At 37.4% G+C, this 144,133-nt stretch overlaps 1 protein-coding gene across 1 annotated transcript; it reads left to right on the top strand.

Annotated features, from left to right (window-relative positions):
- Nucleotides 1-57,219: 57,219 nt before the first annotated feature.
- HMGCLL1 (3-hydroxy-3-methylglutaryl-CoA lyase like 1) lies at nucleotides 57,220-136,217 on the top strand. Its single transcript, XM_086744015.1, has 9 exons — nucleotides 57,220-57,370; nucleotides 78,760-78,837; nucleotides 79,832-79,939; nucleotides 85,043-85,138; nucleotides 86,945-87,093; nucleotides 100,882-100,945; nucleotides 105,214-105,402; nucleotides 130,848-130,973; nucleotides 135,601-136,217. Exons 1-9 carry the CDS (start codon nucleotides 57,254-57,256, stop codon nucleotides 135,715-135,717), a joined length of 1,044 nt encoding a protein of 347 aa, XP_086600141.1. The 5' UTR covers nucleotides 57,220-57,253; the 3' UTR covers nucleotides 135,718-136,217.
- Nucleotides 136,218-144,133: the final 7,916 nt, after the last annotated feature.

Genomic DNA, 144,133 nt, shown 5'->3' with positions numbered 1-144,133 from the left:
CCAGAATACAATTAACTGCTTAATTCTGAAATTTCTGCTTCTTATAATCAAGCCCTTATGCTTTTACTCTTTCATCTCACCCATCTATGACAAAAAATGACTGAAGATCAAGTCTTAAAATTCTGGGGAAATAATTTCATGCTTCAGAATTGGCCTGAATGAGGCAATTCCCAAAATTCAATTAGAAGTTTTTAAAAGATCATGAAAACAACATTTAAATTTTTTTTTAAAAGATCATTGCTGATCTGCAGAGCCCACACCAGTGCTGTGGAAGTGGCCACTGGTGCAGGGGAGCTCGGTCGGTGTCCATACCTCACAGAAGCCCCATCAGCCTGGCAATGGCTGCGGGACGCCGACATACCCTGACGAGGAGCCAGCAGCCCCGGGGACTGCAAGTTCCCACATTCATGGAAAGGAGCCTGGAAGCTGCAGGGTTCCTTTTTCTGACACATTCCAGACACAGGGGCTGTCCAGGAGCCCCGCATCTTCATATCCAAGGCAGGGAAACAGGAAAGGTGTCTTGCAGAACGGTGCATGGTAGAGCCCTCTGAAAATGCCTGCATTTAATCAGAAAAGCGCTTAAAGGTATGGCTCTATTTCAACCACAGAAAAGTATTCATTCTGAAATTCCCACACTGCCTAAAATTTCTCCTGACATTTCTGAGTGAAGCTTCACTGACATTTTCACAGAGGTTTGCTCATTTTTGGCAGGAAAGAATTTGACCCCTCTCTTCAGTCATGTTACACCCCATTTCCACTGACTAAGTCTTTTACCATTCCCTTAGTTTTTCCCATGATGTAAATACACAGTGTGGTAGAAGCAGTAGTGTTCCTCCGGATTTACTCTGGAATAACTAAGCAGAATTGCAAAATGTTTTCTACAATGTTTTCCTCTATCCTCTGACTCTTTCCCCTTAGCTGACCTCTGCTGTTGAAAAAGTTGTAAGAAATGAGTGAAATAACAATTGGCAAGACAGGAATTGGTTGACACAAATTTATTCACATTTTTCAATTAGATAACTAAATGTAACACGTGTAATAAATGTAATAATATTATATCCTTCTCCTTACGGTCATTAGTTACAAGGCACTGCCCTGACTTCAAGCACTATGGTCCATCAGCCTTCCTGGAGAGTGGCCGGCTTGAGCATTCAAGGAATGTCAGGCTAATCAAGCTGCTTCAGCTCACAAACATGATTTTTGCAATTTTTTTAAAACTGATTACTCCACTAGAAATTTACTGAATGAGTAATGTCCTTCAGAAGGGTACTGAAGTGCAGCCAGGAATGGTAACCTATCAATTACTGCAATTAGCGTTCTTGTGGACTACTCTGATTTCATGCATTTCTAATCACTCATTTGCTATATGGGTAATTACCACCCTCATTTACATGCAACCAGATGTTTTGGTAATTATATTCTTGTTTGCTCATTTTCTCACCAACATCAGCTTCACAGTCATACTATAATCTTGTGGATTGCAGAAAATTTAGTATTCTGTTTATGAAAAGTTAAGCAACCTACATTTTTTCCTGTAGAAACAGAAAATGAAGTGTTTCTAAGGCTACTTCTGTGCAACACAGACCAGCAGCTCTATGTAGATACTTGAGCTCATCCTGCTCCAGAGGCAGTGCAACTGTATTACTGCCTATTTCCAGGTTGTTTGCAATACCAACAGCAATTCAGTCAGAACTTATATCTTGACATGGAAGTACACTATATGGTGTAGAAATACATACAAATGCTGTTGATCATTCAAGGACCTCTAAAGCGAGCTAGTAAGATTCAAATGATTTTGCAAAATTTTGTGAATGGCAATTTGAAGCATATGTTTTTCTGTGCATTTCCCCTTTGATGTAAACAGTGCAAGCAAGCCAAGGAGTAGAATCAGAGTCTTTCAGTGAGTACATTGCTGTAAGGTGTATTCAGTGAGATGCTGAGCATCAATTGGTGTTGAAATCAACTTTCAGTTTATACTTGGAGTTTATTTTCTCTTTAGTCTGACTTGTATGCTTTGTTTTCCTGTAGAGCCCCAGCTGCCTTTGAAGTTCTGTTATAACAGCACCATCTTCTGACTAACGTCCTGTCAGGAGTACTTCTGAGTACTTTTATCTTTGGTTCATTGTATCTCTGAGGGTCCTGCTTTTGCAAAAATGTGACTGCTTCCCTGCTTCATGCAATGCTCCAAAGACACAGTGAAGTGGTTAACCACACTAGATACTGAGCAGTACAATCATCTGTGTGGAGCTGAGAATTCCTTAACTTTGGCAGCCTGATACCAAAATGTATGCACATTTCCAATGAAAACGCCGAGAGAATTAAATGAAAATAGAAAATGTTCCGCTGACATTTTTGATGCTGGCTCAGTTCTGTATGAGTAAAAGCCACTGACAATACTCGTCTTCTCAACCTTTTCCAAGGTCAAGATTGTATGTCAGATATCTTGAAGAGTCTACCGCAGTATAAATACAGTCCAGCTAGTAAAGTTTTAACCTTACTTAACTTTTGCTTTGTTATGCTCAAGTTGTAGATCTTCAAATCCAGAAAAACGGTTGGAGCTATTTTCTTAGACGAGTTCAGTTGTATAATTTTCATATCATATCTACTTAAACTCTTAGCTATGTTCTAGCATATATGGGTCTTTTTTTCCCTATTTTTATCTGGACAGTAAAGAAAAAACAGTAGTGACAGGCAACTGACTATAAAAACTATTCAGTCAATTAATTTTGGGAAGGCTGTGGATTGATATTTTAAGTCACATATCCAGTTCATTTCATACAAGTTATTAAAACCTAAGGTACAGTTTCAAGGGCATAAAACCAGAGTCATGTGCTTTATTTGTACAAGAGAAAGAGAAGAGCTGAGAAGTTCTGGATTGTTTCCCTGCTTCTACCACTGATTCACTATGAAACTTTGTGAAACAAATATTCCATATCTATGTGTATTTGTCATGCATTTATAAAGGACAAGTGAAATGAGTTAGGTTTTGTGAGACATTCTGACATTCAAGTCTGTTGAGCAGAGCAGAAATAATGCTATTTTAGGCATTGGATGTTGTTGGTTTGTTTCTGGATTCTAGTCTACTTCATGCTTCTTTTTGCAATAGGCCAAAATTTTCAAAGATGTTTACCTTGTTCAGTTCTCACTCGTAATACAATAATAACAACATTTTTTAATATCACAGGAGAATTAAGAGGATAAATACCTTAATAATAATGAGGGACTCAGATAACATCTGTAGTCATGTAAGTGCCTATACATCATTTGCATACACACGCTGGCTGATATATCTCCTCTTCAGAAAATTGTACCTGTTGCTCATCTAGGCTCTTCTTTTCCAATTTTTTTTTTCTAATGTGCTCACTTGAATTCAAGGTAATAGTTTGTTCCATCCTGAAGAACTCCTTTAGTCATTACCAAAGGAGGATATTTGCTCAGGCTATCCATTTTTTTTGTATTAATTCCTTTCAAGTTACTTTCTTCAGTCTCTGAAACATGAATGTTCTTGTTCTCTGAATTTTCTACATATTGTGAAAAAATCCGAGAAACACAACGTGCAGAGGTGATGGCTCACTGGAAATTAGAAGAGTTTTCTCTAATTAGTGACATAGTGGGAAGATTCATTGCATTGTAGAACTCTTTACAGAGGTTTACATACAAATGCAAGGTGCAGGGCAGTAAAGAACTGAAATGGATGCCTAAATATACATTGCAGTTGTGTTGATCTTTATTTCCCTGATGACATTGATCTACGAGTGAATAAACCAGACAGAAGTACAGGTGGTTATTGTAATATTCTTTACTATATGACTCCATTGGGATATTTATTGAATGACACTAGAAACTGAAGGGTTTGGGGCTTATGCACACTCAGTGCCATTTACAATTTTTCACTTTGGAAACATATCTCCAAAACCATGGTGAACTTTCTGGATCAGAATACTCACTGCTACCATTTCTCCATTTATTTTCAGACAAAAAAAAAAAAAAGGTAGATGTAACTGTAGACCTCATCTAAAAGGTCATGAGAAAGAGGAGGACTGTCTTAAAATAGCTTGGAGCAACAAGTCTCTGCATTCAAATAAAACACTGGTGAGGTGATATCCCCAGATGGATTTAGTTCTTGTTTTGATTTCTAGCTATACATATTTGTTTCACCTCCTGTACAAGAAATGGCAGGCTTAGAACATTCCGAGGGACCAAAAGCCCTTAAGGAAGAACACAGATGCCCCGAGAAACATTTTTGTCTTAATTTTCTTCTTAACTTTCCAGACTCTAACCCTATATTAAACTGGTGAACCATAGTGTATATTCAATATATCTACATTAAGGATTCTGTCATGCATATCCTCTCAATATTTGTGCACTTGAAGCGCAACTCCCCCACCACCACCATCAATGTCTCCAATCTGCACCTCTGTTTGTTACACTAGCACACAACAGGTCATTTTCTTGTTGAAGTGGTGATCAAAAATCACCACCTTCCATACTAAAGGCATGTTTGAACAGTTATTTTTCTGACCAGTGTCTTCCGCTTCTTAGCACATCTCTTCTCATGCTAGCTGTTAAGATGTCAACCTTGCAGTCAACCTTGTTCAGCTGCCTGCTTTTCATATGAATGTCTCTGTACCTTTTCTAATCACAGTTCTCCACCACCTAATTAAAAAATCTGCCTCCCATTTCCTTCAAATTGCTCTTCAAGCTAAGCTTGAAGAGAGCTTTGTAGAGAGAAAAGGTAAGGCAAGACCAGTGGGTTTTGGACTGTACAAAGCTCAAGAGAGGATGAAGTTCAGGAAATGCAATATCATATTTTGTTATATAAAGAGTGGCAGTGGCAATGCAGATGTCTATTTCACTGCAGTACCATCTGCAGTGTGTCATAAAATACCACAGAATATTTATGAAAACCTATTTCTGTATTTATGTTACTTTAAGTCACGAGATTTGGTACAAGTTCTAAGTCATGATAATTCTCCCTTTACTGATTTTACTTTTCCCAGAATCACCCTGTACTCTGACGTGTTTCATTTTCCTATACACATGCTATTGTTACACAATAGTTTTAGATATTTGTCAGCATATGTTCTCAGTATTTGCATATCTCTATGTCTTTCCATGCGATGTTTATTGTTCTTGTACTTTATTTGCATGTAAAGAAAATGTCTCCTATTGGGATACAGATTGGCCTTCGAAAAGCACACTAGCCTTTATTTCACTCAATCTATTTCAAATAAGCAATGTGCTGTTGAGCACAACAAATTGGTTTACGGACTCAGCACACCACTGGAAAGGCCAACACAAAGTTATGGTCCCAAGCTCTACATTTTGCTTTCACCTTTACGAATTCCCTGGAAGACAGGTAAAAGTTAGGTGGAAAAAGCCATGTTTCTCTGGACAATGCATCTTTGCTTGGCTGATTTGTGGCTTCTCCCATACAGCATATGCCGCATAGCGTGTTCAAGAATACAACAAGACTTTTCCTTGAAGGACTGCACACGTAGTGCACAGTTTAGGGCTCCCTTGTCCTCCTTCAGACAAATTTTGCTCATTTTTGGGAGGTTGTTGAGCACAGGTTTTTGGTCCACATGTATTAGTTCCATCTGACATTGTCAAAAGGAAGCAGTGTCTTTCCATGAAAACAGTAGTGCTTGGGCTGTATTTTGTTACTACCATGTATTACTTTGGTTTGAGATGTCGTGCACAAGACTCAAAGCTTCAGTCCTAGGGCTAGAACTGCAGCTAGTGTATTTTGGAGCAACTTTGTTACATTTGACTGATAGCATCTGGATATTTGACACTCTCATCTCACTGCAGCAGTGAAAAATGAAGTTTTCCCATGTCATGGGACAATATGACAGTGTTGTGCATACAGAAAGGAAACCTGCATCTGGAATTAATCCAACAGCCAGCATATATCTCAATGAGAAATAATGTAAAGATGCTAAAAGCACAGATTTTAGTCCCATAGGTTGTACAGGCAGTTGAAAAGTCTTTAATTTCTATGATTTCTAAACTTAACTCTTGCTGTCTGATAAAAAGCTATATATGTTATAGGTTAACAGTTTACTAAGTTATGAAAATCTGATTAGAATCCCAGTATAAACTCTTTTCCCTCTTTGGCTCCTATGAATTTTTCTGTTTTTCTGATTTTGAGAAGGTAGAAACCCTCCTCTTATGTTTTTTTACCCGATATTTAGAATTTTTCTCACTTCTCTGGGCTCAGACACACATAGGAAGATATGATTAATAATAAATTGCAATATATGAAAATGCATAAAGGTATGATCCTCTATTGCCCTTTTGGCTACCACATTTGTGCTGTGACTGTCATACTTTCATTGTAAACTTCTTCATGAAGGTCTGAAGAATAGGTAAAAGTATGAGAATGGCAGGGCCTGCTGGCTTTGCTGGATGCTCCTTGGAGCCTTTGCCCAAGGAGGATCTCAGGAAGTGAGAAAAATCTACTCAAGATTTGTGTGAAAGTGCCTCATGGAGAATAAGACATTACAGATTGGATTTTTTATAACTTATTTCTTAAGAAGCAGAAAACAAGATTGTATGATAGTAAGTTAACAAAGTAATCACTATAACGCATATAATTAAAAAATGATTCGTAGAAAGATTTTTTTCAGACACTTCTTCTAGCACTATAGTAATCACAGTTATCAGAAAAGACTGCTCTGAGAGAACTGTGACAATCATAATGATAATCAGTCTTCCAAGAAAACTCTAGCTGAGTACTACGTAATATGGTACTTAGTACTATGCTGCAGTTGGAGTCAGGAGTCACTCGTAAAACAAAGAAGTTATTACAGCATTTACAATTATCCTTGAACAGTTTGGAAGAATAATGGCTAAAATTCTCAAAGATACCTAGGCAAATTAGGGACTTTCATCACATTTTGAAAAGCAGCTTTGATGCCTCAAGTTAAAAATCTGATTGATCTAGGAAACCAAATGGTATTTAACTGCTACAAAAAAACAAACCTATATTCATCCAAACATCAACTCAGAAAAATGTTAACTTAGGCATCACTGAATCCTCAAGTTGTCTAAAGTCTAACTTCTTCCGGTGAAGTTCCCTAAAAGTCCTTAAATACCTCCCCTTGAGAGCTCTAGGACTGGCTACACTTGCTTAGTAGTTAGATGCCTTATGCTTACAGCAAACCCCAAGCAATCCCTGCCTGCTTCCTTGGCAGGTTCAACGGGCTGATGTGCAAGCATAACCTGACTCAACTCTTGGGTGCCAAGGTCCCACCCTCACCAGAGTCCCGACCTCTCCCTTTCAGAGTTTGTTTTTCCTCCTCTGTGCTGAGTCATTTCAGCATGACAATCCAAGAGAAAATGAATGTGAAAAAAGGCAGTTGTTTCCTCAGCACACTGACTGAGCTCAACACATCACTTGTCAAATGCTCAAGTCAGTGTAGTAGAAAAAGTGGGAGCAAAGGGTAGGCAGGACCATCAGCTGGCTCAGACTGCTGAAGAAACCCAACATCTGGGAATGCTGGATTAGACCACATGAAAGACACAGGAATGAAGATGTTTTCTCCACCCCAGTGGTTGCGAAGGTTAGGTTTCCAGTCACTTAAACTGTGGAAGATTTGCACTTTTATTTTTTCACTTGTTCCTATTTGCTCATGAGCAGTTTAAGTTGGGCTTCCATTTGGAGGCCAAATCATCTGACTGTATCACATGAGCTACTGCACATCCAGAATTGTCTCTGCGGTAGCAAGTGACTCAAGAACTGAAGTGGACACTGACCTGGGACCTAGCTGAGCATCCAGCCCAGTCTGCTCCATCCTATGGCAGTCTGGGCAGCCACTGTCATCTTCCACCCATGGACTATTCTTGCAGCTCCTCCTTGTCCTCTCTGCTTTCCCAGGTACATGGCATACAACCTTTCTCAGCCTTTTGTCTTAACTATTTTTACAAGGTGGCTTTCGGTTCTGAAGGGTATTTCTGGATAAAGTGGTCTTAATATTGTCTGACAGAATTGTTCTTCTTTCAGTAGCATACTTAAATCTGTGTGTAGGAGAGAAAATAAATGCTTATGCTTATGATTATGAGGGTCATTACCTTAATGGACAAAGAACTCATGTGGGAGATGTGGGTTGTAATCCTCTCAAGCGGCTCTGAACCTCACATTACTGCATCTTGATCTCTAACACTCAGCTTTTTAGGTAAAAGGGAACACTGACAAGATTAACTTTTACCACCAATACCACATTTTGTGCCTAAGACTGCAAAAATATTAGTTCAGAAAAGAATTTGTGGCATGAATTCCAATTACATGGGGCCTTCTTCTCTGGCAAGTCTTCCAAAACTGCTTTAGCAGTATCTGCTTATTAGCTTAGTCAACTCTCCATTCAGCTTCTGAACCCCAGAGACAGCAACTTCGCTCTTGCTGAGCACTCTTGGGGATGGTGAGATATGTGAACCATTGAGGTCACGGTGCTCAGTTTTTTGATGACTGTACCCTATACAGATGAGGGTCCTGGCTGGAAAGGAGACTTAAACTTTTAAGTCCTTTAGAAGCTTTTGAAAGTATCATTGCTTGCTGTACCAGCTGAAAAATGTTTTATACAGAATGTGATACTCCCTGGATGCTTCAGGATATGTAATCTGGACTCTGAACCCTGTGGTCACTGTGAAGCCTCCCATTCACAGACGTTAGAGAGATGTAGACCAAGACAGCCTACTGCATTTCTCTGGTGAATGTAATGTGAGACCCTCACATAGTAGCTGATCTAATTTTCTTCAGACTCAGCTCACTATTTTGGGGGATCTCACTGCAGAAAAGAAAGGAATTACTTATACAATTGTATTTCAGCAAACAGCTTAAAAGTACAGTAGCTTTTTCTCCTTGTCTTGCTTTAGTTCTGTTCAATGATTGCAGTTAAAATTCTGTTTCCCATGTAACTGCAGGAATTTTTTTGGGACTGCAGTGCTTGAGAATTGTTTATAACTAAAAAATAGCAAGACCATGCACAACAGATATGCAAATGCTCATAAAAAAACTTTGTCCATTTGCTTCATCTATACATTTGAAATACATCTCATGAAGCAGGATGGCAATTTTAGGGACTCTAACTATGTCAACTCTAACTTAAACAAGGACAGGGCATGGGTTCATCTCGTATCTGTGTCCATCCTGTTATCCATCTCCAAACTGCTGGTTAATAATTGTTAATCTTCTCTCTGGACATAGTTTTGTCTCATACTAGTTAGCACTCTTTCATATCTAGGCTTAGTTCAGGCGTGGTGGTAGATGTCCCATCCCTGGAAACATTCAAGGCCAGGTTGGATGGGGCTCTGAGCAACCTGATCTGGCTGAGGATGTCCCTGTTCCTTGCAGAGGGGTTGGACTATATGGCCTTTAAAGGTCCCTTCTAACCCAAACTATTCTATGATTCTATGGTTCGGGCTAGTGGACTTTTCCCAACAGGCAGTATGGGTGAAGCCATCTTGCATACAGGGACTGGAGTGGACTTAGCTCTACGGACATGCACAATGCCAAACCATTTGTCCTTTGAGCCACAGAGTGAGCTGTGAGGGTTGTTTTAGTAATTAGTACAGATGTAGTTTCTCCTGACAGAACGAGATAGACTTACCTCCAGGACAGAAAAAAGCATTCAGCAAGGATGAGATCTTTGTTTCAGACAGAGAAGACTGGTCTGTGCAGACTTCTCAAATAGCAGAGCACAGAAAGAGTATCCAAGTGAACATGGCCACTTGAAAACAGGCCATTTCATTTTTTTCCCCTCCAGATTGTTTTCCCACTTGATTTCATTCTGATGTTTTAAATCAAGAGAGCTGGGAGACATGCCACTGTCAGGTGGAAAGGGTTGTCGTGGTGAACAAAGGAGCAACCCAGGATTGTCCATGCTTTCTGCAGAGACCAGGGAAGACTGATGACAAAGTAAGTAGTTGTAAAGAAGAGGAAAAAATTCAATCTAATTGGGCACCTCTTCTCTCATTTGGAGATGATTGACATTTTCTGGTTGAATTCAACTGACTTCTGAATTAAAAGAAAAAATATATATTAAAAAGGTTTATTATACAGACTGCTTAACATCACGTTCCTTTTTCATTTTGAGTTGCATGTCATATTGGAACAATTCCATATGATGTTTGATCTCAGAGGTTTTTTTACGATTTTCCTTAATATGAATTGACTCATTAAAATGACTTTGAAGGTTTTTATATTCCTCTTAGGATATATAGCTTTGTTTATTAAGCTTAATTGTAATCAACTGTTTATCAGTAGCCTTATAGTAGATTCTGATGAGACTGTGATATGTAATTTCACAAGTTAATGTTAAATATATTTCTTTAATCTGTCTTTTCTATTTTTGTTCTCCTTTAAATATATAATTTCTCTTAATCATATTGTTATTTAATATTTTTTCCTAATGTAATAGAAATGATAGAATGCTTCATATGATTAAGGACAAGAAAACCTGATTTCTAAAAGAGACATGAATCATAGAATCATAGAATCATAGAATCATAGAATAGTTTGGGTTGGAAGGGACCTTTAAAGGTCATCTAGTCCAAGCCCTCTGCAAGAAGCAGGGACATATGAAGGTAAAATTAAAGGTAAACGAGAATAAAATACTGAGACATATTCTTGACAAAAAAAAAAAAATTATTTAACTGGAAAAAAAAAAGGAAATATATCAGAAGCCCTTTGTGCTCTACAACACAGTAGAAAATACCATGTTTCTGAAAAAAAAAAAAAAAAATTTGCATGACTCCTCTGAACGGAATAGCATAGTCTGCATATCTTTGTACATGCTAAAGGAAGATTTTAAAGATTTTTCATTAGCTTAGCACTGGATTTGAAAATTGAGGATGCATTCCTTGAATCAACTTTTGCTGAAGATAGCAATAGCGTAACTTTTGGAGACCATTTTCTGCTAATACAGCTACTTAAGTTTGCACAGCTGGGAGACTTCTATTTTTTTTCCTGCAGACTTTTCTCCCCTCCTCCATTCTGATTTGTTATTGTTTGAAATTCTGAGAATGTTTTACACACATTTCCAATGTACAACATTTGGACACTGATAAACGAATGACAAGTATGATATAAAGCCTCGTAGAAGACCCTGTAGGGTCTACCCAGGGAGAAGAACACATCTGTCTCCAGCTGTGCGGCTATTTAGGAGTGAAATGACTTGTCCTGGTTTCGGCAGAGATGGTAATTATTTTTTTTTGTTGATGTGAAGATCAAAGGTTATTCTCAGGAAGTAAGGACAAGGACTGTGGTATTTAGCAGGAAAGATTTATACATGACATAATTTAGTACATGGTTTGCACATTAACTTGGTGCTAATGCACGTAGATGACAGAGAAAATGTAAATAGTCCTGATGTAAGATAAATTATAATTGGTGAAAAGCAAATTAATCTACTGGTCATGAATCTCCCACAAGTTAGCAGAATCTTGAGCAGCTGTTACATTCCACAATCACACTTTGAAAAGGGGCTGCTTGATCTAAGGATTTCTTGCTACAGTGCAAATAACTTGTTCCTCCTGTCCCAGCATGGCTTTTTTTTTTATTTTTTTAATAATTAGACCCTTGCTTATAACAACAGCATTCAGTCCTAGATTAACATAACTCACAGATTTGTTCCCACAAGAGTGAATCCTTTAGGTTTATGATTTTCAAGGTGCAAACTAAGAATACCCCCCTGGCAAACCACAGAGTTTATATATGACTTTTCCTAACTGAGTGTATTATGACCTCATAGTCAGTAGATGAGATGTAATATTTACTTCTCCACAGTTTCCTGATACCAGGCCAGAAATCCATGAAATAGGTTTCTCATGTTTCTCTTCCCTAAATTTGACTTATATATGCAAATAGTTTTTCTCTGTTAAAAGTTACTCGGTGTAAAACACAAATATACAAATTGTATGAGCAAAGAGGAAAAAAAGCTACAGAAATGATGTGGAAGAAAACATTGGGATCCCTTAGAGCAAACTAAGAATTATGCACTAAGTATTGTGACATGAAACATTTTTCAATAATATTGACAAAGGCATAAAAGCTTTTCTGTCAAAAAACTGTGAATTTCACTATCCATAGGACCTTAGTTCTCTTTATTAAGTCAGATTCCGCTCAGATTTGTACTGTTTTAAATATGGAAAAATGCCATGACCTGAAATGAGCTGTACTGATGTGAAACCAAAATAAATGACCTTAAATTTACACTTAAGCATACAATGCTCATTGCAGATTCCTCTGACAAACAATAGCCTGTCCGGAGGAGGTCTGGCCAAAAAGTCAGAGACAGGAAAACCATTTCATAATTGTAGCTCATTCACAAATACTCAAGGAAATATGTTTTGCCATGTATACTAAAATTTAGGCATTTATCTCTTGAATAATTGCTAGGTTATGGAGAAACAATGAAGATAATTAAGTTCTAGACTTTTTCCCTTCTTTGTCTGTTTCCATTTTCGTACGTGCAAGAAAGCACATCTAAGGGATCAAAATATATGTTATTCTCAGGTGGCTTTGCTATGATCCAGGCATCAGATGTCCAAGGAAGGCAGGTAGTGGTGGGTTGCACAGAGAATACCTAAGCAGGCTTTGACATGGTAGAACAGTTTTCACCATAAGCAGATTTGGTTTTCTAATTTTGTGCAGGCCCCAGTAAATCTCTCAGTATAGATTAATCTGCTATTACAGCAAGTGCAGCCAAAAACCAGAAATTCTCCAGCTAATTTGGCTGCAAGCCAAACCTCACTGTTTCCCCACTGTACCGCCCTCCCACAGAACAATGTCTTACTGGATTCGCTTAAAATAGTAAATGAACTTTGAATTCATTGAGGGAAAATCAGCTCCAGCCAATGAAAGACAGGCTACTAAGTCTTCTTAGGGGTTACATATAACAAATATTTGAACATCTTTCAAGAAAGTAGATAAATGTAGCATTTCTGTGTAGTTAAACCAGTGAGGTGGACCACAATATAAAGTAAGCAGCAGTTTCGCTTGGAAGAGGGGACTCCACCACTGCTCTTTTTCAGGTGGAGTAAGCAGAGACTGGCAAGGTACAGTAAGGCTCAAAGTGGCGAGATTACCAGTCATTACAGGATGGAGATAATTAAAAGCTGACCTGCCAGGAGCTTCAGCTACTGAAACTGTAGCTTCCTTATTTCCCTTGGTCATGAAGAGCTTCCATGTTGAAAGATTTGGGTGCCAGCAGCCCTCAGTGTCAAATGGCTAAGAAAGGAGTGTGGTGAAATCAATAGCAGTAGTTGGTGGTCGTGCAGAGATCGTTTCTGTCGAGCAAAGCTAGGTCATGTCAGGTGGAGTAACCACTGTGGTATCACTAGGAGAGAAACAGCTATACGTGCTTTCTGGCTTTGTTGACAGCAGTTGTGATACCATGCCAGAACTACTATAAAGGTAATAAAGTTTGGGAAAGGACTATCTGTACTCCCTCTGATTAGTAGATACAGAAAAGGGCTTGTCTACATAACTACCAACAATTTATTTTTTTAAATCTTCTACTATGTCTTGTATTGCCTGCAACTGTAACACTTGTGTAGAAAGTTTATAATGAAGCTCAGATCTTTCCTGTTCTCTTTTTTGATGTCTTTTTGTCATTTTCAGAATGTTTTAATGCATTTATTTTAATATATTTGCTCCATTTTACACTTATTACTCAGTTACCACTATTTTTAAAACTTCCCCTAAATGAAACTGAAGAAAAATTGTTTTGTATCAATGTCCATTCCACAGAGATTTATTTATAGGGGAAAAAAAAAACAAACTCCCCACTTCCCTCCTTCAAATGTTCCATAATGACAAAAAGGCAAAACCATCAAAAGATATTTGGAAAAAAATATCTAATCTTTAGCTTTCAAAAGATCACACAATGGACACTTTATATAGAAAAGCATGTTGAACAAATGTGCGCACAGTTAACCTTTCAAATACAAGGTGGATATTTGCCATGTATGTCATGTTTTCCAGGATGAATCTATTCTCTATGCTTTTACCTACGTTATATATCTTTTGGTAGAAGCTCATAAAAGTCCATAGCATTGTTAGTCACTTAATAAAGACTAATAGCATTAGTTGGCCAGAGCTGGGGAAAGCAACTGAAACAGTCCATGCTACTGACTAAGCCAGATTTCACAATAACATTCAGCAAATCTGTAGAATGTGAATAAACTCCTTAGAGGACAATTTGATCTTAAAACGAAAAAAAAAAAAAAAAAGAAAACAGAACAAAACAAAACAAAAGACAGTAGCAATATAAGCATCCAACAGATTTTAAAGAAAACCTTTTTTTTCCCCTGTTTTTTTCTTGCAAACCTAGTAACTTCCTAGTGTCACAGAAACATAGTTTTTTCATAATGTCATGCGGGAGAGCATATTAAACGCCCAGTGTTATTAAATAGAAAAAATTAGCAACCAGTACATGATCATATTCAGTTCACTTAAAAAAAAAAAAAAAAAAAAAGAAAGAAAAGAAAAGAAAAAAAGCCTGTATCTCCTCCAAGACATGCAGTTCTCATACAGTTTTTTTCTTTGCAAGGACAATCGCTGAAGATCTGTTAATGAAGACTCCTATTATGTAGGAATGTTTACAGTCATTAGCCTTCAGGCAAAGTTCATCAAAGGAATACAGACAATTACTTTAAAAATGCCTGTGGCACTTCAAAAATACCTCAATGGCATACTCTTTCAAATTGTGAACTAGTTATACAGGTTACTGCAGAATTTGAGTGCAAAGGAAGCCATCGTTTGTGTTGGAGATCAGCCCTCCAAAACCACACGGGTCTGCTTCTGCCTCGGTACAAAATTCCATGTGACACCACATTCTTCACCGTGTGCATCACAGCAAGTCGCAGCTACTGGATTTGGGTGGATCACCTTGTCCAGTAGAAAGATCAACTGGCTGGAAGGAAGGAGGAAAAAACAGAGTGATTTCCTGGCAGCAGATGTAAAAGTGACGTACGGAAATGTTTCTTCATATCAGTCACAGTTAGCTGGTGGAACTCATCGCTGCAAGAGGTCATTGAGACAGGATCTGAGAGAGACTGGACATCTACTAGTGTATTTCTAAGCCCCAAGAATTAGACTAATAAAGCCTAAATATACAGATGAGAATGCTAGGAGACATAAAATATCACAAATTTCAGTAAACAAGACAGCTTATTATTCTAATAGATAGCTTGCAGGAGAATCTTCTGACATACTATGTACTTACTTCACCACTATTTGTAACTGTCTGAGAAACAGTGATTGGACCAACTATGTTAGATGACCAACAGTGTGACAATTTGACAGCTGCTTACAATTTGGTGTACCTTTTGGACCTTACCAAAAACTTCTGCAACAGTTTATATTGAAAGTGAGTTGGTATTGTGATATACATATCCCACCATTTTTGAGTCCTAACATTAGTGTAAACGCTACAGTGTTTAGTTAACAAACCATCTCAGCTTCCAGCTTCTGTGAACAATCAGCATTTTATTCCTTATTGTCACAGAGCCTTTGATCCTGATGATAACCTGATTTTGTCTGTTCTGCATACCTGGAATAAGATCACTGAATGTTAGAAATAGTGGAATTCAGGTGGTGACCTTATATCCTGCCTCACATTGCATTAATTAGATCCAGATAGGTAAAAAAGATAAATTTTCTTTATTTAAAATGCAATGCAGTGAGAATAATTCATATAGAGGTATTGATATGTGTGAGAGCAGAGTCTGTCAAGAGGAATGTGCTATAGATGCTACTTTCTGAAATCTACTGTTCCTTATAATGTTTTATGGTGGGAGAGGTTTTGGTTTTTTTTTCCATGTTCCTTATAATTAGTTTATTGCATCGATAGTTGTTTGGTGTCAAAAATAGATTAAGTAAATTTCTATTGTATCTGGCCTGTAGATTGCTAACATTCATTAATGAACTATTACGATGAAGCAACAGTTAAATCTTTAGCAGAAGTGAAATTCGAAATATGAAAAAAGCTTAAGATTTAGCGTGAAGGTATTATTCAGTCCTTGTGGCTATAACTATTCACTACAGTAAAATACAACACTGGAAGTTGTTTCCTGTCCTGGTCTCATAATCTTGTCACTGGGAACTCTTCATAATGGGAAAATGCAAAAGAAGCAAGCTTTGCTCTAGAGCAGAGCCCTGCTTGCCGGCATCCTTCAGCAGCGCCTGGCTTACACAGAAGCATAGCTAGAGTTCCTATGTTTATTTTTTTTCTTTCTTTCTCTCTATATACAAAGGCCCTTTAATTTTTCATTTTTAAAGGATAATCAGTCTAGGTCATAGAGTTTTACATTGTTTTTCCAAAGATTTAAGAAAAAAAAAGTATTTTCAGCCCTCCCCCAGTACAGCACTTAAATCTTTCTTACAATACCTGAGCACATATAATGGGGGAAAAGTTATACATAATTGAAAACGCAGGATCTAGCACTAGCAAGATTTTTAGGCAGCCTTATATAAGTAAGCCTCTGCACAACTTTATTGGCTGTAACTTCAGTGCTGTTGCAGAGGGTTGTCTGGTGGCGCAGCTTTCCTCATCATAGAAGCGTGGTACCAGCAGAGAGTCATACAGTCTCATTTGCTGCTGCAGTGTCTTTACCCCACTTCCCAGTCTCTGTAAGGTTCTCAGCTGTGTTAATAGACATAATCTTTGGCAGATATCAATACTTATTTGCAATTTAGCATTTACTTTCTATGCTTCTTTATTTTTATGTACTTTCACTTGAGAAAAGAGAACACAAATAGTTGTTTTCACATTCTGGTTTTCACATGTTAGCTCAGTGGTTGCTTGACAAATATTTATTTGCTAGAAAGAGAATAGGAGAATAGCTAGACTGGGTTTACCACAAAAGTTTATGGAAACATTGCAAAATCTATTCATTTGGGCCAATCATCTATTGGTGCTGTGCAGCGTAGTGGCATTATCTGGCCCAGCAAGAAACTTGCTTTAGAATAACACTTCCATTGAGTGATGGAAATTCTGTATTTCCCACTACCAGGGAAACCGACTGCTGCGTCCCAGTCTGAGAGCACATTATAAACAATACCACACAGTCTGAATGGGGCAGCACAGTTTGGCTAAAAACATAGAAGAAGAGAAGAAAGACTGACTGATGTGTTAAATAGACAGAAAGGAAATTTGGTGCAAAAAATCGTTTGGAAATATTTCAAGAACAAAAGAAGCTCTATAAGACCCCTCAAATGTATCTATTCTGTAGCTAGGTGATTATTTGATTTAGTTTGTAGTGTATTTTACATATTGTGACTTTTGTACTGAAAAAAAATGCTAGTATATAATGTCAAAAAAGTATTACTATAGACTTAATGAATACCCTAAAAAGAGTTTATTTGGAGGATAAGAGTTAAATACACATTCACTTTGGTGTAGCAGAAGAAATCAAACTTTTCAAGACTAAAATATAGTTTCTCAAGTTGTAATTTTAGAATGATTTCCCATATATTATATGGATTCAGATTAATCTTAATTTTTGGCTGGTGAACCCTTCAGTATTAATCAACAGATTTTTCCAAGTAATACATATTTTTTCTACCTTCTTTTCTTTGAGTCCTTGAATTTAATAATGTTGGGATTTCCTCCTCCAAAGATGGATCTGCTAAATAAATTTGAATGAACTCAAACACTTAAAAAAGAATGAAACTGGTGAAAAATGTAGTCTGATAAGATCAGGAGTCTGAATCTATAATCCCCAAAACATGACAATTTGAAATTAAATCTGAATCGAAGTGTTCTTCAATTGTTATTCGGAAATGTTAGCTCCTTTCTTTAAAAACTGTTTCCCCAAGCCCATAACCTGAACATGAAGTTCATATAGGAAAATATTCTAGAATGAGGCTATTATTATACAAGCCCCACAACTCCCATGGAATTTCCCTTACGAAAGGGAACTCCAGACTGGCCAGCTGGCTTTCCCGTCATCTTTGCTGGTAGAGACATTCAGTGGGGTTATTATTGTGGGTAATGCCCCATATGCTTCCTGCATTAAGAAGGTGAAGGGAGATGAACACCTGCCATGACATAACTCATAATGAAATTCACTCTGCAAGGTAGAAAAGTCCTTAAAAATTAGTGGAAAATCTCTATTTCTGAATTTGAGAGTAGAGTTGTAGAGGGCATTTCCAGCCAAAAACCAATCAGGTTTTGAAACGAATGACGGTGACAGTCTGTATCTTGCATTTGCAAGATCACAGAAACAGTTAGAAAAGAAAAAGAAAGGAGTTGCCAGATTTTTAAAAACAGCCCGTTGAGTTCTGGTTTTGGATAGCAGCGGTGACAGGCCTCACCAGCTCCTTGGTGTTAAGAACCATGCAAACACAAACATTCAAGAGTAAAAGTACATTCCCGCGCCCCACCGCAGATGGTTTGTAGAAATGGCAAATGAACTGTCACTTAACAATAATAATAATATAACTGTACTTAGAAGCAGGTTTTATGATGTCAAGTATGGTATACATCTGCTAAAATGTAACTAAAAAAAAAAAAAACACAAATTACAGATCTCAACTCATTTATATGACGAACGTGTGGGACGATCCTATGGCAGCAGCCGGGAGGTATGGCAGGAGAGGGCAGGGGTACCACTTTTCCTTGAGCATCTCCTGTAACTCCTGCTGCAGGCAGGTGCTGAGCCAGACAGACCTCTGGTCTGACCTACCCCTGGTTTTCATATTTTCAAAAATGAGCAAACAAAAAGGTCATGTGAATTGAGTTCTCCTCTGCTTTAATTTTAGTTGGTAGGTCCCATATTTCAAACAGAGCTACAGGAATTACTGTTTTTGAAAAAAAACAAACTATACTTTTACCTCAACCTTTTCCAGATTTGATGGGGTGTATTTCACAGGGTGAAATTAAGCCAGTGTGAATGTACCCTAGGTGTGCAGAATGGAAACGCAGACAGTCTTTTAGCTATAGATGTGCTAGCAACCCAACTCAAATGTATTGTCATTAATTAAGCAGATGAAACAGAAAAGGGAGAGAAGAATTAGCTCAGGTTCACTGGTTACTTGTTGCAAATTTGTAAATGGGCTTTCCACCGGTAGAGATATGTAAAATAATGCTCCTGTTAAAAGTTATGTGGAAAATAAAGGTTCTCAGCAAGCTAATTTTACTCTGTTAACAAAGCATGGTTTCAAGCTATTCTTGTTAACCATCCACCCACTTTCTTTTCCTTCACCACCTCAGATTTGCAGATAGGAGGTACAATTACAGTCCTTTGTTTCATCCTGAGATCCCTTTACAAAATAAAGTCTGCTTTTATCCTGTTGAAACCAATGTGCTTTCCTTCATTGTGTCAAACTAAAGGACCTGAGGTCTAACTTTAAAGTAATCCTTTGTGTAGCTTTTTTCCCTCTCCTTGCCTCTTTGTTGTATGTATAGCCTAACTGTGTGCCTTCAATTGAACTTTTCCCCTGCCAAATCACACACTTAAAGCAGGAAAAAAGAGGCTGGGGTGAAATCCTGGCCCCACTGTGCTTAATGGACTTTAACAGGGTTGGGTTTCCACTCCAGTGGCCACTGCTCTTTGAGTTTTTCATTTTAGTCTTGCTTGAGATGGTTTTTCCCTCCTGGAATGGAACTGCTCTGGTGCAAATTTCTGGTGTAGATGGTCTGCTGCAGCGAAGAGAGTGCCACAAATTTGTGTGATGTAACTGGCTTTGGTACTTGCACTTGACAAGTGCAAGTCCACTCTCAACATACATACATACACCCCACTCTTAACATACATACAATGCCTAATATGACTCCAAAAGAGTGAAGCTACAGAAACTATGTGCTTGTATTTATACTTGTATTTGTATTCCTTCTCTACTGGTCTTTTTCCATCTGCCAGAGCATGACGGGCTGACTGATTTTTCCAGTGCACTTCACGGAGTGTTCTGGGCATTTGTAGTAGAAGGCAATGCTACAAAAGATAAGAAAGGGGTGCAGAAATAAGGAAAACCAACCAAAAAAAAAATTTTTTTAAAAAACCCAACAATAAACCAAGACAAGAATTATCAAGATAAGGTTGACAGCACTGGTGAGGATCTTGGCCACCGAGCTGGCCAGCGCAGAGGAAAGCCTTTGTCTGCAAAATCAGTGTAGTGGGGTTACAGGGACAGAAAATGCTGGAGTGCTTCTTGTGGTAGACTCTGCTTTTTCTTTCATGCCTGCGACACAGCTGTTCTCTGAAGAAGCCACAGGAGACGGGACTGATGGCAGGCTTGTCAAAAGAGTGTGTGCCTGAAGTCTAAACCCTTCCCACTTCCTCTGCCAGTAGCATCAGACTGTGCTGATTTCCCCACCATCCCCTTCATTTCCATTAAGTAATACCACTGAGCACACACTGAGCCCTGAAGGCAGCACATGCTTTGTGCTGAATCAAATCCACAGGGATGTAGAGATTGCCTGATCAAACAGGATGGGCAGTTTCACATTTCTGTATCTTTCCCTTCCTTCTTCAGTGAGAGTCAAGATGTGCACCATCATGATCCTGGGAGAAACTGCTTCTTCTTTACTCAGTATCAGCTCCTCTCTGCAACTGAGGCACTGAAATCAGTGCTGTAAAAATGGTTAAACTTCTACAAGCCTTCATATTTCTTCCAACGAGATGTGCAGGGCACTCTGAACTTGTTCACAGAAAAGCTGCTTCATTGTCTACCGACATAGGCGTAGTCTTCCAACTACCTATACTTGTCTTCAGCTTAAAAGGAAGAGTAGTTCCACTGTGATCATAGTATCTTTTCCTCCTTTGTATTTATCTTTAAATATTTTTCTTATTCTGTGCTCCTGACACACTAGGGATCTGATTTTTTTTTCCTTCCAAATCCATCCACGAGACACCGTAGACATCTCTGGTGTTTGCATTTTGCATAGGATGTTGAGAAATTGGAGAGGCTGCAACATGATTTGAGGGCTGGAGAAAACATCTCAAACGCCTCAATCTGCTTAGGTTATCAAAAAGAAGACAAAGTGGTGACTTGATTACTGTGTTTGAACATACCTGGTGAAATGTTTTGACATTGTAAACTCATCCAGAACAGGAGTCTCATGAGGACTGAAACAATGAGCAAATGTCAATGAATTCAGAGCATAGTTCCAGCCAAAAGTGGAAAAATCTTTTTTTGTTTAGGCACTTTTAAAGCTAAAGCTTATTCCTACATTTGAAAATATTTTAATTTAAAAAATTAACTAAGTGAACTGAGGTTAAATAAAAGGGCCTACCTCATCATTTTGTATTCACCCAACCCTTTTTTTTTTTTGTTAAGGCAAATACTGGACTGACTCATTATATTGAGAATAACTGTTCTAGCAGTCCAGCTATCATTGTGTTCATTATTCTAGTGCTAAAAAGACATCCTCTGTGGCAGGCTTTGTACTCTGAAGTTGATGTAATTAAAAAAAAAAAAAAAAAGATTCTGGAACTATCTGAGCATTCTTGGATATACAAATAATCACCATCTTCTATCAATGAGAAAGTCAGAGATTGGCCTGCCAACATTTTAATCTGATAGTTTGTCTCACATATGCTGAGAAGGAGAGGGAAAAATTACCAATTACTATTATCATCATTATTTTTCAGCCTTAGTAATGATTTAAAGCTTTCCTATTAGAACCTTCTGATGTTAGTAGTGATCTTTGGATGGAGTTTTCTCACACTCTCTAATTTTTATCTTTTTGAGTCGAAGATGCTCAGCTTTATAAAAAGTATTTGCTAAAGTAATTATTCTGAAGATCCCTGCAGAATAACCAAAATACTTTAGTTCATTTAAACTCTCATGTACAAAGCTGTAGGAAATGCAAGAAAAATAGACATGCAGTGTAAGATTGCTGAGGCAGTCAGGGAAATGGGCCCCTCAGGGAGATGACCCAAATATTTTTTCTGAATGTGGAATCTCAAGCTCGGGATCTAAGTGAGAGAAGGAAAAATTGTGAAATGAAAGGACATGTTCTCAAAATTCTTATGAAGCAAAGTCACTTTGTGCTTATGCAGCTTTTGTACCTGCAGTCTGCTTTTTGGAATAAGTCGTAGCATTTGTCTCTGACTCTACAGAATACCAAATTTAAAGACAATAAAGATGAACAATCTCCAGCAGCCGTACTTACGTCTGCTCCATAGGCCAGCCAGCAGCTCTGGACTGCTCCAAGCTACTCTGAAAAAGAAAGCATTTGGCTAATTGGACAAAGGTGCTTGGTGGAGCTCTAAAATAATCACTACCATCCCTCATCTTTCCCAGCCCTAAATACACATTTGAACTCTATCTTTTAATCCTGTTTTTCTGGCAGAACATCTTTAATCTCCTGCCCTCCATACTAAGAAAAAATTCATCTGTATATAAGTAAAAGTTACTATTTATAGTAGTTCTAAGTGGTTTATATTGTCTAAGTTTTTATTATACTGTCATGATAAATTTGCAGACTTTTTTCCAGTATTTTGCTCTGAATACAGACTCAGATGTGTTCTGCTTATACTGTCTAACTACTGAAGTTGCATGACTTTTTTTTTTCTTTCAGTGACAAATATGTTTACCTTTTCCTATCCATTTCTAAAATACAATTTGAGGTTGTTCAGAAACAGTTGCAAATTTGACTTGAATTTTCTTTAATTGTTCCCACCAAGTGAAAAATAAAGACAAGATTTGGAAATGAGAAATTTCCAAATGCTATAAATCTAACAGTTTTGTTTGCAGTAAGTCTAAGGTGCCCTTCATAACCCTGTTTTGCCACTGTCAGTGCACCCATAGCTAGGACATAATGTGGTGGTTTGGATATTTGCTTAAAAGATGTCCAACTCAAGGCCTCTACTTGCTTCTTTTTTGGACTGTTTTCTGTCTTTTCCAGTGGAGTATAGTGTGCTGGTTCTCCCTGCCACTCTTTTTGAATTTCTGTTTAAACTCCTAAAATATTTAAGAAATAACTAAGTAATGTTACTTCAATAAGTGAGAGAGGAAATAAGAATTGTATTGTATATTCTGGTTCTGTGGTCATATGGAAAAAGGAATTATTTGTACAGCCTGCTACCCGCACACGAAATTTTTGGGTAATGATTTCCTGGATACATTATATGGAGTTAATAAAGAAATTTTATGCTGTGTTTTGGGTAGGGGGAGGTCTAAAAAGCTGCCTGGGTTAGTCACTGGTCTAAGGACTGCTCACTTCTTAGTGACCATTCCATAGGATAATCTGGTTTCTTAATGACAGTTTTATTTTGTCTTAATTCTGTGGTTGTTGTGACAGCATGAATTATCAGATGTAGGAAAAAGCCAAAGAACCCCCTCATAGTTTGCAGGGAGCTGTGGTAGGAATCGGGAGAAGGCTGTAAGGCCTCTATAAGCTGGACTCAATTCACAGTAGGGCAAGAAGTTTTCAGGAGTTTCTGAATTAACAAGAAAGGACTTTTCTAATGTGAGATTGTCAGATTGCAGGGCACATTATATAATCCTTCCATCTGATCATGTCTTGTATTGTTCAGTTTTGGGCCTCACACTTCAGGAAAAAAAAAATGTAGATCAAATTAAAAAGGACAGCAGAGTGAGTAATCTGAGATCCTGAAGATGTAGTTTATCTGGAAAGAATGAATGATTTGTGTTAAGCTTAAAGAAGTGTACCTGGTGGGAGGACTTGAAATAAACAAAGAGGAAGAAAAAGATCTGATTTCTCCATCAGTGAAAGACTGGCCAAGAAATAACAGGCTGAAACCACAGTATGGAAGGTACAAGTTACCAACAGGAAAACTTTCCAGTGACTGAAAAGTGAAGAACATGTTCCCATATTCCTGTCAGTGACAGGAGAGACATATCTCAAAACAAGCTAGGGCTGACCCTCCAACACTGTCCTATCTTTCACCATATGTACTCCGAATCAGGGAAATTTAAGTTTTGGTCATCCTCCTCCAGATGCATGCTGTAAACCTTAGAGCAGTGGTTTCCAAATTGGAAGATAAGGTGTGATCACAATGAATATGAGCTACCAAGCCCAAACTAATAAGGTCTACTTCTGCAGGACAGTATCCATACTGGTCTTGTGACTGGTCTGGGGAAGAGAGGAGGGTAAAGAGCCAGACCCAGTAGTATCAGACAAGGCTGATTTATGTTCCTGCTTGTGTTTCAGTCCCTGATCTAGTGGGAAGGCATTTACATAAAATGGTACAGCTTCAACAAAAGCTGAGTCTGCCCACTTGCTCCCAGAAGACATTCTAAATTTCAAGCTCTTTAAAGATAAGGGTTAAGATCCCTTAACCCAGAGAATTCATTAGCTACTGTGACTAGTACTTTAACTCTTGAGCTACTGGATAGAAAGAGCAGAGGAAGGCTCCTCGCGCCAGAAGTTTTGTGAAAAATTTAACTTGAAGAAAACTAAATGAAAGTATTGTATCAATTCAGCAGAATTTATGTATCATTTTATGATGACTTAAATAGAACTTTTTTTGGGGGGAAAAAAAGAGACCTTCTTACAACTGTAAACTGTTGCTAAGAAGTTCTTCTAGCACTTTTGATTATATTATCGTGTTAACACATTTAGGCATACAAGGTTAAATTTAATGTTTGGATATGATCTCTGTGACTGTAATGTCTTCATTCTTTTCTGGAAAGATACAACATGAAAACAGCTGTTACTCTTACAAGAACAATGTCCTAAGTACTGTTTAGATGTTTGCTACTGTTTTAAATGGTTTCAGGAGACCAGTGGACAATGCTTCTCTATAGTTTATTTTACAAAGGGACCAAAAAGTTATCTGTGTCACAATCCTGAAACATAAACAATGAAATAAATTAAAAAAAAAAAGACAACCTGTTTTATAATTGTGGCACAATATGTACAAATATCTCTTTTCAACTCTGCCCACTGATATTCAAACACAGTACCAATTGCAACAGACCTAATTATTTATAACATGAAAATCCTTTTCCTTTGTTATCCGTTTATCAAAATGCTACAGTATTAGAACAGTCTCCCACACAATTTATTAACTACAATAACAAGTTTAAAATAACATCTCCACTCTATTTATTGCTTAGCTATTTGAAAAGCAACTGTGGTCTAGTCAAATGTAAGTACTAGCAAATAGATTCTTGATTCCAGCATATGGAATCTACACATTCCTCAGACAGCTCAAACGAGGACTTATCCACTCCTTAATTCCTCACTACCCAAAGCAGAGAACGATTGTTTTCTGAGCCACAGATCTAACTATTGTTCAGATATTTTTTTTCCCCCCTCATAGCAGACCTCCACTACGTAGCTATCAGCGATGGTACTGGAAATTAGCATGATGAGGAAGATAAGCTCACTGCTGTAAAAAGAAAAACACAATAAGCAATATAAGTGCAAGTCAGGAAAAAAAAAAGTCTGCAATATAGAAATAGAAGAATTTTTTTTAATCTTTTCTCTTTCTGTGTTAGCATTTGTTGCTGTCACTTCTCATTTCAAGAAAGAAATTTGCTTAGTTTAAATTAACTTTTTACATTAAAAGAAAACAAAACTGGCACCAGAAAAGAGCTCTATGTGCAGTTTTTAATGGAGGAAAAAGTTGTAAGAAACTCAAGAGCAGATGAAGGGCTGTTGAAGCCTATAGCTGTGACAATGCTTGTGGGAAAGTCTGGAACAGCAGGGAGTTAAATGTCAGCCAAGAAACCTGAAAAATAGTCCAAACACTATCATAAAGTCCTTCTTTTAATAATGTGTTTTTAATTTTAATAATATGTTACTATTTGGTTTGTTTCTTAGGGACCCATGTTTATTATAAAGCATTCCTTGAAGCTGTCAGTCTATGGGAGCTCCCCTAAACTCCCTCAACATGCAGCTTTAGCGGTTTTCCTCTGTTTTGAGAGGGTACATTAATAACCACATACTACTATAGGCATTAAATAGGCCACCCACCCTCCGAGAATTACAGCCCGCATTTCTATCCACTCTTTATGACAGCTCGCCTAATGGAAACGATGTCAAGGGGTGCAATGAAACACTCCCTGCATCTCTTGACTTCTGTCTTGGGGAGGTTATTTTCCTGTTTGACAGTTATTCATTCGGTCAAGGAACATTACAGAGGAGCTGATTTAGTGCTGATGAGAAAGGAAGGGTGGCACCCGCCGTGCCATCATCAGCAGAACTGGTGTCCACCCTGTGCTGTTGCCCTTTGGTCATGTCTGCATACATACGACCTGTAAGCTGCTCTAATTACTCCTAGCTCTCGAGTTTATCACTTACACATGCTGCCCGACCACGACCTATGAGCAATATTTGCAGCAGTGGGAGCCTCATTTTCTGGCTGACTCCAGAGAGTTCATGCTTGCTCTCATAACTCTCTATTCTTCCTGCCTGTGTCTGGCCAGCTCTGTTGGGTTTGTCCAGAAGCAGACACATGGGCACAAAGGAGGTTTATGAGGAAGTGCATGTGTGTGCATATGCGTATGTGCAATCTTTTATTACAAGCAGGGCTGGCAGCTCTGTTTATTTGAAGTTACCTGACACTTTCCACTACAAAATCTTATTTCCAGTTGCTGAAATTTAACTATTCGATCTGAAATGTTTCAAGTCAACAGCCCACCTTAGATTCAAAAGATTGCAAGGGGCATGTGCTTATTTATTTGAAGTTATCAGGCAAGTCCCTTCAAGTGGTTTCCTGAAAGTTAAGGACACCAATATATTGCTTTACAAGCAGTATATTTCTTTTCCCACATTAAAAAGCACAGTTCTCTGGTGAGAACTCATGCCTTCACAGTAGCAGGCATGACTGCCAGCTTGGCTGGCTTATTGGTGGCTATTAGTCTAGGAGAATACTTTTTCGGTGATAATGTGTCCAAATCTGGCTGAGATTTAAGTCAATACCTCAGAAATTGCAGCATGCCCTCTAACTGCAACTTCTCTTGCTGTTGCTGCAGCCACATGAAAGAACATGAACTGGTTGTAGGCTGCTCTCTAGTGTCTCTTGATTGACAGGGCTCCAGACTGTATTGCTGTCAAAACTCCTGTGTCTGACACCTATCCTACAAATCCTTAGGACATGCCTTACAAGGCATCATGCATTTACCAAATACACCCATTGACTGCAAATTATGCTGGTGGCCACCTTTCAATGATCTAAGAGGGCCAGGGACTGTCCTCTAGCTCTGAGACCTGGTGACGTGGCTGCATCCATACTAACACTCGGCCTTGGGTCCCAAAATATGTGCAATATATACATGCACCTAATGTAAATGGTTTTGTTTGTGATATACCAAAATTACTGTAGGGAGCTGGCTTGCTCTGATGTACTGAATTCACTGCACTTCCTGATCTGCACACACATATTTTTTTAATATTTCTCAGTGTTCAATAGCCCAATCAGAGCTACTTCTCTGACCAGAAAAAAAAAAGACAGATGGAGTATGTAAATCCCTCCAAGATTCTGTGTGAAAGAAAAAAACAAAGGTATTTAGAGTGAAACTCGGATGGTCAGTAATCATATATTCAGTCAGATTGGTGAGGAGGCAAAAATCAAGGCACCTTAGAAGGAGCAGAAGAGGTCCATCACAGCAGGCAGAAAAGTCCTTACTTAGCAAAGGCCACTCATCTCCAGCCAGAACCCAACACTCCTCCCTGCTATCACACGGCTATCAGCAAACGCTAACAATGTGACTTATCCCTTCTAGTGATAATCAACAAAGACTAGGACCACTCTAAGTGTGTTATCAAGTTACTGCATTTATTCAAGTGGAAGAATTTTTGTCTGGTGTGCTGGGAGATCAAAAGGCAGTTATATAAGGCTTCTGTTCTCTATTCTTTTCAGTTTTTTTTCTTTTTCTAAAATTTCCTTTAAAAGAAAAACCTCAGATCTTCTTCACACATAAAAGAATTGTAATCCAATAGCATACTCAGATATTCAGAATTTAGGAAATTTCAGAATAACAGGCATTTCCATGCTGTTACTGTTTATATGAAAAATGTGCTTTTATGAAACATAGATATAGAAAATACTATATAGTTTGCATGGCTATAAAACACAACTAGACTTTATTTTTAGAAAAGTCTTACTCACAATGTTCATTATTCTCTGTTTCCTAATATGTAATCTTTTATTATTGTGTCTGCTTTACAAAATTTTCTTGAACTGTATTTTTTAAGTTCTCTAATATTTGCCTAATATTATTTTCCAATCAGTTGCTAAAAAAAAAAATCCTCAGTTTGATCCTTCCTTCTTACTAGAATTGCCATTCACAAATAACGAACCTAATCATTTAGATATTTTCCTACTTTATTTGACATTTTCTTTACGTGAGTATCCTGAACTTTAATTCAATAAATTAAGAATTCCTTCAATCATGGAAGAAGAAAATTACGTCATACAAAGTAATGCCAGACTGAAAAGGCAATAGTTTCTAATATTTTTTACTGTTGTGAAAGAAAAAACACAAAACAGCACATGACATTTTCAAGCAGAGCAGCTTTTAGAAAGCTTTTATCAACAGCAGCTGTCACAGATGGGTTATGTTAATTAAGAAGATTCCAAAACAGGAAAAAAAAACAACCAAAAACAACCCCATGCTTATATAAATTAGAAGAATATCAGCTTGATTATAATACTATTTCACTAAGAAAATATATAATGTTGGACTCGTCTGTGTTTGCTTAGACATGAGTAAGGAAGTATAGACCGTAAAAGTATAGTTCAGAGTACGTTTTCCCATCTAAAAAACTTGCATCTATTCACATGCTCAGTGATCAAACAGAACACAATGTATCATTCTGCGTATTTTGAGGACTTTGTAGGAGCCTGGATGAGAGAAGCACTAGGAAGATCTTGAAGCCAAACACTGAATTCTTTAGTCAAAGGATAACACTTTATTGCCAGATTCATTTCTGAACACTATAGATATTTTTATCTTAATTTATTACAAATTGATGTAGTCACTCATTTTTATTTGAATCTTTACAGAGCTTTAATTAAACAAAACTGTTCTACATAGAACACGCATAGACAGTCACAAATCAAAAGGTATTAATAATCTGAAAATTAATAGAGCGTTGCCTGACATGATCTCACTTTTTCTGTTTTAAGTTATGGCAATAGAATTAACTGGAGTGTACTCAGTGATTCCTTTATTCTGGGTTATAGCACAGCTCTTCATGAAGTGAAAATGATGATGGTTATATTTGTCAAGTTCACTGCATAGTCGCATGGAGGAACTAATTAGCATCAGAACACTGATTTATTTCTCTAGCCAAATCCATTAGCATAATCTAATAATAAACCATCAATTTCAGTCTTTGCTATCAAGATTATGTTCTTTATTCTGTCTATGTAGTGTAAAGCATATAGATGGAAAAATGCAAGCATGTTCTTGATCTTATGTACAGAGCATTCTCAGAATCATAGAACGGTTTGGGTTGGAAGGGGCCTTTGAAGATCATCTAGTCCAACTCGTCTGCCATGGGCAGGGACATATTTCACTAGATCAAGTTGCTCAAAGCCTTTCAAGTGGCCTTGAACATTTCCAGTGATGGGGCATCCACAGCTTCTCTGGGCAACTTGTTCCAGTGTTTCACCACCTTTATCATAAGAATCAGAACTCCTATAGGTTCCACAATTTGTGTTCTCGACAGCCCAGTGGTGCACCTTCAGCAGGACAGTCAATAAACGGTTTCATCTTCTGGAAGATTAGGATTCAAATCACCTGAGGTTAAGGTGGGACCTTGGCTGCATGCCCTAGGCAGCAGAATACTATGTGAATGGTGATAGTACTACCATCACTCCTTATCTGGAGAACAGGCCAACCATTTGCATCCAAAGAACGAATATGATGCTTTAGGTGTTGACGGTATTTTCAGGATCTGAATCCATCTTACAGTGCAGGTGAAGTATGTGCAAGGGTCAGAAGCTTGATCACTCTCCTTTGGCTGCATCCCTCATACTCAAGTAGGCTGATGTTATCCACATCCTCCTAAGGTGGACACTTTTCTTGATCCGTTGTATAGGGAATGCAGAGTCTTGAGTCAATGTTAGGAATTCCATTTCCTAACAGTGACACCTGCAAGTCAGATGTAGTTAAGCCACATCAACGTACTTCTTCTCAGAATGTGCCAAAGCAAGAGAACATCACTCATACTAATTACACATTACATTATACTGGAGTTTGATCTGCACAGGTTGCTGGGTACAGAGGATCAGCTGGAGAATAACTCATCTCTGCATGCACTTAGCCATGGCTATACTGCTTTCCGAAGTATTTTTTTTCCTTATACCTGATATAATGGTATCCTAAATATATTAGAAACTTTTCTTTAAAACTTTTCTTTAACTACCTGCCTGACATAACCATTGGCTTGCTTTAGGCAAGGAGATGTTGGAGGAATCTTAGGAGAGCAGTTGTTGACAGTAATATGTAGAATAGAATGTTTAAACCCAAGAGATCCCAGTTTTGATAATTGCCTTGTAAACTGGTGTTTCCAGTATAAGCATGAGAGCTGAAAATGTGAAAAAAAAAAAATAAAAAAAATAGGTTTAGATATGTCTCTGAATTACAATCCTCCGGAGCACATGCTTCCCTAAAATGTATCTCTTGGCTTTTTAAGGACTAAGAACTTGATCCGTTTTCCTGTTCCTGACACCCTCCTTTATTCAAATGGTCTGAGCAATACAATTAATTCAGAAGAATTATAATCAGTCTGCACTTATCTTGAAGTTTGTCGCCTGCATTTTGTATCAGCCAAGTCCTGTGTTCCCAAAAACATAGCTGTTATTTCTAACACCATTGATCCGATAAATACATACAGTTCCCCTAAAATCCTTGCCCTGTGTTATTGAAAATCACAACCTGAAGGAATCTGTTGGAGATCTATCCTTCTAAGCAAGTCTGTAAGTTCTTGTTGGATATCTGCTAAGTATAGAGAGTTTTCTAAACTCTTTTTAAGATAAGGCATGGGCAATTCTATGTGGGAATTGTCATATAACACATTGTAAAACTTTCTAAAGTTTAAAACGTTTCACTGTATCAAGAGGTCAGAAAGATAGGAGATTTGGGGAAAGGAATGTGTTAGTTTGCTTTTAATAAAGACAAAAGGAAGGGCCAGTAAGTAGTGCATACTAAAACTACTAAAGGACTTAAAGGTACAAAATTATAACTAAAGTAATAATATTTAACAGTAATTATGTCCTCAGTCCTATTGATTTTGTATATTATATGTTCTTTATGTGCACAACAGCAATATATTTAATACTAAAAGTAATGCTATTTTGATAAAAATAATTTCACAAAATGATAATTTAAGCATCATTCAACATTTAGAGATAATATAAAAGATAAGTAGCTATAGAATCTGTCCTAAATGGCTCATAAAACCAACATCTAAACAAAATAACAAACTTCAGTTCAAACTGATGGTAAAATTGAATTTGTTTGAATGTGAGGTCTTCAAGTAGCCCAATGAACCAGTAAAACTAAAATCAGCTGTTGAGTGTACATCAAGATACAATCAAAAAACTCACTAGGAGAAAAGTGGAAGACACTGTCAATGAATTCTGCTTAGGATCCAAATAGGAATGTTATTTATTTTTCTTAAACAGTGCTAATAAAACATAGAGTAAGAATTTAAGATTGCTATTTCTCAAAATATATTCAGAATAAAATATTAAGGCAACTTATCATACTGCCTAACAATTTCTCTTTTTTTTTCTTCTCTCTTGTTTGTACTGTGGGAGGATCTTAGCCTAGATCTTATTAAGTACTAGCCCAGACCACAATGCTCTTTTTCCTCTTTTTTTTAAGCTATAATTTAACAAGTTATAAGAGCTACATTTCCAATCATGTAGCTGTAGTGGAAAAGTTAAGAGCACATGCGAGACGGAGCAAAGAGAGCAACCTTCTTGTTTTCAGTTCTGTCAAGTAAATGCTATTGTTTGGTAGACCAGAGGAGGAAATTCAAACTCTATGTAACATTTTCACCCAACCTCCTCTTCAAAAGCATTAACTTGGTTAGCAAAATTGAAGTCATTCTGCCAAAACACCGTGTATCTTTGGCACTCCCAGATAATCAGACACAAAATATATTCCTGTAGGTATAATTGAATTCTGAAATAAGTACTTGCTGTAGTATAAAATACACTTGGGCAGCATTTTCATTACAGCACTTAATCCAGCTGAAATCTGTATGAGTGCCTCAGAATTCCCCCAAAGAGTATCATGTTTGCAAAAATAGATTTGACAGATGTACAATAGGTCATGAAGTATTTAACAGAGATAACACCTCCAAAACATAATTACTTCCACAATGAAATGAATAAAAGAAAGGTGCAGAGGCTTCAATAAAATAAGTCTGAAACGCTACACATTTTATTGCAGTACCTAAGAGAGACTGATCTTTCCAAGAAGAGAGCTGAATGTTATTACAAAGTGGAGGTGAAATATCTGCGCTGAGGGTATGGCTTCCAAAATACCAATTATTTTAATGTGACTGTAGGACTTTTAAGACACAGATTGGTAGGAGAAGTATTTTAGTTGGGTTTTCAAATGAATTCCCAAAGTCTATGAAAATTATTCTAAAGATTTATTTTCAAAATCACTACACCTCATTACAAGACATAACAGAAAAATTCTGAATAGATTTGCAATTGCCAAATAGGTTTAAGAACTAAGATAAATCTGGAACTTCTACTGTCTTTGTGAGATTTCAAAATTTTGGAAAGCCATACTTATAGAGACCCTTATTTCCATTGGATCACTTCAGATGGTGTTTCTGTCATCTTTGCCAAAGAGATTGTAAACTATGGAAAGCATATCCAGGTACAAAAAAAAAGTGTGCTAAAAAGACAGGTGCCTGATAAGATGTCTCGTTAAGTATGTATATAAATTCCCTTATGTCCGAAAAGAAACATTTAATAATATATGAAACCTATGTTTTCAGCACGGAAAACTGTAGATTTTATACAATTACCAAAATTAAATGGTATAATGTCCTTTTCTGCTTATACAATATCAAAATGCTTCAGTACTAGGTGGCTGATCTGCATAACCACTTATAGCTGTTTCTTAACTATGCAGTTTGTAAATCTGTTGGCTCTTATTGCCTAATAACAGCTGCTAGGTGATCAGAATAGATTAATTTGCATGATTATTATATATTTCTTCAATAGCCATCAGCTGAATAGGCAGATCTCTACTCAGTGTGATGTCTCCTATCCTGAAGCTTTTCAGAAATGTCAAGACCCTTGCCAGCAGTAAAGTTGCAGTTTCTCTCCTCCTCCCTTTTCTTCAACGCAGGCAACCACCTCCAAACCAAACCCATGACAGAATTTACATAAAAGCAAAAGAAAATCTCTTTCCCTCCAGGCCCAGCTCTGCAGCAAGTGGAGTCAACGGAAGTTTTGCCAATGACCTCAGTAGGAGCAACACTCTCTAAAATTCCTTTCTTCTCTCAGGCCAACAAACTTCTTATCTGCACAATGACTGCCACATATTTGTACTGCATATTTTTCCCTACAGTTAGACTAACTTAACACTGGGAAAAGTTACATAGTCATAAATTTGGAAAGCATTTAATAGAGCTTTTAGGCATACAACCCCCTGCAAATCAGCAGAAGTTATGCAGCTGAAACATGACGTTCACTCTGGAAGTGCTCTTGAGGTACCACTTTCCTGTACATGGAACTAGACATATGGGTTTTTATATCAGAATAATGAATGAAAACTAGACATTGTTTATTTGTAATATATGCTATTGAGGATCGGAATTAATGAAATAGAATTTGTGGATGGATGGCATGTTCAGGGAAGTAGAAAAACATTACTGCTTATAATTCAACATTTTGACATTAGGAGTGGTTGAGGGGGAAGTTTGACGTGTTAGGGTTTTGTTGTTTCTTACATGTTTCAGTAATAATTTCAGCTTTGGAGAAGAGAGATCAAACGTCCATGTCATGTATAATTACAATGTAGAGAAATTTAGGCAAGGCTGCTTTCCAAACACCGGCCTACCTCAGTGCAGATGGGAAAGGGCATCGTAGACTGAGATTCCAGTTGGATGCAGTCGTTTCTGACTGGAGGAAGAAAAAAAGTCAACTGTGATGGAGTTCTGGGATGATCACATCTGCCCATTAGAGGCTGGACATCTATCTCTCTTTACACAGAGCTACTGAGCAGCCATCATTTACATTAAAACTCCCAGTCCATTAAAACAGTTGACCTTGTGACCTTAGTTTAAATGCTTCACATCCCATTACTTTCCTCTCGAGTCATCTACTTTCCCAATATTTTACAATAATCCACTTCAGCATTGTCACACTTTTCTGGCTCCAATTCTGGAAAATGTTTCCATTCAAGAAAACACTCCACCGTGTGCTTTATTTTACTTATCTCATGAAATTAAAATGAAGCATGTCGTTATCGTTTGCTCTCCATAGAGATAGACTGAAAACACACATTTGTGCTTTTCTGTCCTGAGTTCTGAATAATGGCAGTTATTTTTTCCAGTCTGTTTCAAACAGAAGAACAAATGAAATCATAAATGCATTGAAATTAAATCCTAATAAAGGGTCTTGAGACGAATGCATATATTCATGTTCCCACTTTAAAAAAAGGTTTATTATACTTGAAAAAGATATTTAAAGCATTCCAGCTTTCTAAAGCATTACAGTATACTTTTGCAATAGCTTGTTACCCATTACTGAACAGATTTAATTATACTTTCTCTGTAGTAGAATTACAGTTACAGATGTTTTTTTGCTACTGATTGGAACGTCAGTAATAATTTAATTAGATATTATGACAGTTTCCATGGCTTATACGTTAACACAGTTAAATTCTGTCTGTAAACTAATTTTGAGAACAAATGTTTCTGTTCAAAATCTTTTACAGTGGAAATGTTTCAAAGGTAGAAAAAGTTAATTATAAGGCTTTTTTCCGCTTCTAAATCCTCTGAAGAAGCAAGAACATTTTCCATGGAAATATGGTCAGTCACTGAAATGTCAAAGAGGCTCTAACTGTAGAACACTGAACGGTATATGGAAAGTATATGAAATTTAAACTACCTTGCAATCTAAGTTAAATGCTACTATTTATTTATATAACTATAGTGACCCTCAGTGTGCAGAAGATACGCTTTTTACTGTGCGGTTTTCTTGTATGTGAGAACATTGAATGGCTGTATTATATTTAATTAAAAGCAATAGCAGGCCTGCCCAGATGTTAAAAGGGCTTGATCTGAACAGTGTGTTGACATCAGATGAATAGGAGAGGCCACCTGCTAGCTCCACTTTTGGCTTTGTGGATGATTTGCATTCCTGTGGCCTGTTGCTCTGCATGATTGCTCTCAGCACTTCACAGCCCCATGAACTGTTTAATATCATGGATACCTTCCAGCCATGCAGGCTATCTCCTTTTGTAACATCAGTGCAAAAGAAAGAATGACCACTTGCATGATTCTGATGGGTAGAGCATGATGTTTTCACTTAGCGTATACCACATCAAAGAGGAGGAAATGCTTTTCTATAAACTGGATTAAGATAAAAATTAATCCATTCTTGCCTAAGAGCGCTAACAGACCTTTTTTTTTTCTCTTTTTGAAAGATAAGGTTCATCATTTGAATCTGAGTACAATACAGTTCAGACTATAAGTGGTATCCTTGTCTTTTCACTTGAGCATAGAATGTTTCTAACGTAAATATGTAAAATTTAAATAATTTACTAAATATGTGTGCTGCCTGAACACTGAGAATCCCTTCAGTGGCATAAATGTATTCATGACCACAAATGCAACTACTGGACTGCATGTGCTTTATAACCATTAAACTGCTGGTGCAGTCCTGATTTCTATAATCTTTCTAAAATACTATAAATATTTTAAAGTGAGAGGCAAGGAAAATGGAATCAAAAGGAAAAAAAAGATAAATCATTACAGCATTTTCCAGTAGGTAATACTGAAAGACAATAGTAAAATTTCAGATCCATATTTCTGTAAATTGTCCTCTCTTGAGATTATACTTGCTGCATAAGACTCAGTGAAAGTTCCTCACGTGCTTCCAACTTAAAGGTTACTGTATCATCACTCAAGGAGCAGAAGGATGCCATTATCTAAAAACAGTCATAGCTATTTCCCAAATTCCTTTGTATTTGTGATCTATATTTGTTTTTTGCAGTAATAAATTGACTTAATCCCAGCAAACTCTCACTGACATTTCCTTGTAGTTTTATACTTCACTATTAAATAATGTATTTAGCAGACAAAAAAAAAAATGCATTCTGTTTTGGTGTGATAAAAGATACACTCATTTATTTAAGTTCTAGAAGCAAAAGCTAACAGTTACTTTTAGTAGACTGCTGAAAAATATGCTTGCTTTTGTGTTTGGTGTATCTTTTTCATTATGCAGTACGATGATTTAAGGTACAAGATAGGAAAATAAAATATTAATATACAGCAGATTTATATACGAAGTGTGCCATAATTCAGTTCTAACTTGATGTTAAAAGATTATTAAAACCTTGAACATTTTAAATCAACTTTTTGCTATTTGAAAATTACCTTCTTGCCAAATTATTTCGTTACTTAAGAGCTGGGATAACTGAGGTTAAAGCAGAATTTATATACCTAAATGCCTCTTTAGAAGCCTAACTCTAAAGCACAGATTTTCTGACTCCTCACTCAGCTAACTGCAGTATATAAAATTCCTATTATTTAAGCTTATGATTTCAAAGTAGCTTATGTATTGCAAATTTTACTTCTCAGCATATTCACAGATGACTCAGTCTTAATGCTTAGAGAAAGTGGAGATTTCTTTTTGAATTCCAGAACATAAAGTGCACCTAGCACTGATGAAATCTGGTTTCAGTTCCATTCTTTGGCTGAATGGGTCTCAATCTAACAGTGTTTCTAAACTACCAGGCTTCAGAGGTTTCAGGGAACAGGAACTGCTTCTGGTGAATTAAAGTTTGTTATCGCCTGATTAAAAATTTTCTAGTCAGTGGCTCTAATGAAGAAATTGGTAACTCCATGGCCTGCTGATTGGTATTACTCCTGGAAAAACTATAGGGAACTTCTGCAGTTAAATACAAGGGCTCAGCTCTGCTCAAGCAGGATGTGGTCGTCTACAACTGGACTATTGGATAAACAGAATGTACTTGGTTGTTTCAGTTTGCTTGAAATAAAAAATTGCCTCCAGTTTCCAAAGTGTGAAACACCATCAGAGAGAAGTATTTCTTTAATCTGTAATTAAGCATCCAAAACTTTAAAAGGGATGAAGCTTAAAATAATCTCCCACTTACAGCATTTTAATTTGAGGTGCTTGGGGGTGTCCAAGACATCTGCAGCAGGTCTGACAGACGTCACAGGGCCTGCAGGAGACCTATACTCCTCTAGACTGGCAGCCAGGGGACTATGGCATCTCAAATGGTACCAGGTTTTTGTAAGCAGGCATGTTAAGCTTAGGTAACTGAATCCCAATAAGGGTGTTTAAGCTCCTGTGATAACAGTTATCTAATCAGCACAGTCTAGAGAGTGATTTAATTCACTTTGTGCCTGGAGCTGGGAACAGCTTTTCCAGCTTTATGGACTGCATGGGCAAAGTCTTTACTGGCTACCACTGGAGCTCATCTGTCTAACACACATGGAGACAATTGCATGTAGACACATAAATTCAGGTGTCTTAATCATGCATTGAATCTTATAATTAATTGTGATATTTCCCTGTACTTTCACTGTAATCAGTAAAACTGTAAGGATTTAGAGAACATATTGCTACGAACGCAAATGTTATAAACCACCTAATTGTAAGTTGACCATGGAAGCTGGGTATTGTACACTTGGGCTTCTGCAAAAACTACAGCTGTTTCTGCACATCTCCGTGGCATCATGGAAGTGCAGAGAGAAGAGAACACACTGCTATTACTCCACCAGTGAGCTGACTTGCAGCACTGGGTTTAACTAAGAGCTAATAGAGCTCATGTCCACCATGCTGCTGGAGGGGCCCTGCAGGCCTAAAAAAGCTGAAGGACTTGAGACTGGCAGCAAATTAAAGTTTAATATGTACTGCAATTTGTATCTTTTAGAATCCTACATCACTTCCCCATCATAACTGTGTGTTAACTGCCATTACATCCAAGTATATGAAGTAATAAATAGGTCCCAAGTGCCAAGTAAATGCTAAAAAAAATCGGAGGCATTTCTTCTCCATGTGGGAACCATCTCTAGAGAACTACACTTCTGTAAAAGGAAAGTTATTACTGTTGTTCTACAAGTGTTTTCCTTCACTAGAAAGCTGCTATGGAAAATGACAAAGAGTTTACTCTTTTGTTGAGTGCTCTGTAAATGCTGTATGCCTTCTCAAGATAGAGCTTTGCAGACGGAAATGTTTGAGGTGAGGCTGAATGCTTTACTGAATTGTGACCTGCTATAACATGAGTTTTCTTCTCAGCCTCATTCTCTCCGCTTTGTACTACTCAGGTGCTGCAAAACAGCTGCTGGACTAGCTGATCCATGCAGATTTAAATTCTCCTGCGTGCCTGAATCCCCATGTCATGGTGATGGAAAAGGACTGAAAAGCTGTGTACCAACTGACTTTTAGCCATGAAAAAGAAGTGGGCTTTCCCTGAAGAGGTGATAGTCCAGAGCATTCCTGCACTCCACTGATCCCTGTATCTTTCAGTCTATGCATAGATTTGTGTAATTTTGAAGCAGACCTAACTTCTACCACAGTCAAAATAGATTCTGCTGAACCTCAAGAACACTAAAAGTGACATAAAGTCATCTTTGCCACCCATACATGACAGAGGCTTATGTTTAATCAGCACTAAGTAAGGAATTTAAGTAAAAGAGAGTAAGATTATATAAATTTCACTTTTAAAACAAACTAGATTATCATCCCTTTGGCCATATCACAGAGACAGCTTTATGATAATATATCTAAATATATCCAAAACATGATAAGGAATTGATAGTGGATGTTTTGTTGTTACAGCAAATGGGGTGGTAAGGCATGATGATAACTACTGCTATGCATTGCTATTGTATATATAATGACGGGGTTGTGGGGCACCACACTCTTTAGGGCTTATCTTTGTCTATTTTTAAGCAAAGTGTTAATTGAGTGCAAATGTGTCTGATTCTGTGATGTAAAGAACTGTTCTTTGTTGACAGTCTTTAGTCTCTTGATTGCTTGTTTGGTATTGGACAGCTATGGCCTTGAGTGATGAAATACCTTAAAATATGAACTGTGCTTTCTTCAGAGTATGTATTTTGCCTTCAGTATTGTGAAGCAATCAAACACTTAGCTTACAGGAAGAGAACAATGTTTCTGTAAGTACTGGGGGGGCCTCAGTTCAAGGAAAGAGAGGATGCTGAGGAATGTTAAAAGCAGACACTCTTATCACTCCCATTGAGTACTGAGTTTGCCCTCACCTATAGTTGCTTTGAATCCTCCTTCTCTAATCTTGAAGAAAGCCTTTCACAAGTACAGTAACATAATTTAAAGAAGGTGTAACACTAGGGGAGGACAGAAAAAGGAATATCCCCATCTTCTTTTCACATTATTTTACAGAAAATACATAGGCAACCCTCTGGATTCCCTGAACATTTTAAGAGATTTATCTTCTTGGTAACAATTTTAAAACAAAACAAAAACACAAAACCCCTCTAGTTACCTCCCTCCACTCCTAGAAAAAGGTCAGAATAGTTTCACGTAAGTTCCTGTGTCCTTCTGCCCCTGCTAACTTAGAGTAGGGGATCAAATCCAGTTCTACTGATCTTCTGACAGGAGATGCATATCATGAATGGATTGTTTTTGAGGAAGAGTCTCTTTGTATCTTTCCACAATTCCAAATCTTAAAATATCGAGATCTTCCTGCTTACAAAATAAAGAACTGGCCCCAACACCCTCCTCCTGCCAAACCCACACTCAGGTGGTAACTGAAAGCCCACTGAAGTCTATGGCTTCCCTGGATCTGGAATGAGGCCACTGGGGCATTAATTTCAGCAGAGTGATACAAAAGGGATGTGAATTCACAGGACTGGGCGCTACGTAGGCTCTTGTCCCATGCAGAGAAAACATTTCTCTCCCTCTCCCAGTAGCAACTTGTTACATGTATTTTCTCCTTAGTGTATTCTCTGAAGTTTCTCACACTTCTTCCCTGCCCTTGAAAAATAAATGTTAGGATTCCATTTGTGGCTCATGTTCACTCTAGTGGGATTCTTGCTTCCTAGCTCTTCTTAAATACTAGTCAACTATTCCCAGCTCTCTGACCTGTTCTCTTACCTCTATTTCATGCCACTGGGAGAGACCAAAGCCTTCTTGTGACTCTCTTCCTCTGAAAAGCATTGAGTTCCCTTATTCTCTGACTTGTATTTCTTATCTGCTGAAGGCAAGAAAGTTTTTCTCTCCTAACTTAATAATTTTATCAGTTACCTTTACTGCTGCCTCCAAGAGAAAAGGTTGTTTCCTGTTCCCACACTTTTCTCACCAGGGCTTTGCAGAGATTTTTTGGTGTGGGCACAGTGCAAATCTCAACAGCTGGAAACTAATTGTTATGGGAAGAACTTAGGTCCAACTTTTAATTCCTTGAGCAGTGAAAGACAGATGTTTAAAAAAGAAGTTAATAGTATGTTGGATACATTCAAGTTGAAGTCCACACTTCATGAAGACATATATGACACACTTATATGCATATATAAGGCTCCATTGTGCATGTGGTAAGATGGTATCAACAATAAAGGATTTGATACTTTTTGCTTGTTTTTCTGCAAATATTCACTTATGACGGAAGATAGTTCAAGACATTGTTTAGGTAGTTCACTTGAGATCATCCTAACAGGTTTGTTTCTGCTGTTGCTGGTGAGAACCACTAGGAAATACAATCATTCAGCTGTGGGTATAGTTTGGGTAGACCATACCCAAGTTTCTTGTAACTGGTGACTGGTAAAGGGGAAGGAAGGAAGGAAAAGGAGAAGGGGTTAGAAATGGAGCATGCTATTTTTTTTTCCTTCCAACATGAACTCTGGAAAAACAAGACTCTGCTCTCAAGACTGTGCTCTCAATCTACAGTAAAGAGCCTGCACTGCCAAAACGAGGATCATTTTCCATCTGTAAGCCTCCTCTAATTTTTCAGTGAAACCAGCACAGGAGAACACCCACTGAATAAAGCAACTAGTATAGAGTTTGGAAAAAAATGAATTTAAAATTCTGTTGTTAGAAATATATTTTATTCCTAAACCACTTTACTGTGGTTAATTATCTGGTCAAAATACGTTACCTTTGAGGATTTGACTTTTTTTCCCCCTCTGCTACTTATATGCACATTAGCAGGTATGGTGAATCTGGAATATCTCTTCTTGAAGCATGGTTATGGTTATCTACAGTCCTGAAGCACTGTGCTCTTCAGAGTTAAGAAGACAGAGCAAAGGTCAATGGAAGCTCAGCTCATGACTTTTTACAGTCCAGCTTTTTCTTCAGCACACAGTCTGAGGAAGTCCAAGCTGTGGTGTTTCACTCTCATGAATGTCTTTTGGCTTTCACTTCAGCTTGTATTTAAAGCTGGATAACTGTTTTAAAGGGCACTTGAATTCAGTGTCCTTTGTAGCATACCGTTCTGCATCTGTTTAAGAGGTGTTCCATGTGCTTTTGGCAGATGATATTTCCAGCCATTCTGAAATGTTTAAAAAGGCCAGTTTTCTGAATTGCCTGCTGCTGTATATGCTGTAGTTCAAATTTGAGCTTTTGAAGTTATGCATAAATTCAGTATTTTAGATGTACTTTGTAGTGAAAATAATAATAAAAATAAAATACTTCTCAATATAAATAGCAGGGGAAAAATACAAAAATATAGGTTTAATATTTTTATTATTATTCATCTTTTTAAATTTGTAGGACTTCATTTTGTTTCTTTTTGACACTGCTGGGAGCCAAGAAAATTGGTTTTCACCGTAGCAATAAGGGAGTCTTCAGGCCTAGAACATATATATCTTTGCCAAAAGAAACCCCTATCATTAGTTTGGAGTAAACAAAAATACTGAGGAAGATTCTCAGACTGCATCGTTATGAGCTTATAGATTTCGACTCTCCTCACTGCCACATGGAAGACATTAAATCAAGCCAGAAAAGCTGTTTCACCTTGCTGCATTATGCAAAATATATAGCTGAATAAGTAAGATGGTGTAATATATACGGATGGACTTTCTTTCCTTTCTGTTTTGCTCATTAGAAAATAAAAACAGCAGCTGTTGTGACAGAGCATGGGATAGAGCTTAAAACTCAGAAGGTCTGGAGCTGCTTATCTTGATGTTAACCTTAAACCACTTGTTAAGCAATTATAACAGATGCACAGCCATTCGAGAAAGGCACAGGTCACAGTCCCATATGTCTGCCAATCCCATACAAAACATCTATCATCTCTTATTTCATATCTGTTAGACTCATACAAATGTCTCGTTAACTTCAGTGCTTAAAGATATCAGGCATCCGTGTTTATGAACCTGAATCACTGCCCGGATGAATGAATTGTGAAGAAGCCATAAGGGAAACTATTCTTTGCAAATATTTATAAAGGATGGTTCATTGGTTATGTCTGGTGCTGCTTTAAGGAGTAAACAAGTATTCTGTGTGTAATTTAGATAAAATAGATGTAGATGCATCAACATTTAAATTCTGATAGAACTACACGTGAATGCTGTGCAAGTTCATCTTCCACTATTAATAATAAAAAGTACACCTCACTGTGTGTACGTGTGAGTGTGTGCACACATGCTAATTTTCTCACTGGAAAACATATTCTTCAAACTCCTAATCTAGCACATTTTCACACATACAGAAAAAGTACTCCTTCTTCCACCTTAACATGCATTATCAATACGTATTAAACATCATTCTCCAAGACATAGGCTTATAAAATCCAGTTAGGATCAATAAGTATCCTTTCCACATAGGAACTGATACATTTATTTAGATTTCTAAATTTACATTAAACAATGTAGCTAATGCTTTTTAGTGTAACATAGCATTGTTCTATAGAGCAAAACAGTGACAACACTGAATCTGCTCAGACACTGGAGGTATTGAGGGACCTACGGACACAGGACTTTTACGTTTCAATAGGTCTCGTATAGAGTTGGCATATAGGATATCGGGGTGTTCACTCAAGCACTGTTATATAGGGTAATCAGACCTGACAACATAATGAAATACCTTTGTTTTTGCCTTGTACAGCTCCTCATTTTAAAATATTATGTGTCTTAAGTTAAGAGTGCTCAGCACCTCACAAAACAGAGTCCTTAAGCAGCACAGTTATACAGTTGCATTTCATTACACTAACATTAAACATACACTTTTCAGACTTGTTATCAATTTTATCCTGTTCACATGCAACGGTGATTCGCTGTTTTCAGGTTTGTCACTTTTGCTTCACAGCAAGAGGCCAGTTTACAACATTACACAACCGGCTGCACCTTAGTAAAAAAGAAATATATTGCAGACATGTGCTTAGCAACCATACCGATATTGCTTGCCCATTGCACTTCTTGTTTCTGATCTGCCACACCAGGGTTATTACAGGTGTGAGCCTCTCCAGAGCGAAGCCTGCCAAATGTGCTGAGCTCTGTCAAACGTGTGTGGCAAGTCTCTGAAGTAGTCATCCGAAGTGAGGGAGGTTTCATCCACACAGAGGCTTTCGCCTAAACAAAACAGATCAAATTGAAAGCAGTTGTAATTTGGAGCATAAATCGTATATCAAATAACAGAACTGCAGTTTGTCTGTCATTTTTCATGAGGAAAATATGCATAACTGGTATTTTGTCGAGAAGTACATAAGAGGAGTCTAAATATAAGACAATGCTAAGACAATGCTTGCTTTAAAGGAAGACTGGTGCTTCATTTGAGAAAATATACTTTATCATTAAGATTAATAAAGGTATCCAAAACAGTATGTGCCTGCAAAATTCCAGAATGATTTAAAATAGATTCAAGTTGGAGAGCAAGGCCCACCTCAGACTGGTTTCCACACTCTGCAACTTGCAGATCAGGGTCTAAAAAGTTTACATCTCAGTGGGAAATGTCCTTTATCTCCTCTCACAGCAGGTGAGTCTGTCAAAGGTGAAGAATGGTACCAAGAAGACGCCTTCCAGCCCACTTTATCTTTCAGTCTTGTTTTGCTTTATTAAATTTTTTTACACAGTTCATCCGGTTAGTCACCAAGCTTTTTTTCTCTATTATTGCACTAATTTTAAAATGATATTATTTTGTCTGAAGGAATAATGAGAAAAAGTCATTTGGGATCAGTTGTGGATAGATGGCCCCTCCTTTACTCATGCTCTCGTGGGGCAGATTAGTCATGTGTTGGTTTAACACATCCCTACAGGCAATGTCTTATTGCTTAAAGTTCAGAAATATGAATAATAAAACTAGACCATAAGCTATTTAGCTTGCTAGAAATTAAATTTAACAGCTTCAGCTCATGAATCCAGCTGTAAAAGTACATACAAGGCATTAAATTAATAGGAACACATGGAAATCTACAGGATCATATTCCAGAGGAACCAAATTTTGTGTTTGTCTTACCAGATAATCTGGTAAGACTAGACAAAACAGATTTTTTTTTTTTTTTCAAACATTAAACTTTTCATTCCACTAACAAAATCCTTTTTTTTTTGTAGAAACTTTACTGCTGCAGAACAATATTCATAACCCTGACTTGTCCTGTCATAAAACCACCAAATCTCTCAACTAGACCATTTCCTCATCCCTGTAGCAAAAGATTGATGCACTTATGAAGGATTAATGTGCCCAAGGGGTTATATGTTTTTTTGCAAATATACTGATTAATCCCACTAAATATATTGCATGTGCCTACAAACTTCTTGTGCGCCTTAGACCATCACAGCCACAGCAGTGTGTCTAGTGTTGTATCCATATAAACAAAAATTAATGACTAAAACTTTGCATCTCAAGAACAAGCTTCAGTCCAAAGGGAGGGTTTGGGTTTTTTTTTCCATAGTAGAGGCATTGTTGTTACTGATTCTATATAGAAAGCATTCAAGCACTGCAGTCTGAAATCTCAGGGTAGATATTGGGTGTTTCACTGATATAATTGTAAGACATATTTAAGCCTTTTGTGACAGAAGAAGTTTAATGTAGGAAATTCCTATATTAAATGCTATGACTGCTCTTAAGACACTTAAGCGAGGAAGTATGGATGACAGTGTAGTGATCTTCATAGAAAGGTGAGCTTTCCAGGGAAATGCTTGTTACCATCCCTGGAGGTATTTAAAAGACGTGTAGACGTGGTACTTAGGGAGATGGTTTAATGTTCCACGGACTTGGCAGTGTTAGGTTAACAGTTGGACTCAGTGATCTTAAAGATCTTTTCCAACCTAAATGATTCTGTGATTCTATCATTCTATTCTGAATGTATCAGTGAGGACATATCGAGATAGGCTAGGTTAAGAGAAAAAGTGAACATCTGGCAACTTGTCTTCCTCCAGACCCTACATGCAACACCTGCACAAAGGCCAAACACTGTGTCATTACATGGGATTTTAGGATTTCTCATTATATGAGGAAAATAAAGTGCTTTTTCTCCCTTGGGGCAAATCCAAATTCTGCTTCTGAGGCCAAGCAACTCCTTCTGCACTGCAATTGTGTTTTGGCAGCACAACTCGGGACAATAGACTTTGATGGTACATCTCTGCACAGAACAGTGCTTCAGTAATGGCTAAAATGGGAGCCAGGCCAATGACCAGCTGCCAGCCAATTCTATTCCTTCTGCGCAATACCGAGTGACACCAGGATCAGGATGTTCTGCTTACTTATTCCACAGCCCCCCAAAACATGATAGATGAACTGCTATCAAAGTCTTGGGTCATATCTTGTATGAAGTCAGTTGTCCCTTGTTGCCCAGATATTCTTTATATAATTACTTCTAGGCAGCCTTTTTAGGAGAAAGTTGATTGCATCACAGCCACATATCCATCAGCTTCATTGTCTTCTGACATCATCCCTCATAGCCCTATATTGCTGTTGCTAGGTGACATGCTACCTATTGTGAAATCACAGCTGAATAAGTGTTGTTCAAGTTATCACGGCTACTGTATTTTCAGCTATTGTATACAGCCTTATCTTTTGTAGTGGTAGATATGGAAGGGCTTAGTGATGACACTACAAAAAGGGAGCAATTAAGTCTTCCTTTAAAATTATGACCTGATTAGTATTGATATTAAAAACATAACATGGCATATTGGTGCATGCAATGTGTTTTGCTAGAATTTTGCTAAGTAGTGTTCATGATCTCTCATGCAAAGATAATAATCCCTACTAGTCAAGAATTGCCTAAATATGTACTGAAATAAGAATACTTTTATCAGTTTGAAATGTTCTGCCTGCCATGAAATTCATTCTTGTTTTTATGCTATTAGGGAAAAATGTGACGTACTCAATTTTAACCTTGGTTAAAAAGTCATACTTTTCTGATTTGTCATGATGACATGTGTTAAGAATCAAAGGAATAATTTGCTTTCTTAATGGTATGGGAATATAATTTGCAGTTTGTTTTTAAAAGCTGAATCACTGTTTTCAGATATAATTCCTCAGGAAATATGTTTTCAATTATACCCCCCCTTCCCTTTTTCTCTCAGACTAGCTACACAATCTATTTAAAAAAGCAATATTATTTTTTTTTCATAAAGATATCTCTCAAACACCTTGTTTTCTAAGTCTCCATTTCTGTTGGAATTTCTTATGTCGTAAGTAGAAAAACAGGCCACTTATTTTAATGATGGCCAGTTAATCTTGAATGTGCATCTCATTGACTATTGACTTCATTCGCTCTCACTTTGATTTGTACTTTGAAAAGCCCAAATCATTGGTGGTGTTCATAAAGACTCTTAAGACCCACTGGCAGTAAAAAATTAATATTACTTTAATACTTTAATTAATTCTTGTATTCCACACCTGTATGTACTACCAACTGCACAATAATTCATGACAGTACCTTCCAGATGAGCCACATTTTGAATATAACATTATAATTACCACCCTTAACAGATCATTTATGCTTCTACAGAAAGAACTCAAATCTGCCTGGGCAGACTAGAGGATTAATAAGAATAAAGGTGGTAAATTATTCATCATGCAGTGAATCTGCTCTTTAACTCAGCAGATTTCTTCACATCTTCCAGCAGAAAACAGTCTTCAACAGTTTTTTTCATTTCCCATAAAAATCTTTTCTGGGTGGAGTCTTCATCAATGTTAAAGTTTTGTTTCTTCTGGTTAGAATTTTGCCTCCAGCTTTGGAGACCCCACCTATTCCTCTGCTCCTAGAGCCTGACTTTGATCTCCCTTCCATTTAAGAAGGGCTCATCTTATTCCCTTTGGACTGTATCACTGTTTAAATGCCATAGCAAAGAGTCAGTCAGATAGCTAACCACAAAAAAACAGAGACTATTTCTTGGTTTTCTTAAAAGGTTTTCAGCAATGCATCTGCTCCTTCATAGTTAATATGCCAATTCACAAAATCTAGTCATGACACAGACAAATAGAGAACAGCAAGAGATCATACACTCTGCCTACAGCATTTTTTCTAGATGTCTAAAAAAAACCAGGGCTGGCTAGTGTCTATCATTTTTGTCAATAAAAGGCTTTTAAAAGTTGATTATTTTCTGATTACCTTTCCCTTCCCATATTTCTGTTCTCTTACGTCATTTTGACAAATTGAAATAAGAACCATGTTTTATTTTATGTCTGGATACAGTCAAGCTCAAGACAAACACGCAAGTGTTGTTATAAACATATACATCTTATACGCACTAGCTGAATGATCTCTTGCTGGAAATCATTGTTTTACTAGAAACAAAATAGTCCACAGGTACAACCGAATTCCTTTAGAAGTAGCGTTCTGTGAATTAGAATTCTGAAAACTTTCTATCTGTACTATAAGAAACATATGACTCAGATGTGTAGTCTCTGAAGTGCAGCATCCTGTCCGTGATGGTAGCCAGCACCAGATGTTTTATACAAAGGTGCAAAAAACCCTTACAGTAGGCAGATGTTGGATTATTTCTCTATTAAGGAGGTCTCATCCTAAGCCCTAATACTTAGAGACTGTTGGAAGCCCTAAAGGATGAAATGTTATTTTCATTCCAAAACTCTTCTTTAGTGTCTCACTGTTTTGCTCTTTGAGAGTGTTTGTTGTGGAGCAGTGGCAGGAATTGAGTTATGTGGGCTCCAGATGTATATTCAGCATTGTTTCCCATGCTAGATCAACATGCAAGAGCAAAATCTGCTCAGAGCAACCGGAATATTAAATTGCTTAGCTGTTAACCCCTGGCAAAAATGAAGGAGCAAAACATAGCTAGAAAACTACATTTCTCAACATTTTAGAAATTAAATTGATATTCACTGGGACAGAGGGCATGTTCCTGACTCCAGGCTATCCTGCGGCTAAACTCCAGATTCTTGCTACAAGACTTGGAGATGTCTGCATTTTAGAAGCAGTTGGATGTACTTTTGTAACGGTAAAGCTTTGGAGGCTTAAATATAGTGATCACTACTTCAGGTACCATGGGTAAACACCACTGTGTTTACAACGGGAACACAAGCTCATTGTCTCATGAATGTGTGTGGTGACAACACTATGGCAAGGAGCAGGAAATGGATGTTAATGAGGCTGAAGAGCCAAAGTCTCTCTGGGACCAATTGTGAAAGAAAGCTTCCCTTCCTGGCTCTCACGTGCCTTAGAAGTCCTACTGCCTCTGTGCCTGCAATGCTGCCTCTCCTTCTGTGTTTGGTCTGCTGGCGCCCCATAGTGACCTGTTCCTCTTCTCTCCCGTCCCTTAAAAGGCCCGCTAAAAGAGGAGTATAAGAACTCAAGCTGCCTCCATTACGCTACTTCACATCTTTGTTAGCTCTCATCTTGAGCTCTGAATTACAAATTTGATTTATAACAATTGAAGCATTGAGTGAAATGATTCTCCTTAACATGGTATGAAACACCTCAAATATTTTAATGGAAGTTCTGTACGTGCAGGAGCGGAAAACACTTTTTTTTTCAAAAGTAATAAAGAATACTTTTAAGTCCAGAAGCCTATTCACCTGTTGTCCTCAAGGGAAAAATGTAGAATCTCTTTGCACTAGGACCAGCAATACTCAAAGGTCAAAGAAAAGTCAGAACTGTAACACTAATGTATTACTATAGAACTTAATGAAATATTCTATGTATTGTTTTTAAGTCCTTATTACTCAAATTCCTAGCTGTACAGTGATCCAGTGTCAACATTTGGTTTGGCATTTAGGATTCTCTCCTAGGAAATGGGAAGTGCACGTTCAGTACTCTGAAGGCTTCTAAAACTCTGATCCAGGAACTTCACGCCTATTCCTCTGTGCTTTATATTTTTTACTGACCAAACTTCAGTGGCTACTTGTTCAACATGTGGACATACTGCACTGCCTAGAAGAGACACCAAAGCTTCCTTCATCACAGTGGAGAAGCAGGTTTGTAGTCAAGCTGCTCCAAGGGTGATGTGGACACCAAATCTCTCTCCACTGAATGCAGAAAAATGCAGCTTAGGCAGCCTAAATTTCTCTAAAGGCTCATAAATGCTGCAATGCCTAATTTAAATGCTTAAAGTAGGAGGTTGGACTAATTCTGTCCATATCTATTTTAATTCTTTGCAGTCTCATGCAGATAGACTGTTGTTTCTGTTTGTTGTGGGTTAGGTAGGCAGCTCAGCCACTTGCTCACTCCCTCCCAGGGGGATGGGGGAGGATAAAAATCACAAGGACAAAAATGTGAAAACTCAGGTTGAGATAAAGACAGCTAACTAAGTAAAGCAACATTGTGTGCGCAGGCAAGGCAAAACAAGGAATTACTTCACTGCTTCCCATTGGCAGGCAGGTGTTTAGCCGTTTCCAGGAAAACAGGGCTTCATCATGCATAACTGTTAACTTGGGAAGACAAGCACCTTAACCCTGAATCCCACCCCACTTTCTCCTTCTTTCCCTCAGCTTTTATTGCTGAGCACCATAGGGTATGGAATATCCTTTTCGTCAGCTGGGAATAGCTGTCCCGGCTGTGTCCCCTCCCAGCTTCTTGCTCACTCCGAGCTGGGAGGACGTGGTGAGAAACAGAGAATGTTTTGATGCTGCTCAGCAATAGCTAAAATACAGGTGTGTTACCAACACTGTTTTCATCACAAATCCAAAGCACAGCACCATAAGAGCTGCTATGAAAAAAATTAACTCCATCCCGGCCAAAACCAGTATCCTATTGTACTAGGACCACATTGTCACATTTTAAAGCCATTCTTTGCAATCAGAAAGATTTGTAAAAAAAAAATTGTAAATTTTCTTAAGGAAATTACTAATTCTTCTGTTGTTATGTAATTCTGTAAGCTGACACATAGATCTTAAAATCCTCAGATCTCCCATGTGAAAAAAATTCTTTCTTGCCCTGGTATATAAACATCTGCTTTGGAGGTGAATTGTGTTTTAAATTGGGGAAAGAAATCATTACAGGAATGGATGATACTGCAAATAACATTATGAAAAAGAGGAATATTGTTCTCTTTCACAGAATACTGCTTAAGCAACACTGGGTCCCTAAACGTAACAGCAATAACATGTGTTTTGCTTAACAATACGGCATCAATATTTTGATTTAAAGGTATTATTGTTTTTTTTTTCCCCAGATGAAGCTTACAGATATATTTTTGTTTGAGATGCTGTAGACTCAAGAATGTGCTTATTATTGCAACTGTAACATGAAGTAGTGCACACCAATTTTTATGTGAGTGCATTTCCTATTAGTGATGAAGACAGAGAAAGAAGATGTGAAAAACCTAGAGTTTTTCCAAGTGTTTTATTTTATCATTGTATTGCTACCATTACGCTGAAATGGGAATCTCTGAATGTCAATAGCATTCCAGTATATCCTATGTCAGCCTTTCCTCTAGAGTTACAGCATTCATTTGCTTGGTTCAGTCTTTGCAATTGAAGCCAAAAACCACAATCCTTTGTCCTAGCTTATGCATACTACAAAAGAGGATTTTAGATCACACAACAAAGCTGAAAACTGCAATCTGACTCTGAAGTTAAATATAAACAGAAATGGAGAAATAAACGATGCACACATTTACTTGATGATCTCAGATTACTTTGTATCACGGTGCATGTCATATTTGTTTTTATTCCACATTACATGCTATTTCAATTTATTTCTCATTATTTAGTAGTACATTGTCCAAAAGCTTTTGTTGTGTTGATAATTTAAAAACTGCACTCAGTTATTGTAAATATGCATTTTAATTATGTGTTGTTTAGGCAAAATGATACTAAGTAAATTGAAATACATTGAACTGCCATATTAAACACAAACAGACTACCTTGGCAAGTACATTCTTTATGTGCAAACATAAACTTTGCTTTGTCTGCTCAGTAACATCTCTGCTTTTTTACTGTTTTGTTGCCAAATTAGCCAAGTTTACACTTCACCAGATGACTTCTCCATTTCTTCTTGGTCCTAGGTTGAGTAATGTTGGTGGCAGAAGAAACAGAAAAATTATAGTGATAAATAGGCCACTATACTAGAATTTAAACAGTTACTATTGCTCTGGAACAGTTTAATGGCAGGAACATAGCAGTTCTGTACCCCAAGTAATTTTTAAAGGACAGCTACATGGCAAATGCCTAAAAAAAAATTTCAAACAGTTATTCCTGGTATGCTCATGAAATATTTTTTGTACATTAACTTAGTAATTGGAAGAATAAAATGAAAAAGAACAGAGAAATCTAAATTTCAGATTCATATAATCTACACATATTTGTGCTTTATTAGATAATACCTAATTCATTTTCACTTGTTGGAAAAGTTTGAAATAGAGAAATTGTATATGAGATATTAGTATATTAGATCCTAGGGTTTGTAACAAAATAACCAACAAGCAAGCTAGAAACTAATCAATCTCTATTTCTCTTGTGATATCATTGCCTAAATAAACAGTTTGTTGGACTGTCTGGGCTTCTCAGAAACACTCAGTTCCACCCCACCCCATCTTCATCCATGCCCTTAATGCTGAAACTGCATCCTCCTCTGCCAGAGGGAGACACTCTCTGATTGTCTCTTTATCTACCTGCTTCAAAGTTGTTACCACGTAACCTTTAACAGATAATTTTTTTCTGCGGTATACAGTGAGATTACATATTGATATTTGTAGATTGCATTTCATTTGGGCCTTCCCTTTCAGTCCACCTCTACCTTCCTTGGTGACTTTTTCTCTGAAGTCAACAACAAGTTTGCCAAGTCTACTGGTATGAAACTTTCCTTGTCTGCACAGGTAGAAACCAGGTATAGAGTCAAATGCAGTGACAATGTAATGGACTTAATAATGTTAGCTGGCGTGGGACTCATTTGAGTAAATGTAGCCAATGCAGCTATCTACATTTGAGTAGTTACCCTGGGATCTCTATAGTCAGCAGGGAGACAAATGCATATGTTAGAATATGGTCCATTTGATACTAAAATACATATTGAAAATAAATCAGAACTGCTTGCTACGAGAACATAGAAAAGGTGCAGGTCTTTAACTTTGTCCTGTTTGCCCAGAACGTAGTGCAGGTACACTTGCCAGGTGGTTATTTTGTGGTGTTTCGGCTAAACTCTGATAAATGCTCTCTACGGATATAGAATAAAAGTTGTCCCAGTATCTCCTTATTCAGTAAATATTTCCTAAGGATGATTTATAGTTTCTCTTTGTATTACTTGATGTAAAGAGGTCACTCGTTGGAAGAGCAAGAAAACTGGCCCCACTGACAATCAATACTGTTTTGTTAGCCCTTAAGAACACAAAGAGAGGAAGGAAATCAGAGGTTACTGCATATTGCACCTTATAATCCACACAAGAAATCACATCAGTATTTATTGGCAGAAAAGACTGGGTGGAAAGGTGAGGGAGATGCTAACTGCTTTTATGTGGAAAACAGAGATGGAAACATAGTCTGTGTAACAGTAGACAAAATACTTGCTCTGAAAAGGAAATACTTTCTTAAATATTATAATAGGACCTTGAAAATCCATTCAGAAATCGGCTCATAGTTTCTCCTGATAATGCTGAGTGGTAGGTCAGGTCACTGAGACGAAGAAATTACAGTCTGAACAATGCAGTCAGACAAGGGACACATTTGGTTCATCAGCATTTCTGTCAGTTATGGAAATATCTCAAATGGAAAATGTTACCCATAAATAAGCACTTTCTGCTATGATTCTCTGCTGCCTTTGATACGCCTCATAACAATTGTATGTAGCTATGCAGCGCTGGTTCTTTGGAGATCACCCAAAGGGCTTCAGAGTCCCATCCCTACCAGTGTAAAAGGCAGTGCCCTTTATAAATACAAAATAACATAGCTTATGATACATCCCTTTCTTTTATGACTCTGTGTATAGTTGGATAACTGTTGTCATTACAAAACTTGTGGTCTAAGCTCACAGAATTCCCTTCTTTTCCTATTTAATGCTGTCTAGTAGTATGAGAATAAAACTAAAATGTTTCAATTTTTTTTTTGCTTGTGTGTTTTACATTGTGATCTAGTTGTCAAAAACCCTGCCATCTGACTGAATTAGTGAAAGAATAGAAAACAACAGATCGAACATCTGGCAAGATGTAACTTGGACTTTCTTCTTGATTGTGTCTCTTTCAAATGCCAGGTGTCTATCACCTGGGGTGTAGTCTTACTTTGGCAAAGTAAATCTATTACTAACTCTCTGAAGAATGCCGTCTCTGAAAGATGCCGCTGTTAGTGGAACACTGATTTACTGCCACAACTGTAAAGACTGTTTCTTAACATTATGTTACACTTCCCATCAATTTAGATCAGCCAGACCTACCATATGTGAGAAGTTATCTGCATTTTTCTCCAATAAAACTGTAATGATGAAAGCTTTGCTTTCCCTGAGGTACGATCCACTATTGGTAGCCCCATTGTTTTTTTCTTTAGACCTCATCCTCTTTGTCAGGGCTGGAGCACATTATTCCTGCAATGCTTGCCAAAATTCTATGGCTTATTTGTTGTTTGAGACTCACCATATGTGTCTTTGATCCCTGCCTAGTAGGCACCCTGGCTGCTTGCCAGTTTGGCACTTACGATTATCACCAGTAAGAATAGCTCCCTTGCTTCTGATTCTGTCCTTCTTGCTGTCATCAAATCACTCTTTAAACAACTTTCTTATTTTCTTTTAGATGCTTGTAAACGATCAACCTATTTTTACCGTGCCTTTCTTGGCCAAGGTTGTGTGTCACACTGCAGGAAATCCAACAGCTTGATGTTTCCACTCCTAATGATCTGACTGCCAACTACCTGTGTAAAATTGCATGGAACAATAAGGAGTACTGAAACATCTCCCATGGTAATATTTGAAGTTTCTGTGCATATTACACAAATTTGCCTGTTCTCCCGATCTGGTAGGCTTGGTGGCATGACTTTTATAAGAGATTATTTATTTTAGTGAAAAGCATTCCTTTTAATAAATGTTTTAAAACCTTTTACCAGATTACAGTGTGAGCCAATGACAGTGATAGATTCAGAGGAGTACCGGAATAATAACTAGTTTTAAGAGATAGATGGAAAGCCAAAAGCCAGTCATGTGCAATATTTATTCACTATCCTGACGTAGCACTAAATACATCTGAGTCCTTCCATGTGTTCTAGTAAACTGAAGTTGTTCCAAAATGCCATTGTTGAACAAAAACCAAGCAGAATCAAAGTAAGGAACAGCACAGGGCATATAAAGGTCCAGATCATGAGAGGCCCACGTGCTGTTACAGAAAGATCTGCCAGAAGATTCCATTATTATTTGCATGATTTTACAAACGCTTCTATCAGTAAATATACTGGTACTCCCACTGAAAGTAGGCAAGGACACACTCTGCTTGGAGCTATTTTCACATTATGCTGTCCCACGTGACTCTTGCTTAGGAATAACAGTTTGGTTTAGCTTTAAAGCTTTTAACACACAGTGCTTTTTTTGATAGATAAATTATCACATCCTTCTCCCAGGAAACATGGGGGTTTCTGATTAATATGTTCTATTTATATGTTGCTTGATTTTGAAAGAACTGCTTACATGGAATTAGAAGCACTATTGAAAAATTCTGTGCTAAATTGGCAAGGATGAAAAACATTCTGATTTCAGGGAGAATGAGAGGTACAACAGAAAAAAAAACAATGAGAAACTGTTGCATAAGAATCCAGTTTATTTGGGATTACTTTATAATGTATGACCATTATATTTTCCTTCTCTGCCCAACAACACTGGGATTTCAGATAAAGATGCTCCTTTTCAGCACATTCAGTGGCACTCTGAGTCGTAAAGCAGGTTTGTGTCAGAAAACTGGAATAGCACACTGCAGCTTTAAGCCCTACAAAAATGGCATTCAGTTCTGGCAGTATGTTTTATAATCATAACAGTGACAGACAAAGAAGCAACGCTATTAGAAAGGATTTAATATGGAGAAGACAGCTGTTTGATGGTTAAGCTACCTGCAGAGCGTTATAATGAAACTAATTTCAGCAGTACGTGTAAGAAAGATGATTAAAGGCAATATGAAGTTTGACTCCAGTACTGGAGTAACTTCAGAACAGGTTAGGTAGGCAGGAGAGGTATACTTCAGACACAGGCATAGTCTTAACCTCCTCATGATTGCATTTTTCACCCTATTTCCAACTCACTATGAAATGTATAGAAAAGTGCAAACCAAAATTATTTACCTCAATAAAGTGCTTTTCTGTTCACATGTACCACATCATAGATAAACTGTCTGTCATTGGGAGACAAAAGAGAAAGGCTTGATTTTATGGCCAGCCTTTGTACATTTTACAGGTAACAAGACCAAAGCAAGTGCCCAAAGTCAGCATTTAATGGAAACTTAGTGGAATTTTGAAGTGTGAAAATATAAGAATTTTTAATTCACAAATATTTTACTGAAAGAAGGCAGAAAAGATCCTAACTCCCTCAGATTGCCATCAGTAGAGCTGGCACCCCTGGCACTTTTCTGTGGCCGTGTTTGAAATGGCAGAGACACCCATCAGCGATATTACAAAATAAATTATAAAATAGTATTTTAAATATTTTATTTCCAAAAAGCTGTCATGATCCTTGAAAAAGAAAAATTTCCCAGTCAGTTAATTAGCATCCAGTTTTGGTTTACGATGGCACTCAGAAACAAGGAGAGGTTTGGATGCACAGAACAGCAAACCTGAAATGCAAAACAGCAAAAGAAAAAGACGGTGCTTCAACAGCATCATGTCTATCCCTGAATGACTGAAACAGAGACTTGGCTGTAAACCTGATAATCTTTTGCAGAAAATGACTGAGGGAAAGGTTAGTGGATTTAACGAAAAATTCCCGATACCCCAGAAAAGGAATGATCCAGAAACAATTTCCAATGCATATGGTATTTTGCTTGAGAGTAGTTTGGAAAGTTGGCTGACACACTGAACACTGAAGGAGATGACAAAATATAACCTGCTGCTTCTGAAAGAGCTGTTAAAACCTGAAAAGTATTCCATTTGCTATGTTCTAAGTTTCTGCTAGGTAAATGAAAAGCATAAACGCAAGCGTGCGCATAAAGCCTGCTGTCAAAGACCTGCTGCCACCTGAGCGGCTGAGTGAGCAGGACAGGTTTTATTCCGCATGGTTTGCGCAGCCCCAGGATCCCAAAGCGGGCAAGCGGGCTTGGTCTCGAAGCAGCCCTGTCCCTTCGCCTTGCTCCTCTCTCTCCCCTCAAAGCCTTGTGCCAAAAGCATTGAAAGCCCCGGCTGGGCCCCATTTCCCCGGCTGTGCGGAGTGTCAGGAGGGATGCGGGGCAGGACAGCTGGCTGTCCCCGTGCTTGCGTCCCCCCCAACCCGAGGTCTGGGCTCGCCGGCGTCTCCTCAGGGGTTTCTCCCCCACCCCCGGCTGCCGTGGCGCTGGCCAAGGCCGCAGCAAACACGGGCGGCCACCGCCGCGGCCCCTCTGCGCCCGGGAAAGTGAGGAGGGGGAGGCGAGGAGCGGGAGGTGAGGAGAGGGGCCGTTGGTGGCTGTTGGCGGCGGTTGGCGGGCCGGCGAGCTGAGGCAGCGGTTGCCGCAGCGGCCGCGGGAAGGGGCGCGGCAGGGGTGCCGGCGCGGCGGGCTCCAGCCCTCCGCCAATCACAGGCGCTGCTCGGGGCCGCGCTGCCGCCAGCGGCTGCGGCGGGGCCCGCGCGGGCCGGGAGGCTGCGCTGACCTTGCGGCTTGGCTGCCGGGCGCCCGGCGAGCGCCCCGCCATGGGGACGGTGCCGTCGGCGCTGAAGCACTGCCTCAGCTACCAGCACCTCCTCAAGGAGCAGCTGTGGATCGGGGAGCCGGCCGCGCCGCCGCCTGCGGTTCCGCACCCCGGGCAGGTATCGCCGGGTGGGGGTGACGGGGATGGGATGGTGCCGGCCCTGCCAGGCGCGGCCGCCGCCAGGGGGAGGCCGGGGCCCGTCGGCCGCGGGGGAGCCGCCATCGCCCCTTCCTCGCCGCCCTTGCTCGCCGCCTCTTTCTCCCCTCGCCGCCTCCTCGCAACTCACGCCACCTACCCTGCATCCCCCCCGGCCCCGCCTGCGCCCAGCCCTCGTCCCCCCATCTCTGCCCGCCCCGCCGGCCGGTGTGAGGGCGTGCGGGCAGGAGTGGGGTCCTCTCTCTCGTCCCCGCACGCCGCTGGGCCTTTCCTGGTCAGCGTTTCAGAACACGGGTGGTTTTAAACCATCTGAGTGGGTAGTGCATACACAGGTGGACATATCTAGTGGCACTGGGCGCAGGAGTGAGGCAGTGTTAAAGAAATCCCCTCATCTGTGGTTCCCCCCCCCCAACCTGTTATAATCCACTGTGTGAAAAGTCATAAAATTCCAGGCTGACGCATATTTTGGCGAGGCCACAGTACCGCCCTTGCTCCCCAGAGTTTGTATTTCTCCAGTGAGTGTGGTGGGCCCATCATCTGCTGTTGGGTGGAGAGTCGCTACAGCTGTAAGGGTGTGGAGGCAGAGGTCACAACTCCCCTGGAGCAGCTGTACCCTGCTTTTGGCCCCGGGGTGCTCTGAATACCCTTGGGGCTGTCACGGAGGGGTGAGTGGATGTTGTTGCTCGCCCTCCTGGCTGTCAGCTACACCCAGGTGTGAAGAGTGGCTGGAGATAGTGGGGAGTGGGAGAGTGAGTTAGATGAGGGGAACGTGGGCACGTGGGCAAATTAAGACCGCAGGCCATGACTGTCCTCATCATGGTTTTGGAAGGAAAGAAATGAAGGAAAGGGAAAGCTGGCAGTGGCTTTTAGGAAAAGGCTGCATAAATCTGGAAGAACTTTGGAGGAAGAGGTCAATATGAAGTACTCCAAGAAGAAAATAATTCTGAGCATGACATTGCCTTTACTATAACAACACACTTATTGTTGGGGTATATTCTGTCATTCATTCCAAGTTTAAGTGCGGTAATCAGTCAGTGTTTCAAACATTAAGAACATGAGCCAAGCCTAGAGCAGAACTGTTTTAAAAATCATGTCTTAAAAAGGATGCACTTCTTGTTCATTGCATCTTTCTTCTGTTTTCTACACCTTTCAGGTACACGAGGGATACATCTTCTATTTTTTCTCCACCATCTGGAAGTGAAATTTGATTATTAGGTGGTAATGTAACTTCAGAGGTGGGGAGATCGTGAAAAATACAATGTTCTGAGTGCCATGAAAGCTGGCAGCATTGCAATTTTGCTTGAGGTCTGGGCTTGATACCTCAAAAGCTACATATGTGGAATACCCAAAGCAATACTGATGTGAGCACAGAGCTTTGTATAGGTAAACTCCATACAACTTCCACCTATCACAATTCCCTGAGAGCAGTGTCTATCCAGCATTGAATTTTGGGTTAAAAATCAAACATAATTCCTTCACTTGTTTCTGTAAAAGGGAAAAAATGTTTTCTTACTCTAATAAGAAATAAAAATAGAATGAAATAACTTTTATGTATTAGGCATGAAGCAAAGCACTATAAGCCTCTTCATGTGCCTTTGCTACCTTTTGATTGTCATTTTCTTTCAAAATATATGAATGTTTTTTAAAAATTCCTTCAAAATACATTGATATGCCACTTGATTGTGTCAGTCTCTGTCCCCTGTCAGACAAATAATCTGAAAGGTTCAAGGGCTTTTGTAACAGAGAGGGTTTGAAGTCAAAGATAAGCAGTAATCTCTTTCCAGAAAATCATAGATTAAAAAAAAGTTTATTTGTTGTAATAGATGCCTGTAACTTTTGCTTCATTTTTTGCAATTCTCTTCTTTCATTTTCATCACCATTTTTCTTCCTTCAAGTATACAGAAAGATGTCTTCCTCAGTAAACAGCAAACATGAAAATTTGCTGGTTGTCTTCCCTGTGCACACTGATGTGATTGTAAGCGGCACAGTCTACTGAGCCCATTGACATTAATTAAGTCTGGAGTTGGTCACTGTGAATGTTTTAACATTTGCTTGTGCGTTACTTTGCTGTGATTTTTATTAGATGATTTTAATAATTTTCTTTACTGTACATGAATCTGTTAAAAATTTCCATTTTGCTCATGTGGATGCTTAAACAACCCATAAAGGTTTCTCTTCTGCTTGAGTGCATTCTGTACCAATGCTGTTCAAGAAAAAGTATGTTCATTTTTATGTGATCTAGAAACCATACTAGCTCAAGTGATGGTTGTAAAAAGTGGGATTTTTTTTGTTTTGACGAGTGTATGCAAGGCAGTTACCGGGCACCACTGTAATCACATTTATGTGTGTATAACAAGAAGTAAAATAGAGGAAGGAGTTTAAGGTGCAAGAACAGTTTCACAGAAATAATTTAGTGCTTTCATGGCTGATGAAAATAAGGAGTTGATTTTCATGCTGAAATCTTTTCAGGAGTTTTTTAGGATTTTCTTTAAACACAGAGTAAAAGGTAGGTGTTATTAGAATATTGCTACTGGGGCTCTTGTAAAAATAAAATAATTCAATTTTGTCTAAAAAATACTAAATATATATATATATATATATATAAATGGTTATATACTGTGCTGACTAGTTTACAAAGGCCCAGGTTTAACCATTTGGAGTTCTATCAAAGGCAAAATAAGAGATCCTAGACAGAGTAGTGGAGTATCTTAATCTTTCTTTTCCCTTAATTGTCCTGTTGAATTTAGCTAACAGTTTTGTAGTATTTTTACAATTGTATTTGACTTTAAAACATAGTGTTGCTTGAGGAGCAAAGTTATTGAAAAGGAGAGGTGAAAAGCAAAAGGTAATTGAGCTAATGGCTAGGTAGAAAGTAAACAGAATTTTCTACTGTCTATTAGTAGAATTTACTAGTATCTATTTAATTTTTATATAGACTAGTCTGTATTACATAAAAAAAACCCCATGGCACTGCATTCCTGTTGCAGTATCTTCATCTTATTCCATTTTCTTAATTTCTTAATCTTGTTTGCTTCAGAAATACTGTCTTATGTTTCATACAAGGGGATCCCAGTTCTGCTTCATTCTCTTAGCATTACCTCAATGTATACTGTTTTTATTAATAGATCTGATAAATTGAATATTAAAGGTCCGATTGGTTTTACTAATTAGGAGTTATAGCTACATCAGAATTTGGTAAAGACATAGATTTATATCAGAACTGTAAAATGTGCTAGGATCTACCTAGAAAGGAGGTGGCAGTAGATGTTGCAGTGTTAGGGAGGTTTCCGCAATGATTGAGATTGCTGCTGATGGTGACTCATACGTTTGTAATGTACTTTGTGTTCACTCATACGTTGGTAATGTACTTTGTGTTCTGTTGTGTAAAAGGCTCAGGCTGAGCAGCAGGAAGGAAGGCTGGCTGTTCATCCGCTGGTGGCGGTTGTCCTCTAGCTTAGCAGGAACCTTCTGGCTAGAAGGAGAGATGATCTGAGAGCAACTAACACTGGTTTCATCCTACAGACTTAAGGTTATGTTTTCAAGTAGGTTAAAATGGAATTCTAATGCATTAGGAATATGTTAAGGACACAGCAGGGGAGAGCTGGATGGCTGAAGAAGTGATGTAAAAGATTGGGATGAAATTCAATGATACAGAATGATTAGGTGCTTTGAGACTAATAACCCAAACTAGAAGCTGTGACATTATCAATTAGAAGCAATTGAAGAAGAGAAAAACCTTGGAATACTCACGAAGCATAGGAGGAGTATTAGCTGCCAATACAGTACAGCTGTTAATAAAATCAAATGAAGTCCTTGGATGTATCAGATCAAGTGTTTTCAGTTAAACAGGGAAATGTAGTGTCATTACAAAAGACTGTATCTGAGGCTTGTTCAATTTTGGTTAGTCATGTCCAAGAAATTGAATTTCAGCTAGGACAAATTAGGTCTTGCACCACTGGAATGGTCAGAAAAAAGGAGATTAAATTTAAAATGACTTCAATACCTAGTGTTAAGACCTGGAGGATGGGCAGGCAGGGAGGAAAGAGGAGGAAAGAGAGCTGCTTAAAAAAATTGCTGTCAACAATATTGCAAATGTATTAATTTATTATGACAATTACTATATGCAAAAATACATCATAATTTACGTTCAAGTTTTTTTTAGTCTGCTGAAAATTGCACGTAAAGGATATTTTAATAGAGAAAAAAAGAAGTTAGATGTCTTGAACTTTATATTGCAGAAATCTTGTTTCAAAAGAATGATGTTATTTAAAGATAGTTAATGAAATTAATTTGGGGGTTGAACTTTAAAGGATGACCTTTAAAAGTCCCTTCCAACCCTTACTATTCAACGAAATAAGTATAGAGAAAGTGTATTAATTGCATGGGTCAAAGATCCTTAATCTTTTTTTTTAATCTCTCTCCTTTATGCACCATTCTTACCTCATTCTGTGTTTTCATCCTGAACTTCCAAGATGTTTAGATTTTATATTGTCTTTCATGTAATTTAAGAGTAAATAACTGATCACTAAGAGACTTTGAAATTCCTGATTTCCAGCCCTTCTCAGGCCTCTACACGTAGATGCCTTGTCAATACAGAGCTCAGTAGATGGATCTTTTTTTTGACTAATACATCACAAGAATGGGAGTTTTTTTTGTTTTGCTGCAGATTCCCAAGCAACATAAGATGCTCGTAAGATGGAAAGCATACAGAGTTATTAAAAAAATAAAATAAAAGAATAAAGTAGAAAGGATTACTATAACTGTAATTTAGAACTAATTTATGAACTATTAAGTTTGTATCAGCATGCTGTATCTTTTCTTGATGACTTTGGAGGTGATAAATGACATTTGATACATTCTGACACTGAGGGTAGTAAATAAGACACAAAAACACACTCCCACTGAATTTAACCAGAGTAGAGAGAGTTCAGTGCTGAACTTTTTCCAAAATTTTCTTTGAAGTCAAGAGGAGTTTCACATTTAGAAGATCCAGTCAGTAGACTTGTGCCAGTTTTTTCAGCCAGGTGTTCTTTATGCTGCAGAATAAGAGCTCAAGAACATTGGTGGATAAAATGTTGAAGAGAGAATGTCTGAAATGGCTAAGTAGTTGGTTTGCTAAAGGTGCCAAACAGAATGTTAGAAGTTAAGAGACTGATAATAAAGTCTGACCTAAGTGGAGTCACTGACTTTTAGTTCTTTTGTGCCATTGGATTATAAATAGTGGAAAGGTAACAGGAGCTTTTTAGTTGATACAAATTTATGCTATATTGGGATTATTATGTGGGTTTAGGACTTTATAATACAGCTGGAAATGTTGTAAAGGATTTTACAGATCTTGCTCTGCAAATTTGGGAATTATGAAAACGCACAGGAAATTTCTACTCAGGCCCAGCGTCTTTTTTTTTGTGAGATCCCATTTTTGACTTGTCCCACCTCCACGTCCTTCAAAGCCTACATTTAGGCACAACGATGTTCATTTCTTCTCTTGCCAGCTCAAGGAAAACTATAAATTTCAGACACCCCATGTGTCAAAGCATCATTTTAAAATTCATATATCCTGAGATCATTCTTCTTAATTAATTTTCTCATTGCCTTGGCTGAGAGTGAAGATAAGTGACTTGCCTAAGAACAACTAGATCCAAATTTATTTACTACAGAAATAAACGGGAATATAATCTTTGTCTCAGGTTTTAATACACATCTTATTTACAATTTGTGGATCTTCTAGCTTCTAGTTTGCGTAAGGAAATATCAGAAGTGCCTTATAAGGCTACTTATCAGTTGGTCAGACATAGAAGTTTTCATAAAGCAAAATATTTACTGCTCCTAATTAATCAAATTTTGTATTTTGAGCTGTCTGACGAGGTGACTAATAAATAGGAGTAACAGTCATCTCTGTAGTGGCTTGGATCACAAGTTAGGTTTTTTTTTTTTCAGTTAAACTTGACTTAAGGGTGAAATGCTGGATACCTAGAATGAAGTTACACTTATTTTCTCTCAGTTTTAATGATAGGGTCTCTTTGATGTTTCAGAGGAAAAAGGTAACTGCAATTCTTGCAGCGTCTGGGTTGGAAGATTCACTTGTTTGTGAAAGTGTATGTTAGAATTTCAGTTTCTATGTGAATATCATGCAGTGAGGAACTGATGCAGTGTAAGTAGAGTTCAGAGATAAAGCTGAAATGAGTTCTTGTCACCCTCTGCTCTTTCAAAACATAAATATTTGAGGCATTTAACCAAGGTGATGATTCTCTGAAATTTTAGGAATTGAAGGTTATTGAGATCCTTTGATGTGTCAGATGTGGAAGGAGTTATGTTTAAAGAAACTGTGGGGGACTCCAGAAAAGTAGTTATTTAGTACTTCAGGCTGTGTCGAATTCTTTTCTATTGTTTAGTTCTCATTCATTTAACAAAGTTGAAATATTTTTTTTAGCATTATTCTTTTCCCCCAAATGTATATTTAAAAAGATAGATGAAGTATGAAGGAAAAATGTGTATTAAAGATGGTGTATGGTATTGTGAACTTGCTGGGGAACGTATACCACCTTATGATGTGTGCCAGTGCACATTGTAATGCATATGCAGACCTTGACATACAGTATAATGGAGTACTATGCGCTCAGTAAGGCTCATCAATTAACTGAACTTCAGAAAGTACTGAAACAGAAAAATATTAATTTTAAGAATGGGAATAAAAAGCTGTTAGGCACAAACTTACAGGAAAAGGTTCTCTCTAGCTATCTAATCCATCCATCTTCTGTCACACAGGAAAACTCATCAGGATATTGAAACTCTGAGAAGAGTTGCTTTATTGGCTGATCTGGAATTTCTGAGATAAGAGCATGTAATATGAGGCCTGTGGCTCCATGATCAAAATCAGGGTTTCATACTGTGCTAAATACCAGTAAAGCTAATTCAGCATTTTTGCTTTCCAGCAAAGGGGAAATATTACTGCTGTGTTAATGTCCTTTTGGGGCAGAACAGTCAAAATGGTGCACAAACTTTCAAACTAAGTAGTGCAGTGGAGAGAAAAGTTTTTTTTTCTATTTTGTAATATGTTGATAGTGACATAAATTGTGATGAATAATAGAGTTTATTAAATATGGTATTATGAATCAGATACAGACTTTATTTTTCTGACTATCTGGTCTTTTAATCATTCTCTCACTCCAAAGGAATCAGAAAACTGATAAATGCATGATTACATTTGAGGAAAGTACTTTCAGGGATGGTTTTAAGGGTTGCTTTTCAATCTTAAGATATTAAAGTTGGAAGTAATCAGCTCATGACTTTTCAGACTCAGTGGGTTAGACATAGTTGATGGTGAAGATTTTGATCATAGTTCAGAGCAAAATCCTGATGTTGCAAAAGATGAAAAAAAATGCTACAGGAGATAAGAAGGAAATTATACTTACTGTCAGACTGTTATTATGGCTGAAATAATTCCCTTGTTAAATGAAGATTTAATTTATGTTTTGGTGTAAATTAATGAAAATTACTCCAATTGTTGTATTGCATTTGAATTTGTTATTTGAATGAAATATGCTTATGAAAGTGATTCTCAACAGCTCTTATGACCAAAAAAAAAAGGATTTATTACATGCAAAAACTGCTAAAAGGTACATTGGTAAAAAACTGTGCTGGGTAGACATTTCTGCTTTGTTTGGCTGGTTTTTTTTGTCCACAGATGTTAGCTGTTTTGTATGGGAATAAAGGTGTTAGTTTATGGGTTTCTTGGAAAAAAAAAAAGTTTAAAGCCTTTGAATGCATGAGATGTGTGGACTGAAGCGCCAGAGGACATTGGTGGAATGTTAGGTGAAACCTATAGGGAAATAATTCAACAGCAGCATCTGGAAAGGAACTATATGTGGCTTTAGGGTTTAGTTTTAATGCAAGTAGTTAAGATGAGATTAAATATAGGTGTTAGTATGTGAAAAATGGGGGAGCAAGGTAAGTGATGAAGGCATATCATGTGGAACACTGGGATTAGGAAAAAGATTTAACAAAATCCACAGCTGATCACAGCTGAATTTTTAAAAGCCTGGAAGCATAATTTGAATTGAACTATATGTTGGCTTCATATAAAGTAAAACAGCTTACATGAATTTATTGGGGAAAGAGAAGAGAGAGGATAGACAAGTTCTTTGGCCCTGCCATTTCTCACTTTTGCCTGAATGGTGTGAAGAAGATGGAAAGTTAAGCTACTAAGCCAGCTGGCTGTTGGCTATATAGAGAGGAATCAACTGGTGATTGAGAATTGTTTCTTATCTCCTTGCTATTTTTTGTTGTTTAGGACTTGATTCAGTTGCCTAAGCACAGTTGTCTGGTTCCATGTGAGATGCCCTAAGGTAGCTGAGATGGCTTATAGAGTTGGCAGATATCAAACAGTATTTATGGGAGACCTGTTCCCTGTGGTGCAATAGTTGGAAGTCAAGTGGGATGCATCTCAAATGCACTAGATGCCTGTAATTAGCCATCTGACTTGTGCCCTTAAGTCCTTGTCTCAGTTGTTTCATATGCTTTTGGCCATTGCTGCCAGTGCTGAGAAGTGGCTTGATTCAGCCAGCCATGCTTCATTGCTGATACCATTTAATGGCCTTTTAATATCCTACTTTACCTGCAGCTGCCAAAAAAAGGCACAGGTCCCACGTCCTACATGCTATGTTTAGGGAACATATATGTGAATATGTAGGGGAATTATATGGGAATATATAAACGGACTGTTCTGGAATACCTAGCACACCTGTAGATGTGAGTGTGTGGATACACCTTCAGGTGTCTTAAAGTCCAACTGAATCCTGCCATTAAGAACATTTCAGGACACTTTGAGCTTAGTGAGTGGTATGGCTGAATTGCCATTTAGTCCCTAAGTATTATTATCTGTCATCAGAGTTTAGAACAATCCTTTGTTCAAGATTATGTGTCACAGTAAAATGAAAGTACAGCTAGTGGTAATACTATTAGATATTTTTTACTTATTTCTTGTCTAGTTAACACTGACCCACTGATCTTATTACCAGTTTTATAACAACACACATTTCTTTCTCATCTGTCTTACAACTTATTATCCAGAATATGGAGCCTGAAAAAAATCTTCCCAAATTTGCGAATTCTAGAAGTGGAAGCAATCAAAAATTAGGAAATCTCATGATTCATTTTGCTGTGACAGCCCTTAATCTTCTCAAATAGTCTGAAGTGATATGATCCCATTTTGGTTTTGTCTTTGTCATAGTTTCTCCAGTACCAGTCCATTTTCTTCTGCTTATTCCACTCTACTGTTTTCAGGCTTGCATGATTAGAACATGTTAAAATCTTATTACATTACTATTTAATATAGCCAGTTCAGCAGAAACTGTGATAGATCATTAAAATATGAGTACTTTTTAATAAGCTCATAAAACCTGATAATTTTTAAAAATGTTTGTTTTAAAAATAAGTCTTTATAGCTGTATTTTTCTAAATTTCATAGAAGGAGAATTTTCAATAGCTTTGATTATTATCAATTAAATGGACAGAAAATTGTATTATTTAAATAAGCTCACATTTGTCTGATTCTGTTGTGAAAATGGAACATTTTTATAGCCTCAAGAATGGTGTAGTGTTCAAGATACCGTAATTTCCTTCCTACTATTGGGAAATTATTATGGTAACACTTTGCAGATGTTATTTTTCTAGAGAGCTTTGTAAAATTCTCCTGAAGAGTGAGTTGCCAACAGTGGCTAAATAAATAACTATTAAACTACTGTCATTTTTATCAGTGTCTTTTGGGAAGAGAGCTATGGAAAACATAGTGGTGGGCCAGCTATACTTGAATTAAAGATTTCCTTGATCTTTTAGGCACTGCCTTTGGACACAGAAGGTGATTTTGATGACAGTAATAATTGAGAATAGTTGATTTACTTCCAACTTTTTACTTGAGTTCTTAAAGATCTATGCATAACTCACTTTTATTGACAAGGAGGTATTTAAAGAGACTTATCTGATAGGGTGGATAGGCTGGCTTGTCAATGTATTCGTTTTTCCCCCCATTGATATTCCAAAGCATTATAAAGGGCAAATTACTTTCACATGTTGATCTTGTAAGGATGATCATGCCCCTGCTTTTTCAATGTGTGTGGAAAAACTCCACTCTTTCAGCCTTCTAGAATTCTGTCTTCAGTCTTGCCTGTAAAACACCATACACACCATAATACTATTACCATAAATAATAGTAAAGGAAAATGTGGGAGGTTTTGGCTCTAGTGTCATCAGTATACTGTTGATCTCAGTTCTCTGTATCCTTTTCATCCAGCCCAGATGGCAGAGTATAATTGCTTTTCCAGGCTTTGACCAAGATAGGGATATGGATGAAAGTGAGTTGGCTGCAAATCAACTTGGTTAATGGAGAAATGCTGCTTGTTAGCCAAGGGAAGCATTTAGGGAACTAGAACGAAGTAATGTATACGCCATGTCCTGAAAATACATTTTTAATTTTTGCAAAAGTGACTGGCTGTGTTGGCCTCTTACTAACAACAGAGGCCTCTAGTACCATTTATTATTAACGATTCCATTGTAGCACAAGTATGTGGTTGTCTATGCCTCTGCTACCACCTGACTAGTAGTACATTCCCTTCGTCATTATTCTGCAAGTTACCCCAAATTATCTGTGACTACAGCACGTCTGTCTGCTTTTAGGTTGCATGACTGTTAGCTGTAATTACACTTGTATTCAAACCTTTGTGATTCCACATGCTCTACATTTGTTGAAAATAGCAACAAATGTTTTCTAGAAGATGTCAAGTCAAGTTGTTAGCGATAATACAGAAAGTTCAGACTCATCCAGGAGAGTGTTATTTCACAGATTTGGTCTATTTTTTGTTCTGTCTGGTTCTGAATGATTTTATGTAAAATACAGACATCAATATTAAATAAGGGATTTATTTGTTTTCAAATATTGTGAACAGTCTTTGGGCTTGATTTTATCCTTCTAAGTATTTGTCCTGTAATGGTACTACTTTTCTTCAGATCATCCAACATCATGGCACAGAATTGGACGTGGTTTGCAGTCGCTCTTAGAACTAGGTGCACCTTCTGTTAGACATTCAGTCCCCAGTTCCTGAGATTTCCTTTTTGCAGGGCTGTCAGAACAGCAGTTTCGGTAGCCTGCATCTGCCTGTGCAATTTTCTGATCCATTGGAGCTCACATTCGGCAAATTTTAAGCCATGATCACCAGAAATGTCTGTGTGACTCTCTACTGACATTTAATAAGTTGTTGTCCTTGGCAGTATTGTTAGAATGTAGCATGGACTGCCATGATTTTGATGATCACAATTTAAAATTAGTAACTTTATGCAATTCAAGTATTCACATTTCTTAACTTTGCTTACTTACAGGGGTCTGTATCTATCTTCACATCATAATCATTTTTATATGTATTTTCCAGTATACTTTCACTGGCCTTTTAAAAAATTGAGATATCAACATATTTGAAGAACAATAAGATTCAAAACCAATAAAGTATGTAAATTAATAATAAATCTAGAATGAGGAATAGTTTAAGAATGAACATCAGTTCAGTCTGTGTTATGAATAGTACAATAGAAAACAACTTTTGTCCTTTCATGTATTTAAAAATGTATTAATAAATTATTAGAACTTGTGCTTTTAAAATAAAAATATTCAAATATATGACTACCCTTTCAATTAAACAAAATGGAAAGAGCCAGGGTTTCAGTTTATGTGTATTCATAGTTCAAGCTGAGTTCACTTGAATTGGCTCTATGAGGCAGATTATATGTTGGAGGCAGCAGCAGGTTTTATTTGTGTCTCTGAGCAGCTAAGCACATCCAATGTCAGCAAAAAAGTAAACTCCAAATTGTAGAAAACAGTATTCAGCAGGTGTTCCACACAAAGTACATGACTGTTGACCTCTTCTGATCTAGTGTGAAGGAAAATAGTCTGAGAAGTGGGGAATTCTTTCTCTTATTCCCTGTGTTAGACTCCTGCAGACAGAGATTATATTATTTGTTAACTCTGTAGCTCTTTCTGAAAATGTGCTATTTTGTGTTTGACCTGAAAGAAATGTCCTTTCATATGCAGAAGAGTTGCTTATTTGACTTGCTACGTCTTGTTAAATTTTGCTAAGACCTGGGAGATGCTGTGCTGTGAAATCGGTTTGCACACTTAGTACCTCTGCGGTGATTCTCTTAGCGGGAAGTGATTTAACACAATTGCATATCATGTCTGAGTTTTCTGTTGTATAAGTGGAGTTGTATTTGTGTATGGGACAGAGCTCTTTTACTGTTAGTTGTGTTTTGGTGTATTTTTTCCATGTCAAACCCTTGTTTGTTGTTTGAACACGACATTGTCCTTTGGGATTACTCTCATAGCATCTAATAACTGTAGCCTCCACTGAGTAAGGAGATGGTGCGGCAGGATCAGAGAGAGTTAATGTAACAAAACATTAACTTTCAGACATAGTTTATGACTGCTGCTGCCCTAATCTGGAGCATGTGATTTTACTGGCCTCCATCAGTAAAGCTTCTACTTACAGTGCTAGCTATTGACAACTACTGCACTTTCTTTGTAGGTGTGACTGATAGAAAGGAGCAAAGAGAGGGAGAAATGGACTGCATTCTGTACCCAGCACGTATGACTTGGGGTAAAGAAATACTCAAGGAGTATACATCTGAGCTTGATGTCAGGGAGCAAGGTTCAGATATTGCAGTGAACTCTAGAAAGAGAAGTTTCTCTCAGTTTGGTTGTCAGGGAGCAATGAGGGCCAGCAGCTCCCTAAGGGAGGGGAGCTGAGAGTGGTAACAGGGCTGGCAGGTCACCAGCTGGCCCAGTCTCACAGCAGCTAAGTGATGTGAGCAGGGCAGGCCTAGAGGTGGTAGCCAAGTTCAAGCTAGAGTCTAGGTTGTTAGGCAAGTTTATAGTTATGTGGAAGGTCCAAGGTTAGAGCTGGGAGCGCAGGTCAGTGAGCCAGCATCAGGATTTGGTCCAGTGATAGTAATCAGGGTTGGCCATGCAGCCCAGTGACCATCATGCAGGTGTGTAGTGATAAGAGAGGTCCAAGGTCAAACTAGAAAGTCAGTGCATGGGTCAAGATCTGGATCAAAATGCATGCTCTGTTTACAGAGGAGTTGCAGGAAAACAAGGAGGCAAAAATTCAGTTGATCTGAATTGCTTCTAAAGTGTAGCTTGGGTAGAAGAATAGACATCATGCTACTTGCTCCAAAGAGATGCTCTGAAACAGGAATTAGAATCTTGTTTATTGGACTGATGCTGCTTAAATATCCATATGCTACATTTTGTATACTTGGAAAATTGTTGGTATGTAAGGTAGCAGTTGCAGAACTTATCTGCTACAAGGGGTAACGTTACTTCCTCTCTCCTATGTGTTCATCTGTATTCGAGGAAAAGATTAGATGCAAAGATGAAATGCAGCAGCAGGGTGGATCTGGAACCATGTCAGCAAGGAAGGGTGAAAACATAGTTTAGAATGGTGAAAAGAATACATTGCTTACTGAGCTCTTGGAGGAACACAAGAGAAGTTCCTCTGTTTTCTCTCGATAACTCATTAGGTGATATTGAAGCAGATATTGAAGTTCATTTGAAGCAGATGTCTGCTTGGGATTAAGACATCTGAATTAAGACATAAGTAGGTGTCTACAGCAGCTGAAGTTCCTGTGATAGCCAGTGCAGACCTTGGACAGGATTCAGTTGCCTAAACATAGGCGCCTAGTGGCCTTTGAAAGGCCTAGGATCTATGAGACATCCTTGTTGGGTAGGCATATCCTGTACATTGTAAAATGCACAAGAGACCTGTTTCCTTCTGGAGTGGCATTCAGTCCCCGAGCAAACCTGGCAATTGAGATCATCAGCCACTAGGTGTGAACCTTAGGATGACCTGTATTATTCTTTGTCTCCATTGGCCATATTAAATGGAGCTCCTTTGGCTACAATGGGAGTTTAGACATCTAGCATGCCTTTAGACACGTGCACGGGGGGAACCATGCTCAGTTAAATTGCCTAACAGATTGTTTAGTGCCATTTAAAATGCCCTGCAGTGTATAGACATCTTGATAGATTTGAAATGAGACTACAGTAACTGGATGAAGTGGGACCCATGTCCTTCTGGACCAGCACTTGGAGACCAGAACTCGTAAGTCATCCAGAATGACTCCAAGTACATGTGTTTAAACAGCGGGAATGAGCTGTTTTCTTAACCTTGAGCTGAATACCACTCTTAAATCTCATCTTCTGTAGCTTTGGAAGACCTATTCTAAAGGATTTCCAAAAGGAATAGTAATACATAGATGGTATTTGGCTTTTTAAATTTGTAACTGTATGTCCATGAGTAGTGTAGTTAAGTGTGACTTGAATTTTCTGGTTTTGTGTAAGAATATTATTCTTAGCACAGCAACATTTTTCACAGTCTCTGGAGTGTTCTTTATTAATGTCATTTGTTACCTTTTGAACTGTCAGTTCATCAAAATTCAATTCACTTGATAGAATTATTTTTATAAAATATTAACTTCTAATTTCCAAATAAAAGCCATATTTTTTTTTCTTATTATTTGTTAGTTAATATTTGCACTTTATGAATCTTGTCTTTTCTATTAAATTCCTCTTTGTAAACAGGATTAGATCAAACAACAGGCCACTCCAGCAACATAAGCATTTATAGTTGGGTTGAATTATCCTGTGTATACATTGTATTTCTTCTGTTTTCCTATTAATTACTTGTATTTTACTGTAAACAACCCTGCAACAATTTAGTGAAAGTGTAGTAGCAGTTTATATTAGAGTTTAATAATTAATGGAAGTGACAGTAAAAATGTTAGAGCTATTACTTTACAGTAGAAATCCCTACAGTGAATCCTCAGTCAGTTCAGATAATCTCCTGATATATGTAAAACACAACTCCTTAATGAGCTCACACAAGCCCTCTAATAAAAGTTGTAAGCACATTCAAATTAAATTTGAAGAGATGGACTAAAGTAATACCTGTAGGTTTAATCTTCGGTATGAGAGACACGTAGACATACTGGACTGGATCTGATCCAGCAAAGATCGTGAAAATGATTAATGGATTGGTGCGTCTGTCGTATGAGGAGAGGCTGAGAGAGCTGAGAGTGTTTAGCCTGGAGAAAGGAAGGCTCAGGGGGATCTTATCAGTGTGTACAAATACCTGATGGGGTGAATAAAGAAGACAAAGTCACTGACAGAACCAAAGGCAGTAGGCACAAACTGAAGAGAGGAGAGAAGAGAAATTTTCGGGGAGAAACTCTTTAGAAGGGCCTGTTTTGATAGGACAAAGTAGATTCAGACATGATATAAGGAAAACATTTTTTACAATGAGGGTGGTAGAACACTGTAACACATTGCCCAGAGAGGTGGTAGACGCTCCATCCCTGGAGACATTTAAGACCAGATTGGATGGGGCTCTGAGCAACATGACCTCGTTGGGGATGTATGTCCAATCCCCGGGGATTGGACTAGATGACCTGTAAATGTCCCTTCCAACCCAAACTATTCTATGATTCTATGAAGTATAATAAATTGCATTTAAAGATCAGAAAAATCTTTTTCTACTGTGAGGGTGATTAACATTGGAACAAGGTTGCCGGGGAGTCTCCATCCTTGGACATACTCAAGACCCAGCTGAACATGGTCTTGGGCAACTTGCTTTAATTGACCCTGCTCTGAGCAGGAGTGTTTGGACTAGGTGATCTACGAAGATCCCTTCTGACTTCAATGATATTCCAGATAAGTCTGCATTTAACTAATTTTGTTCTTTAATGATTTAGTTGCATTTTGTATTTTGCCCTCCTATGGAGAATCTCCAGTTGATTGAATTTTTTTTTGAAGTAAGAAGTCCGTAACTAGACACAATATTCTCATTAAGTAGCAGGCTACTGTTTCATCTATGACATACCTGTTTATAGCCTGGGATTAGATTTGCCATTTCGTTTCCTTTTTTTTTTTTTTTTTTTTTGAGAGCATGATGTTATCGACTTATATTCAGTTTGTTATTTGTTTTAGTATCCCAGTCTTCTTCTATAAAACTGTTTAGTCAGGTACTCCCTGTCTTCTGCTTTAGAATAATCTTTTTTTTGGGGGTCAAAATTATTAAAATGGAGAAATAAGTATGATAGAATTTGTAAAGAGTAAACATGCAAAAAATTATTTTAGTTTATCATCATCAGATACAATAAGGATAGTCCTAAGTGTTGTGTTATGTGTTGCTTTTATTGAAAAGCATCATATTTATTTCTCTAGTATGTCAATGGGATTTTGAATTCCAGTCCTGTTGTCTAAAGCACTTGCAACTGCTTTGTTTGTGGTATTTCTGTGTTATCATTCAAGTCATGAATATGCAATGATACCATAAGAAAAAATTACTTAATGAAAGCTTCTCAAGGGCTGATGAGGTTTTTTTTGCTAGTCATAGCCTGTTCCTGGCTACTGTTCTCCCAGTAGACATATCAGCAGCATATGGCAGAAGTTACAGGATGAATGCTCAGTTTATCTTTACTGAGGGATATTCACCAAGCATGTCCCACTGTTTTCTGAATATTTGTATATATTCTTTATATCTCACAAGTGAATCTTCTCAATTTTCCCCCTAGTTAACTTTGGAATGAATATCTTTTATATCTGCCTTCTGGTAGTGTGAACTTTATAAACAAGTCTCTACAGTACCACTTCAATCATTATTTGATTATGTACTAGGATTTTAATTTCTTCCTGTTTATTTCCTCTATGTCTTGTAAAGTTTAGAGACATCTATGTGTTCAGAAGATTGACCACTGTTTTCTTTGTTCTCCTTCCAGCAATCACATTATCTATCTCAGAGCCTTCTCCCAGTTTTTGGCCATTTGTCCATGTCACTGCGCATATACATACGAAGTTATGATGCCACCTCCCTGCTGATCCTTGTTTAAAACTGCTCTCCTGTACAAGGTGGACCTACCTTTGTTCAGTTGTCCTGTGTGCCAGAACACCACCTTGTGGCAAAGGAAAGCAGAGCTTCATCTTTGCTTAGTTAGAAAGACTGAAAAGACCTGAACCTCCAGATCCATCTCCCTTACTTTTTGGTCCTTTCAGTTACTTTTGAGCAGCTCTGGGTAATAATTGCCAGTGCTGTTAATGCCCATATGAATGAACTGTGGAATAAAAACCAGAAGGCTGAATGAACCTCAGCACCTTTTCTAGAAGTACTGAAGCAGTGACAGAGCTTTAAAAAGTGTATTTATTTAATCTGATTATATTTATGGTTATATTAAGAAGATTATACTGTTCTAATTAAGAATTTCTCGGATTTTCTGTAATAAACTTGAATTTCCAGCTATTTATAACTCTGGGAAAACGTTTCCATACAGAAATTTGGCATTCAGTATCTCAAGCTGAATGGTATGGTTTACCTTTTTCTAATTTTTTTAAAAGACTCTTTGGCTGCATTCTGTCTTGACGGAGGCGGGGGGGGGTGTGGTTTTATATGCTTTTTGTTCTCCTTTGGCAAGGCTTGATACATGGAAAAAACAAATTTTCCAGGCTCTTAGTCTTTCATGTCAACTATTTCCTTTTTTTTTTTTTTTTATATTTCAAACATTGTACTTTGGTAGTCATTACTTTTTAACAGAGCCACTATATAATTCAATAAGCAGTCTTAGATACTTAGATACTCTAAGTATCTACTATAACTACTTTTTATACTTTGTTACGTAAGAATACTTCATATAATACAATTTAGTAAATATTTTTTTTTCTGAAACAAAATGATTTACCTTACATGTTTAGTGTTTAATATGAGTACTTGTGTATTTATGTAAAGTTCACCTTTGTTGATTTCTCCTAAAATAGAAAAACTATTTTTCATTTTTCTATTAATTTCTATTTGTATTTCCCATTTATTATCTGTAGACTATTTAATGCCATACTTAAAGGTTTCAGAAATCTCCTGTTTGTCTTATTGTTCGTTTTGAAAATCCTTCCTTTTACCCAAGGGGATGGTGGACATTAGGAGTCCTCCAGTTAGAGTTTGGGAAACTCAGTTCTTCAGTTCAGGAAGCCCAAGTCCTGGTTAAGGTTTAATGTCATCCAGATAGTAAACAGAGAAGTATTTAAACTCTGCATACATTCTTAAAGACTTCAGTCTGTTCTGTGGATTTGAAGCTTGCCTAGTGAATGCAGATGGCATTGAGCCCAGCACAGAATGTGACTGGTGGCTCAGGTGACTTCTTCAAGTGCTGTCCAAATATTCTGCAGGTGTGGCACTGTGGTCAGAAGACTTCCCAAGAAAGCAGAGCATCTCTTTTTTTCTTCGCAACAGTATTGCCAAGTGTCTGTCTCCAGCTTCTTGGAAAAATGTTCTAATGGCTGGTTACTAAGTATTCATTCATAGGACAGGTGAGCTTAAGGTGAAGAGGTACTAATTTCCTCCACTGATTCAACTTGGGCCACAGAATGGAAAAATGCTAGAGTCATCTTAGCAGATGATACATGTACTTACATAGTCTCTGATTTGTTTCTGAGTTTTATCCAGTGATTATGCACTGTAAAATGCATAAATAGTACACAGGAGCCTGAACCTTAAGTATTCTGCCTCCCTTTTTACTTGCTTGTTATCTGAGCTTCAGCAATGCAGCATGAGAGAAATTATTAGTTAAGTTGAGGAGAAGAATGATCAGAACAGGATTTGTGAGATGAGTTAAGAAGCTGACTGAGGAGGAAATAAAAGATAATGTTAAGAGCAGATTTATTAGACTGAGGAGACATTGCTGGTGGACCTCCTCAGGTCTTTTTCTAAGCCGTGTTTCTTCTATAGCACTAACCCAAATTTTCTGAGATAATATATGTTTGTGGTAAAATAAGGTAATCATGTTAGTCCAGATGTTTTCACCAGGAAATATCAAGGTGTTAAGATCTCCTGATGACAGAAAGACAGGAGGAATTATCAGTGCCACAGTGGATACTATACAGAAGGAACTGATTGACCTTGAAGACAGGAGCAATCAATGTACTATAGATGAAACTAGATGAAATGCAATGCAAAGCAAGACTCTTCTGGACTAAGAACCAAGATGTTTACTCAAAGCTGTTAGTTCATCAGCTTGAAGAATGTAAGGATTTGTTTGTAGTACTGCCCTGAATTTACACCGCGTGGCCCTTGTGAGAATCATCCTGTACATGGTTCTCAGTTGTTGTGTTCAAGAGCAGCGAACTGGCATTGAAACTGACTAGTGGACAGGAAGGCTATAGAGAAAATCAGGGGATGAGAGACCTGGACTATGGCTCAAAGACATATATGCTTCTAATATCAGAGATGGAGAATAAAAATCAATACTTGAATGCCTTTTGCAATGTTCATTCCAAACGTCTGTCCCCTATGAAATCCAAGGGCTGCATACATCCCCTGAACAGCCATGTGAATGGCTACTGCACGTGCTCTAGCTGTTGAACTCTTCTGTAAAGACAGGTACAGCTCTTTGATTTCAGCAGAAGTTTTACCACAGTAGGAACTGAATAGGATTTACAGGATTTGGCCTAGAAATTGAACATTTTTGCCACCGAAGTTTTATGGACATTTTTCATGCTCTACATTAAGCTTTGGTTCACATAGTCTATTTTAACTCCTTTTTTTTTTTTTTTCCACTCACAGCTTTACTCATAGTGCAGCCGTGGCATTTGTGTTATAACAAGAAGGATCTCATAATCATGAAATAACCCAGATTTATGCCCGTAGTGCTGAAGCGGTGCCATATTTGTGAAAATAACTTTAAAAAAGAGAAACAATATGCAGCAGATGTGAAGGTTTTACCTTCACATTTAAGTAGGTTTATACTGTCAGCGAGTGTGGGCTTAGCACAGCCTGACAGAGTTTTAACTTACCAGATGTTCCACGTGATCAAATAGATACTATGCAGCTGTTTCCCATTCTTTTTACTGGGCTCAGATAAATACACAGTAAATGCTCTGAAATATGTTTATTGTATTTTGGCTAGTATTGCGGCTGTTGCTGCAGAGAACTTCAATCCATGTGCACTGAGAATGCAGGGAAAACCAAAGGCGCTGTACGAGTGCTCATTTTCCATTACTATGAGGATAAATTAACGGCCATTTGGTTGAAACAACCCTCATCATAGCAGCCAGGGTCATCATACTAGCCAGGGAGGAGTGAAAAGTGTTGTTAGATTAGTGACTGTATTTATGCATTGCAGAAGTGACTTCTGTTCTCTGGGCAAGCTGTGACTCCTGTGGCTGGAAGCTGTCCCCGTGGGCTGACAGTATCGTCCTTCCCGTGGAACTCTCAGGGGAGGTGGTGGGTGCAGCAGGAGCAGCCGTCTTGCAGGTAGCTCATGCTAATCCCAGCACAGGCTTTCAACAGTGGAATGGAGACACTGGGTTGGATGCTGTATTCACTGCAATACAGAAAACAGGGTGTCTCCAGAGCTCCTGGTGGGGCTGCCTCCATCCCTCCTGTCTGCTCATACAGGTGCTGGCAGCGTGCTCCCAAGCTGGCCATTTGATTTGTTTTTTAAAGACATACAGCTTTTGGGGTTCAGTCTAAGCAACTGCTCTGAACTGTTTCAAGACTTAAATGCCCAGGTTATGTTAACTGCCACACCTGTCAACTTGATTCAATAATGGAACAGCTAAATAATAAAAAAGGAAGTTTCACTTCCCTTCACCTGCTTTTCTGCTCTTGTTTCTCCTTCCTCCCCCTCCAACTCCCCATGCTCTCCTTAGCCCTTTGCCCTTACCACTACCTTCCTTCCCTCCCATCACTGTCAGCCTCCTGCCTTCCCAGATCTTCCCTTACACCTGGAAAATTCTTCTTGTCTACCTTGTTCTCCTCTAAATCCTTCTTTAAAACCTTCATCTTCAGGCAGAGGAATTACTTTCATCTTTCATTAATAATCACTTCAACATTTCTTCACTACTCTGTTCTTTTCAAATTTATAGTCTAGTTTTGCAAACATTTACAGAGAAGTACTGTTCAGTTAAATTGAGAACATTCACTTAGAAGTTTGGAGGACTGGATCGTTTGCTGGGAAGCTTTTTGAAAGGAGAATATTTCTCACTCTGTAAAATACAATGTTCATGTTTTATGTACATTTTTATAATAAACATTTGTGGCCTCAGAGGAGCAGTGAAACATGCATGTAGATAACTTCTGCTTTTAACTTTTATTCCTTAACTTAAGGTGTGCAACATGTTCTCACAGATTTTTAAAGACCATGAGCAAACTTACTGTTGACAATATGACTTTATATGCAGAATCGTATGAGAGGACAAGTACAAGCTGTACATTTGATCTTAGTGACCTTCATTGTTTTGTGTTTCAGTATTGATTTGTATTTCAGGAATCTCAAGCATCTGGACTTCCTGAGTACATAAAGATCGTAGAAGTTGGGCCGAGAGATGGATTACAAAATGAAAAGGTAATTTTTCTCATTTTTGGAGGTGTGTTTTGACATAGCTATCAGCATTATTTTCATTATGTAAATACATACATCCTGAAAATTGTGTTTCTTCCATTTTGTACTATAAATATATTTATTAATTTATGTGTTAATAACAGTCTTGTGTATTAGAATAAAGTTATATTACTATTTAGCCAGATGTTAAATCATATAATTTCTTGCTATACTTGGTTAAGTAGCCTTTCTGTTACTCTACTACCATTTTTCTCTCTGGTATTTATTGTGTCAATCAATCACATTCTGCCATGACATAATTGATAAACACGATGAAACACTGGCTATCTTCATAACAGGTGTTTGTGCTACATGTGCTACTCTAGTAGGAAGGGTACAATAGGTTTTGTCATATTTCCTGCTGATGAGGCATGGAGAGAAAAATAAATTACTCTTTTGATAATATTTGCCTGAAGAGTTGGTAGGGAAGCATGGAAGAAGATTGAAAGAAACTTTGTAAAATAGAGTACATGTTTCCAAACAATAATCTCTTTCCACAAACAGAAGGATAAGCTTACATACATCGTTACTGATATCAAAGAGGTTAATAGCATTAACAGAATATGACAATGACTCTGCCTCAGCTGTGAAACTTTTTTTTTTTTTTTCATTTTTCTCTGGTTGGACTATTCTATGTTACTATGTCTTTTGTCACTTCTTTGCTAGGGTGGTGTTTGGTTACTAACAATCACTGAGGCCAGATCTATAACCAGTTTCATAGAAGTGCTCTCTCATTCTTTTGTGGTGGACAAAAAATGGAGTGGGATCATGTATACTGTCTAGCGCTTTCCTTCTGCAGTAACTTCCTACTGTTAGGAAACAGTATAATTATGGTATAATCTATGAGTATAGTTCATTATTTAGAAAAAAAAAAAAGTGTTGGTTATGTACTCAGAACATTTCACTTACAAAAGTTTCTTACCACATAAAATACTTTATTATGCCTCCATGTCCGTAGGTGATAGTCCCAACTGATATAAAAATTGAATTAATCAATCGGCTTTCCAGAACAGGCCTACCTGCAATAGAAGTGACCAGTTTTGTTTCATCCAAATGGGTGCCTCAGGTATGTAAAATCCTCACCATTCAGAACTGTTTCAATTTAAATACCACACCATGCAGTGGAATTTTTCAGTAGTATAGCCTGTATAAATATACAAGAAAACAGAACAGAAATAATATGTTGTTCATTTGTAAAATTGGATACTGTTGTCAGACACCATTTATGCAGTTTTCAAGTTTTATGCTTTTATTCAGCAACAATAGGAAAACAGGAAAAAAAATGCCGTGACCCAATAAATCAACAGTTCAATATATAGTTCAAAATTAGATTTTTCCAGACAGTGGAGGCAGGGCCCCTGGCATTCCCCCTGAATGTCAGCTGAATTTGGGCTAATCATTAGTAGTCAAAATTGAAGAAAAGCCAGTAAGCTGTGCTGAAAGTTGGTTAAATCCTTAACTTATCAGAGTTAGGGAGCAGCAGGAGCAGGTTGCTCCAGAAGCGAAGGAGAACTGGAAACCAAGCGTGATAACAAGGGGAACAGAGGTTGTTGACCAAAGGGCAGTTCAACAGTCTGGTGAGGGTAACCAGGGCAGCCAAGAGTACACAGACTCAGGTGAGTCCTCAGTGATGCAGCAGGTCCAGAGTTAAGCCGGGAAGTCAACTCTACAAGACATGGTCAGGATCCAGTCAGTAAAGTACATGGCCAAGCACAGGCTTGGCTAGTGCTGTGCAGCTGCACTGTTTCTCAGGCAGGGAAGGGGCATGAGAGTGTCTTGGCTTAAAAGTTGTTTCTGAGTGAAAAGGGAGAGTAGGCCACATTAAGACTTTTAACAGAGCTGTTTGGGGGAGCCTCTGCTGATCCACTTTCCAGCTTTTATTGATGAGGTCCAAGGCTGATTGAGGCTTCTCAAGTTGCTGTCTTCTTATCAATGAGCTGGCCTTGACTTCAGGCAGGTAAATTCTTAGGAGGGGAGCACTCTGAGCCCTGATCAACATAAATGCTAGGAGTAGAATTTGCCATGATTGCTACATGGGGCGTGAGAAATCTTAAATATTGTTATTGCTCACCAAATGTAAATAATTTAGTAGATGATTCCAAATTTGCCCTTTGCAGCGTGAGGGTAGGAATTTGTATGTGGGTTTATGTGCAAGGAACAACACTAAATGGGGAGTGAGAGAATTGGTCACAGGATGCTGAGTGGGGATAAGAGATGTCGGGATGATGGATCAGCACCATGACTAAAGGGCAACTGAGATATTAGGATGCTAAGTGTAGACACAGTGATAAAGATTTGAGAATATGAAGCAGAGTAGTGAGTTTGGATATCCAGATGAACAGCAGTGGGGCTCATCTCTGGGGAACAGTCACAGTGGAAGTGACTTCCTGTGGAAGCAACACTGATTCAGAGACCTAGGATCAGGGAAGGAAAACTTAGGTACACAGGGCTTGTGCAAACTGGGTAAACTTCTCAGGAGTGCTCCCTAGCACCAAAGCAAGGGAGCAGACTCACTAGGCCTGTAGTGTTTTATGGAAACTTGACTCTTATCTGAAGCCAAACAACATTTCTGAATGTCTGCTGCACTTGGTACATTTCTGTGTATCTATCCACTATGCAGTCTACCTTTTCCAAACACTACCAAACAAAACAAGCACACGCATACAAATGCACACGCACTTACATGTTGAAGGGTTCTTGTTAAACAGAAATGTTGCAGATTCTATCCTGATTTTGAATTTGCTCACAAACGGGCAGTGACTTTTTGGAGTTAATAATATAGACAAAATTCTTTACAATCAATGTTAACATTGTACTGTGGAATGGAGACAAAGAAAGTACTTGTGCATTTTATTTTACTCTTTATGTAAGTATTCACTTGTAACTAAAGAATTGGGATGGTGAGACATCATTAATATAATTTAATATTGTTCCTACCTCTTTTCTACTCTTCTGAAAACTAATAGTTATCGAGGTAAAAAAGAAAGGTAGCATACCTTTTTTTCTTTTTCCCCTAAATGGAATTTCATTTTCCACATTTGGAAGTGTGTGTGTAAGATCTAAATTTGGGACTTTCGTGTATGTAGTAGTAGTTAGGCACATCAGTTATTTTACAGATCTAGCACTCTATCAGCAGCCATACTGAGTTTTGATGAATTGTAATAATTTGATCATTATTTTTCCAAAATTAATTTTTACATTTGGTACAATTCAGCAGAAATCCAAGCCTTTCGGAAGTCAGTAGCAAAACTACATTGGCATTAGGAATGCCAAGTTTTCATTTGAGATTTAACACTGCGAATTCAGACTTACTCCTGAAGTATTCTATATAGCTCCTGTTTGTGCAAATCTAATTATTCCCTGCAAAAAAGGAAAGAAGTCAATATTTGTCTATATAGTATTATTCATGAGTCAGCAGAGCAAACTGGCTGTACAGCACACTGAGGGACTTTTTTGATTTATTTCAGTGTTCTCTGGATCACCAGGGAAGGGCCTAAACGAAGGATAATAGGAAGGGCAACGAGAACAGTGACAATGCAGAATTTCTTTGGTGTCAATGCAGGGACAATGGTATTGTGTCCGTTAAAAGTGGTGAGGCTAAGTTTTTCCAAGTGCCATTGAACTTTGGCAGTTACAGCCATAGACAATAATGTAAGTTTTTACACACTGGAAGGAAAAATCTAAAGCAAGGGTGGATTTCTTCTTTCTTGTTTAATTATTTCCTCTTCCTGTGAGCCATTAGTAGTACCAAATTTAGCACAGGTTTGTCAGTTTTAGGAAAAATGAACAAGCCCTTATTATCTTAAATTCGTGTCTGAATACTTTATTTTAATGGTTTGATTTGTGTTTAAAATTATTTTTATTTAAAAGATAAGATTGTGTTGTTTTGATAGGGATTGCATTCTTGAGTTTATCTTTTCTTTGCTCCTTTCTTTTTTCTTTTCATAGGTCATGGGAATAGAATTCACAGTTATGTTCAGATCACTCATTCACTTATTTCTTTTTTTAGTATTTTAAAGCTCTTTTATGGTTTCCTATCCACTGTTTTTTTTGGCAGAGTTTTGGGTTTTTTTTGTTTTATTTTTTTTTTTTAATGAAAAAAGCTAAGAGAAAAAGTTCCACAGTAGCGAGGTGCCATATAAAACAGGATCCCACACCTATAACCTAAACAGCCAAAAATTATAAATACCTACCATTAGAAAGCTTATTTTTAAAGAAATTTGGAAAGGAAATATTTTATTACAATTTAAAATCTTATAACATGCAATATGTGTTAAAATGGGATTTTACCTACAGGAAAAATAGTAATGAGACAAATGTAATACATAAAATATTATACTTTATACTGATTGAGAAAGTGTCATTTTGGTTTTCTACTATATTTTAAACCAGACTATAATTTTAAAGTGTGGAATTAGTTCCAGCGTTTGCCATTTAATTAATCACTTGGTTTCAAACATTATTGCTTGCCCTGAGAAATGTAGATACTATTTATATTAAATTAAGGAATGAAAAATTGTTGTTAAAAAAATTAAAGGTTTTATGAACAAACTTTTTTTTTTGGGAGTTTATCAGATATGTTAGGTGGCCTAGTATAATTTAATGTCACATATTTAGAATTGTGGTACTGCAAAGCTATCAATAAAGTGCCTCTTGAAAATAAGGAGTAATGAAAGCTTTGTAGTTCATTTATCTTTTCATACAGTACTCCTCAAATGACTTTTCATCAGTGTAGAACGCATCAGAAATCCAATTTAATATTTTTTTCTGGGAAGATTTTCTTTTATGAGAGCTGATTTGAAAAGCATTTGAAATACACTATTCAGTTTTTAAAACTCAAAATCTGTAAGACATGAAATAGGGGAATATGTTTTATTAACTGTATTGATTACAGACATGTACACCATTAAAAAATAAACTCATTTTTCCTCCACTTCATTCAAGAAAATGTACTTGCCTACATAATCTACAGTTTATTATATGAATGAGTCTTGGATTCATCTTCTTGATTAGTATATGGAGTGCATTTAATCTGGAGTGAGAAAAGTGCAAGAATATCTTTAAAAAGCAGAGTTTCTTTTGTGAGATGAGGCTAAGCAGAGTTTCTTTGGTGAGATGAGGCTAAGGTAAACAAGTGCTTGAATTTGTTGAATTTGATGTCGTTACCCAGGACATCGAGAAGGCTGAGGTACTTAGTAACTTTTTTGCCTCTGTCTTCGCTGGCGAGGACTATAGCCACATTGCCCAAGTTGCAGGAGGCAAAGGCAGGAACTAGGCAAATGAAGAACTGCCCACTGTAGGAGAAGAGCAGGTTTGGGACCATCTAAGGAACCTGAAGGGGCACAAGTCCATGGGACCTGATGAGATGCATCCGTGGGTCCTTAGGGAACTGACAGGTGAAGTTGCCAAGCCACTGTCCATCATATTTGAGAAGTCATGGCAGTCTGGTGAGGTTCCTGCTGATTGGAAAAGGGGAACCCATTAAAGGTCACTTCCAACCCAAACTATTCTATGATTCTGTTCTATGAATAAAGTAATTGTGTTTGAATTTTGCTATGATGAAGAAGTATATTCTTCTTTTGAAAGAAAATTCTAAGTATATGAAAATGTTACATTACGGTTTAATATAATACAGATACAAAACTGAATTTTGACTTGTGATTAGTCTTCTCAGATGTACTGATTACAGTGTTGAGTAATTCAGGTTCACTTACGCTTAAAATTGTAAAGTCACATTTGTCAGAGTGCTGAGGTTTTTCAAGATCTGGATGGCTTTAAAATGTCAGTTATTTTACTAATTCCACCTGTTGAGTCCATTGAGGTAAGTTTAAAGTTGCAATAACAGTTGATGATCAGTGTGATCACAAGTCTATCAATTTATTATGCAAGTTATGCTTTTACACATACACACAAAAAGAAACACTCTAGAAATCTTAGCCCCAATTCTATATTCATATAGAACTAGAAAGATTGTAATTCAAGTACTCAAAAATTAAGAAATGCAAAAAAGGAATGCTTCTACAACATCAGTTTAACCCCTTTGTTGTTACACTTTTTGTATGAACTGTATACCTAATGGAGGGAAAACCACAGTCCAAGCTGATTTCTGCTTAGCTATATAAAATCAGAAAATATCTGCTGATCAATACAAATTATTAATATATTTTAGATGGCAGATCACAAAGAAGTAATGAGGGGCATTGAGCGGCATCCTGGAGTTCAGTATCCTGTTCTCACACCTAATCTTCAAGGATTTAATTCAGCTGTAAGTACCTTCATAGAGGATGTCCACAATTACCTCTTTCGTGTTTCAGACAGTTTCAGTTCAGTACCATAAACTAGCTATTTAATGTCATATAACCTGTCCTGTTAGAACTAAGCTATTGTTTTTTCATTAAAAACTCTCAGTTTTTGTTGTGAAAAATGGGCGAATTCAGAGAGTGATGTTAAGCTCTATATATTCGTATTTTAATGGAAGTATTGATCAAACAGTCTTTGCAAGTTCCTATGAATGATGCTTGTGTATAAAGACGAAGACAGTTTTTTCTCCTTTGACTTGTTGACCCTAGAAAAGTTTCTGAAAAGTGCCTTCTCACTGGAAAGTCATGAAGAAGAATAAGGAAAGAGTCAATTAAATGAAAATGCTTTATAGGAATGTATTAAATTTCATAAATTCTGTATTTCACTTTGGTAGTGTCTGAAAGTTTAAATTGTTTCATTTCATACAAAATAAATGTTCAAAATTATAGACTCATAGTGTCTGGAATTGTGAAAATGGAGATCAATCTCCTTAAAACATACACATTGATAGTAATATCTTTCCTTTTCTGTTTTCTGAAAATTTTTCGTGCTTCTATGCTATTGTCTTGATACAGGACAAGACATATTTGGAAAGCATACTTCTTGGTGGACATTTGTGGTGTAGTCTATCATTCAGTTTCTATACTACATATGAAATCTCTATTAAAACAGAATCCTGTACACAGGCGAGTTAACTATCAATAGTTGTATTTATAGTACCACAACTTTGTCTGCAATGGTAGCTTGTATGACTTGAATTAAATCTGCTATATCTCTATACCATATTTAGTGATGTAATAAAAGGAAAACAATTAAAAAATAGTTGTAAGTGATTGCTGAGTTCTTTCTTGCTGCTATTTTTTCTTCTTCACTCTATTTGAAAGGATATTTGTTCCTGTAAAGATTGCTGAAGCTTAGATGTTATCCTGCAGAAGCAGAGAGTAAAAGGAAAAGCTCCATTCTTTTTCATAGAATGAGAGTATTATTCTCACTACAGAGTGAGAATTAATTAATTATTAATTAATTATTCTCCTAAGCTTAATTGTTTTCTTTCCCTATGATTTGGCTTTCAACATTTTAGTTTGCCTCACGTTAGTTGATTTACTGAGTACTGAAGTACCGAGTACGATTTCAGGCTGATTGCCCCTTCAGTGAAGTCACTACATTTACAAATTTTCTAGACTGCTATTTGCTCTGAAACTGTTTCTCAACAGACTCACATACACATTTTCCATATTATCCGTATCGACTATGACACCAAGACCAATGGAGCCCTTGATCTTAGAGTTGGCTCTAACAGGGAAATCCCTGTTTGTTATTTTTGCTGCTCTAGGTACATGCAGGCACAGAGCTTTCCTAAGTATGAGAATGACTTCCTGGCATTCATGAGGAGCAGGCTTTGTACAGAGGATGGATATTTCAGAGTTGTTATATGGTCTTTTTCTTTTCTGAAAAATGAATATAAGTATCAATCATTGTTATTTTCCTAGTTGGTTCATGTGATTTCCTACATCTTAATGCCTTTATCATTTATAACTTTAAAAATATGTTTACCTAATTGCTAAGAAGAAGAAGGAAATATGCCATAGTGAATTAACTCAAAATTTGATTAAATCTGTTTATATGCAATAGATTTAAAAAAATAGAATGAAACTTGTATTTTAGATATGGATGATACTTTAAAATTCTAGAATGTCGTATAGAATTAAATGCTTAATCTAGTCTTTTAATAGAGTGTTATGATTCTGTTTCATTGAAATGTGTTTTTCAGATTGCAGCAGGGGCTACAGAAGTCTCAGTATTTGGTGCAGCATCTGAGTCTTTTAGCAAAAGGAATATTAATTGTTCAATTGAAGAAAGCATAGAAAAATTTGAAGAAGTTGCTAAATCTGCGAGGAATATGAATATTCCAGTGCGTGGGTAAATATAAAGGTTCTTAAGTAATACAGAATTATTGGAGTTGCTGGATTTTTGTACTAGTAGAAAACTATACTACCAAATTTTTACATCTTAGATGAATTGACATAATAGTCTTTATTGTGATTGTTTTTAAAAGATTGAATATATTTAGTAATTTTGCTCTATATTTTGTAACTATTAATGGTGACTAGTTTTCTCTATACACTGAAAAAAAAGGGGTGTGTATAAACATGCATTTTATTATACAAATTAATTTTTATCATTACAGGTGACAGAATAAAATTTATTTTGTGCTGCTGGGAACTCGTAACACTGTTGCCTGCACCTTAAAAAATACCCTGCATACTTTTATTTTATTATAATGATAATATATCACTTTGTATACTGTAGAATCAAGGTATAAAAGTGATAGAACAAATTTACTTCTAAGAAAAAAAATATTCTCAGTATAAGTTATTCTGAAAACTCCAGGTGTTGAAGCGTTTGGAGTCTCTAGTGCATGAAAATCTAGAATTGTCCAGTATTTATCTTTCTCTAGAGTACCTTCTTTTAAACTTGAAATAATCCTGAATGGTAGTTGCCGTTGAATAATCTTTCTTTTTAATTTCTATTTTATTTTGCATTACACAGAGCTACTTATCTAAGATTATTTGTGAAGATCCTTGTGAATGCAAAAAGGCTTTCATAGGTTCCAGGAGAAACTCAACAGTGAGATTCCTTGAGGTTTACTAGTAATGCAAACTACCTCATGCTCAGAAAACACTTGGACTTTAAAATAGATAGAGGTACATACCTCAGAAACAAAGTGCTTGAAAACTTCTCTGGGAATAAACACTGAGATGTCTCTTTCTTCCAGAAATAGTGATGAGGTAATGCTGCTGCTCAGTTTTTGCACAATAGCATGGTAGTTTGAGCATTTACCTTGAGAAAGTGAGATCTTACTTCTTGTTATACCTCAGCCTCAGAGGATCACAGAAGAACAGAATGGTTTAAGTTGAGAGAGACCTCTGGAAGTCATCTTGTCCAGCCCAAGGGTTTTAAGATACACATATCCAACCAAGGATAGCTCATAAGTGCTTGGGTCCTTTTTCCCTAGCCTGGTTATATGTTTCAGATGGAAAATCACTGCATAGAGAAGTAAGGACTTTCACTGTATTAAGAAACAATAACTTGTACCAGAGTTTAAATACTCTCCTTAGCTGCTAATCTGTCAGGTAGAGTCAGGGTTTCCCTTTCTGAGGAACTTCTCTTACAAGAGGTTTGTTGTTTAGAAGGTCTCTGCAGCTGCTGTTTGCCACATTTTTCTGAAACTAAATTCTGAGCTGAGAACATAACTAGCAATTTGAATTCTACAAGAGGATTAAGCTCAGAGATGCCTGAATTTTAAGTCCTGGATAGATGTGGATAAGGGAACAGGCAGTCAGTTCAGAAAAGACGGTGTTGTGTATGGCTACAAACTTTAGGCACTGGTGAACATTTTTACACTAAACTTTTGTTTTCTGATTTTCTCAGATGTCTAGGCGTGTCAGGCAATACGTTCTGTTTCATATTCCTGTATTTCACTAACAAAATTCAAGCAAATGGCACAAGAGAGGCAATCAACCATCAAGGGAATCCTCAAAGCCTATGCATTGTATATGTTTTTGGATGGCCATGGGTGTCAACAAATAGGCTTTACAACTGGTCCAGAAGATGTCAACTGCAGATGATGAAGAAGCCCCCATGGTGTACTCTTGATTGATGTTGGAGCTTAAAATGTTCACGTATCTTCTGTGCACTAGTTTTCATATATTTAAGAAATATATGGAGAGGTGGGCCCGTGCCAACCTCATGAAGTTCAGCCAGGCCAAGTGCAAGGTCCTGCATCTGGGTCATGGCAATCCCAAGCACAAATACAGGCTGGGCGGGAATTGGATCGAGAGCAGCCCTGAGGAGAAAGACCTGGGAGTGTTGGTAGACGAGAGGTTCAACATGAGTGGGCAATGCGCCCTTGCGGCCCAGAAGGCCAACCGCATCCTGGGCTGCATCAAGAGGAGCGTGGCCAGCAGGTCGAGGGAGGTGATTCTCCCCCTCTACTCTGCCCTGGTGAGACCCCACCTGGAGTACTGCGTCCAGTTCTGGAGTCCCCAACACAAGAAAGACATGGACCAGTTGGAAAGGGTCCAGAGGAGGGCCACAAAGATGATCAGAGGGCTGGAGCACCTCTCCTATGAGGACAGGCTGAGAGAGTTGGGGCTGTTCAGCCTGGAGAAGAGGAAGCTCCGGGGAGACCTAATAGCGGTCTTCCAATACCTCAAGGGGGTCTACAGGAAAGATGGGGAGAAGCTGTTCAGTAGGGCCTGTTGTGATAGAGCAAGGGGTAATGGGTTTAAATTAGAAGGAGGTAGGTTTAGATTAGATATTAGAAAAAAATTTTTTACAATGAGAGTTGTAGAGCACTGGAACAGGTTGCCCAGAGAGGTGGTGGATGCCCCATCCCTGGAATCGTTCAAGGCCAGGCTGGATGAGGCTCTGAGCAACCTGATCTAGTCAGGGATGTCCCTGCTCCTTGCAGGGGGGTTGGACTAGATGACCGTTGAAGGTCCCTTCCAACTCTAACTATTCTATGATTCTATGATTCTATGAAAGTGGCAACCTGCTGCTTTTTTTTTTTCCAGATTGTATGTCTAAGGCTTTTGTTATACGCCAGTAGCAGTTATTCTGGCACTGATACAGTGACATGACTCTTCCCATGATAGGATTCTACAACATTTCCATACATTTATTGTCTACTTTCTGATGAACTGTGTGTGGCAGGTATTTTTCTGTGCACAGCAGAAAAAAAATGAGAAAGCAGCAGAACGGGAAGGCATGTACAGGGAGGAAGAAATGAGAGGCAGAAAATGGTCAAACAGAAGCAGAGCACAAAAAAAAATAATAGTAGAATAGTTAAGAATAAAAAGAAGGAAAACAAGCAAGGGGATACAAAGAGAGGGGTATGAAGAACTGGATAATGAAGCAAACAGAAAAACCAGCAGTACAGAGATGAAGAGAAATGAGATAATTGAACTCAGAGAACATACAATCAGATTATGTTTTAAAACTGCTTACTTTGTGCATCCAGTACAAAGATCTGTAATTTCACTTTGCAAACCTAGGCAAACTTCACACAGTACGTACAGGACAATTTTGTTGAGTCTAGTGTGCCCGGTGCAGTATGTTACACAGCGCTTTAACTGTTTAATATCAGATACGCTACAATGTGAAGAGATACGAAGTCATGAATGAAAATGATCTAAGTTCACTCCAGCTGTATCTTCGTCAGGCTTACAGTTCTGAGAAGAGTTAATTATTTGGAAGTAGGAAGCCATTGACAGAATCATTTGCTTTGTGGGATTATAACTGAGTAAAGAATCCAACTAGAGAGGATAAGTATATTGAAGATAAACTCCATTTATGTTTATGTTGCAGCTATCTTCCTCACAGGATATTAGTTTGGGAACTAATTTATCCAGTGAAAATTAGAGGTTGAAGCATCAGGAGATAAGATGCTGGACTAATGTTAGACTTCAACAAATAAAAATTTCAGGAGAGGACTGTCTGGTATTTGTCCGGGGGGATCTAATATAACTCAAAGCAGCTAATCTGTTAAAAATTTACTGAGAATCTAAATTGCAGAATATGGAGCTTTATTTCAAACAAAAACCTTAACTGAGCTAATAATTCTGAGTATGTAAAACATCCATTTAACATGGATTTCAGTATATGGAAATACTGAAAAGAAGGTTTTGAGCACGCTAATAAGTTAAAAGAGAACTGGTTAACACAATCTATTTGGACTTCGAGTATGCTTTTAAAAAATCCCTCCCAGGGAGACTTTGAGATGGCAAAATAGTAATTAATGAGAAATAAAATGTTGCTATGGATCAGAGTCTAGAGAACTTTGTTTTGAAGAGAATAATTACCAAGCGTTGTGATACATTGAATCTTGTTCCTGCATATTCATACTCCTTCAGCTGCACTCCTCATGGATTCCAGAGTTACAGAAAGCTGTAGGATGCACTGAGAAAGAATGATTGCTCAGAAATAATAATTAAAAAAGGATTATTTAGTGTCCATCTACCTCAGTACTTTCTTTTAAGCTCCAGTGTACTATCTTTTGTTGAGTAGAATTCAGAAGATCAGAAAAATAATAGCAGAAGCATGAACGTAGAAATGCAGAATTCAGGACTTTTTTTTTTTTTTTTTTGAATGGTAGATCTCTTAGCAGTTGACAAAGCTCTAGAAGGTGGACTTAAAATTTTTAATTACTTAAAAAATGAAAAATACCCATAAAGAAAAAGCATCAGTTTTGAATGCCAAGTCCAGGAAGTAAATAAGTCTGTTTACAACATTTCAGCTGCTTGTGGTGGGGAAGATTATGGAAGCAGACAGTCATTTCCAGCTTAATTCTAGAAGACTAAACCATAATTTTCGCTGGTACTAACACCCAACAAAAGCCTGCACTACTACAGGGAATTCATTAAGTCCTGAGTAGACGCAGTTCATTTGTTCCTAACTATTGCAGTACATTTAGAAGACTCGTGGAGTTTTACATTGTGTTTAATGATATGAAACATAGGTCTTCTCTTCCTTGATTAAAAAAGTGTGGAAAAGATAATCAGAAAGTAGAACTTAAACAGAGATTTCATAGAAATATTCAGTGTAATCAAGGTGACTTTTTTCTGGACATAAAACAATCAAAAAAGAATTAGCTGTCAAAGCCTGTGATTTATGATCTTGGTTTATGACCCCATATTTAGCTGCTACTAAAGAAGCTGCTTTTAGTAACAGGTAAAATAAATGGCATTTTTGTATCCCAATTCCATGCGAATTCTCTGAATGTTAAGACAGTCAAGACTTTGTGGCAAGTTGCTCTTTATGCCATATTCTTTATGCTTTATATCCTGATCTGTAAGTGTCCCGTAGACAAGTCAAGCAGGGGCAGAAACTGGCAGTTTCAGAAATTGAAACTTGGGAGTTTCTGTTGAATGACCTCAAACCTAGTATTTTGGAAACAAAAGGATGGAATGTTACGTAATTCATCAGTTGACATTCAGTATTTAAAATTAGTGCTCATGGTTTGACTGGTTGTTACTTCATTTCAAGGAGAAGATTAGTTTCAGGTTTTATTTTGTTGTGTGGCTTTACTGCAAATGATTATATATTGTTTACAACTATTGTTGTAACATAAGGCAAATCTGAGCTTGTCATCCTAAATCTGCTTGTAGTTACTAGATGGAAATAGGCAGCATTCAGGCTGTGATTTGTTGTATGTGCTGTCTTAAGTGCCTGCCTCCCCAGACGATCCATCCTTTTGACTGCAAATGAGCTTGGGTCCTATCCTATGTTAGTCATCCTCTAGATGGCCTATCTAAGGCACAGGCTGTAGATTATTATCTTTGATATCAGAAGTTAGAACAGATGAATCTCATCCTACCTGTGCATAGGCTAAGGAGTAGCACCTTGTAATTTTTGTAAATTACAACAGATGTAAGAAATGTATTAGTAGGCTTTGTGCTGCAAGGTAACACAAAATGAAGCTATGGACTATATGGACAAATATTTGTACTCTGTGCACTGAGAATCAATGTTTTGTTTTTAATCACCCTTTTAGAGGTTGGCTACTTTAAAGAACCATGGCCAAAACCTGCAGCCTTTCCTCAAGCAAGCTCCCAGAACTGCACATTTTGGCTTCTAATATAAATTTTGTAGGATAAATATTTTGTTTGAATTACTTAGGTAATAAAATATTAATATGCATAAATTGAATTTGTATTAATTTCAATACAAAGATTGTTTCCTTTCTAAAACACTATTATTGTTTTAAGTGTTATTTATTTGCAGGAAATGGATAATTTAGTGCCTTGCCCTAACTCCTTATTTGTGCAGTTGAAAAATACTTCCAAAAATAATTTTAAGGGGTTCAAATTTTATTTCCTATTTTTACTGGCAATTTAGAATTTATGTAGTGAGCATAAATCACTGGCAATCCTTGAATCCTGTGAAAAATGCACTCAAACAGTTGAAACTAAACTTTAAGCTTTTGCATGTCTTACTGTTGCTACAGCTGCACTAACATTGACTCGATCATCATCCAGAAAATTTATGTTGTCAGCTGTCACATTTAAAATCTGTAGCACAGTACACAGTTTTCTAAATGTTTACTACATTCAAATATTTATGAAGAATTGAAGACTTGCGTATGGTCTTAGAAGTTAGACTATTTGTTAGTGTCATGAAGGGGTTTTTATTTTTATTTTTTTGTACATGCATAAAAACTCTACAATAACATCTGGGGGACCTTCTGTGAAGACACTGAGCCAAATGAGTTATAAACTGTGTGGTCAGCTAATTACTACTATGCGTATTTTGCATGTGAAATGAGACAAAATACTGCTGATTTTAGAATTGCATCTTTTAATGCATAATTCAGGTACTATTAAAAATACCACATCTTTTTCAGTGGTTAGAAATGAAGCCTAACAGCCAGGATTGATTAAAATCTGTGGCAAATGGTAATTGCAAGTAGTCGCTTGGATTGGTTTTTTTAGTTTAAATGTATTTTTAATGTGCATATAAAGAAAATGTTACGTAAATTCTGACAAAGCTAGATTCTTCCATGTTAATGTATTCCAAAATTTAAAAAGACATAGAAATAAGTTGCAGTCAGTAAAATAGAACAGTAAGAAAGTAAGGACTTGCTTTTCTCCCTTTTCCACAAATGGTACTTCACTAACTACTGTGTGTCCTGTGACAGTGAAATAAAGTCAGACCATCTCCCTCTGAAACATCCAGTTCTATATTGTACTGTCTTAATCCTAATAAAAACTAACCAGAAATATGAGAGCTGAAATGTAATTTTTTTTTTTCTACTAAAAAACACTTCTTCATGATCAGCAATTAAAAACTGTATTTATGTCCCAGTCCTGAAAAATTTTCATGTGAATAGCCCTTTTGAGACCGTTTGGACTATTTGCATGTGCAAATGTGAATGTGTACACATGTTTAGACGTTCAGCGTTACAAAACCAGATGCGAATGTTTGCTGTAAAATAACTGTGGAAGCCTTTCCTTACAAAGCTGCTGCTTCGTAAATTAAAGCCTGTGTAATCACACATTAATTCTAAACTGCTCTATGTAATTTATTTGTTCATAGTCTCATGTCTTTTAAGAATGAGCAGTGTCATGAAGTTCACAATACATAAAAGCATATTGAAATGTATCAGTATTTGGTTTACATCTGCATTTGGATAGAATTTAAATACTGGTTGATAGATATGAAATACAGCAATATTTTATGCTATGATGAATAGATATCGAATAAATGGTTGGATGCAATGTTGTTATTATTACCTTTTATATTATGTGATAATAAAGATTACAGGTTATAACATATATAATTCTGTGTTGATGGTAAGAAGTAATTGTTGTTTGATGCTAATACAAAAGGTAAGACACAAAATAGTGGAAACTTAAAGAGAAATAATAGATTGTAGTTATCTTTCTCTTGTGCTAGTGATATATGGATTTATTTTGAAAAAAAATCCCCAAACATATAGAAGAACAAAACAGTTTTATATTAATACGCTTTATTCGAAGTAATTCCAGAAACTAATAACGAAGTCTGTTTTGTTTGTAAAGAAACATCCTGATTAGCTGAAACTTCTGATTATCAAGACAATCTGATCTTCATAATTCAGTTCAATAATGCTCTTTTTTTTCTTTTATTACAGTTAATCTTAAATACTTTAATTTCAGATATCTGGATGGCCTTACAATACTGTGTTTTATATACTTAATTAGAAGTACCATGAGATCGACTCCAACAATTCAGTTTTACACAAATCAATACAGTTGAAAGCTGCGTATGTTTTATGAATACAGACTGAAACTTTGAACTAATATTTTCCAATATTCTGCAATACTTAGGGCTGGAGTACACATATTTTTGAGACAACACTGTGTAGTTTAGCATAGTTACAATTACATTGATAATAGGGTAATTTATATCATTATCACTTCTTTAGATAGTAAAACCAGTTTAACACCCTCATGTCACTATAAGTGAGCCTATATTTGAGATTATGGGAACAACAAAATGCAGATGAACATTAAATAGACTTGGAAGCAACACATTTTAGTATGTGAATGCTAAAGAAATCTACAGGGTTACACAGCATTAAGCCAGCTGGTCATAGTCCCTTGGGGAAGTTTGGGAAGCCCAAGATTGCTGGGATGTGGGGACAGGTTAAGAAAAGGATGTAGGAGCCATTGTACTAACTCTGTCATACTGGATGAATGCAGTACTTAAGAGATGTCTTCCTTAGGAATAACTTTATACTAACTTTTACCCATTCCTTGTGCCTACAGATAGAAAATATTACTAGTAAGCCAGAAGAGCTGCTTTTTTTTTTTTTTTTTTTTAAAAAAAAAAAGAGGCATACCTGTGGGAAGTAAAAATGATCTTTCTTCTTAAAGGGTAGGGTAAAATCAGACTTGAAATACTAGTATGAAATTATAAGGTAACAATACAATGTGTTTGCTAGTGTGTTACTGATTGCTCCATGGATAATTCGATACAGTTATTGAAAGTTAAGTAGTTAAGTGATCCTTCATTATGGTAACAGCTTTGTTCCATTTTTAGAGAATAAGTTATTTTCTAGAACATAGTTCACAATTTAACTGTTTTCTGGGCACTCTAAAAATAATAACAAATTTTCTTACCATAGAATTCACTTTGAGTAGCATATATATTACTCGCAACTGAGCACTAAATACATGGAGAGGTTGTTTCTTTTTTCTTTTTTTTTTTTTTTTAAATCAAATGTGGAAAAAAAAAAATCCTGGCCTTATTTACACATTTTGGGCTTGGCTTGGAGATTCTGTTTCTGGAAGAATCTCTTTTCCCTCTTCTCTTCTTTGTATTTCCCCTCTCCTTACTGTAAAGATTGCCTGTATTTAACAAATGGCTTCCTTTGCAAAGAGACAGAATATATCAACCTTAATATTATGAATTCACCAAATGATAGGCATATACATTTTAGCACGAACATCCAATAAAAATAAATACATCTGCAGTGAACATGGTAAATTATATGCAAACTTACACTATAATAATAAACAGGAAACAGCAGCATCTGAGTCTGCAACTGGCTTCTCAGGAGGCTCCGTGCTTCCAGCTGTGGTAGCAGCTGTGGATCTGGCTCTGGAACTCTTGCTGAAACAAGCTGACAAAGGGCTGATTACAACATGGAGTTCAGTTTCTGCTTGGATTCATTTGCTTTTTAACACACTTTGGTTATGGAAAGTTTGCTCATTTACCCTGTTTGTGGTTTTATATCCTGCACTTCACAGTCATTGGGCTGCTGTGGTGATTATCACCATTCCCAGTGACCTTGATCGTGGGGACCTTATACTGTCTATACCATTTGTGGAACATTGCAATTTGGTTTTGGCTTACTGGAAGAAATTGAAAACTCTCTTCCTCTTCCTTCTCCCTCCCCATCCCCAGAGGCTGTTCAATATTTTTGTCCAAAATATTACACAGTAAAGTTGTTTGGGCTTATTTTTTTAATTGCTTTTGTACACACAGAGAACAATTTAGGAGAAGACAAAATTTCACCTGCAGTGAAATCTGTAGAACAGGCAAGAGACTGGTTAAGTTCTGCCAGGTGAAACAAGTAGAGAATTTATTTTTATCACTTTTTGTTTAAAGGAGAAATTCTGATTTTACAGACCCAGGGTGACCAAAACAGCATTTACCCATGTGTTCCTAAAGGAGCTGTATAGATACGTTCACTTTTTGCAGGTCCTTCTTTCTGCCTCTGGTTGCACGGGCTCTTTTCTTGATTGCATGCTAAAGACATAGTTAAGCTACTAAAACGTCTGGCCTTGATTCAGCGAAGATTTAAGCACATACTTAGAATTAAACACTTCCATTGCAGAGTCTGCTTTGTGAACTCCCAGATATTTGCTTCTGCTCTCATACTGTGGAGTGTCTCTGGTGAATATCCTGAGACCACAGCAGTCTTTTTCATTGCGAAGTCTTTTTTTTTCTTTTAGTCCTGCCATCTTTTTAGAAAACAGCTGTAGTCTCCAACTTAGTTGAATCCCCAGACTAAATCCCAGTTGCCTCTGTAACTCATTGCTCAAACTCTTCCCTGTTTTTCCCTCTGCTGCTTTTCTTTACACAGGATCTTGTTTTTTCTCCTAAGGAAAAATAGATACAGTATGCTCTTCCTTTTGTCACTCTCTTCCCCCTCCCTTTCTCTAATCCTTTCTCTTTCTTCCCCACTGTCAGAGCAGCAGGAGTTTCTTGTCTACTTTCCATCTGTACCCCTTCCACTTGCCCCAGTGACCCCATGTTCTGTTCTTCCCCTTATTTTTCCCTTCCCTTATTCTCTTTCTTAACCTCTTGCTGTCCTCTGACTTTTTTCCACTGCAATATAAGCAAGCATTTGCCTCTTAAAAGTTGCACCTTTGACCCTACTTGGTTCTTCATATCATATCTCATCGCCTATCTCTTCTTCATTCCTAAGCTCATTGAAGGCACTGTTTATAATTACTGTCTGGAGACCCTCTTCTGTGAGTCCCTCCTGTAACTCCTCCACTTTGGCTTGTGTTCCTTGCCTGCAACTGCAACAGCTCTCACCAAATTCCCTGATGACAAGATCTCAGAAACAGTAGTCTATTCTCATTCTTCTTGACTTGTCAGTAGTGTTTGCTGCAGTTGACCAGACTCTTCTTTAAACTTGTGTCTTCTGTCGCTTTCTGTGGCTCGCTCTTGTTAATTTTCTTTCTCAGTGGCTCTTCAGTGTGTTCTTCAAAGTCATCTCTCATTTTGGAGGGGTGTGGGTGGAGATCTTGGGGCTCTGCTTTGGCTGAATTCTTGTGTACTTCTAATGCCTTATGGTCAAAAAAGAAAATGCAACAGCCAGATGTGTCTGTAAATAACAGATCTACCTTCCCATTGAAACCTGTTGCCTCTCACTTAAGGTTATTAATTTGGAACCACACAAATGCAATTACAAAGCATCCCACCTGGTGCTGCCTTAAGTCTAGATGTCTTGGCCAATGCTCAGAGCAGGCATTATTATCTTCCCTCTTTTACATAGATGTGTATTTTCTCCTTTCTTATGCTAGGCTCTGTGTACCCTGCTAGCTGTACTCAGCCCTTGCCTGCATCTGTTCCATCTTGCATTACTTTTTCTACAAATTACCCAAATTGTATCTCTTATTTCCAGTAAGAATATAGGAAGACCTTGTGAAATAGAATTCATATTTTATGTCCTCTATTAAAAATACTTATCCTGGTATATATTTGGAGTGCATTTCACTCTTTTACAGCCTCATTTTAAGCATTTCACTGTCTTTGTCATTGCCGTTAACTGAGTCCCATTTCTGTTGCTCCTGTCCTTTCTCTGTGGAATCCTAGTGGGTTTTCTGGTATTGACAGTACCAGGAAATTCAATGTTATCACCACATCTCTGCTTTTTATGCCAATTCATTAAATGAAAATATTACGTAAAATTCTACCAAGCTCAACCTTGATGAACTCTACTGAAAAACAGTTCTTTCATTCTCCACAGGACTTTGTTCTCTCTTTGGTAGGAAGTTCTTTACCTGTCAAATTCTTTCAGTAATCCTTTTTTTTTTTTTACAGTTTAATATTCAATATCAGATGCCCAGATAGATTATATCTATCATATTTTCCTTGTTTAAAATGTCAGTCTAGTCGCAACAGTGCAAGCATGCAGAGAGCTCATAATCTCAAACAGATTTGTACATTGTAGTAGGCAGATTCCTCAGGTCACCACATACTTTCATACCCCAGCAGGCCCAGCTGAGTTATGTGAGCTCAGGCGAGTTTCTGCTCGCTGGTGTGAACCACAGGGAGTATTGCCTTGTTCTCTAGATACCTTTTGGCCTGCTTTTACTTTTGTTTGCCCTACTCCATTCCAGATGTCATTCATGCCACATTATCACTACCAAATGCAGGTCTTCTTGATCTAACATATGCAGCCGTTAGGAACATATAAAGATATATGTAATTAAAGGGAATATGTGCACATGCATACTGTATGTTTTGCATTTACTTTGTATTTAGTACTGTTGTTGCTCACTTCATAATAAGTGCTGGGGCTGCTGTTCCAAAATAATTTCAGTAAAAGTCTGTGTGTTCACTAGCTCTAAGCACTGTAGAATTATATAAAAAGTAAACCTTTGGGTCTGAAAATTTTCATGCTTGGTTTCATTTGAAAAACTGTATATACAAACAAAAATTAAGGAAATTATCCTGAATTGTTTTTGAGTTATGTGTCACTGAAAAACAAGGCAGTATTTAACTGTTAACAGTAGCTACTATTTTATCTTTAATGTAGATAAGAAGATTTAGAATTTTGAAACTTAAATGGTGACATCTAAATTGGAGGTGATATTTAATGAAGTATATGGCCAAGTTTCAAAAATCTGGTTTTCATAAAAACATACAGATAATTGAAATCATGCCTAGTAGGCATCTGGACTAAAATTATGAGGAGGATGTAATGGACCCAACCACTTTTGTGGAAACAAAATTCAGTTTCATTTCTTTGTCAGGGCTAATCAAGTTCTTTTTAGGTTTAAGATTTGCTTCATTCTTACTGCTACTTCCAATGTACCAACACCGTACCTTCATATAAGGGACTGAATATGTTCTACACATTAAAATGTTGACAGTTTTTTCACAATTTGTTTTTGCATGTTACTCATCCTGATTTCACATTCTATCAATCAGTTTGTTCTTCAAATGCAAAGAAACAATGCATCCTTTACCCTGTGGACCTTGACTACATAGAAACTGGCATCTGTTCAATCCTGTTTTCATTATACAATGTATAATTTTTACATTATATCCTTCAGTGTTGAGGAAAAGGGAATGATGGGGGATCCATGAAGGCTCTTGTTCTTCTATTAAGCAGTTGAGCAACCTCCCACTGGGACTGGGGCTCTGCCTGCCTCTGAATCTGTTGTAAATCCCTCTACAGCCACACTTATTTTGATTTTGAAGGGCTGTTTCTGGTTAGTTTAATCCTATCCTAATCAATTTAAGATAAACAATTAGAAGTTTAATTGGAATTTCATAGTGCTTAATTGTCATTTAAAAAAAAAGAAATTTAAACCAAATTCCACACTAACACAGCTAAGACCGAACAATGGAGGCTTGGTTGTGCCTTTCAATTTTTGTGCTTTGCAGAGCCGATTGCTGCTGAGAGACACAGTCTGCCTTCTCAGTTTCTTCTTGTCCCAAAGCATACCTTAACTACAGCTTGCAATGGAGCTATAATTCTGGGGCACCGGGACGGAAATGCCAGTTGTTTGTGTCTATGATCTGGGTAGTTGGCACAAGGAAGAAAATGGTATCTTCCTCTCAATATCTTGTGGGCCAGACAAGGCAAAACTTGAGCTGACTTTTACAACTTCAGAAGTAAATACCAAGAAAAATTGAGGTCTCCTGCAGCGGCATTAGCATGGCTGCATTGCCAGTCCTTTACAACTTGTGGCATATATTGTGTATAAATAAAGCTAGAAATCTCTGGTCTGTGATTTAAAAATAAAATTTATAAACCTGCTATTTTCATGTGATGTGATTTTAACTTTTCATTCAAGTATTTGTTCTACATTGACTGGCTTAAATATTCAAAATTATATTTAACCTTTTTATATAACACGGGTAGATACAGATATGCATATATAAGAGAAGTATCTTTATGTATTCTTTTTATTGTAGATATGTGTCATGTGCATTGGGATGTCCATATGAAGGAAACATCGTACCAACTAAAGTGGCAGAAGTAAGTGAACTTCTGGCTTGTCTTTTTAGTGAATCAAAACTACATTTAAAATGTCTATAAGTAATGTTCTCTACTTAATCCTAAGAAGATCTTTAATGGATAAAATTTAAGGAAAACAAATGCTAAACATAGCTAATACTAAAACTAGGTGCATAACTTCACTCAGTATGCAGTCAAATCTAAGGAAAGTATTATGTTGTGATTGTTATCTGTCATGAGGAAAAATATTATGTGCTATTTCCTCCAACAAGAAGGTAAGGAAATGCTTAAGGAAATAGACTCAAGCACATATGTCAGTGGACCATGTTGTAAGAGATGATTTCCAGCACAACCTCTTGCAAAGGGTGTCTCCTTTTAAATCCATTTTATGCTGACATAAGCATACTGCGCTGTCAGCTGCTAGAGCTGCTGCTACAACATTGTGCTTCTGGAAGGTGTCATGTGATTGACACATGAACCGAAACTCATCCTCAACGTGATTTCCTACTACTTAACTTGCTCTACTGCTATGATGGAATAAGCTGCACATTCCCTCCCTGCTTCCTCTCCCCATTTAGGATAAAGGAGAAGAAAGACGATGTCTTAGTCCAGGCTTTTTTTTTTCCAGCAGAGAAAGAGATAAGTGAAACACAATTTTGCAGGAAGGCAAAGAGGGCATGAAAGCTGAAATAGATGGGAGAGAAGAAAGTGGAGAGAATTCAAGAGGCAGAACACGCTGGCCTTTCTCCTGGAGAAAGACTTGTATTCTCTGTTACACTTAATTACCTACTTTTGGTGATCTAGCAGAATCTCCAAAGTACTTTTTTTTTTCCTTTTTAGCACCAGCAGCTAGTCAACGTTTGTCTGATATATTGTGTTCTGCGTGTGTGGCTTTCAGGTCCTGTTCTCCTCCATCTTCTTCTAGTATACATTCCAGATGGAACTTGTGATAATACTTCTCCCACAGCAGCCACATATACTCACACTCTTTGAAAAAAAATAGCTAAATTGGAAGGTACTCAGTATTTCTAAATTAATTGGGTTTAATATGAAGTGAAAGTTAGAAGTGACACAGCTTTAGTTTAGAGCAGTGATGACAGATTCAGCTGTGCTGTTGGTAAATTGCTTACTGCAGTATCATGTTCCCCAACAGGCTTCTTTCCATGTGTTGCTACTCTCCTTGCACAGAAGAGCTCCTTTTCAGTTTGCCAGTGGGAGTGCTACTTAATGTTCCAAACCTACAAACTTTTACTCACACAGTTATTTTATTTTCTGTCTTCATCCTAATAAATGTCTTCTTGTGTACCTGTATACTATTGCGTGTTTAAGAATAAAAGCTGCCTCATTAAAGTTACTGAGGCCCTGATTCAGCAAGCACTGATGTTTGTATAGAAGCATCTGATTAGCTGTTAATGGATTTTAAATAAACACGTGCACTTATCCTTTGCTGAATCAGAATTATCAAAATTACTGGCCATGTTGCTAAACCCTTTCAGAGAGCTGCCTCCCTGGTCATCGTCTTTCTCGGGATGGGAGTGCGTGACTCCCCTTGACTATGCATTGCAAACAAAAGCTATGATTGAAAGGTTTATACTATTTCTTCTGCAGTCAGTGACAATGATCAATTTTTTCTTCTTTTTTTTTTAAGCAAAAGATCATTTAACTGAGGCAAAATCAATTAGGAGAGGTAGTTCATTAACCAGATTACATGCATTTCTGACTTACTAGGTACATAACTCCTCTACACATAGTTATTCAGTGAGTGCAAACTACAGATGTGTTCAGACTTCTAGAATCCATCTGGTACATCCATATGGTTCTTTACTTAAAGAAAAATAAAACATTTCTCATCTATTAAAATAAACAGCATAGTCCTTTTGAAATGGAGTCACTATTTAACTATTTGCTATCCTGTGATTTGTGAATTTCAACCTTAGGCAAATGAGGCTTGAAAGTTGTTGGAAGCACCGTATAAAGACCCTGAAGCCAGTTGTGTTATTCATTGCCTTCCAGTTCTGTATTTGTCTGTTTTTATCTTTCAGCCTGCTTCTTTCTCTTCTTAGCTTCCTTTTAACTTAGAGCTGTGAATTCATATAAGTATTATCCAGCATGCAATCTGATCAGGCTACAGAAAATGTGCCTATGCTTATTTTAATGCTGTTGGATTATTACAAAGTTTCCCTTACAGCACAAGGACTACAATGTGGTTTTATGTTGTAATTTGCTTAAAATCATCTGTAACTTGATTATGACCTTTTGTATTCATTTTAAGAATATAGTTTTAGATATTATTTCCAACAGTAGGATTGTTCACGTGCTGAAGAGGTTGCCGTGTTGGGTCACCAGCTCCCATTTTGATCAATGTTTGGTGTCAGGGCAGTGCTCCCAAGGGGAGTAGCACAAGACTCATGCATAGTAAAAACTGCTTAGTGGTGCAGAACACAGCCCTGTTCAATCAACAAAGCTGCAAGCTCATAATCACATTCTGATTACACTGACAAAACAGTGTGTTCTCTTCTCCCCCACCCTCCTCCCAAAAATCCACATTGAAAACGTGCAAAATTATAACTAATGGGCTGCCTCCTACTATGGTAGGGTAGAAAATCCGATATGAAAAACTCCCATTCAGCTTCCAAGCATGCACATTCTTCTTGAAAATAAATATAGATCTCTTTTTAAGGGTCAGTTTAAGGTTAGATCATGATAACTCAGTGATGATGCTTAGCTTGTTAGAGTTTCCCCCTCTCTTCTTTCATCTTTCAGAACTTTATTTTCAGAAGCTGAAAGACCTAAGGACTGAGCATGGGAAAGAAGTGAATGCAGCATGATTTCTAGCAGTTTATATAGTCTCTTTGTCATCACTAAAATGCTTATCTAGAAAAACTTTGAATCATGAATGAAAAAGAATATGAGAAAAAAATGCAGTCTGCTTCTTTTACCCTGATATTAAACAAAAACTGAAGTTTGGGGATGACTAGAGGTAATCTACCACTAACTGCAGATGACCTTTTTTTTTCTTAAAACAGTAGTCCAGTTAAAACAACTGACATGTGTTGATGATATAAAAATATGCTGCAAAATAGAATCTTTTTTTGCAGTCTGGTGAATGTCCCTTTTGTAAAGCTTATATTGAATTTATGTTGATGCGAACCAGGGGCTCTTTGACTTTAGAGCACAGAGTTTTACTACCTTTGCAGTAGTCATAGCACTTCCAAGCTTTAAGCAGAAGGATTCAGACTACTTGAAGTTCTTTTTCAGCTGTTCTTTGAATTAAGTGAACAGCAATATTAATACAGCACTTCCGAGACTGCTGGTACAGCACTTCCGAGACTGCTGGTGCAGCACTTTGTCAGCTTGCTCAGACATATTCACAGCAATCCCGCTGATGAAGTCCTGAAATTGCTTTAACAGTGAGTGCAGCGCAACTGAAGATGTCTTGGAAAAAGGTCTTATTTTTTCATTTCTAAACAGTTAATTTCCAGACTAGGATTCCGTTCCAGTGGAGTGGCCTTTCGGGATCGTTGATACACAGTGGGGAATTCTAAAGGGGACAAACATACTCAGCAGCTGAAAAATAAGGTGAAATCTTTTCCAAATAAATTCAGCACATCTAAGATAGAAAGATCCTACATTCAATTTCTAAAGCAGTAATTTTAGTGCAAACATAATTTTGCTTATTTACAGTTTTGCTTTGTCAGTATTTTAAGGTTTGATTTCATGACAAACCAGCAAAATTACTAACTTCAACATGTTAAAACTTCAGTTTCCGTTGATGTGCCAAAAGAAAGCAAAATCAGGTTTCTTGTTAATTATTTATTGTCATAGTTCAGCCATGTGCTTGGCTCCATGTAATAAGCAAACAAAAGGGCAGGTCTTTACCCTGCACAATTTGTAAGCTGAAAAGTACACAGAGAAAACCAAACAGCTGGGAAATCCCCAGAGAGAGGAAAATGTTGGGAAAGGGCTCAACAGAAACTTAAGTCATACTGTAAAATCTCGCTTATTTGGATTCTGTGGGATAATCAAAAAACAAGGTTTTGATGGATTTGACTTGCTTGGTTATTCCATGTACAGAAGCAGAACTATAAATTTAAAATAAGAGGATCTATGGGACATTCTTCTTGCGTGTCAATTATCAAGAATTAATAGAGTGTTTCTGATATGTAGATCCACCCTGGTGTGTCAAAACCTGAAACCTGCACAGAAGTATGTCCTTTTTAATGTATGTTCTTGACCCTCTTTTATATTCTTTCATCTTGACCTCTTCTTATTTGTCTGTTTCTAATCAGGTATCTAAGCGGCTGTACAGTATGGGCTGTTATGAAATCTCTCTGGGGGATACAATTGGTGTGGGGACTCCTGGAAGTATGAAAAGAATGTTGGAAGCTGTTATGAAAGAAATTCCTCTGAGTGCTCTTGCTGTTCACTGTCATGACACGTATGGCCAGGCGTTAGCCAATATCCTCACAGCCATACAGGTAACTCAGGTTCTCATTTTATAGATTTGATAATAGTAGTCTTAGTTTAATTCAAATGCACAATTAAAAAAAAAATCTAGCTTTAAAGAAATTTCTAGAAAATGAAAGAGGCATTCACTAAACTTTCAGAAAATATTGCTCACACATCAAATTGTCTACGGGTATTACTGCTCTTGCTTTTGAAAGAAAATGTAAATTCATATATTCTTATTACCTTTAATTCCATACAAAATCACTAAGAAAGAGTGGTGATTATTATATTCCATTGATTTGGGATGAATGAGGGAGATGAAATATAATTTTTTTCTGATATCTCAGTTTCTACTTTTCTTCAAAACATCTATATTTTCATTGTTCACTAAACTAAAATTTCTATTTTACAGAGGTGTCTAAATATAAAATAGTGATGCATAATTACATCTTAATTTCAGATGGATACATCTAAATTATTTGTAATTATGCACACAGAGTGGTCTAAATAATTTTATCACTGTTAACATGCCTTCAGTATGCTTTTTTTGTTTATCAGTTGTGCCTTCCAAATAAGATTAGCAACAACTTTATATCCTATTTGATCTTCTTTCAAATCTATGGCTAAATAATCAGAAATAGTTAATTTCCATAAGAGATATTTTTCCCTCTGTGTTTGTATATTTTTAAGTATAGGACACAGTACAAGAAACAGACTGCAAATTCTAATGTAGTTTTTGTAACAATATAATCTTGAAAAATATCTTAATGTTTACATGCACTCCTAAGGAGACCTATTTTTACTAAATGTTAAGTAATTAAAAGCTGTTTACAAATCATAGGCCTTTATTATTCTATTTTATACTTAATGGTATCTTCTACTTCCTTGAAGTTCAAGCAGCCATTTTTAAGAACAACTTTCCTTTGTCCTGGCTGGTTATTTTGGCAGAGCTCACTGCTGTTTAGCAATAACAGCAGTGTGTTAACAGTGTTAGTGATATAAGCAACAAAAAGGAACAGGGAAATATTTCAATATGTGAATCTTTGCAGGTATTTGATTAAATACTGAATGAAAAAATCTAGTAAAAAAGGTTCTAACTTTTACTCACAGTGTTCACTATTGACCCTTACTCACTTTTACTGTTGCAAATCTGTGTCTATGTACCATGGGATAAATAAATTGCTAATTTCACAGTTAGCTTCAATTGCAGATGTAATAGCTAAAAGCATGAAAACCCTTGAGCATGGGAGGAGTTCGCCATAAAAATACTTCAAGCATTATTTTTCAAATCCTTCCTTAAAATAATTGCTGTCATGATGCCTACTAAACACTGAATGACGGCTATACTTTGTTAACCCCAGTATTTGTAGTAAGTGTTCTTGTTTCAGGTTTACCTCCAGCTCCTATCTTTCAATTCACTTCTTAAATCAACTGTGTAAGAGTTAAAGGGGAAAAAAGAGTTAAAGGGAAAAAAAATCTGCTGTTCAGGCTAATTAACATGTAAATTCAAGAGAGCAGTAGACCTAAAAAAAAACCAACCCTATGCAGCTTTCTCAGATTTCTGGGAAACCAGAGGTGTCTGAGACCCACTAGAAAACTTCCCTGTGTGCTCAAGTTATGTTACAGTGCATGTCTAAAGGTGCAATGTTTTTGGCTGTGCTGAACGTGTCATAGATTTTGCCAAAAATCATTGATGAAGCAGGCATTACACAGTCTCTCTGACTGGCTTTCTGCAAGCAGCTCCTTTGGCTTGCTGTAAATGTAGGTCCCCAGGCTCTTGGATCCTCAAATAGGGCCCGCACGTCACAACATCCTCTCCTGTCTCTAGTCAAAGAAATGAGGCAGCTAGTGGTGAAATACAGCTAAGTAATACTGTTTCTAAAATGAAAAAGGCAATTTTTACAGGTCAGATGGATGGTAAAGTGCCGAAGTCAGTGGATCAGAGTGCCCGGGTCACTTCTAGCCTCTGCTGTCAGGCTTGCCTGTGCTTTCCCCTCTGCCAAATATATATGAACAGCAAAGTGCTGGAGTAAAACTCCTTATTTTCAACTCAGCTCTTCGTTTTATAGACCAGACTCTCCACAATGCAATTCCTTGCCCTTCCTCCTTTATGGATCTGTGCGACTGACACAATATTTCATCAGGAGTGAAACGTGTTTGAGGGGTTATAGAAATAATGGACTATGGTTATTGTTTGAAAACAATTTAAGGAACATTCAACAGGCAAATTACACTCTTCCTAAGACATTGCAGACTACAACCTCAGGCTGAATACTATTGTTTTATATATTGTATTTCCTAAGAATTAATGCATGACAGCTGGAAAGCCACAAATCACTCTACACTAATTCAGGCATTGCTTCCATGGGAGATCTAGGAGTGGAAAGAGGTGCTGGTGATTCAGTAAGTGATTTTTTATACAGATCACATTGCTCCATGCAGGATTACACTACCCAGAATATTTTCTTTTGTTTGGGACTGATCCAAAGTCATCTAGAACTGACAGGCCGTATCTGTATAAGAAATTAGCAGGGAAGTAGTCTTGTAATTTTAGTATTCAGTTTTATGTGTGTTGTTTTAGCAAAAGGATAGGTGGTGAAAGATGGGAGAGAGATTAGCCAACTTTTAAAGGATAGGTAATTTTTTAAGTTGTTGAAGTAAATATTCTAGATAGAAAGCATTGCCTAGAGAAAGGAAATTCTCTTTCTTTTATGAAGAGAATCTGTGTAAAAATGTGAGGACCATGAAGTGATGCTTCAGAAGATAACAGTAAACATTTAAAGTAGAACCATGACTGGTTCTTGGTTAAATGTTTTAATATTAAAATATCAGAGTATACAATTTATCAAAGAGATAAACTCATAAGATGGGAAGTGATGTGGCAATCTAGATAGAGGTTGTGGTATTTTGAGTAAAATTACATATGTGGGTTAGCTAATGTGGCAAACACAAAATGTAGCTAAAAGAAGCAGTAAAACATTTATAGGAAATTGTTACAGACCTCCAAGGAAGGGTAAAAAGATGGTCAGGAAACTTCTGTGCTGGAGAGGCCCCAATAAGGTAGACCATTGATCTGGGGAGATCTGAGTTACCCTGACAATTGACCCCCATAGTGTGTACAGAATGGGTGAGAAAGGGAAAGGTTTTTAATGGAAGTGATACAGAACTCTTTTATTGCATAGCTTGTGTAGTTGCCAGACATAGCTTTGTCTGTTTTCACAGCACATAGCCAAACATGAGAAAGAATATGTGAAGATGCAAAGAGGAATTTTGGCCGGCACTGATACCTCAATGAATGAAACAATTGCATGGTAATACCATAGAACTTTATCGAATTCAAATCACTATCATAGTTCATTAATATAAACTTATCCCTACACTACTAGGATGCCGTAGTTCAGCCCTGATCGGGACCAGACTACGCAGTCTCTCTCTCACTCCCCCCACCCTCCAAGAGAACAGGGGGAGATGATATAAGGAAAAACGGCTCGAGGTTTGAGATAAGGACAGGGAGAAAATCCTTAAAGTTACCGTTACGGGCAAAACAGACTCGACTTGGGGAAAACTATTCATTTATTACAAAAAACAGCAGGATAATGAGACAGAGAACAAGATAACCTCCCTCCACCCCTCCCTCTTCCCAAGCTTAACATTATCTCTACTACCTTCCCACCTCGAGCGGCACAGGGGGGAAGAAGGAATGGGGGTTGCGGTCAGTTCATCACGCGTTATTTTACACCGCTGCTTCATGCTCGGGGGAAAAACTCCTCACATTCCTCCCCTGCTCTGTTGTGGGGTCCCACCTATGTGCCACAGTCCTTCGTGAAACGGCTCCGGCATGGGTCATCTCTTCCATGGGGTGCAGTCTCTCCAGAATGAACCTACATTTATGTACTAGAAAATTCACTTAGCATTTGTGTACTGCAGTCAGTACTTTCACCTTTGATTTGTCCAACTTACTTTAGCAGATATCTGCAAGGATGCAGGGCTCATGCTAACTTCTCCTAGTGAATGACTAGTATGTAAAGCTAGAAGCCACACAAGTTAGAGTAGCTGAATAAAATAGAGGAGAACAGTGATTAAAAAAAGAATAATGGTAAAATGGCATGAAGATATTTATAGCAATGGTGGGAGATCAAATGGGAAGAAGGCAAATACATAGTTACATATAAATTGTTCTAGGGTTTCTGATGGTGACTTGTTACCTTTTTACTGAGTTATGCATATAAGCATGGATATAATCACAGTTTCATGTCCTAATTTAAAATGAAGCAACCGGATAATTTTTTGAAGAACAATTTCATGAAACTTAATATTGTAAAAACTCATAAGCATGTTTTCCTTTGGTTTAGTTTTCATGAGTTTTATGTCTTGATTTCTTCTTTGGATTTCATTTCCAAACATATACAGTGTTAAAACTAGCAGGTTTCTCCTGGATTTATGTTGAAATTGTCCCTTTTTCATAATTTTAATGCAAAGCCATAGCTGGGCTGTGATCTCTTAGATGGTTGCTTAGACAGGGTCACAAACTTAAGAGAGATTTTAAAATTAGGTGAGCTTTGTTGCAAAATGCTGTATTAGAGAAAGCAATGAGGACATGATGTAAGTAAAAAGTAAAACTGAAAACTCTTGGTTCCCTGATTTTCTAGTATGAAGCAGTAATTAGAAAAATCCACAGCATGCTGGGTAACAAAACAAAGACTTCAAAAGAGAACAAAGAAAACGGGATTAAATTAAAGCATCATTAATTCAGGTATGCATATTTATTTATGTGCTGATATAAATGGTCCATTTTGGAGGGTCAAAATGTAGAACTTCTTTTTTCTGCTTACAGTCTAGGTTTAACCAACATCTGAATTCCTTCACTTTCTCCCTGTAAAGTAGAGAGTAAAGTGTATGCACCAGCCTTGAATAAAGATTTTAAATCTTTTCTCCTATCTCCCAGTTTTATCTACCATTGACTCTTATGCATTATGTTCATTATTGGTAGTTCAGCTTCTTCCTAATGACTATTGGGTACAGTCGTGGTAGGATTATAAATTTATTTATACATCTACATCTCTCAACTCCTGTCTAACATTAGTAACCTAAAATTGGCATTCAAGATGGTATCAAGAACAAAGGGAAAAAAAAGGACACAATTATTTGTAAGAAATGCACACTTTTTCATTCCCTGCAAAGCACAATCTTTCAGAGCTGTAGTGCGGTGGAATAAATTGACACTTCTGTTATAGGGTAAGGAAGACAGAGAACCAACCTTGAAAAAGTGTGAAGCTTTGTGTGTAGTCCTCATGCTAGACTGAGCTAGGAATTTCTCATGGAACAGTAAATATGAACTCCTAGCTGAGGAAAGCAGTCTAGCCGTATTTGCCTGTTGCTACACAAATAAAAAAATACTGTGTTTAGGGAGTTATGTAGTAATTGAGGAAATGAATTTCTATATCGCGCGCTGCCAAAGTTCTTGCTTGAATAATACATTAAATACTACTAGGACTTTGTTTGGTTATCAGCGGTGTGCTGGGGTACCCACTGCCTGGCAATGAAATTATTTACATCTAAACTAATTTTTAACAGAGCAAAAATAGTTATGATAGTTTAGTTAAAATGTCAACACTGTACTAAAGACAGGGCTTTGTTTAAGCCAATAAGGAGGCATTGTATGGAATTAACGAGGTACAGAAGGCAGGAACCATAACATCTTGGCTTGTGTTTTTCTGATTCAACATGTCGTTGTGCACATAACTTTTCTTCATTTTTTTATTTGTAAAACAGGAATAAGGCTCATCTCTTTTAGTTTGTGAAGTGCTAAAAAAATCAACAGAGGAAGAGCATCGGACAAGTACAGATTATTTTTATGAAGTCTATATTTTAAATTTATTTTTGAAATTGAAGTTTAGAAACTGAATAGATTTTAAGTTTGGTATAAAATGTAATTTTGAGATCAAAAAAGCTAAGGTATATGAGTGGGCAAGTGATCAAAGTACATTCAAGCGCAATCAAATTATCTGAGTTCTATAACACTCCATTTCCTTTCCTCTGCACAGCCTGGCACTCTGAAGAATTTATGTAGCACAATGTGAGGGTAGGAAAGACTTGCTGTATAAAAAGTGCACATATTTTTGAATCTTTAAAAAATGTTAGTATTTTTGCATTCATATTTTGAGAAACACATACAAATGGAACAGTTTCAGCAGACCTCGCAAGTTTACTTTCCTCTACTGTTTACAAAGATACTCTAGGAAACTGCAGAAAACTTAGCAGAGATCTCCAGAAACTAATTTCAAGGTTCAGGTAGGGAAACATTAGAAACCGCAGCTTGACTGAGAATAGCTGTACGGGATTCAGGAAGGGCTGGTCATGCTTCAGTATTTCGCTGGAATTCTTTGAGGCAGTCCCTGCCAAAGAAGACAAAGGATATACAGTGGCCATCATATATTTTGATTTTTCAGAAAACAATTTACAGTGTTCTGCACTGGAAGTAATATTAAGGCGTGGAGGCATGTAATAAGTGGAAAGTTGGCTAAATGGCAGGAAACAAATGGAGTTATGAAATGAAATTTCTTCAGGCTGGAACCCACCCAAGCAGGGTTGTGGAAGTATTGGCCTGTGGGTCCCAGGTCTTCCTGCTTAAATGAATAATTTGCAATACCATAATGCTCATGTTAAGGGCAATTGTTCTAACTTGTAGAAATGAAACTTCAAATTTTAGATTTCCATTGTGAGAAACAGGATAGCTAGAGCAGTTTGTAAGTGTAAATCTGTGTAATATTATAGAACATGCAAAAGAAGCAGCTTGGGATCAAAAGTAAGAGTACAGGAATACACATAATTTTAGGTAAAGCAAGAAATTATTTATTACAACATGCCTGTCCTTTATAATAAGAATCGTCTTAGAGCTTTCTACCTTTAGATTTCTCTAGGAACTAATTTAACTTAGGCACTTATTTTATTTACATATTTTCTGTGTTTGAAAGTATAAACAAAATTTTTGAATTATTTGCCAGCAAACTAAAAAAGCTGTTAGCAATAACACAAAACTCTTCAGAAAAAATCTAGTTTGCTTTTTTGTTTCTGTTTCCTTTTATTTCCTTTTCCTCATAGAAACAACATAGCACTTAGGTAAAGCTAGCAATTTAAAAAAATTGGATATTTGAGCTGAAGGAGTACATGATATAGAATCATAGAATCATAGAATGGTTAGAGTTGGAAGGGACCTTCAGAGGTCATCTAGTCCAACCCCCCTGCAAGGAGCAGGGACATCCCTGACTAGATCAGGTTGCTCAGAGCCTCATCCAGCCTGGCCTTGAACATTTCCAGGGATGGGACATCCACCACCTCTCTGGGCAACCTGTTCCAGTGTTCTACAACCCTCACTGTAAAAATTTTTTTCCTAATATCCAATCTAAATCTACCTCCCTCTATTTTAAAACCATTACCCCTCGTACTATCGCAACAGGCCCTACTGAACAGCCTCTCCCCATCTTTCTTGTAGGCCCCCTTGAGATACTGGAAGACCGCTATCAGGTCTCCCCGGAGCCTCCTCTTCTCCAGGCTGAACAGCCCCAACTCTCTCAGCCTGTCCTCATAGGAAAGGTGCTCTTGGAAAGGTTGCTATTAGGAAAGAAAAGAGTGAGTAGAATTATTTAAGACTGAAAGCTAGCAAGATAGAGGTGAATAAGACTGTGTATTTGAAAGCAGATAAGTTAGGGGGGAAATGGCAGGTGAATAGTGAAAAGGTACCAGGCTGCAAGGTTTCTGTGAAGAAAACTTAAAAAGTGGGTGTGTGCTTTAGGAAAGTAGAAAAACACTTCCGTTTTATCAAGTAATATTCCTTCTATGAGCAGTCAGCTAGTTACTTTTGTAAGTGAAAAAACATACTGCACAAATGAATAAATCAGACCTACATATGGGAAGAAAATGAAAACATAGGCGTTCATAATGAGTATCTGAGATATGTTTTCCAGTATTTTCTCTGTTCTTTCTTTTTTTTTTTTTGGCTTTTTTATAGATACTGGTTTTACGTTGTTGCCTGTAATTTCAGCAAAATAAGAAAGCAAGCAAATGAACAGGCAAGACCACTCCTGCTCTTTTCGAAGATCAGTACAACAGAAGTAGCAACCCTTTTTTTATTGCTTTCTGCTGCTTTTTGCAGGATATGCATAGTATGCAATTTCTGAAGAGCTGAAAGTTTTTAACTTTTCTCTCTATGCTTCAAAAAAAATGATAGCCTGATAGTTCACAGATAAATTCCTTACTGCTGTTATTACAACTGTTACACTATTACTAGAAAAAAAAAAGTTTAAACAGTAGACTTTGTTTCAATATTTTTATTTTTTGAACATTTTAGGATAGGAAAGGGAATGTTTTTGTTATTGTATACTGAAATAGCCAAAGTTCTTGAGGCAAAGATGTATTTACATGCATATACCAATAAGTAGCCTGTATGTTTTTGTGGGTTTTGGTTTTATATTTTAAATGAAACTTAGTATATTGTAAATGATTAACAAATAATAGAAATCTGCATTGGTCTAGCTGCCTGTAGTATGATGGTTGAATTTCAGAAGCTTTCAACCCTAGTTACTGAACCAACAAACCTCAAGTCTAAGACTGTTTCAGGATACTGATCAGATAAAAAGATCCTTCATCAGTTATAGATTATTCTCATCTCCAAATTCCGTCACTAGAGATGACTTGGAGCTGTAGACACAACTTCCCTTTGGCTTACAATCGAACCTCAACTATCTTTTAAAACATTTTAAAACGTTGAGTTTCTCATGCAAATCTATGCATCTCTCTTCTGTCTCTGCAAGGTTTTATAGATTTATCACTGTAGGTCTGAATGGAATATGAATGAAGAAATCAATGCAGCAACTAGGGAAATAAAATCTGAAATGGTTTTAGTTTTCTATCTTAAAGCCAAAGATAATTTATTTACCAATAGCATTGAAGCTGTGGATTTATAGAAAGAATGAATTTGTCCCAAATATTCTATGCTCTTTTCTCTTTTTCTCTTCTTGAATCCTCCTTACATACTTCTACTTTTTCTTGGAATGCTTTCTTATTGTAGCTTTCCTGATCACATCTTAAATTTCATTTTCATTTGATTTTCATCTTAATTTTCATTTCTGAGTTTCCCATGCTGTAAATGGAATTCATTTGCACATTTTATTCTTTAGTGTCAGTGGTACATTCCAATGTCAGCTTCATTGATCATTTTCTGATTAAATAAATGTAGAATCATTAAGGCCATAGTGATTTGGTTGACCAGTACCTAAAAGGCGTTCTAGTATTGCTTTCATTACTGTGTATCTTTCTCTTCTTGTGACTGCACTTCTTCTCATGCAAAAGTAAACAGATTCAGAGAATTTGCTTCAAATGATTGTTCAGCCTTGATCAGTTTCTGTTCTACTGCATCATTCTTTATTTGTCATATCTGGAACTATAGTTTGTAAAAGGGAAAGGAATTAGTATTAATAGAAAACCAGAAGACAATTCTGTCTTATTTCATGTTTTGCCGGCTAATAAGAGGCTTGCAAATTTGTGCTTGCAAACAAGGCTCACACAAAATACCATAGAATAGAATTTAAATACAAACCCAGCAGATTATAGGTACATATGAGGATGATACTCCATGCAGAGTGTTAGTGTTGACCTTCTCTTTCCTTTGTTCTCCTTTGTAATGCCTTTTTGCCATTCTTGCTTCCATCAGTGCTCTAAGCAGAGTAAATATCCTGCTGGCAGCTCACTGGCAAGAAGGGAGAATGATATGTGCAGATACCATGCTCCACATTCACCTAATCCTAATATTTTCTCTGGCACTTATGTTAATTTTTTCCTCTTTCACTGTTTTCCTAGTCATTGTTTGGTAGTTGTAGGTCCACATGGCCAGAGCAATAGTCTTTTTACAGACCTCCTTTTATCATCCCAACTGTGTCTTGTTTAACTTGACTATTTAAATGGGTAAGAGGCAGCGTCATCCAGTTCTGAAGTGGACTGGGCATTAATCCAGCTCTTTCTGTTAGAGACAGACATTCATTTTTTTTGGACTAGAAACAAATTACTTCCAAATGCTGGAAATGTAAGAAGGCTTTTTAAAAAAGGTTTTCAGGTGTTTATAGAACAAATTAGTATAAAATAGTTTTCAAAATGCTAAGCCCAATTTAAAATAAATATTTAGTACTTTTAGGAGTTGTGAAAATATAACACTAGAAAACTGAAGTCACTGATCTGTAGCATGCATAAAAAATATGGTGAGGGCACACTGGTGTCACATTCCCCATGCTTATTTCTATTGTACCTCAACTGGATTGCATGCATAAAAAAGGTAGTATTTTGGATTTTTTTTAGATAAGATTACATGGCTGGCTGGTTTGATGACTGCCTGTAGTAATCAGAAATTTAACTGATAACTGTTATTTTACAACAGTTTTTGATTCAACTTCTGAAAATCAGATTCTAGATTATCAAGATGACTGGAAAATGAAGAGTTTTCATTGATCTGAATGTTGTTTTTTGTGCCTTATGCAGCATCACATAGGGACTCTCATTCACAAAAAGGCAAGCTAGTTCTCCACAGTTGTTACCTGTCCCTTTTGGTTTTACAGTATCGTGCTTGTTCCTCACACACCTTCCAACTTTAACAACAAATGAAATGGGATTTCCACAGATAAGTGTCCTATACAACTGACTCATCTCAGAATTGCTCCGTCCTTCCAAGCCCGTCCCATTCTCCCTTCCCGGCACCCATCCCACAGCATGCATTTCTTCTTCAATTTCTACCTCATCAGCTGTGACATTAATTTTAGATACAGGACTGCATGTCTGAATAGACTTTGCTATATCACTCCTTGATATGAAAAGCCTGCATCCGTGAAATCAAATTCTTACCCTGCAAAACAAGGTCAGCACTTCCAGACTGCCACCTGTGAATGATCCCTAAATGGTGCTAGTTCCCAGACTGTGACAGTAATTGTTTAGTGGAGCGCTGCCTAGCCCAGACCAAAGCTCTGCCGAGGAATGTGGCAAGAGTAACAAACAGTTGACAACTGAGTTCCGGTCCTGATGCCATTTAGTTTATTGATCATATATATAGCCACAAAAGAGCACAAGTTCCTATGCATTAACATCACAAAAGAGAGATTTTTACTGTCATTCCTAGTGAATGAACATGGGGACATAAGAACTTGAGGAATCCATCACTATTTACTAAGCATTATGCATTTAAATGTGCATGTAATTTGTTCAGAAATGCTAAACTGTTTTGGCTAAGTTTATCCAGAGCACTGAAGTTCAGGGCAGTTGGCAAAGCTCTAAGCAGTTTACCACAGGATCTGAATATGGAAAATATTGGCCAGTCTTTGTAACTGACATGGCTAACATGGCAATTTAAAATTAATTTTTAATTTAAATACACTACAAAATCAATGTCTATATTTAAAAAATAGTTGTCTAAAACATGATCTAGATTAATACCAGGTTTATGTTCATTAGATCACCTATTCGTTGCTGTCATTAAGATGTGCTTGTGATGATGATTCTAGGATGTATAGTTGTAGATACTTTCTAATTGAGAACATATGAGTATGCCACTAGTTGTGTCTAGCTTTGTGTTTTCAGCTAGTCTGCCTGATGGACTATGGTACAGTCTTATTCCTTTTCCTTTCTCTTTGTTTTAAGCTTACATTCTACACACTGAAAAGGTATGTGGTGCAGTGACAGAAATAGCATACAGTATTTCAACATAATTTTAAATACAATTGTGAAAGAAAAATTTCAAGTTTTGTGAGGATACAATTATTTTAAGTACCTTTAAAAACCAGACTTGTATTCAGGATTTAATTCCTCATTCAATTTTCATGGCATTTTGAAAAAAAAAAATCTTTCTGTAAGAGTTGCTTGACTTGTTTTTAGAAATTCTCCCTATAATCATATTGCACTTCAGTCAGGCTGTGACTATGTATAGATCAGCTCGAAGATGATAAATGGCTTTTAGACGTGTATTTTTCTCCTCAGTGGAAGTGACTCCCCCTGCCTCTGTACCCTGAAGTAGTTTTTTAACAACTAGTTTAAAATAAGGGAAGAATCACTACAGTGCTTCCCACTTGGAAATTATTGTTTCTTTTCATTACTTTTGTTATTTGTGAGTCTGTCTATTGTAGTTTCTGCCTGAAAAAGAGGGTATTGCATGGAACCTGACCCAAGAAAGAATCAGAGGAGCTTGCCATGGCAGGAGCAGTCCTGGGAAATCACAAATCCCAGTCTCTCCAGTAGGGAAATGCAGTGTTTACAGGATGATGCTTCCTTCCTTTTTGGGCAGCTCTACAGACAGCTGTGCTGAGGGGGTGGAACTAAACCTCTGGCCATTCTTGCATGTTTATGGCTCCTCAGAACCAATTTTGTTATCAGCCAGCAAACAATGAGGGAGGGAGAGTTACCTCCTGTTGTTGAAATGCATCAGGTGGCTTTAAGCAAGCTCTCGGAGTTAAACTGCAGAAAATCCGGAGATACTATGATCAAGCAGACTGAAGTTCCTAAACTTGCTCTAAATGAATGTGTTGGGTGGATCTTTGTAGGCGTATGAGAACAAGTGACCATTTGCATAAGTGGAATAAGTCGAAGATGATTCTTCAGTTCAGACAGAAACCAAAGCTGATGCAGTACTTAAAGTATGACAATCATCTTTTCTTTCCATGCTGTGCAGAAGCAACACAGAACCAGTCTCCCGAGTCAAATGTTTTGTCATTTATCTTTTTTTTCTTTTGAAATATTACAGTACAAATTGAAACAGCCAGGTTTTCAGAAAGAAAAACTTTGTGATCATTTTTAAAGATCAATGAATGATAGTTTTATACTCTCCATAATTTTTGCCAGCTTGCATATTTTTCTGTTTATTTAATTTTTTTCTTCTTAGTTGCTTAGTGCAAGTGCTATATGGTGACAGATTGTCAGAGGCAAATGATGTGATTTGCTTAACACGGAGTCCTTTCAAATGCATTCAATAAACAATTATAGAAAGAAAGATTTTTCTCTGATCTGTGTTCATAATAGTAAGATTTTGCTTGCACTAAGAGCTGCAACAATAGGTAAGAGTTTTTACTTTGATGTAGTATCTTTTCCTCTAAAGAATAAACTGAGCAAACAGAATAAAAGTAGACTTAGCAAGGCAATATAATGTGCATCTGCAGCAAAAGATAAGATGCTAAGTTGAATACCTTTTTAAACAAAATAAATGTTCTGGCTTTACTGTTGGCAGATGTATTGGATGAGCAATTTGCAACTGGTTTTTTTTTAAAAGGGAACTTTACTCTGAACAAGAGAAAAAAAATTGCAAGACAGATTACATTTTGTGGCTCCCCACCTTAATGCTACTATTTAATTTGTCAATATATTGGAAAGGAAGATTCTTTTGGAGGTATTTAAATGTGATAAAGTATTGTGATGTGATGAATATTTAAAAATTGATCCAATTATACTAGAATAGTAGAAGCTGAGAAACTGTCACACTTATTTTTAGTTTTCTACGTTATGATAAAAATCATGGTGAAAACTTTATTTGAAATAAAGATTCACTCTGCCTATGGTGTCCAAAAAGATGACCTATTTGATTGCATCTTCTTTGATCACGTTACTGTAATTATTAACTGTTTAATTTCCATCCTGGAATTCTACTCAGGGCATTATATTTTAGCACAAAATGGAAAATTCTACTTCCTTGAAATTATATGGATGAATGACTAAAACATATATTCCAGAGCTCTTAAAGGGAGATTGCTCCTTGGTTCTGAATCTTGCAGTAGGTGCTGTGTTTTCCAACAAGATCTTAGTGGTCCCGTTTGTTAAATGCATTTGTCTGAGTCTTGAATCACGTTAAGCATGTGCATAGCTGTTTGCAAGTTTGGGGGCTATTTAGTGAGAAGGAATTTTAAGGGAAAAAGTACTAATAGAAATAATAAACAATTTTTTGTTGTTGTTGTTGGAAAACATGTAAAAGGGAATAATCAAATTGAAAGAAAACAGAAAGATATAATACTTCATTATACCATAATTTATACCATAATATCTACCGCAATATTGCCATAACTTCTGCTTAACTAATTGGGAACCTGGTCTTCAGTTCCTGTAGAGAATGAGGTGTGCAAGAATGAATACATTTGTTTTTGTTGTTGGGCTTTTTAAAATGTTTTTTGATGTTGTATTTTTTCCCTTGCAATGATTTTCAGAACACAGATACCAGTGAAAAAAAAAAAGAAACAGTGTAACTACTGTAAATATTTTATAAAATGTCCATCTGAAGCCCCTCAACCTCTGGTAATTAGAGGCCATACTGTGGAGACTGACAGGGTACATTACCAGTTAATGTTTACACAACAAAACATGCCCAATACAATATCCTACACTGATGTTACTGAAACCAGAGTCGGGAAATGTACAGTGGAAACAAGACGTGGTACTTTTCTTGTGCCAACACAAACAGCAATTACAGCACAGTGTGAGAGAAGTCATAAGAAATACTACTGCATATCAGTAGTTCAACAAAGTCAGCACTTTTGTGTAATTGCAGGGGAAAAGGGCTGAAAAACATTACAGATCTCAGCAAGAAATGGCCCTTTATACTTTTAAACTGATCCTTGATAAAACAATGCTGGGGTCATGAGAAGGCTACTCTGCCAATTTTGCTTCACTGTGGGATCCATTGACATCTGGCTGAGCTGCGGAAGCTGGAAAACTTCTTTAATATTCTCTTGACAGTAAAATGGACATGTGGAAAACATTCTAATCTGTTAATCTTTGGTGCTCCTGAAGAAAAAGGACATTTGGCTTTATACTTTGTGATGATAAATATTAAGTCTCCAAATCTAGCTGTAAATAAGTTAAAAGCATTTGAATGGAGAATGCAGGTCTTATTTTCCAAATATGGGAGAAGATGGATACGCACCTGTGTAATCCAGATGATGTACTAAATGCCAGGAGGTTTTTTCTAAGGGTAGATTACCATACATCTTGGCAATCTGCTTTTCTTTATAGTGAGTATATTTTGCCAATGAATATTGGTGAACAGAATCTCTGACCTTCCTTATATCCTACATACTAAAATAGAATAAAGTATTGTTTCACTCAGGGGATTATGAAAATAGAATTAAGAGAGATTCAAAATAGTAGTTGTGTCTGAATAAAAAGTGCAGGGTTTTTTTTAGCAACATTAACTGTACAAATTATTTTTGGCCTAGACTTTAAATCTAATATGGAGTGATAGTGAATGTTTGAGATATATATCTATTCAACTTGAGACAGGGTGCACAATTCTTCATTTCTGTTGTGAGATATATCTCCAGAAATGAGAAGAGGAATCTCTCACATTAGAAAATAACTGCTATGAGGATATACTATGTATTGTAAGTATGGAGCATATAGTGTGTATTAATATAAAAAGCAAAAGATAGCATGGATTATGGAAAAACTAAACTAGAATTCAAAATTCTGCACATCCTTGTAGTATATTTTAAATTAATCTGAACGACTAAAACAATGCATAAAGATTAACACCTTTATACACTTGATGAAAGTTCAAGTGATTTCCCAGTTCTAAGTAGCAAATTGTATCATTGTAACACATGTACCATGTTGGAAATGCGTGACTTCCTTTAGAAATCTTCAAGTATCTTCTGTTGCAAAATAAGTAGCCTTGGGAATTAACAGAGCTGTTGCTTTTCTTTTTCCCTCCTCAAAAAGATTAAAACTGTAACAGCAGTTAAAAAGATGAAAACAGACTTTTGTTCTCTTGTATAATCAAGTCCTTTTCTTTCTACTGGCTTATTAGCGAACTCTGGTATTTCATTGATTGTTACTGAGATCTGCAAGAGGAATCAAATCTATGAACTTCAACTGCAGGTTAGAACTTGTGAAACACAGTGAATTTTGCATCTCAAGTGGGGAACAAAGCCATAGGCAAGAGTTTTGTGGTTCACTGCATGGGTGTCCCACATTACCCGACATTTAGGACATTTATTTAGAAGGAAGATGAAGAAAAATCCCACACCCTGAGTAGGATAGTACCACTGCTTGACTACTGGATACATTTGTGTTTGGATGCATGTGTTTTTAGCTCCACTGCAGAATCTGCTCCTTTTCTAAGTCAGCTAAATCTTTCTGGTTATTGAGAGGGGGAAAAAAAGTTGGACTCTAGCCTAGCTTGATTCCTATTAAATAGATGAAATGAGAAGGAAGATATTATAATATTTACAACAGTAACCTGAGCAACTTTCTGGAAAGCATAGGCACTAACACTAGAGGAAAAGCCTTGGAAGCATGAGATACGACTAGTCATCTACTTTAAATTGTAATGTGCAACAGATCATTTAATGTGTCATTGGTGCTATCTTGTTCAAAACAGTAGACAAAACTTTCAGCAGATGTTCTGGTATGTGGCAGAGACAAAGGAGTCTTGGAATGAAGGATATTTACCAACTTCCCCCTTGTTCCGTGTACTGTCACATCTAGAAGACTCAAGTGTAGTTCTAGTTGTCAAAGTGTGAGTGGGAACAATACTAAAATTCACTAATATCTGGAAAGGTCTTTTCATTCTAGATGTGGAAGCTGGTTATGCAGTTGAGATAGGACGCACTGGGTGAAGGTGAATTAGTTGTGGAGGAAAATGTCCTTGTACTAGAACTAACAGGCGTTAATCTTAGTGTCCAACAACTTAAACTGGGGTCTCACCTTTAGTCTGCCTTAGCATTCCTTGGAGAAAGCTACACAGAAGAAGACAGAGAAGAGGCCTACCTTAGCATACATTTTCAGACACTGGAAGAACTTGTTAGAATTCCTGATGCCATGCTGGAGTCCCTGCACCCATGTTGGTCCATTGAACTTTCCCAGCTTCCACGCCAAGGAGCCAGTGGTGGTTTTCAGACTGTGAACACTACACATGTTGTATGGGTGATCAGCCTCAGACAAGAAGCTGATACTTCTGTAGGACTCCACAGCACATCTGGAGATGGGCCCCAGGGATGTGTGGGAGGTCCCCATTTTTGCTGACTGGGTGGCAGATGGGTGTGATTTCAGAGACAATATGGGGAAGTCAAAACAAAGTGGTTTTTGTGGGTGGGTGATGTTCCTGGCTCTAGGGGAATCAGGTGCTGCTGTGTGAAGGCTCTGGCTGAATTGAAGTCAGATGGGATTTTAAATGCTGTTACCGTTTCTTTCCTTTAGATACACTGATGCTGACATACCATAATACTACAACAGAATTAAAATAGTCCTACTTTGCTTTTCCATCTTTCTAATAAATTCCATAATTGCTACGAATTTATTTTATAAAAATAGATGTTTTCTGCCACCCACTTGTTTTGTTTGCTGTCTTTGGTACAAGCTAGTGTCCTCTGCCACTTGGTGCATGACGCTGGAAGTGTTCTGTTTATGCAAAGTGAGGGAAATTAGACCTCCAGGAACAGTTTTGGCCACACAGCTTAAGTCACAGAGTGAATCAACAGAAATTAGTCTTCCAGTAACTAGACAGGTTGGGAGTTGGCAGAAGCTAACCAAGCTAAACAACAAGATCAAAAGAATTTGTAGTTTCCTTATAAGATAGATACCAATAAAAGGGGTATTTAAGACAGATAAACTAGGTTATATGTTCTCTGAATGTAGGAAAAAGTAGCCTTTTCAGATACTGTGATGCTTGGGTCAGACTTGCCATTTTCATTCATGGATTCACCTGTTCCACATTTGCCACGTGGACTCCAAATACTAGATTGGTGCCTTTTCCTGATTCTCCAGAGTAGCACTCTGTCAATATTGTAACTCACAGTGAAGTGTGCTTTCTGCAGCCTGCATCTCAAACATCAATTTTTACCTGTGCTTCCATCCTTCATCCAGCCCATTCTCAGCTGATGTCCCATAATTCAGCCATTATGATAACTCAGCCATTTTATTTTAGTGGGTATGTCTCTACTCTGCTTATCCTCTGTCAGCCATCCCTTGCAAAGTGAGTGGGTTTTGTTTCTTATTGGACCTCCAGTGTCAGCAGTTCCAAACGTGCTTTCTCCAGTCCCAGCAAAATTTTTGTGTCCCAGAGAAACCCTCAGTAACTTTACCACCAAGTTAAGTAATCTTTTTATCTTCCTTGTCCATTCAAAGCCCTCAGGTTATTTTCACTGGCATGTAGCACATGGCAAAAACCTGGGTGTCACCTGGCTCCATGTGACAGATAACCTGGTGCAGTTGTTGTATCTCTGGCTTCCCCCTTTCCTTCCAGATCACAAGGTTATTATTTTATACACTCTACTTGTTTAACTCATCTTCTGACTACGTCCAGAAATGAACGTCCATTGAAATGAATATCCTGCATTTTTAGGTCAGGTTATTTCACAGGACATAGCAAGCAGACAAACTGTTAAACTACCGGAGGATTACATGACAGCAGCAGCTTCTGCTGAAGAGCATCTGGGACAATAACTACTTGAAATCAGCAGCAGCTGAAATCTGGCAATGCCCAGGGTTGCTTGAGGAGGGAAGGAAGGGAGACAGGAAAGTCACTCGGTGCTCTGATGGTCATCGCATGTTCGTGGGTTTCGACAAGACCTTGAAATGTGTCTCCTGCTCCCCCTGCAGGTTTTGTGATCCTTAGCAGAGGAGCAGCTCGAATTGTGTGCAATCCTCAAATTAGCAAACCCTAGTGTCTTGTACATGAAAATGAGTGCACGTATTCAAAAAGGGAGCAAAATATGCCTGCATAGGCAATACTGAAAGTGATTTGTGAACGTCTGCTTCCCAGTTACTAGCTTCGTTATGGCATAGGATTTTGATTTCTAAACTTTTCAAAATCCTCAAAACCAGTCTCATGTTTAATGGCATTGATTCCCCCTAACCATCCGTGGAAGTTCTCTGAAGAATGGGATCCACAACATAGATTTCAACTGCTCAAGCCTGCTGGTGAGAGGTTTTCTGTACAGATGATGTGCTGTCAGTCTGAGACACAGATTTTCCAACTCAGTTTTCAAGAAACTGCTTCATAGTTCTGTGTTGAGGTTAGGGAATGAGCATGGTCAGTTGCTGCTCTCTTGACCCTTGGGCATTTTTGCTGTAGGGCTGACCAGTTCCTGACAATGAGGTGGCACTTTCCTAAGCTTGTAACTTAGTCCAGATTGTGTGCTTTCATAAAAATCAGTGCTCCTTCTGTGCCAAACTTGAGAGTGCAAAGCTACAAGAGTATCTCCAAGAAGCTCGTGTTAGAATTATTGAATATTAGCATAACAAAGCATTTTTCTTCCCCAAAACTTGTTCTCGGAAGTAGCCAACTCCATTTTTCACTAAAACTTTCCAAAACAATGCAGCCCGAGGCAGAGACGAGGCATGGAAAATATAAGTTCCAGCAGTTTAAGGCTGACAAAGTAATAAACAATTGAAAGTAGGGCCTTGTGATGGAAAGTGTTAGGGAACTTTAATTCTAGATGTCATTGCCAGCTTTGCTTGTAATAAATGTGTCAGTAGCAATATGAAAAGATGTATGCAATAAGTTAAAGGAATGCTATATTAACCTATTTTATGCAGCACGTCTGCCCACAAATTGCTTGCATCTTAGTATGTTTCAGGAGAAAATAATTTTTTTTTTATGAATGTATTAATTTTTTTAAGTAAATGAACTGGGAAATTATAGACTTTAATGTAACAGTGACACCCTGTGGTCAATAGTAATGGAGTTAACGCTGAAGTGTAGTGTTTTCTTTTGTGATCTATTAATCTTTAGCAAGACCAGACAGAAAAAGAAATGGGAAGGAAATGTAGTTAATTTTCAGGGTTTTCCGCAGAGACATGTTGTCCCATTTTATTGCCTTACATGTAGAAATATATACTTCTAATTCCTCAAATATTAAAATAATATTTTTTACCTGCATTTGTTTTACTGAAATAAAGGGAGATGGCAAGCCTTGATCTTAAACAACTTGATAATATAACTCATGGAAAGGTCTCTATGGTCACAGCCACTTTACGAAGCGTTGCTGACATAGTTTGTTATATTTCTATGGTTATCTGTATTTCTACAGGAGAAGGTTTCCCTGATGGCATACCAAGTAGTGGTGGGTAGCAGACTGATGCTAGAGAGGCACAATAATAGGACAGTACCACACCACACCGAGAGTGCCCGCTAGGCACCTACAGGGCTGCGGGATTAAACAGCTGGAAGTATTTGTCATATGCTGCCTTCTGTGTGGACAGTCTTTGACCTAATGCATTTAGGTCTTCCTTTTTACTTCTTCCTGCCTTCCTTCTCCCTTCCTTGAACAAATACTGAACTAATACTACTGATATTTTGTCATATCTATGTGCACCTATCCTTAAGGCACTGTGTTACTGAACTTCACAATGCTGTGGCCCCTAAACTTTCTGGGACAACAAATGTTTTCCTATTTAATACCTATTTTGTGCATACCTGGGATCCTTGATATTATAGTTTCAAAATCTCATAGTTTAAAAAAAAAATCCCAATTTATGAGAGACCCAGTTTATAATCTCTGATTTATTTCTCATGCATCCCTGGAGTTACTGATGCTGATCTTGCAGTTTTTAAGAGAGGGATAAAGTTAATTTTCTGTCAGATGAAGCCAAGTTTAAAGATCAGTAAGGAAGGAGACTAACTGTCCCATCAAGAAGTTATGGGGAGGTAGTAAAGCAAACTGAGAAACATGAATCATTTATTATTCACTGGCAATAATGGCTTCCTGTTAAAACTGGCTATTTGAACAAAGGTGATGAATTTAATTCATTGCTCTCTCAATGGGGAATTAGGAAGTTAGCATGGGACAGGAGCAAAAAGTCTTCTGTCTTCTCTAGCGAGTAAGCTACAGCTAGCCAAAGCTGAAGTTTGGAAGGTGTTCAGGAACCACTATCAGGAATTTAGTGATTCTCAAAACTCTGCAAGTGTCAAAAAAGATTGGAGCACTTATGTTGTCCTGGAAGCCAAGCCATTGTTCATTCACACACATGTCCATATGTAAGCAGTTCAGTGAGTGCTTGTCTAGGACATATCCTACGAAATAGCTGCAGTGAAACTTCTCATGAATCTCAGCACAATTTAGTGCCTGTCAGGAAGTGACAACGAGGCTGTGGGCTTTTTAAAGATCTCATATTGACAGTGGATGTTTTTCAGGCTCAGATCGTTGAAAGGCTTGAAACTCATTATCTCCTTTAAAAGCCTTACAAATATTGGACATGTGGTGACGGAAGAGGCCTTGTTTTACACATTATGTCAATTTTTAGCTTTTCTTTTAGAGCCCCTTGTGCTTTTAATGGCTACAAAAGCAAACAGCTTCATAGCTGCTCAAACTTGCAGAGAAGTTATTTATTAGGTGCTATTTCAGACTCTGTGCTTGGACAGGCTGGGCTGTAATATTAACCTCCACATTAGTTAGTAGTGCTGCTGAAGGATGTTTTCCAACATCTGTTTTTAGCAGTGTTAGAATGGAGCTTAGAGTATGGATTATTTAAGGACTTTTTGAGTGGGGCCACACTGGAGATGAACTGCAGTGATCCTGCACATGAATCAGAAAAGACATTGTATTTGCCCATAGCACATGCAAGAGCGGACAGATGCAACTGAGCCTGCTGCTGCCATAGCACTGTGTTACAGTAGACATCTTATCAGAAGTGTTGTGAAGAGAACTTTAAAGAACAATGTCTTCAAGGCAGAGAACTCTGTTCATTGCATATTAGGAGCACTGATTTGAAGATGTCAGATTTGGAGGTCAGTCAGAGCTGCTATATTAAGTACACCTTGTCAAGACCTTCACTACAGCTGGCTGAATCTTAAAATGGCAAATCCATCCTGATGCAGATACAATTATAGAGACATAAACATGTTTATACACTATTTCTGGGAAGTAATGACTTAAGTGCCGTGTACTAGGATGACAGCCGCCATACCAAGGATGTTACCAATGTAAAGCTAAGACTAGATTCTTTCCTTTTTCTGTTTAGCCAGAATAGTTGATGGTTTAAAAGATAGCGCAATTATCACTGTCCATCATCTGGAGGTTACTGCTCTTACTGCTTACCCAGCAGAAGACATAATTTTTTATACTCATGCATGTATGTTAGGCTAAAATGGCTGAGCTCACTCCAGTCTCCAGCGGAGGCAGTTTGAATTAACTCAGAGGCAGCTGCCTGAGAATACTAGGATGTACTTAGGTAAAGATGTGTATTTCATGTTACCTTTATGTTGCTGTGGTATGCCATGCCCCTCTGTGTAGTCACAAACGCTTTAAACAAACAATAATAACCAGCATGTACCCCAGTGTTCTGAGACTTGCACCGCAAGTGCAGAATTGCTGTGGCATCACAAATGTTTGTACAAGCATATCAATAAATTAGTATGTGTATATATCCAGTGCCTTTAGAAGACACACCCTTTTAATGCTGGCAGTATATTGTTTCTTGGTTTTTCTCACAGTGAAAGAGACCCCACAGGAGAAGGTTCTTTCACCTTTGAACTGACAAACTTTTCTGGGTGTTTCCAGATGCTGCTTTAATTGTCACCAAATGCAATCTAGTTGATATTTTTCCCATTTTTGCACAAGGACAAACATTTCATGAGATAATTCAGTGAAGTTAGAAAATGACTGCTTATATGTTACTAAAGCTGTTTCTGAGTCTACTGATCTTCCTTGGGAGTTTAACAGTGGTGATGTACCTCAGCACATTATTTGCCTGTAGCTTTTATCTCCATGTAAAAGTTAATGAAAATACGTATATCTAGAAGAATGCTCTAGCAGTTTTGACATAACCTGACAGCTGGTGGAAAAGTCCGTGAAGGGCACTTTCTTCCAGTGTTTTATCCCTGAAACAGTCATTTCTCATGGAAATCTTAAAATCAGCCTGAAAGAGCAGGCGTGGTGGTGGGATGTATGCCTGTATCATACCAACACTTCTACATGTTAGTCTCCCTTTTCTCTTTCCCAGACCTTCACCATACCCTGAGCCTTAGGTGTGTTTCTGCAGGGACACTTGCAAGCCCGACAGCCGCCACTGTGGAGTCTGAAGCAATGACTTCCAGAATAAATGTATGGATCTTAGCAAATACTGCAAAAAGAGACAGACTTTCCAGTTGAAAGCTATCATAAATGCATATCCTCTGCGTATTGGACACAGATGTGTTGTATAACACTTTTTCTGACTGGTGGGTTACACAAACAAAGTATGTGACAAGTGACTGAAATGTGAAACGTACTTTGGTGATTCCCTCCATAATTCACAGATTAATGTACTTTAAAGTACAATATCCCTTCTTAGAGAGTCTCACTGTGTGAGCAATATTTAACAGTATGATCTTGCCTGTCACAGCTATGCACCTTGGCTCCTTTGAGATCTTTATTACAGGCCTTGAGCAGCTACCTGGCTCAAGGTAATGTTCCCTGGCTGAGAATAGGATCTGGGACAATGGTTCATTGGATTACTCTTTATTATTGCCCTCCAGAAATGTTGGAACTTCAAAGAGCCTGTAAGGCCAGTGATAAAAGTACAGAAAGCACTGTTAAAATTAGAAGCAAATACAACAAAACATTAGGGAAGTTTATTTCAGGACTAAAAAAACCCACTGGTGGCTATATTCAGAAAGAGGATTTAGCACCTGCTACATGCAGGACTGCATCTTTTGCCTACCTTGCCAGCTGTGAAGGAGAAGATCAGGCTCCCGGTCTAACCTGTGGGGACAGGTGGGTCCCTCAGAAGAAGAGAAACAAAAATCAGCTCGTTGTGCAGTCAGGCCTCTAAGCTGACCTTACTGACTTGAAAATGTGAGTAACAGGTGTGGTTTAACGTCTGAATCTCTTTGGACCCAAAATCAAAGTTGGAGTATTGAAAACTTATCTCTGCACAAAAACTCCTGTCATGAATTTGAGCTGTGATTGCACCCTGATTCAGTCTGCCTGGCTTCTAAACTTCTGGTGCACATCTGCCTAAATTAGCCCTAGGGGGAGGAGAACCCTCTAGTGTTCTTACGGTAGAGAGAAGTTGGTGTCTTTGAAGATCTGATGACCTCTCTGCCTAATATCACTGCCTGCCTCTGATTATCTCTACATGCCTCCAAAGGCATCTAATCTTCTTCAAGGGGAAATCTGAAGAGCTTTCTCTAGCAAGAGAGAGCCAGTGTCCTGTATCACATACCTAACATGTTAAAAAAAAAAAAAAGCTTCCGAATTTCAGCTTTATTTTAAAATCTAATCACAGAAATAAAGGATGCAAGACCTCACTAAACAAGTCAGTGGAAACCAAAGATTCGGTTCCTTTCTCTTCTTGACCAATCTCCCAGGGAAAGCTTTATCCCATAGGATATGTAATAGTATCTGTTGGGCAGAGTTGGTAACTAGTTTACTGTTCTTTATCATGAATATGCTGAGAGAGGATCAGGAGAGAGAAGGAGCTTGGATGGAGTAGGAAGAAAATAAAAATCAGAGAATTGTGAGTTTATGACAGCTGGCTGTTTTTTTCAAGTCTTAAATTAAGTGAGAAAACTTAACACTGCGCATCAATTACTCTCTTTAAAAATATTCAAAGTTTGTAACGTATGTCTATGGAGAACTTCAGTCACATCCAAGCTATTCAGTTATTCCAAGTATCTTAAAAACTAGGCTTTTGAATGCTGCTCCACGATTGTGTTAGGGTATAAAATTTGCTATTTTGGGTGTTGTGTTTTCTTCTAGACTGGTGAATATGACAAACAATGGGTCAGAGTCACCAGGTAAAGTACTTTAAGCTTGTATTTCCAGGTGATTTAAATTTTTGAACTGTTTAACAGATCTGCCAGAATTTAATTCTTCTTTACATTGTGATGTTTAATTTGGGTTTAAATACCTTGTAGTCTTCCTCTAAAACAAGAAAAAAAATTTACATGGTGATTTCATGATCTCTAATAAAGAGGAAAGAAAAGAAAATGAGAAGAGAGAAAGCACTAGGAGGAAAGGTTTTTGTGGAAGAATAGCCATTAATATGAAACACATTTTAAAGGGTAGATGTCCCAAAATCTTCTGGATGACACATAAATCAGATTCTAATATTAAGACTTCAAACTTGCAAAGACTTGTACATATGCTTAATATTACACATTTGAATAAGCACATGGATTGTGTTTGGTTGCCTGTAAGCCTTTGCAGGAATAGATGCAGGCTACTTACAATCATGTAGAGAGATAAAGATAGAAAAGACATAAAAATCTGTTTGGCTCTAAACCCACAATCATCTTATCTGCCAAAATCCCATGCAATGGACCGTTAGTTCTCTATTCCACATCTTGTGTTTGAAGTGTCTTGCCTTGTAAATGTGTCAGGACTAACACTGTTATAAGGAATTTCTTCTGAGAAACACATCCATTTGTGGAGAAATGTGTATTTTATCCATGGTAACTAATGTATATAGCCTGCTATTTATGAATAATTATAAATAATACTCTGTGCTGATGTTGCATTTTTGTGTTATTGTCTTCCAGATGGGAGTTGCTGTAGTGGATTCATCGGTTGCAGGACTGGGTGGTTGTCCCTATGCAAAAGGTGCTACTGGAAATGTAGCCACAGAAGATGTGATATACATGCTTAATGGTCTGGGGATCAATACAGTAAGATATTTTTACTTTTCTAATAAAGACTTTAAGGAAAACAAAAATATTTTTCTCGAAAACATACGATACATACCTGACAGTTACTAGTGCTGTACAGTAAAATATGGGGAGCAAATAGTAGTTTTCACAGACTCAGTGCTTTAACATGGCTTGACACATAACATGAATGATATTGTCTTCACTAGAAATTTAGAGTAGAACTGGTTTGTGTATTTGACAGGAATTTGAATTGCTCAGTAGCAATTGCTTTGAGTCATTGCTCTGCCTCAGTAACCACAAATAAAATCACTACTGTAGACATTGCCCCAGAAGGCTGATCAGCTCTACACCTGAAAAACTGAGCGGACCTCAACTTTTTTCACAGAGCTTTGGATTTGGTTCGTAGTGCTTATTGATTTGTTATCAATTTTTCTGGCTTCAAAGTAGAAAGAAGTTGTGATGTCTGGAGCGCAAGCACAGGATACTGCTATTTCTCAGGTATCCACTTAATATATTTCAAAATTGTACAAAATCTCTTCCTGTCTAGCAGTCTTCACAGTCATTTTTATTTCCAACACTCTTCTTGGAGGAGAGGGCAAAGCAGCTTATCTGCACTGAACTGTGCTTTAATGAACTTACCAGTGAGCATCACTCTTCAAAAGCACACATTTAGTGTCCCTGGCTTGGTTGGCATGTTAATTATTCCATATTCCTGGGAACCAAGTGATGCTGCCTTCTCCAAAGGCTCTTTGGTCTTCCTGTTGGTCATCATTGTTCTGGAAATGTGGCTTAATGAGTTTGTACTAACTCGAGCAATACAATGACTTTACCTTTAACTTAGACATAGGCTTTGAGAGTCAAGTTCAAAGGAGATCACATAAAGACCTGCCAAAACTGCAGCATGTGTGGTTTGTGTTTAAACTACTGCAGAAAGCAACTGAAAAGTCTGCTGTCTGAAATACAACGATCTGAGTTATTGGCGAGCTTATTACTTGTCTGTTGGTTCAGTTTGGTGTTGCACGCATGCCGACAGAGTGCCTTGACATAAAAGGATCATGGAACTTGAATTGTACATCTCCTGAGCACTGTTACATCATATTAAGTACCTTCCAGAGTTGCTTTCATGTGCTTCTCGGGGAGTTCAAGGAAGGTGTCAGATAACTGTTCAGAAAAGGTTTAATCACAAGTGTCCATTGTACAAGTGGATAGTGTTTTGAACTGTTCATATGTGCTTTGGGGTAGCTTTTTTCATGAAAAAGGTGTTGGTTCTTTTGAAACAACACAGTTCTTTGGAATAAGGAGGAGAAATCATGCATTTCACTTTAACATTGCTGTGCACTGTAGACTTAGGCTTTTAGTATAGTCTTTCCTTGGACAAAATATCCATTGAATTTTCCAACTGACTTGTAGCAAAATGAATCAATTAAATAAAAATAGCCTGATTAAATTAAAGTTACCTTGTTCCAGGCTTCTTGATATGATTTATTAATCTGTTAATGATCTGGTGTCCAAGTAGGAATCTAGCTTGTCCTAAAAGTTGATACCAAATCCCATGCAGACAAGAATCTTACTATCAAACATTTACTTCTCCTTTTTTTTTAAAAAAAATAAAATTAGGCAATAGCAAGACAAAAGATTGCATCTTGACCCTTTTCTGGCCCATTAAGAAAAGAGTGGTTTACAGGATGAGTGACACAGAGCCTCAAAATTATTATCTTCATATGTGAGCTTTGGTCTTTGCAGTGTTGGTTGGTTTTGGTACCATGGCCAATTCTGTGAAGTCATTATTGCAAAAATCTATTACTAAGTGTCTTGTTGTGTAATGGCACAAAATTAAATTATAATTACTAGTGCTATCCATTTGTAAGGAGTGCTTTCTCATGTTTCTCTCAGCTATACACTAGAGCTTTCATTTTGTTGACGGAAGTCACTTAAAGTGTCAACCAAAGGATGGACAGTATTTAAGTGTACATTATTGAGTTCAAATTGAGTAGATACATCAAGATAATAATTAATGCTTGTTCTATACTGTTCTTCAGAACATGTAACCTAGAAGTGACGTGTGAAATGAATCTCTAGCAGGCCAAATGCAAAATAACTTCCTAGCAGAGCCCATCTACAAAGAGATTTATTGCTTGTACCATGGCAATGGATAGATAATTATGTCATAGTTCATTAATGCTTATGCAACTTTGTAGGGAGACATGTACTTTCTATAAAAACAGTTTTATATATTTCCTATGTAATTACAGTAATAGTACTTGTGCTTATCATGCCTTCAGAGTGCTTGGCAAACAATAAGCCTTTCTGAGACGCAACTAAGTACTGCTAGCCTCACATTACTGACACCAAAATCAAAGTTCAGAGAGATAATAGACTTGGTATTTATGAATGGTGAATGAGAACTTATTAATTGAAGTCAATGGGAGTTAAAGGACTTTGCGTTCTGGCAGAAGCTTTTCTGACTTAAGGCACTTAGCCAAGTTCATAGGTCCTTGTCTTTGTGTTTCGTGGTTTTAATCCTTGGTGTCAAGGAACAATTCTGGATATAGGGAGTGGTTACCAAGTACAGTTAAGTACATTTCTAAGTATCTATCTGAAGACATATTATTTTGACTCAACAACCTCACATACACCTGTCACTACTCTTTTCCCATCCCCATCTGTGAGTCATGTTTGTGAATGCTCATGGTAATCCTCTTTGGTTCACAACACATATGTAAGAAAGACAATTTAAAAGGCAGAGATGCTTTTATTCTATCTAATGAATGTGAACTGTGAACATACGTTTCTTATCAACACATACCATATTATGCAGTGTTACAGTGCTGAAAATGTGAATTTTATATAGTTTGGGGTTTTTATTTTGCCGTCTTCCTTAATCTAGCTATGAAGTATGTCTATGGTGGTATGTTTCTCATTTCTTCCTAGTAAAAAAGCACAGATACTCGTAAGAATTTTTTAGATTTGATTATGTGCAATAGCAGTCCACAAACTAAGCCTAAGTAATGACCAATAAAGCATAAACAGAATGAGCTGAAATCACCATTATTATAACTGTATTAAAATGAGACAGTAATAAAAGGATGTATTTGAATTATGTTTTAGATTATGCTATATACTAGAGCTGATCAGAAACTTTGAAGTTTTTTTTCACATTAAAATTTTTTTTTTATTACATTTCCATGAAATAATTTCTATTCTCATTAACATTTTTAGCCAGTTCCAAGAATGAAAAAGGCAAAGTTTAGTGTAGAACATGGAAATAAGTGCTAGATCCAATTAAAGGATTAAGCATCTAAATCAAGTCTTGGTCTGAAGTTTAGTGCATAAATCCATAAGTATTGTGAAAGTGTATTTATGGCACAATACATCTTGTTCCCTTTAGTGCTGAGTGACACACTTCTTCCAGTTTTATGTGGCTGCTCAGTGTATTGGTAGTTCAAAGTCTCCTTTCACATCCTGTCTAGAAGAACTTTACTGGCTTCAGCCTGCAGAAGAAAAGGCTCCAGGAAAACCTTATAGCAGCCTTCCAGTACCTAAAGGGGGCTTATAAGAAAGACAAGGAGAAACTCTTTAGCAGGGCCTGTTGTGATAGAACAAGGGGTAATGGTTTTAAAATAGAGGCAGATTCAGACTGGATATAAGGAAATTTTTTTTTACACTGATAGTGGTAGAACACTGGAACAGGTTTCCCAGAGAGGTGGTAGATGCCCCATCTCTGGAAACATTCAAGGCCAGGTTGGACAGGGCTCTGAGCAACCAGATTTAGTTGAAAATGTCCCTGCTCCTTGCAGGGGGGGGTGGGCTAGATGACCTTTAAAGGTCCCTTCCAACCCTAACAGTTCTATGATTCTAGATTCCAATTTTTGGAGCAAGTACTTACCTCACTTATACAATCTAACTAAAAAAATTTTCTTGTACATAAGTAATCCAGGAGACTAATAATGAAGTATTTTTTTTTCCTCTTTCATCAGGGATCTGATTCCGTTTTAGCAATCAAGCATTTCTGATAGGTATATTATGTTAGTTAAAAAATAGTTGCTTGCCCAAGGAACATTTTTTTTAGCACAGACAGATCAAGCAACTGCAATTTTTTGCTCAGTTGGGCTAGCAATGTAAATTGTAATTTTACATTGAAGGGACCTTCTTCAAGAAGAAGATTATATTTATTCAAGAGAATGCAGGATCTCATTTTTCACTGAGCTTGGTTGCCAATACAAGTGTGTTTCCTCCATTTTCCTGAGCTGTAAATGGGATATTTACAAGCATGAAGTTTCTTAGTGTTGGGTGATAAATAAGTACAGCAGATATGTAGACACTGTATTTTTCTTCCAACTTTTTGTAGTTGTCATTCCAGTTCTTTATTCCAGATTCTTTTGAGTTTGAAAGATATTACTAGAGTATTTGGTCCCCTACTCTTAGGGTAAGAAATCACCCTCAAAGTGGTAGAGTCTTCCAAACAACTGGAAGCTGTGACTATTGTGTATGTCACTGTAATTCTGCTGATCTCCATTACCAACCTGTGATGTGAATCAGGAGCTTTGTTTGCAAAAATTGGACCCAGGAACAAAAGTACTGTGGAATTTAAGCATTTTCAACATATGCATTTATTATTCTTAACATTTTTCACCTCTTTTTTTAGGGAGTAAATCTCTATACAGTGATGGAAGCTGGAAACTTCATCTGTACAGCTCTGAACAAGAAAACAAATTCAAAGGTTGCACAAGCTTCCTTCAATACTGGAACTATCAATGGATAGTTAATAGGGTTTTTTTGTTTTTTTTTTTTCAGTTTAATTACATTTGTCATCTACCTTGACCAAGGACATTTATATCAAGAAAACAAACATAAGAAAATAATTTCAGAAAAGAACCAAAATAGAACCCATATGTAACTTTTTATTATGGGAAGAGTTCATGTACTGTACTGTGTTGTGAAGAATTGTCTGATTTCTAAGTAAGAAATAAATGACTGTAGTACAGAACTCTGTGCTTGATACTTCTACAGATGAGGAAAATGTATAAACACTGAGACATTTTACCGTATTTTAAATTGAATTTTAGTTCTTTTCAGGAAAACTGGTTAGAAGCAGCGAACACATAGTTAATTTATAATCAAGATTACTTTTAAAACAGTACAAATATTTGCAGTAGTTTATGAGATCCCACACTGTGTGTGGCCATTCTATTATGTGTTTTATTTATCTGAATCTTTACTTTTCATTTGTCAAGTCAATTGTGTTATGAACATGGAGCCAAATCTGAATTCACCAGAAGAATTTTTTAGCAATAGCATTTTTTAATTTTTGTTTTGTCTAACATCTGTTAAGTATATGGATGACTTTATCTTGTTCCAAGACTTTGTGGTGTCTGGCAGTCTGCCAGATCCTCGAAATCTAATGCAAATTTCCTTATTTGTTACATATGTTGAATTGTTGTTGCTTTTTTTTCATCAACTGTATTAAAAACTAATTATATGAAGCAATCAAAAATTGTCAAGGTTTTCAACCATAATTCGGGGTAGCAGTGTAGAAGTGTAGAAGGCACTAAGTTTTTGTCCAAGATCTCATCAAACAATTTGATTTTTTATTCTGTATTCCATGAATTGGCATTTTCCCTTAAGTCACAAATTTTTGAGAATAATAATATTCTACTGGACTAACTTACATGAAGGGAATCACTTAAAAATTTTTTTGTGCTCTACTGATTGTGTAATTTTCAGCAAGATGCCAGTGAACTGCATTGTCATTTTTAGATCAATAATAGACATATTCAAAGAAGAGCCTTATCCTATCTATAAATTGTTCAAATGTGCTGTGAAAATATTGTTGGTTTTGCAGTTTGAAACATCAGTACTGTTATTGGTTGCTTGTGTAGGATCCTTCTGTAATTGTACAGTTAACCTTTATTTTTTCTGAAAATAGCCTGTTACTATGAAAGTCCAAAACCCTGGACTGTGGTCTGTTTCCGTATTTGCCATTTTCCTCCAAAATATGAAAGACTGGGAAAAGGTAAAATGAAAGAAAGTGAAAGATAACATCAGGAAAAGACTGAATTGTTTCTGTCTGGAACTCAACTCTGCCAAGCTGAGTCTCAGCTTGCCTTTGAAATTTCAAAGTGAACTTTTTCTGAAATCTTTTAGCCAGTATTGCAGTTCAGAATTGGCACAGCTTTAGAAAATCAAACTTTGCTTGCCAGGTAACTCAAAAGCTATAAATTTGATGTAAAACCTATATCCTATTTATGCCATAATGATAGTTCAAACTACTATAAACTACATTGTTTCATTCTTCTCATGGTGAGAGTCAAAGAAAAAGCAAAGCAATGTGTTCAGCTGAGACAAGAAATATCTTGCCTATCAATCCAAAATACTAAATTACACCTTTTCTTGTGGTATCTAGTGAGAAGACTTTCAAGTTCTCTTAAAGACACGAACACTCTGATTTACTTGATCTGCTCTGGATGGATAGTTGGATCACCACAGAAGATGTTCCAGCCTCATTTTCCCATAGCTGGGGCTTTGTTATTTAGCAGCCACTATGGCTTATATATCAAAACACAAAGTTTAATAAAATTTGGTCTTGAACCACTCACAGATTTAAAAATTCTGTAATGGCTTAGATCCAATGAAAAAGTGAGGAATCTGCAGCAGTACTTAGGCTGTTCGTAGTCTAATAATTAATAATTAAGCCTAAATGAGGTGCCAAAATTGATATGCTAAAGGCATAATTCAGGTGCCATTTATCCCTGAAGGAGACTAACTACACTGTAATACTTTCCTGTTTGACAATAAAATTTCCTCTTTAGTTTGCTTCTGTGCAGGCACAAAAGTAGTTCGTTTTGAGCTGAAGTGTGCAGTTCTCATGTAGGGCCTGATGACTGTTCTTCCATGCAAGATCCTGTGAGCATATTTAACGAACATGAGCAAGATTGAGCTTCTCACAGAATGAAAGTGAAGTCACCCCTTGGAAAAAAGGTAGTGATGCAAACCACCTTCTAAATAGTAGCCTGAATGTTAGGCTAAACAATTTATTTGAGATTATCTTGCTACTCAGTCTGAGGAGACTTAAATGTACATTTTTTGGCATCCTAATCAATGGCTCTAACCACTAGGCTATATATAGAACTGAAAAAGAAAACACTTTCTAGTGAATCTAGATGAAGTTTTGCCACTGGGTGGGATGGAATTCAAAATCCCTGAGACCAGAAAGATCACAAGAAAAAAAAATCTCTGCAACAGATAAGGGATTTTTTTTCCTTGAAGGTGGTGGGTGGTGAAGGATTCAACTGTAGGCCAAGTTAGGAACTGAACTGATTCTGTCCTTTTTTTTGGTAAATATACTAACTACAAGATCTTAGATAAAAGTCAGTGTTTTCAGTGCTTCTACAACTTTTGCATTAAGTAAAATACGTATGTAGAACATAGACTATAGAATAAAAGAGCTAACTCTGTTCAGTTCTTTGAGAGTTCTAGACATCTATGTTCCTAACTACAATGAAGGATTGCTAACTTTGGCACTAGGAGACCCTTACACTCTGGAGGAGTTTCAGATATGCCTCTGTGTCTAGTGCATCCTAGGCTTCTCAGCATCTGGGCTGTCCAGTTTGCACTTCTGAGGCTCTTAGTCCCTATGCACTGAGAAGGGGTACCTATTAAATCATGGAGATGAACAGCCTGAAATGCTTCAGTTCTTTATTAGGTCTGTTTTAGAAACTACTTGAGAGCTTGTGGAGAGACTTAAATGCAGATTTGTTAATCTATAATGATGTGATCGTTGGAAAAGATGAGCAGTCACATCTGGAGCCCATGCTTTACCCGCACGTTCAGCTTCAACCGCATAGTGAGTTATAGTAATCCGGGGGGAGGTCACAGACAAATGGATTGTTTGTCAGGATCGTTACAAGGGAGGAAGAGACATAGAGCCAGATTAAAAAAAAAAAACAACCAATATTTATGTGCCAAAAGTTCCACCTGGGATTAATTCAGGCATGTGGGTCCAGGTGAGCAATCCCCACAAAATCCTTCTTTACTTGTATTGTGACTGAGAATCCCAAGACATCTCATGTTCTCACTACTAAAGTTTGTCAGGCACATAAAGTGCTGCTGCTCTGCTTTCATGGACTGACGTTGATTTGCCTGTGTGGAGCATTTTAACACCTAATCTTTGGCTTGACAAAATAGGCATACATTGCCCTCAAGATCAAGGGCTAATCCAGTAGCTATGCCATGAGCACGCATCACTCACACAGGCAGCTTTGAGTTCAGCATGTAATAAAGCAGGTGAGACTACATCCCTTCAAACACAAGGCAAGAACTGTAAGTGATGTGATGGTGCTGCTGCTCTCCAGTGCTTCTGAACTTCTAAATCTTTATGGTTTTATTAAGAGTGACCCCTTATTAAAGAGTGATGTGCTTGCTTTTTAGTCCCTATCAGTGTCCCCCACTGAGTACACTGCTGTTGCCTCACCCTGAAATAACCCTCTGGTTGCGGAAGGCTTGGATCCAGATGTTTGGCTTCCATGATCAAGTGTTCGTATATATATATATGTATATATATATATGTTTGTTGAAAGGTATCACAAAAAAGCATCAGAGTGCTGAATATCATGATCACACTGTTGGAATGTGGGCACATGCTCTCTTCCTGTCTGTTTTGCTGATGGTCCTCTGAAAATGCTGAAAAAAGGACAGCATAAGCTCTGCTAGCCTGCAAAAGGAGAGGAGTACTTACTGACTGCCCTCTCTGAGTCTTATCGAAAACAAATTAGATGTACCAAGATATTTACTTCTATGCTTTGGAGACTTTCTTCTGTAGCTCACTGTATCAAAGTCACTGCAGAAATCTCACAGAACAACATGGAAATCATCTTATTTGTGCCAGGGCCATGGAGTATGTAAATTGGAGTTCCCAAGGGCAGTCATCGGTCTGTGCTCTGGTCTGAACCTGTGAAGGTTCAACAGCTGACCGGTGTCATATTGCTGGAATTTTCTTTAATTCTTTCCCAGTAGTTTTTTCTTTTTCCCATGTTGTTGGCAATAGCTAGAAAGTCAAATACTGGCTTCTTTGGCCGATCAAGATGTTACGTTGTTCTACAGGCACAGCTGGTGTCCTTTATTTGGAGAAGCTGATCAGTTCAGTTAGTAATGGACATAATTGTTCTTCAGTGCCTTTCAGAAGACAGCAATGACATGGACCCCAAACATGGATAGCGCTGATGTGTTCCAGCAGCAGCTTGCTTTGTAGTTTAAACTTTTATGTATTAGGGCAACTTGGCTCTGGACCAGCACTTTAATGTTTCATTTTCATGTATAACCAGAGTTTATGGAAATAAGAAGTGAATATTCTGGTCTTTTGAAAAAGTCCAGAGAGGCTTTCGCTAATTTTCCTTTCTTAATAGCATCATTTGAGTTCATAAAACTTTTATTATTGTAATAAGGAGTCACAAAATGAAGACTGCAAATCTGTGAGGTAAAATTCCTATGTTTGGGATCAGTGCTGTTGAAATAAATAATACTTGTCCAAAGAGTTGGTGTGAAAGTATGAGAACTGCCTATTTTTTTCACAGAGTTATTTTTAAAGAGTAGAAATACTGCCTGAAAATGAGTATTTTCTGCCACTGAATTTTTCTCAGACTGCCTTAAGTTCTCTCTGTGGATTGTGAAATGTTTAGAGAACTGACTAAACAGAAGAATCAGTCTGGAGAAGTGAAGACACTTTCCAGTTCATGACATGCTGATCAATGCTTTTCTTTTGTTATTTGTATTTTTGAAGATTATTTTTCTCTACGGTCCTGCTCTAACACAGTGGTGATCTTCATTGCTGCAATAACACACAGGCAGAAGGACTACAGCCAAAGTCAACTTAGTCCTTTGAAACCTATGTCAGAGATGATATGTTTGTTAAGGAATTGTCATGTACCCTCTTGGTTAAATGCATTTGTGATTTTGCAATATGTGGTGTTAAAGCTGAAATAAAATCTATCTCAGTGTTTATTGAAACTGATACGCTCATGTATTACGCCGGATTCGGCAGCTCTGACTAACCAGCTCACACATACGGCATTAGCAAATGTTAGCTGTCACTCTAACATGTACGCCTCTGTTGACTTTGTTACCTCGTAATCCATTTGGAGTACGTTTTCTTAGGATTACCTTTTTATCAGTTGTTCCTGTGTGCTTTTATAGCTGACTGATCTCTTCTAAGTTACTAGGGAAACATTCATTCCCAGCATTAACTAAACATTAAAAGCTACAGCCAGGAATGGAGGTAGGAGTTGAAAAATTCAATGAGGTGTTCAGATGTTCCACTGCAAAGTAGAAATCTGTGCCTTCTATGTGGTGTCTAAGACCTGCCGCAGACTTCATGGGAGACTGAATGACTTTAGCATGTGGTCTGAAACATCAGCGTTTGTTGATCAGGGAACTTTCTTGGGAAAGTCAACAGTAAAATTCCCTACTCCATGCTACCATTTAAGTGTCTTAACATGAGCTGCAGTTAGTTATCTTCACCAGCGGGAATCCAACAGTTAGTATTTCCTCAGTGGAAGGACACCTACAGTAATTTTTTTGAAAGAACTGAATAGTATTCAGTCTTTCCAGGGACCATCTTGGGGATGGTGTTGGTGCTGCTGCCATCCAGCTCCTGTGTTACTAGCTTCATCTGACATCTAGCTCAGCGTAGCAGGATGCGATTCCCACAGCAGCCTGAAAAGGCTGAGTCCACACCTGTCTCTCCAAGCAGCCCATTCTCTCACCTCACAAACAGGTGAGGCAGCTGAGGAAAATCTTCCTTTTGAAGAATTCAAGGCTCACTGTGGCAAGACAGGAGAAGTGGATGCTTGGATGTTACAGCCATGTAGCTTTAGTTCTGCATAAGGAACAGTTAGTTCTGCATACTTGTCTCAGAAACTCTTTACACATTTAATTTGAAACAATTTTTACATAAAACACATAAACAATCTTGAAAGAAAAACTGGAACCCAGTATGTCCCCTTTCAAATGAGAGTGCTGTAAGGCTAAAATTTGTACTTTCTCCCTCTGGCCCAACCGATCTTCATTTCTTCACTCTGTGATGTCCTCGCTCCAATGGAAGGGGTATGAATACCACATCCTCACCCAAAATGACCTATGTCATCAATGAGACTTAATTTTCCTCAGCTGGGAATTAGGTGCTGATGTCTCACATCAGGGGAAAAGATTTTAATGATGAGACTGTTACAAAGATACTATTTCTGCTTCCATCCTGAAACTATTAATGATGCAATTAGAGTCTAATAATGATCACCTGAATACAGATCATCGCAGCAGAAATTCCTTTATTTAATAATTAGCGCCTAGATACAATTGGCAAAATACAGTGTCACTAGGAAATATAAACCAAAATAATATTTTATGTGTATAATAGAGGAAATGTACTTTTCCACTAAGCATTGAAGTCAGCCCTAATGAAGAGAGCTTGTAAAATTACAGAAGCAACACAATAGCCACTAAATTATCTTACTTTCAGAGTAACTCACATACTTACCCTCCGCTTCAAATACATTCTAAATATTTGTCTGTTTGTCTAAGCACACGTATGACGAGAATTCCTAACATCTAAGTATAAGATAATAAGAAAATAAAAAGTTTATAAGACAGAAAGTTACAAAAGATGTTTTTGTGATTGATCTTTAGTTAAATCTGAATATAAATTAATATCTTCAAATTTTGTGACACAGAGTGTTCAGAATTGCATCATTGCTTTTTGAATGTGGACTGAAAAACAACATAGGGTTTACTTCATAAGTATATTTCCTATATAAAGAAATATTTGTATCCAATACTGATGAGAACATATTCTCAACACTATTTTCAGTTTCAACTTTTTCCTCTTCCCAGTTTTAAGATGAAGAATATTAATATACTATTTTCAAAATACCTACATAGTAGGAGGTAAACTAAATGCTGCAAATGGCTGGATTGACAAAGGAGACTGTTTTGATTAAAAAACTGACCATCTTTCCACTTTTCTGTTGTATTTTTGTCCAAAGGCTGATTTAGCAATGAGATAGCATTTGATTGTGAAACAAGAAGGAATTTTTGGCTTTATGCAGATCCTAAAGAAAGAGAAAATGCATGTTGTAATAATTGTTACAAATTTTTAAAACTCTCCCCCATAGAATTGCACACCTAAATCATTTCACAAGCCACCGAAGCCAGAAGCAAAAGTCAGATTGAAGAGTAGAGATTCCTGCTCTTCTGATCACATCATAGATTCTAGCCCTAGAACTAGATCAGTCATGGTCAAAACTGGAGCTGAATTCAGTGAAACCAGTATTTCATTCCTGATACTCTTTGTTGTGTAAGTTACATTTAGTGGGAATTCAGACAAAATTCAAATTAAAAATAAAATTAATTCATCAGATACTAGCGTAACAAGACAATACACACACTACTCATAACATGCCAGTTCATTATTTTGTGCTGACCAGAACCAGATCATTACAACCATATAACAAAGACAACCAATTGCTAGTAAATAGAAGCTTAAATCTAGCAAAACTACTCAACTATGGGGAGAAATCCAGAACTCATAGCCAGAAAGTGGGATCCAGAGTGGTGTACTAGGGACCATGACTCCCAGTACAGTGCACGGGGAGAATGAGGCACTTCAGGTGTTGCCTAGAGACAGTGAATAGGAAACAGAGATGATGAGATGGGTTGTAACTTCTCTCTTGAGAATTAGGCACTTCACTTCAACTTCAAGCAAGTGCTCTCTCCACAAGGCATTCAGAAAATGCTTTTAAAAATTACTGTATTTGCATTGGCAAGGCTCACTTATTTCCTCTTGAAGGAAGAGGAAAAATATAACCAGTTTCAACAACAACATACTGGAGTCAAAGCTTTAGCTCAGATAATCAGAGTTTAATTCCTTTTCATACTGAAAATGTTTGTAATCCTGATCTCCTCCTGCCCTACCAAGTGCTCCACCATCAAACTACAGGTAGCTTACCTACAAATACGGCATTAGGTACTTGTGAACCTAGTGTACAAAACTATCACATATGTACTTTTTAACAGCTCTCTAAAATGTTTCTGAGAGGATTTCTTTTTCTTTTCTGCCAGATAAGTTCAGATCAGAAGGATAGGTTGCAAAGATTGCCGCTGCTAAGCAGATTGACGCTGACACAGCGGCT

The sequence above is a fragment of the Chlamydotis macqueenii genome, chromosome 3 (assembly GCF_036417535.1).
Source record: "Chlamydotis macqueenii isolate bChlMac1 chromosome 3, bChlMac1.mat, whole genome shotgun sequence".
NCBI classification, from domain to species: domain Eukaryota; kingdom Metazoa; phylum Chordata; class Aves; order Otidiformes; family Otididae; genus Chlamydotis; species Chlamydotis macqueenii.
Note: the sequence above shows the minus strand (reverse complement) of the source record. Positions and strands in the feature narration are given on the sequence as shown.

Coding starts and splice junctions, on each gene's coding strand:
- HMGCLL1 (XM_086744015.1), top strand. CDS start 57,254: ATGGGGACGGTGCCGTCGGCGCTGAAGCACTGCCTCAGCTACCAGCAC. Junction 79,940..85,042: donor CATCCAAATGGGTGCCTCAG/GTATGTAAAATC, acceptor AATATATTTTAG/ATGGCAGATCACAAAGAAGT. Junction 100,946..105,213: donor TACCAACTAAAGTGGCAGAA/GTAAGTGAACTT, acceptor GTTTCTAATCAG/GTATCTAAGCGGCTGTACAG.